At 33.7% G+C, this 125,703-nt stretch overlaps 6 protein-coding genes across 7 annotated transcripts; 4 read left to right on the forward strand and 2 right to left on the reverse strand.

Moving 5' to 3' along the window:
- Window positions 1-6,704: 6,704 nt before the first annotated feature.
- LOC133185392 (phospholipase D1-like) lies at window positions 6,705-28,788 on the forward strand. Its single transcript, XM_061320565.1, has 24 exons — window positions 6,705-6,960; window positions 9,181-9,331; window positions 11,995-12,123; window positions 17,662-17,767; window positions 17,919-17,984; window positions 18,165-18,322; window positions 18,451-18,603; window positions 18,729-18,878; window positions 19,271-19,354; window positions 19,549-19,630; window positions 21,153-21,266; window positions 21,631-21,847; window positions 22,149-23,266; window positions 23,449-23,498; window positions 24,074-24,222; window positions 24,532-24,650; window positions 24,923-25,036; window positions 25,248-25,358; window positions 26,138-26,229; window positions 26,776-26,939; window positions 27,067-27,134; window positions 27,690-27,907; window positions 28,132-28,246; window positions 28,488-28,788. The coding sequence occupies exons 1-24, from the start codon at window positions 6,765-6,767 to the stop codon at window positions 28,710-28,712; spliced, it is 4,149 nt and encodes a 1,382-aa protein (XP_061176549.1). The 5' UTR covers window positions 6,705-6,764; the 3' UTR covers window positions 28,713-28,788.
- Window positions 28,789-34,812: 6,024 nt separating this feature from the next.
- LOC133185393 (uncharacterized) lies at window positions 34,813-49,390 on the reverse strand. 2 transcript variants are annotated; one of them, XM_061320567.1, is made up of 9 exons: window positions 49,255-49,390; window positions 41,576-42,307; window positions 41,222-41,287; window positions 40,828-40,876; window positions 40,072-40,577; window positions 38,752-39,788; window positions 38,275-38,389; window positions 37,873-38,042; window positions 34,813-37,516 (listed from the first exon to the last, which is right to left on the reverse strand). In XM_061320567.1, exons 2-9 carry the CDS (start codon window positions 42,285-42,287, stop codon window positions 35,390-35,392), a joined length of 4,782 nt encoding a protein of 1,593 aa, XP_061176551.1. In that variant the 5' UTR covers window positions 42,288-42,307; window positions 49,255-49,390; the 3' UTR covers window positions 34,813-35,389. The 2 variants fall into 2 exon arrangements, with proteins under 2 accessions (XP_061176551.1, XP_061176550.1); XM_061320566.1 differs by having other exon boundaries at window positions 40,828-40,879.
- Window positions 49,391-51,332: 1,942 nt separating this feature from the next.
- On the forward strand, window positions 51,333-53,688 carry LOC133185394 (transforming growth factor beta activator LRRC33-like). The gene has a single exon (XM_061320568.1). The coding sequence runs from the start codon at window positions 51,695-51,697 to the stop codon at window positions 52,865-52,867; it is 1,173 nt and encodes a 390-aa protein (XP_061176552.1). The 5' UTR covers window positions 51,333-51,694; the 3' UTR covers window positions 52,868-53,688.
- A 6,618-nt stretch (window positions 53,689-60,306) lies between these two features.
- LOC133185395 (E3 UFM1-protein ligase 1-like) lies at window positions 60,307-72,396 on the forward strand. The gene is made up of 17 exons (XM_061320569.1): window positions 60,307-60,430; window positions 61,134-61,279; window positions 61,525-61,651; window positions 62,047-62,161; window positions 62,391-62,521; window positions 64,396-64,454; window positions 64,649-64,792; window positions 64,878-65,053; window positions 66,227-66,397; window positions 66,760-66,883; window positions 68,557-68,800; window positions 69,503-69,669; window positions 69,896-70,026; window positions 70,365-70,445; window positions 70,599-70,690; window positions 71,282-71,493; window positions 72,042-72,396. The coding sequence occupies exons 1-17, from the start codon at window positions 60,357-60,359 to the stop codon at window positions 72,185-72,187; spliced, it is 2,340 nt and encodes a 779-aa protein (XP_061176553.1). The 5' UTR covers window positions 60,307-60,356; the 3' UTR covers window positions 72,188-72,396.
- A 6,297-nt stretch (window positions 72,397-78,693) lies between these two features.
- LOC133185971 (major facilitator superfamily domain-containing protein 8-like) lies at window positions 78,694-80,368 on the reverse strand. The gene has a single exon (XM_061321256.1). It carries the CDS (start codon window positions 80,349-80,351, stop codon window positions 78,948-78,950), a length of 1,404 nt encoding a protein of 467 aa, XP_061177240.1. The 5' UTR covers window positions 80,352-80,368; the 3' UTR covers window positions 78,694-78,947.
- Window positions 80,369-83,100: 2,732 nt separating this feature from the next.
- Window positions 83,101-116,932, forward strand: LOC133185398 (ribosomal protein S6 kinase 2 alpha-like). Its single transcript, XM_061320575.1, has 21 exons — window positions 83,101-83,266; window positions 85,608-85,643; window positions 86,054-86,170; window positions 102,864-102,945; window positions 103,282-103,362; window positions 104,092-104,171; window positions 105,388-105,494; window positions 105,948-106,128; window positions 106,421-106,491; window positions 106,792-106,880; window positions 107,121-107,288; window positions 108,692-108,825; window positions 109,017-109,067; window positions 109,620-109,694; window positions 110,346-110,435; window positions 110,690-110,848; window positions 111,158-111,319; window positions 113,351-113,427; window positions 113,535-113,652; window positions 114,167-114,304; window positions 114,905-116,932. The coding sequence occupies exons 1-21, from the start codon at window positions 83,207-83,209 to the stop codon at window positions 115,028-115,030; spliced, it is 2,202 nt and encodes a 733-aa protein (XP_061176559.1). The 5' UTR covers window positions 83,101-83,206; the 3' UTR covers window positions 115,031-116,932.
- Window positions 116,933-125,703: the final 8,771 nt, after the last annotated feature.

Consider the following 125,703-nt stretch of genomic DNA (forward strand, 5'->3'; position numbering starts at 1 on the left):
GGGCACTCTAATAAAAATTAAAGATTTCAGAGGGCTCTATCAAACGTGCAGAATCTCTATGTGCTATTAAAGTCTTATTAAGTGAGAAACAAATATTAAAAAGAGAGGATCTTAAATATAACATTAATATGTTGTTTGGAATACAAGGAAGAAAGCACAATTTGATAGTAGAGAATAAACAGAAAATAGGGAAGCTATTGAAAGTTCCGTATAATATTGAAGTGTCATTTTTGTCTTCAATTTTTGTTATAATTTTTAAAATGTCTTGATCTTTCCTTCCTTGTTTATAATTCATACGGAACATGTTATCAAAGGTATGCATATTCTCTTATATATATATATATATATATATGTATATATTGGTCCATTTTTGAACTTGATTAATCAGAAACTTCTAAGGCAGGAGTATTTGTAATTTAACTAATTTTGCAAGAAAGTGTTACGCTAGATTTGGTATAGTGGACCAGTGTCAGCAGTATTCCTTTTCTTATGATATTCCATTCAGAGGCACCTTTATGACGAGAAAATTTTGTGTGCTGATGTTCTGCCAAGAAAAAAAGACTTTCGTGATTTTTAGCTCTACTGGTCAGACACCAGACGAGGTTGTGCGACAGTAAGGTGTCCCTTTTCTGTCCATCTGTTTGACTTTTTGTCAGTTAACATTTTTTCAAAATGCTAATCCTCCTACAGTTTTAGTCCTATTTCAATATAACTTGGTATACAAGAAGACTACACCAAGATACATAATCGTGTGAACAGGGCATACACTTGCCATAAAAGAGACTAAACCAAGGACCATTATTCTATTTGTTAATTGCTGTTGCTATAGTTTCAAGCCCAAATGCTACTGTTTCTATTTTGGACTCGAACCCCGGATTTCCAACCCAACGGGACAGATTCAACTATACCCATACAGACCTACAAAATTTAGCTGACATTGAGCGTGTGGAAGTTTGTCGTCTTTGTCAAACCTGCAGCTATAACTTTACTCATTCAACTGCCACTTATATTGCATATGCTAAGAAAAATATACATACATGTACATCTACATGTGTGTATCCTAGTGTACACTGTTTTAAGAACGGATGTGTAAAATTGAGTGTCGCTATATACTGGAATTTCCTGAGCAGCAAGTGATTACTTTATATAAACTTCCTGATGCAGTGAAACTGAAAAAAAATAACATGAGTTTAAGAGTTACTTCAAGTATATATCGGTATCTAACGGGGTGAGTAGACAACTTTGATTTACTGTTTTTAATTATATAAAATTTGTGGTGCTATCTGATCACAGATTTGCATTATTTAAAGATTAATCAGTATGTAGTTTAAACAAAAAAAAGTTCATTGAAAATGGGAAGCATAATTAACATATGCTAGGCCAACGTAGGAAAAAATTAACAGCTAAGTAGCTCATCCAGTTGGAGGGGGTCGGGACCGCCTCCCCCTGGGATCTTCCGAGTTATTAAATTTTATATATTAAAGTAAGCAAAGAATCACCTCGGAAACACGGATAACTATCAAGAACCTAGTGTCATGTACATGAAGGAAAGCGACTTGTCCATGAGAAGTGTCAATAACAAACCCTACTCCCGCACCACCATCCCTCTCCACCCCACTCTCCCACCCCCACCCCCGTCCCTCTCCACCCCACTCCCCCACCATCCCTCGCCATCCCACTCCCGTACCACCATCCCTCACCACCCCACTTTCCCCACGAAATATGTACCGAGTATTATTAGAAGGCACTCTGTTTGCATGATTATTAATGAGCTTTTTTTGAAACTGGGAAGTTCATGTCCCCAGTTTCCAGGGTTTGGACCCCGGGAAAGCCAATTTTAGTCACAATGAAAATTCGTTGTATCTTATTATTAATGTACTTACATATAGTTAGGCAGAATGTTTTCTTGGTTATTTAGTAAATGATATGCATGTCTTGTGGGCCCAGGGCAGTCTCGTAAGAAGCAATTTCAATTTGGTGGATGCAACCTTACAGAAATACCCGACAAGAAAAAAATAAATAAATAATTAATAAATACTGTTAGATAAAAACAATAAAATACAAGTCTTCAGGCGTATTTGAGGGGGCCACAAACTGTAAACCATCTTTGTTATACTAGTATACTGGCAAAAATTAAGGGGGATAAACTGAAAAATAGCTTTGTGTTCAATAACGAAGTATATACTGGCAAATTGGGAGGGGGGGGGGGACATCGGTTCCTACAGGCCTGCGGGGTTTAAAGTCCTGGTTGGGGCTACATGTAAGTGAAATCATGTTTGCAAAGTTCCATATACATTATTAACGCATGAAAAGTTTATAAATATTCTCTTCTTGGTATGTAGCAAATAAACTTCATGGATAATGAAATGTCAAATGAATTCTGTACAAAAATTGGTGTAATTATTCTTGCGCTTGTGTGTAGAAGTCTATAGTCCCGATGTAGAGTCATGATTCTCAGGTGACCATCGAGGTCATGGGCCTCTTGTATATTACTGCAGCAAGCTACACTTGTACAAGAGTCATATACAGTGCGTACACCGTTTTTGTTGCTTGCTAAAATATTTTGACCCCCCCGGGCCCCCAACACACACACACACACAACTAATGCATTGAATCTCTAAATATAGAAAGACCAAATGTTAATGCATTACGGTTACCGAAAAATGAGGCTCGTTCTCGCCTAGTTCGCAAACTTAAGATAAAACTGTGTTTTTCCTTTTTGTTTTTGTTTTTTGTTGTTGTTTTTTTTTTACATATATATTTTTATGTATTACATTAGGATGCAAAATTTGATATAAGCTATTTAAAAAGTTATGTTACAAAGATTTGTAAAACAATTTGCCCAGGCTTTATTTTTGCTGAATCAAATGTATTTATCAAGAAATTTTGCCATCAATCCATCCTTCTTTTTGCATTCTATCCAAATCTTTACTTTTATACCTACTAGTATATTGAAAATCAGTGCAGAAAGATGAAAAAAAATTGAAATCCTCCAAAAAGATAAATATAAATTTTCTTCAATTTTATCTGTAACAAATGATCTTGCTTAAAAAATCAATGAAATATTAAAAAAAAACTATGATTTAAAAAAAAACACTTTCTCTGGATTTTGGTTATCCTATGACCTTAAATTGTACTGTATTCTACGGACCAAAAATTCCAAAATTTTACTTATATACTATAGTACATGTGTGTTGGGTGAAAATAGGGGTATTCATGAAATTAAGACATTATAGTTAATGCTACATTTTGACGAATTTGCATGCGTGTGTACAAGTAAGTTTATTTATATTTTAAAAAATGAATAGAAACTCTCTCTCTCTCTCTCTCTCTCTCTCTCTCTCTCTCTCTCTCTCTGAAACAAAACTTATTGAATGAATGAAATAGATTAACGTTCAAGGTTCACAGAACACTGTACAAATTAATGGATTGGCATTTAAACTCTAGAGTGTGTGTGTATGTTTATCCCCGATGCACAACGTTGTCTTGGGTTAAAATCTTATTCTTTGAGCCCTATCACCACTGAATCCCTACCCCCGGGAACCTGACCACTATAATTACCGGAATAGTTTCTGGCATGGCATGGCTTACAGAAGACTACTTGAAAGTTTAACAAGGTATATACCAATGTATTGTTATATAAAAAATATGGCTTAATACCGTGTAATATCGTACAAATTTCAAAAAAGGATTTGTTTATGAAGCGTAGGAGTAGCTAGCTCGATTCGAAATCGTCATGTCTGTTAATGCTGGTACGCTCACACAGTAGTAGTTTTCAGATTCTTCAATCACGTTTTCACATTTTTTTTTTGTCATTAGATGTGAAAGAGTTCGATCTATTCGGTTGATTGGTCGGACAGAATAACGTGTTTGTACTTATTTGCATGTCTATTTTAAGCGTCGGGTTATAGGACCAAATGTATATTTAAACATACAGGCATTTAAAGATACCTTTTCAACTTTGCATGGCAATGGTATGGAGGTTTTTTTTTTCTTTTTTGACTATCACCAAGGGAAATCTACACAGCTAATCGATAAGGTAGAAAAGATAGGTGCATATACATGTACTTTAGAAAAAGGCATTGACAATTTTACCAGATACAAATAAAATCAAAATTATGAGAGAAAGAAACTAGGGTACCGAATTGGTGTTAGATTATGTAGAGAAGGGGACTACATGTTTATGGTACCCTTCCCCCTTTTGCAGCTTGAAAATCCAAAATTTCCTTTGTTATTGATTCAGAAGCATGAGTGGGGTGTAAGAGAATTTTCAGAGTTCAGTTAAAGGTTTATTCACTTTTTCCTTAGAATATATTATGGTATTGCACAAAATTTAATCCAAAATATAATTTGCGTTGTTTTGGAGATCAGTTAATCCATGATTTACTCAGTTTAAAATCTGTTAAGGTTCTGCCAAAAAAAATTATTCCACGACTTTATCTATAGTGAGTAAATTTAATATACATGCATTTCCCGTTTGTAGGCGTTGAATAACGGGGGCTAATCATCGCCCGCATAAGCGTCACGGAATTATAAACTGACGTATACGTTAATGTCGGTATATATATGTACATATATATTGTTTCAATAAGCATGCTGGTATGAGACTAAATTTTAAATAGAACCAATCAAAACACAGACTCTTAATTGATATGAGAAAGAGAGAAGGAGAGAGAGAGAGAGATTTAAATCCTGATCTGTGAACCCTTTTTTACGTGTGCTTGATCGATTCTGAATCACCTTTGCTAAAACTAACTCTATATACAACGTACAATGCGTCTTCCCGGCAACACAAATCCGTGATAGCTACTAGTAGCTTACGTCGATGAATTTTACATATTCTATGTCATATATATCTATAGATGAGGATTTTATTGTTTTGGAACTTTGAAATGCCTCTGTACCATGGCTTTTCAGTAAGTTTTTCATTTTATATTGACAAACCCTTATATTTAACAGCTGTTTAAAGGGATAATTTGTAACAGGAGAGGTAACCGTATACACATGCGATGCATGAAAGGATTAATTTGCTTATAATTTTTAGTAAATAGATAGTGTTAGGAATTCAAATATTGTAGATCTTGTACAACTAATGCTAGACTTTTTGCTGGACACTTCGAAAATAAAAGACGTATATTTTATTTCAACGACTTGGTCATATTTTACAGGTTATTAACACAACCCAAAAATTCCATTATGATATAACAATGAGAATGTAATAAAAATGTTTCCCTATATCATATTGGTCCATTGTGCTACTTAATTTCATACAGTTCATTACATGATGTTATAGTGCATAGTAATTCATTATTAGATGCTGACAATGTACTTTAATAATTCTTTAAACAGCTGATTTGTTTTATAAAGTTGTTTCATAAAAGTATACATTTTTTTAAATGTTTGTAGCTGTGCAGGAATGAGGTAATTGTACTTTCGGTTGAAAGGGTACTTTCATTTTGTTACACGCGAAAAGAGAGAGAGAGAGAGGGGGGGATGGTCTTTATTTGGAGGTGTTGTGGTGTCGTGGAGAGTGCTACACATATGAAGGTTATTCAAACAGTAATTTTCTCATTTCGTGGGTAAGTTTGTTTGAAGTGTCACACTGATTATCTGACACATTTCCTTTGCGGAAAGACCCCATCATCGATTTTGTTTTCTGTGTGCCTCGCTTCAGACAGATGTTCGTTTTAATATCATATTTTTTTCCCTTTCCCTATAATAAAAAAAATATTTGTATTGATGGTTATCGATGTGTTCTTGCTTTTTAATTATAACAAAAAAGTGATAGGAACTCTCTCTCTCTCTCTCTCTCTCTCTCTCTCTCTCTCTCTGAAAAGGACACTCATGCAGCGCTGTAATAAGAAATATTTGCATGCATACGTTTATTCATAAGTTAATTAAGAAAAATTCAGACTATCGCGTTCCTTACCGTTTTCTGTCATGAAAGAGAAAAAAAATCATCATATTTAATCTAACTTGAAATGAATTACCTCCATGTAGCCTATTCAGAATGCATGAAGGAAGTGGTGAATTTTATTCAGGATGGTGAGTTTTGGGATACAGAGGGGAAAAATGACATTTCTTTTAGTGATAAGATGAATTCAGAAAAAGAAGTGCTTAAAGGTTAAACCTGTCAATACAAAGTCTTTTTTTTTAAAGGACAGATGATACAAACAAAAATATGGATGCCTGGATTGGTATATATTTTTTGACCTGATTTGGTTGTAAATGATGTGACTAATAAATTTCTAAAATACTAAGACATTCTAAACTTTTCATGATCTTTAAAATTTTACCTTTCTGAAACCATCCTTATTAATCTATACAAAATTTTGTCACTTAAAATCCCATTATTGTGAAACTTCGAATAAAAGATAAAATCTGTGCGGTTAAACTTATTCATTTTACTCATATCAATATTTCTTAGGTTGTTATTTTCAGGATTTTTGATAAAAGTTTGTATGTATCATCTGTCCTTAAATAGATTTAACCAAATTTTCAATCTTGTCAAATGTATATAAGCAGGACCCATGAGAACCATGAGAATTAAGACATTGAACAAGCTTTTTTGGAGGGGGGAGATGAGAGGGGAAAAGATGGGAGTATTCTCTATCTATAAATATCGGGTGCGTATTTCCGACTCTCTTTTCAGTCGGGCTCGGTATATCAATATAGGTCAACTTTCATCAAAGTTCAGAGAAAGAAGGTTACCGATGTTTACTGGTAGTTACTATACAGGTGTATGATCCTTCAATGGTCAGATCATGACAGACGCCAATCCTCTACTGGACCCAGAGAAAATATGTCGTTACGACTCCTTTCCAGACTTTTTACGTTCTATTTCTTATTTTAGCGATGATGATGACGATTTTGAGGAACTACCGGACTTTCAATTCACGGAGGATACAAGTGTTGGAGAGGTCGATCTTTTCGATTATCCGGACGAATCGGGTCAGCATTGTAAGTAGAAAAAGCGAAATAAATATATATGCTTTATGCATAAAGGATTTGAGAACACTCATTGCAGTGGTACTATATTATCTTGGCTGCTTTCAAGATTGTAGCCCTAGCATAGCAGCTATAGGCTAGATATCTAAGGTCTTATTGATCACACCGTATGAATTATTGCTATAATTATGGCTAGGCTAGCATATCATTCAAGGTTGAAGTGGCTACGTAGATTTCATAGATCTATGTAGCTGCTATACTCCTATAGGATCTTGAATGCAGCCTTGAAATGGGAGGCAGCCAAACCTGGTTCAATAAGAATTATATTGTGTAACGGAGGAAGTGCTCATTAACAGTTCCTAGCAAATAATTAGAATTTGTTCACCAATTGTGTTGAAGTCAATGGAATTATATAATAAGTAAAGGAACATGACATTTATTTCCAGCTGAAATTTCTTCATTTTTTATTGTCCATGATTTAAATATGTAGATCTGTAAAAATTGAAATTTGGAAGCATGAATTATAGCTGATATGAAACACTATAGCTTGTACACTAACAGGATGTTAGTAATTAAGTTTGAATCTTACAATGATTGTATTGTTAACTTATTATACATGTATGATTGGTTACATGTGCTTATTCAGTATACATGTAATATTAATAATTTTAAGTACACATGTATTGGCTAAGAGTAAGTTTCTGTGTTTGAATTTATACTAAAGTCTAATGCAAAGTACTGATTTATGCCAATTAAGTCCTTTTGTCCCAGAAACAACACACTGAAATTCAGGCATAAATTATTATAGGCATTGGTCATCATGATGGTTAACCGAATTAATATGATCAAAATCAGATCCAAAAATTTGAACTCTTTTTAATGCTTCTAAAATAAGTTCTGTGTGTATCATATCAGTTTGACCATCTGTTCATCTACCCGTGCAGGATCCAATCACCTTAATTAAACTATACATTGATATTACATGTACTGTATATTAATACGAGGGTTGTTCGAAAAGTTCGTGGACGATGTCAATCTTTGTTATACTACTTCCAAGAAATTTAAGATAAGCACAATATCATGTGTAAAAATATTTGTTTTGTTGATCTGTGAAATTTCATTCCATTCGATTTGATAGAAATTAATTTACTTCATTTTAAAATCAACATGTTTTGTAACCACGGCGCACACTTAAAAGCAATGTAACGTCAAAAACATAGCGTCAAGAGTTTCTTAAAAATTCTATCCCTATACATTCACACAGTATAGTCCAATACCCACGTATTAAAAACCTTTTTCAATCACTTGACATTTATTTTTCTAACAATTGTTCTCATTTTATAATTTCCTTTGTTAATGTTTAATTTCTTTTACCGCTTAACTGTGCTTTCACAAGATCAGCAACTCTGAAGCACCTACGTCTTTCCATGACGTCCCAACTTTTAAAAGTTTTCGTTCAGATTTTTACAGTTAAACCGTTTCTTCACAGATTGTCCTCATCCGATACAGAGTCTCTGTCACTCAAATACCGCATGTACCATTTACACACACATGCACTACTCGCTTGTGGCATATTTTCTGATTCCTTCTAATTTTTAGCGTTTATTCAGGATTTTCCCCGAGTATAACACAAAACTGCATCGTTATCCGCTGCTCCGTGACGTTCTATGTTCTCGTTTTTATCGTTTTCAATGAGGACTACCTATCTTCTCAAATTGATTTCTTTTTACCGAAGCAAAATATTAAGCCATAATTTGGAATACGAATCGATGTAACAGTTCTTAATTTAACCGTCTAGGATTTTTTTGTTTTTGCTCCATTTTGCAGAGAAGATGACTACAGACATTATTTAGTGTATTGTTTGTAAATTACTAAAGTTTGACCTGCGCCGCGATTCGATTTTTGCAGTTTTTAATTATGGATAAGTTTTAAATTAATCATGATATTTCTGAAAATTTTAATACAAATCATTTAGATTTATTGTTAAAATATTTCTACCAAATTTGGATAACATATGACGGTAAATAAAAAAGATATGACAGAAGTCCACAAACTTTCCGAACAACCCTCATATATATATAATACATAAAACTTGCTTATACATATGAATCAAGGTTGTAATCTTTAAATGAAGTCATTTGTGTGATGTTACTGTTTTATTTTCAAGCACTCCCTGCATGTAAAGTTTTCTGTGGAATATTTGCACAATGTAAATTCTCTTTCATATTTTAGTACCAAACTATCCATTTTCCACCATTCACAACAAACCGATTCCATTTACAACATTAAGGACAAACTGTTGGATCCCGCGGACCGACGTAGAGGTCAAAGTAATAGAAGCTGAACGAGTGGACGCTCATACCAAACTCTTCAATCCAAACTTGTAAGTTCTCTATCATGTTAGAGGCTGATCTCATTGATAAAGATTACATTTACAGTCAAACCTTGTTATTTTGAACTTGATTGAGCCAAGGAAAACTTTGAGGTATCGGAATATTCAAAAAACTAAAATTAAAATAGATTAAGAAGAAGTAGTTGGGGATTTTAACTTACTTAAATGTATGCCAGATATTCTAAATATCTTTGTCTGAGATACTGAAGTTCAACTGTACATATAATTTTATGTTTTGTGGTCTTCACTAAAAAAAAATATAATGTTGACTATACTATTGCATCACATGTGATACGCTTACATTAGAAAGAAAAGTTTACTTAGTATAAAGTCAATCTGCAGAGTTCAACATTCTGTGATTCATATATTGTGTCAAGATAATATTCAGAAAAAAAGGTGAAAAAGGAAACATCCCTAAGGGTGCTTCGTATTTCAAATATCTCTTGATTTTCAATTAAAAAAATGAGGACTTTTTTTTTAGAGAGTCTTTTATAACTAAAGAATCAAAACAGATGATCAGTTTATAGTGAATAAATTTGTTTGTTTGTTTAACATCCCTTTCAAGAATTTTTCACTCATATTGAGAAGCCACCACTTGCTGGTGGAGGGTTGCAAATTTCAAACCTATACTCGGAACTCAGGGCCATTGAGCGGTGAGGGATCTTTTTCATGCCAGCACCTATTGTGACATGGGACCTCGATTTATATGGTCTTATCCGAAGGATCAGTCTCCATGTCTCGCAGTGGGATTCGAAACCCCGACATAAGGATCAACTTCTTACATTGCGACCAGAACAAATGCTCTTACCACTGCATTATAGTGAATAAAAGTGTTTGATGAATTTTAAATTGTTTAGTTTGTCTCACATTAAAATTTATCTGCTAATGCAGCTATCATCAATATTCCATCTCCTATATCATAACAAAAATATTTTAATGTTCAATCAGAGGACCTATAAGGTATGTGTTTCCAGTGAAAAATCAACAGAATCTATAGAAGTGCACATGAAGTAGAGTATTAGATTCAGTTGTTTGGCTTGAGTAGCCTTGCAAACTATAGAAAAGATAAAATACGTAAAGAACATACACTTTACTCCAAACAATCGACTCGATTAAATGCATTATTTGTATTAGTCAGCAACTATGTATCTTTTGGATTTCAAAATCAAGCAAGTTCATTATGTATTAACTTATTTATGTGCATATTTTACTGTGACTCTGGATGAATTTTTATTTCAAGTTGTTTAAGACTGCAGCTGCTTAACAGGAAGGGAAGGCCTTCAGGGGCCTCTAGAAAATCCTTAATAATACTGTCAATGACAAATACCTTATAAGTCTATATTCCCAGAGAATCAAATTAAATGATGGCGTTTAGCTTTAGTTCCTTTTCTGAGCTGATAGATCTAATAAAGGCATTTTCAGAGCAATTCTGCTGGGATATCATTTATGTATGAAGGAACTCCAATATGGGCATTTCCTTGCAATAATATGATGCTGATTAGGTAATTTCTGAGGAAGAAAGTAATTTGAATGCTTGCCAGGGTGAATTTTTATGTCATAAAACTTAATTGTATACAGCAATGATGTTATAAATATGTGCCTTTAATTTGCTCTTTTCTGAGAATATTATTACATCTTTCAAATGTGGTAATGTGAGCAGATTTAGACTTTCCCCACCTCCTCATTAAAAGTAAAAGTAAAAATCAAAAGTTATATCATATTTTAAAGGCTTTGTGAGCAGACTTTTGAATTTGGTATATCTTAAAGTGAATCTAAGATCCTGAATATAAATAGAGTGACTTCTTGATTTTACATCAATAATTTTGTCAGTTTAACATCTCTAAAGCATATGCTCTGCTATGTTTTGAAAATTTTCCTGCTTTAGGGTATATGTTGTAACAGTTGCAGTATGCTGTTACATTCTTTTATGCCATTTCAAACCAGTTGGAGGGTACACTCCTATACAGGTACAAATGATAGTCTGTACATTTATACCTGCTTTTATAACCCATCTCTCTGTGTTGTTGTTAGAAGATCAATGCTGTAATTTTAGGTTCCATTGATCAAACAGTTATACTGATGATCAAAAGCCTTTTTAAGTGCTTCTGATGCAAAAATATTTTCTTTTTTCTTCAAAATTATTTTGCTGAATCAGATATCAATTATAATTTTTTGTGTGTGTGTGCTAAGAATGATTATGTGTGTTTAGATGAAGAAACAAAAAAGTCGTTATCATTGCACATCATTAAGAATTACATCATATATGAATTCAAGATGAATAATTTTTTTTTTTTTTGGTTTCTTTGAAGATGAAGAATGGTGTAAAACTACTGACTTCCTGCTTGATAGGCTACTGATATTATGGACTCTATTTTCCTCCATAATAGCTAATACAGTAAAACACATTTATATTGAACATGCTTTTTAAGCAAATTCATGATTACAGCAAAGTGATTTTCATTTCCTGAGGTTTTAAAATGAATTTTGAACTTAACAGATAGAATGAATTACATTATTTATATGAAGCAAAACTGTTCGTCCCTGGCACTTTGCTATAAGCATGTTTTACTGTATTTAGTTATTCATCAAGAAACGTGTACTGAATAATGTACATTCTGAATGCAATAATCTAATACCTGGTCATTTTATTGTAGGTATACAATTCAAGTTAAACACGGCACATTCCAATGGACAGTGAAACGTCGGTACAAACACTTTGCCAACTTACATCAGCACTTACGATTGTTCCGGATGAAGCACAAATTCCCTGTCCCAAGCAAGGCGTAAGTTTCAGACCCCATGTTTATGAATGAATCAATGTTATACATATGGGTAAAATATTGTAGGTTTCTGTTTCATATTTCTGAAAACAATGTATCTCAAAAAAAAAAATTGTGCTTTAATATCCTTCAGAAATTTTTATATACACAGCTTTATTGGAAGAAATCTTACAACAACAATACAATTATATTCTTAAAACTGGAAAAAAAAAGAAGAAGAAATCTTCATAATTCATGTTTATACTATTTTAGTGAAATTCTATACAGCTTTAAACATATACATGTATATGTTATTATGTATATGCAGAGGTGATTTACATTCATTGCATAAAATTTCTCTCTGATACCACAAAATATTAAGAATAAGTTACATTTCTCATATATTATTAATTAGATAGGAAGTCCTAGTTTTACAACTCTTTATTTTGGACATAGATATTATAACAGGGTATTTAATTGCATACATGTGTTATGTGATCTAACATTATGCATGTGATGTTGTGTGGTATAAATATGTGTAGATATATATATGAGCTGTATAGATCATTAAGGTTTATTTGTAAATATCTTCTGTTTTCCTAGGTTTCCAAGGTAACTGTTAGGCTAGTGAGTCTTCCCATCTCTGCATGTCACAAAATCCAAACAATTTCTTTGATTTTTTTTTTTTTTTTAAAATGTATTTAAAAACATTTTTGAATTAATTTAAGATCTGTACCATTATTTGCACCAGCCATTCAAAATTCCAAATTATATTTATTTTATTAACAATGTTTTGACTTGGACACAGCATTTGAAAACCTTACAGAGATTTATCTTTGCCAAAACCACCATGGAACACCACAGTTGACATGGAGCACACACAATTATAGTGATCCCAGTGCATGGTGACTAAGATTGATAAATCTGTGTAAACAATTAGTGAAATATTTCACCATGTTTATGTACTTTTATTGTAATTAGCTTATTTCGGCTGCTGTTTTATTTTCCTTCTTTTTTGCTCCATTATATTTGAAAAATGAGTGCTCCCATGCAATTGGAAATGCCTGTGGACACAGATTTAAATTTGATTTGATTTATTCATTGACCTGAAGTGCGTTAATACATTTGATTATTGGAAATTGAAATAGCTTAAGTATTTGTTCAAGTCCTTGGACACTTCTTCTGCAAACAGATATCAATGAGTTTATGACTGTAGTTGATAGCTCTTGTCAGATTTTCTGTTTCTGTCCCATCTTCACAAACACATGCACCACTCCCCCAACAATTAATTTCACTTCCTTGTATAAAGCACATGTTTCAAGTCTTAAAAAAAAATCAATTTTGTTAATGGTTTTAGAAAAAAAAAATAGTGTTAAATTATTGAAGAATTCGGAATTTTGTATAATTGTAAAGTATTGATTATTTCCAACAAAGATTGTTTTCTTTCTCGTTTTGTATCAGTTTTTATTGGACATGCAAATACTGTGTGTATACCTGCATTTAGAAAGAGATAAACTGATGCTATAGATATGACAGTGTCAGTTTTTGTTTTGTCATCATGTAGGTTGCCAAGTGAGAAATTGATATTATTTCTGATGAGTGTAGAATTCATTTCAGAATTAAGTTATAATGATACATGTACATGTTTATGACAATCTTGTGAATTGTTCTTGGGGTAATGAAAGTAGATCTTTTTAAATTTGATCAATCAATAACAGAGATGAAACGATAATGGGCTCCAAAGATTGTAGGGGTACAATAATGCACACAGGAAGCTTATACAAAACAGCTGATGCACTTTGTAAGATGGTATTATTAAGGCCTAACGACAGCTAATACAGCAAAATTTGAATAAATAAATATTTCCAGATGAATTTTGAAGTGTTGTTAGGATTTTTCACCATGGATAATAACAGACTGATAAAAGAGAAATGAAAACATTCTCATATTTGAAAGAAATTAAAGAAAAAAACATTTTTTAAATTTTTTTTCAAATATTACACATATAAATGATAAAATATACATAGTAAATAAATCTTCCATTGCCTTTTCAGGTCTCCCGAACTGAAGGCTCAAGTGAGCTTTTCTGATCACATTTTGTCCAACGTCTGCCTGTCTGTCTGCTTGTAAACTTTTGTAAATGTTTGTAAACATTTTTTACTTCTTTTCAAGAACCACTGGGCCAATTTCAACTAAACTTGCCACAAAGTATCCTTTGGTGAAGGGGATTCAAGTTTGTTCAACTGAAGGGCCACGTTCTCTTTCAAAGGGAGATGATTAGGAATTAATGAAAAATTAATAGCATCTTTTAAAAATCTTCTCAAGAACCGCTGGGCCAGGAAAGATGAAACTTATGTGGAAACATCCTCAGGTAGTTTAGATTCAAGTTTGTTCAAATCATGCATCCTGGTGGGACCACAATGGGCGATTAAAGTTTTACATAGGAATGCATGGGAAAATTTTAAAAAAAATCTTCTTTTCAAGAACAGCAAAGCCATGATTGGTCATTTTTATATGGAGGCATCCTCAGGTAGTGTAGATTCAAGTTTGTTCAAATCATGACCGGGGGGTAAGGAAGAGCCACTGACAATGAGTTTCAAAGTTTTACAAAGGAATATATAGGAAAAATCTTTAAAAATCTTCTTTTAAGAACAATAAAGCCATTGGTCATATTAATATGGAAGTATCCTCAGGTAGTGAAGATTCAAATTTGTTCAAATTATGGCTTCTGGGGTAAGTGGGACCGCAATGGGCAATCAAAGTTTTACATAGTTATGCATAGGAAAAATCTTTAAAAATCTTTTTCTCATGAACAACAAAGCCATGGTTGGTTACATTTATATGGAACCATCCTCAGGTAATGTAGATTCATTATGACAAGTATGTTTAAAATATGACCCAAGGGGGTAGGATGGAGCCACAATGGATGATCACAGTTTTAAATAGAATTATAATGGAAAAATCATTAAAATTCTTCTTTTTAAGAACAGCAATGCCATGAGAAGTCATATTAATACAGAAGCATTCTAAGGTAATGTAGATATAGTTTTTCAAAATCGTGATCCCAGGGGTAAGAGTGGGGCCCACAATAGAAAATCAATTTCATATAGTAAAAAAATCTTTAAAAATCTTCGAAAACCATGATTAATCAAAGAAATATGGCAGCATCCTCAGTTAGTGAAGATTCATCTTTGTTCAAATTATGCCCCTCCCTCCCCTCCCCCGGGGAGTAGGTTTGGACCACTTATACATGTATATTTAAACTTTTCAATACTGAATCAGTGCTGCACTGATTTCTGCTCTACCAAGCCAAAGTGCTCAGGTGAATGATGCGGCCCATGGGCCTCTTGTTCTGACACTGTGTTCATTAAAATTGATTTTTGAATTTAAAATATACAAAATTGTTTATAGTTATCCATGCATGGACAATTTTGTGTTAAATAATAGTGTACTTAATACAAATGAATGTGCTTGTTACATTTGATTTATTGAGAAATCGATGATGGAGAGATATAAATCTTTCCATTTTAAAATTATAATAGTACATTAAACTGCTGTATAGAGGAAATGATAATAGATGTAATGATTTTGTACAAAGTTCAGGAAAGGATAAGAATTGTTATGATAGACTGAAAACTGGAGTCACAATCTGTCCCAGTCCTAGGAGTTGAAACCAATTGTGAGAATTGATTATCTTTCAGAAATGTTTTATTATCAGGATCATATTGACTGCAGACTGCATGAACAGTTTTATGGTGATCTATGCAAATATTATTACAAAGAACATATTTTATACATGATTATGGATGCTGACAAATAAAGATGATCCTTACAGAGTCTCAATATAACAACGAACATTTTAATGAATAGCGTATGTTGTTATACCTCGATGAACTTTTTCTTTATAAAATACTGTATGTGTACTTAAAAAAGCGAGCTTAATATTTTAGCAGGTTTGGCGTGGTCAACAATTCACTAATTCATGAATACCGTTCAATAATTCATATATAAATACATAGCGTGGATGTGTTTAACGCTAATTCATGATTACGCTAACCACTCAATACCCAGTGACTGCGCTAAATTTTGAATACGTCAATTTATGTACATGTCCAATATGACGAGTAAACCTGCTATTTTTTCTAAACAGTCCCTACCCTGGAATAGTTTTTGTGCTATTTGCCCATGGAATAGTCATTGAACTAATCACCGGCAGCATTCGATTTCCCTTGCGTTTCATCTCAGAACTCTTATGGTTTTATCTAGATTGTGACGTGACACAAGTAAAGTGTGCTTTAGTATAATAAAAGGTCTATTTACTAACTAATACATTTTCAGACGTTAATAGGGAGTTAATTTTCCCCCCAAGACAGCAACTATTTCCCCCCAGCTGCACCTCGGGAAATAGCCAGTGAATAGTTGTATTATATTTTTTATTTCATTACCTGTAAGAAAATAAGAAAGCATGGATTGCAAGCTAAATTGAAACTGTTTAATTTCTAATATGCAAGAACTACATGTACAAGAAAATGTCAGCAATAGAAACAAATGAGTTTGTTACTCGACACAGACTCATTAAAAATTTGATTTCATGTAAAAATAATATATGATATGTAAAAGATATCTTTCAGTAGATTCCAAAATTGATTATCAGAAGAACAATGGTTACCATGGTGACAGTGATGAGACTGAGGCATTTTTGTGTATGCCACTTCCCACAGTATATATAGATAGATAGGACAGTACAAGCCTTGTTTATAGCCCTCTGTTGTTTATAGATTTTCTGTCACTTTTATTCCCCATTCATAACTTTTATTTATTTTCTTTCTTGCTTTAGATCATTAAACGTGAATTATTTTTTGTTCTAATCCATATCATTTGGAAGTTTGAGTTATCATGTGGTATCCTTGGTAACAATTATTAATAAAGTATTTTATGGATTTTTAGGTTTTTATGATGAGATTTATTACATGGTAAAATTGTGATTTTTGAAATTAAGATTGAAGATTTATTTTGGATCCATGATCAGATGAAAATTAAGCAAAATAGAAAAGAAAAGAACAGTTTGTATGCACACCTTAAGGACCATAAGTAAAATGAATGGTTATTGCATTACCTAGCTGAATTACCAAAACATATGCATTCACTCAAATTTGGTTTGTCCTTTATTGGAATAATAAATAGATGCATATTCATATTTGAGGACATATTTTTGAATAATTACATGTATAATATATATAAATCTAAAAATACCAGTACTTTAAAGTTCATTTTAATAGTTACAATTTTTTACTGTGTATATGGCTTCTAAAAGCCATGCTTGAAAATTTTTTTAACCAGCAAAAAAAGAAGAGAATTCATGCAATGTATGCTCTTGAAAAGAAATTTAAATTGATATTATTGTCAAAATGCAAGACTTTATTATTTATTACCTGAATGATTTATAGATTGTACCAAATAACTGTAGTATTTGAGTATCATTGTTCCTAATTCTCCTGCCCCATTGTTGTTGTTTTTAAATAAATTTAATTTAAATTTAAATATGTGATCTTTTTATAACAGTCACAAAGAAAGAAGACAGTCTCTCCATGGAACAAGAAAAGTTCCACGATTTCCCAAAAAACCAGACATCATGGTCCGTACAGAGAAAGACTACGAAAAACGAAAGGTACAAATTTAGTTTTGCAAAACTTTTCGGTTCAGAGATTAGAAAATCATTAAAAAGATAAGGAAATTATTAATCAATGATTCATATACTTTTTCATTCGATTGAATTTATCCAATATGCTTTAGCTTGTATGTATACTGAATCTTTGTAGCGCCACCTAGAGGACTACCTGCAGGCCCTTGTCAGCATCAGTGTATACAGAAATCATATAGAAACGGTAAGTCATATTACTGTAAAAGCTGTATGCGATACATGCACATTTTTGGCCCCCATAAAAGTCATGTTTAAGATAGATATATCTTGCTCTTGCAGTTGTGTGTGTTGTTTAAGTTAAATTTTTTTGCTCTTGCAGTAGTGTGTGTGTAATGTTTAAGAATGTTGTTTCTTGCTTTTGCAGTTGAAGTTTTTTGAAGTGAGCCACTTGTCTTTTGTTGAAAAACTTGGCCAGAAGAGAAAAGAGGGGATGGTGATGAAATGTTCAGGGGGTCGTCACATCAGTATAGGCTGCTGTGGGTGTCTGAGGAGGTTCCATCTGGCCGGGAGGTGGAAAAAAAGGTCTGTGTACAATAAAAGACGCTTATAACAAACTGCCAGGGATGGACTATTTTGCATCATTTTAAACATAATTCATTATATCCATTAATTAATTTTAAAATATAATGACTTAATGGCTCTGCTTATAGATGGCTATTTCTAAAGGACTCCTATCTGGCTTATGTTCGTCCCAAGGATGGAGTTATCTGTGATGTCATGCTGTTGGATGCTGATTTCTGTGTGGAGAATGGATTTGGATTAACTGGGGCCAAACATGGTCTACAAATTGTAAACCTAAACAGGTACTCTCCCCTAGTATGTGAAAATCTAAATCAGGGCTTATCCACAATTGATTAAGTTAATCCAGATTAACTTAATCCGGAAAACGTACTACTTACATATAAGTGAAGCTTTAGTTTATTTGCAGATGTCTGTTAGCTAAGTGTTGGACAGGACGGAAGGCTGACGAGTGGCAGGCAGCCATTGAGGAAGTTGCTAAGACCACTGGGAAGGATTACACGACCATGTCCAGGTTCCAGGCTTTTGCTCCTGTACGGGAAAAGAGTTATGCGCATTGGTAAGATTTTCATTTTCATGATATTGGAGGCAAACTTGTATGTTTAGGAAGTGGAAAAAGAGTTCTAAGCAAGAATATTGGATCAAAGATTATAACTCGAATAATCCAACACATACATGTATATCTATCCATAATGTAAATAAGGTAAATTTATTCAAATTATTACAGCTGTCAAGCCATTGTGCATACATGTAGAAGATTTAAACTTCATACTTGCATTTTTGTGAACTTAAGTCAATTTGTTAAATTTTCTCCGAAGTAGACATTCTAAAACACATTCATCTTTTGTTTTAAGAGACCAGTAATCGAATTTTTTTTCTTTTTGAAATTTTACCACAGTCTCTCTGTGTATTTTATTGGCTAGTTACTGACAATATTGATCTTAATCGTAGGTTTATAGATGGTGATGCCTATTTCTCAGCAGTTGCAGATGCACTAGAGGATGCTAAAGAGGAAATTTTCATTTCAGATTGGTGGTATGTGTAAACATTATTGCAAGGGAAAAATAAATTTGTAATAATCACAATTTAAATCTCAAAATTTAAGAGATTTTTTACTGTGCTGTTTTGTATTTGTGTATGCATTACATACACTGTACATCAAAAGTACATTTGTACACTATTGTACAAAGAAAATGTAAGAAATGATTTTTGTAAACAATTTCTTTTAGGCTCAGTCCTGAGATATACATGAAAAGACCCATCACAGAGGGCAACAAATGGCGTCTTGACAGCATATTACGAAGGAAAGCGGTGAGGGCTATTATCTTAATGATAACTTAACGTACCGTAAAGTCGCTTGTATTAGCCACACTTTTTTTCTTCAGAAAATTGTTTAAAATTAGGGATGCGCTTAATACATCGGAACAAAATACAACCCCCTTTTTTCCAGGTCACGAGGACCACTTTCCCGATCCGTTTGAATTGATTAGGCCTACTCTTTGTAACCAATTACGTCAAAGTTTATTACTATTACTCTAATTTTAGAGTCATATACGTCAGCCCTACCTGTTGTAGTCATATATATCTACCCTACCTGTTGAAAAAAATAGATAATCGTTTCATAAATAAAATATTAATGAAAAACGATCTTTGCTTGTTTTTTTTTTTTCCATTGCATATATTCCGCCATTTTGAACTACCGTCACTTACATCGTATACAAGAACTGCATGTCGCTTAAGACATAGATATATTAATACTTAAAAATGAGTCAACCACTATAATCTTTGTGATATATTCTGAATTATCCATAATTCAATATATTATTTTTATTTTTTTTAAAATTTCAGATATGCAATTAGAAGTGCAAATCGTTAGGGATTCTGTTGTCGCGTCATTGCTATATATAACTTCAGTCTGTCACGTAAGACATGACCATTGTTTATTTAACAATTATCACCTCAACACCTGCAATGAAAGCGACGCGTTTTTTAAAAGAACTTTATTAAAACATATTTCAGTCAGAAGCACATATAAAAACGTATTTTGTAACATTCAAGAAAATATTCATAAGACATAAATATTAAAATGTTCAATTAGCACGTCATCATGGTCACAGCACTGATTGTTCATTGCACTAGCTAACTAAAATAGTTATCAATGGATACCAAGAACTGTTTAATTACGCAAAGCCAAACCTTTGACACTAATATCGCTTGGGTATGATTTTTGTTTACGTAAATACGGACACGCGCTTTTTATGCTTTATACCGGTAAGCATAACTTCATAACATGCTTGGAATTACTTTGAAAAGAAAATAATCAGGTATTTCTTTTATCATCTCTGGTTAGATAATTATTTAAAAGATTAAATTTAAATGTTCACACATGCACACTTATAATACGTAGTGTAAAAAAGCTGACTCGCTACTTTCGTTTGAGATTCATAAATTTTCCTACTTTCATCTTAAGTTACTGTACCAGAAAAATTAAAGTCACATTCAATTTATGCGTTTTTTGGATGCGCATTTTACATAGGACCTGCGGTTTTTTCAGGATTTTCACCCCAACTTTGGGGGTGCGTCTTTTACACCATTGCGGCCAATACTCGCGACTTTACGGTAGGCTAAAAATCTAACATTTAATTATAAAACGTTTTTTTAGAGTGATGGAGGATACATTGTTTATGCTGAATGTGTTTTTGACTTGTGGTGTATTATGATGCAATCATTTATCAAGATATGAAAACTTCAGCCATTTCTCCATATGAAGAAGGTCAGGGAAAATTAAGAACAGCTTATTTTTTTTATTTCAAATAACTATTTTTTTATCTAGATAAGCGGAGTAAAGATCTTTGTGTTATTGTACAAGGAGATGACTATCGCTGTTAACTTGTCTAGTTCATACAGTAAACACACATTGGTCAACCTCTGTCCAGAGAACATCAAGGTAAACAGTGGATGTTTGGTACAGTTTGTAACAATGTCAGTTGTCTTTGTCATTCTGTATTATTAAAATCATATACTCTGAAAACTTTTGCCAAATGATTGATCATAATCATATTTAGCATAATTTTCTCATGTTATGAATTTGCATGAACAAACTAACAACACTTATTCCAAGTATCATGTGTAAAATATAGATTTCTGATGGTAGTTTCATGTCAATCAGTTAACATACTGATAATAATTTGTAATTTCCCCCCCTCAGTATATATAGTGTGTGTATTTGTGTACTGTTGGAATATTTTTATATTTGTGCATGTACAAGTTAGATTAAGAAAAGGTGAACAGTAATGAAAATACATTTTCAGGTACTACGTCACCCAGACCACGGTGCAGGGGGCGTCCTTCTATGGGCCCACCATGAAAAAATAGTGGCCATTGACCAGAAGGTGGCATTCCTGGGGGGACTGGACCTGTGTTACGGGCGCTGGGACAACCACACTCACCCCCTCACAGATTTAGGGAGTATAACGTATGATAATACCAACCAGAATGTTATAGAGAAACAGGACAGCTTACCGGTGAGTCATTTTAAGTTTCTAAGCTTAAGTCATTTTATCATGCATTTAAAATTTTTGTTTGAATATCATAAGAGACCAGTGCATTAAGTAGTGTGGTATTTATTACCAGGTTTGCTATCAGATATCTGTGCTGTTGGATTTGACTTTTAAAAATGTTAAACCTAAGGATTGATATAATATGAAATAATATTTGAAAATTCATTAAATGTGACTTGAATATCTGAAATTCATATTTGTAGCTAATTTGAAGACGACTAATTGAACTGATTAAGCATTAAGGTTTAAAAATTTTCAGGTATCAGAAGCAGATGACCATGCTTTTGCCCAGAAAAGCAAGGAAAATGTTAAGTCAGAGGACATTATAGAGGATCTCAATGGCATTACTCTAAATATTACTCCACCAAGTCCAAAACTGGGAAAATCTGACAGTGACCCTGAATGTGTGTGTGGTCGAGAGAGGACAGGCACTAACCATAGTGACAAAAGTTATGACAATCAGTCACTGGAGGCAGAAGACATGCAGAATCTGATTGGTTCAGGACCTCAGAATCAAACTGTTGTCATGGCAACTGTGCACTCTGACCCTGCAGCAAGTGAAACAAACCCCAATCAGAAAAGCTATGCAGAGAGGAATAGTTCCTCAGTGGAGGCATCATCAAAAAGAGAAAGTGGTGAAGAAGAAAAAGAAGAATCAGATACGGAGTCAGTCAAAGATCTGAAGAAAAATTCCAAACCCAGACTGGAAAGGATGGAATCCACGACGGAGCATGCAGAGAAGTATATGGAGAGAGAGTCGGATGAAGACATACCCGTGATCAGTGAAAATACAGCTGATGTGTACTCTATGAGTGCGAAAGACGTCCAAGAGGCATTACATCGAAAAAGTGGGAAAAGTTTTAAGGCGAAAGATGAGAAAGCACGGGTGCATTTCTCTGGTGATGGTGTTGAAAGGGATTCTGAGGCTATATTTGATTCTGATGAAAAAGATGATCATAATGTAGGTGTAGAGATTAAAGGATATCATAAACTTAACAGTGAAAATCAGAGTAGCTTTAGGGAAAATAATAGGGCAGCTAGTGATTCTCAACTAATTGATCAAATTGTGCGTAGTCCAAGTGTCAAAGAAGGTAAATCAGAATCTACACAAGAGACAGCTGACCAGGACAAGGGAACCAAGAGGGAGAGCTGGGCCATGAGAAAGTTACGCCGGACTCTTAGTCACGGACACGAGCGAAACAACAACATAAATATCAACACCGGGGAACAAACTGAGGATAGTGGACCTCAATCACCAACTGCATTAAATCGGTGGAAACTAGTTCTGAATGTTCAAAAGTTCCAGTCAGCCGTCAAACAACAACAGCAGGAACCAGTTCCTTTTCCCAAAGAAAAGAAACCCCTGACACCAAAGATTAGTAAGCTGGTAGGTATTAATGGACAAGTTTTAACCTTACATTTTTTAGTATAAACAATAAATGTGAAATTGTAGTGACTGGTAATACCGGTAAATAGAATAAATACTTGTCTGTATTCCTTACTTGTGTATATCAGCTACAGGTATATGTATACTGGTTCATGTATATCTAACATCTCTTTATATTTCAGTTTCACTTGGATAGATCCAATAGAGACAGTTCACTTGATCTAAAGGACAGGTCAGTTAAATATACAGGCAATTAAAGTTTTGCATTTGATGTACTGTGTTTACGGAGTAAACTTTTAGAGATATTTATTGACCAATAAATTAATGATATATGATTTGTAGACATAAGGCCAACGTTAAAGTCAGTAACAGGTACTGACAATCTTAAGGAAAGAATTTAAAAGGTGCCAAGTGAACTTTCAATTCCATACTTACAACAAAATTACTAAAAAGTCAGGGAAAATATTCCATTCATTTGATTTGTGGAAAAGTACTTTGACTTTTTTAGTGTCATGCATGTACTTGCTAAAAAGATACAGAAGAAAGTTATTCATACATTAATGTATTAGGACCTTAGGTCAATAATTAAGGTCAAATCAGTAAAAGATTTTTAAATGTTGTGAGTAAAGTACATCTGTAAACTATTGCTAGTTGCAGTGAAATACTCTGCAATGCACAAGTTATTTTTGAAAAAATATAAATTCCATACATGTTAACTCAGCTTTCTGTCATATTCATGCTTGATTATATATTTTTTACTTTCTTTTAGAAAGGCAGTATTATATAAATCACCGTTTTGTTTTTCAGCCTTGAGAAGCCAGCATTGATACAGAGAACCAAGAGTGAGATAGCTATAGATGAATTAGGACTGAAAGGATCCTCGAAACTCTGGATAGGCAAGGATTACTGTAACAACATACACAAGGACTTCGTGGATCTTAATGCTCCATTTGAAGGTCTGTTTGCCCTGTATTCTCTGTAGTTACAAGTACATTGTAACAAATTAAATTTAGTGTAGTTGTAAAAGCTCTAGAGTTGCTTCCCCTTCCAAAAACCTGTGATGAGCATTTCGTAAGAAAGAATTTTTAGTATATGTTAAAAAGAAAAAAAAGAAAAAGAAAACTGAAATTGTTCGTATTAAAAATGATGTATCTGTATGTGAAAAAAGTTATACAAGTAAATTTACAGTCACAATATTTGAAAATTGGATTTGAACTTTGTCACAATCTTTTTGTTATTCATTGCATATTCACATTGTATTTCAGATTTTATTGATCGATATAAAACTCCACGAATGCCATGGCATGACATTGGAGCAGTGGTTTATGGGAAGGCAGCTAGAGATGTTTCCAGGCATTTCATTGGTCGATGGAATATAACAAAGGTAAAAATTACTGGAATTAATATTTAACAGTTTTTCAAAATCTTTAATTTTAGACATGAGTAGTGAAGTACAAACATGTATATATTTATTAAATCGTGTATCAACATGACAACTGGAAATTCTCTTTGTAAGGAGAGCTAGTACTTTCATTGGCTTACAATTAGCTGCTGAAGCCTATATTCTTATTCAATAAATTAAAAATCAATTATTTTGACTTGAGAGAAGTAAATTTTGTAGAACTAATCAATAACATTTTCACATTATTATTTCAGCAAGAGAAATGTAAGAACAACAAGGAATTTCCTCTGTTGTTACCCAAAGCTTATGCTCAAGATAATACTCTACCTCCATCTATAACGGGGTCATGTCACGAGGTCAAAACACAGGTCAGTAGGTCAGGCAGGAGTTCACTGCATGTGTACTTACATCCAGCCAATGAATTGTAGAATACAAATAAGAAATATTGGTACAGTGTCAACTAATTTGTAGATATTTGCTTACTGAATGAGGGTGAAATAAAAAAAATAATAATCTTGTTAATGTGAACATCTCACTGTTCTTATTTCAAGTAAACCATTTTATTTGTATTTTTGTTAGATTCTGAGGAGTTTGAGTGGTTGGTCTGGTGGTATTAAAACTACAGAGTGTTCTATACAGACTGCTTATCTACATTGTATTGAAAGTGCCAAACATTACATTTACATCGAGGTATGTTATGTCTACATTGTATTGAAAGTGCCAAACATTACATTTACATCGAGGTATGTTATGTCTACATTGTATTGAAAATGCCAAACATTACATTTACATCGAGGTATGTGTATGCAGCCTTATTTGTCAAACTGGGTTTATATTGACGTGCTTGTAATATGTTTTACTATATATACACATTAGGGGCCCAGCATTTGTCTTATTTTCAGGTACCAGTTGAAAATTTCAATGGATAAGTAAATAATGCCAGGCACTTGTCTGATCTGTGAAGAAAACTTTCAAAAGTAGAAATTAAATTAAAAGAAATAAAAGTTGCTGTTAGCTTTTCATCGGAAGTTTAAAAATTGACAGCAGTGCATTAATAATTTGATCCTGATTGTCTTGATGAATTTCAATCCTTGTTGTCAAACTTGTTCTGGATTGAAGTTTGTGATTTGCTCATTTCTTTTGATATTGAATAGATACCGATAGTTGCCTAGAACTGATGAAGTTATGGGTTTCAGTGTCAGGTTAAAAACCTGAATCAGGGAATTAATATTTAACACTTTATCAAAATAATTACAAAACAGACTTAATGAGTAGATCACATTATTTCAGATGAAACAAAATTTAAATTGTCAATAAGTCATCTAGCGAAAAACTCTTTGGCAAGTAAAAAGTAAATTCCATTGACATTCGTTCAAATGGACAAGCACAAAAAAGTAAATGTTGAGCCCTGCACCTGTACATTTAAATGTATATATATGTATGTTTCATTTAAACCATTTGTGTTGCAGAATCAATTCTTCATAACTCGAGTTGGAGATAAATCTGTGATTAAAAACAAAATTGGGGATGCCTTGTTCAACAGGATCATCAGAGCTCACAGGTATGCATAAATCAGGCCATTAAGGTACATCAACCCTCTGCTCACTCATATAAAATGTTGCTTTAATTTTTATGATTTTTTGTCAGAAATGTATTTTTAAGTAAAATACTATTATATCATAGCTAGCGGGGCATATTACAAAAAAAGACATTTCACTTGACAAATCTATAAAGGATTAATACATATTTATGTCATTAAGAGTTATCTATCTTATCATAGTCTCAATAAACCTTAAATCAGAGTCAAACAGAAAAAGTATTGAGAAAAAATATTGTGTACAGTGGAGCCTCATTAATCCGGATTCCAATAATCCAGACACCTTCCGGATGAAATTTGTTTGGAACAAAATGATCAGTTATATCTATCAATTATAAAAGATCAGTTTCAGGAATCTGGAGGCTTCATTAATCTGGACGATTTGCTTGGGGAACACAAGCGTACATATGAACAAGACTGTACTGTATCTTTAAATAAATCTGTACAAGTAAGATGTAATACAAGTTTATTTGAAATTTAATGTTTATATGCTGTGTTTTAATTTTCAAGGAATGGAGAAAATTTCCGGGTGTATGTGGTCATGCCATTACTTCCAGCCTTTGAAGGGGACATAGGGGGAAATGGGGGATATACCATTAGAACAGTCACGCATTACACCTACACATCTATCTCTAAAGGACCCTGTTCCCTCTGGGAGAGGCTGTCAAAGGAGGGTGAGACAGGATTGAATTTTAAATCTTTATCAGTTTAAATTTACCACCTTATTCCACAATTATTGAAAAAAATCTTATACATAAATATGGTTTGTGATGGTGTTTAAATTCACTCCATTTATTTCAGTTCTTGATCCTCTGAAGTACATTGTATTTTGTGGATTACGAAATTATGATGAACTGTCCTCTAAACTGGTATGTAAACAGACTATATCGAAGTCACCAAGTTATGATGTCAGTTCATAGAATGATGGACAATGTAATAAGTGGTAGTGCTAAAGTCTTAGCATTTCTTCATAGAGATTCTGTGACAGACTTTTCAATCCAGATAACTTTTTGGTTGTTGAGAGGCATTGTCTAGATAGTCTACATATGCACTGTACAATGTTGCTTGTATACAGAAAGCTTTTCATTTATTCTGAAAGCTTATATGTACATGTATTTACTGTATATTTGAAATTCAATTCATCCAAAAAATGTAGCACTCCAAGGTGTGTTTTGTATATAATACTTTCCAAGATATGTTTTGTATATATTACTTCCCAAAATACATGTTTATTTGGTAGTCCTACGGTACTTAAGAAAAACATCTGTATCATGTAGATATGACAAATTACAGAATGATATAGTGAAGTAAATTAGAAGGTTCTTGGAACTTCACTATAACCATGTTTTACTGTAGTCAATATTTAAATTAGCATTGCCATACTGTGTAAAAGATATGTTTTCTAACATTGAACCTCTTTGTAGGTATCAGAGTTGGTATATGTCCACAGTAAGCTTTTGATCGCTGACGATGATACCGTCATCATTGGTTCTGCTAACATCAATGATCGCAGTCTCCTTGGTGACAGAGACAGTGAGATTGCCGTCATGGTCCAGGATATCCACAAAAAGGAAACAAAGTTCGCAGGCGTTCCTCACCTTGTCGGGAGGTTTGCTACCTCACTCCGGAAATCTCTCTTCAGGTGGATTTGATTTCTGTGAAAATCTTTATAAAAAGATGTCTCCATTCTCATTTACATTCTTTGCTATTGGAAAAGCTTTAAATTATGTTCCTAATTATGCTTGATCTCAGATTGGATTATTTGAATTGTACTATCAATGAATTTGTGTGTGAAGTTAACATTGCTCAGTCTGATTTCTTTGGTCTGACTTGCATTTCTAGTCTCTTTTTTTTTAATTTTCATAGTGAACATATGGGTATCCCTGTAGGGGACCCCGTCCTAGATGATCCGGTCTGTGATTCTTTCTATAAATCCGTGTTCCTCAGACGGGCCACTGTCAATACCAGTGTCTTCCAAAAGGTTTAAATTCATTCAGCTTCTATTTTTAAATTTGGTATTTTTTTTTATCCTGACCAATGTAAAATGTAAAAAATCAAATTATTTCATATGAAACTTTATATCTGAAATCCAAATATGAAGCATCATGTCATGATTTGAAGGTCAGCTAGCTTTTTCAAATTTTTCATTGTTAAAAATAATTGAAAAACCTGTCATAAAGAAAAGAAATTTATGAATAATTATAAAAGTTTTCTGTTTACAGGTGTTCAATTGTATCCCGTCTGATTTGGTTTTGAGCTTTGCTGAGCTGAATCAACTCAGCTCGGAGAAAACTCTAGCTGAGACTGATCCAGAACAGGCCCGTAACGAACTAAAGAAAATCCAAGGTCACATTGTGCTCTTGCCATTACACTTTATGGAACATGAAAGTAGTCTTATACCCTCAGTAGGAAAGGAAATGTTTCTTCCTGTGGATGTTTGGATTTAAAGGCAATTTTTTTTCTCTGCCTTGTTTGTGTGTGAAAATGCTATGGAGTGTACAGCTGAAGTAATATGCAGTGCATATAATGCATCATGCCTTACTACTGCAAATCAAATGTTAGCATGGCAACTAAATACCTGTATTTAGAATTTCTAGTCAAATTTTTATTAATGACCCAGGTGAAGATACAGGTAAACTTAAGTAATCACAATGTCTATATGTCTGTCTGTTTTTCCTCTTATCATTCTGATTTGATCTGATAACTCGGGTACATGTATCTTTCAATTTTTTATCTACTACATGTACATACGTGGAGGATGGTAGAAAAAAAAATCTTCAGTTTTTTAGTTCACTTGGTCAAAGGTCAAATTCAAAAGGTGTATATGGTTGATATGACTTTTACACAATTGTTATTAACTCTAATTTATTTTAGCATATAGACTTTACACAGTCAAACCTCATTATCTTGAATTTGAACTTGATGGGACCAAGAAAAAACTTGGAGATATCCTAGGGTTTGAGACCTTGAGGTTGAAACACAAAGAAAAGGTGGTTGGGACTTCCAACACTTGGACATATCCATGATATTTGAGATATTGATGTTCAAGATGCTGAAATTTGACTGTATTTACTAGCTAAACAAAGGAAAATGCAGTCACTTGTTTAAAAGTCAAGACTAGGATTATTGATATGACCATTGTGTTGCATTAACATAGATATTTTGTAACCTACATATTATTAGTTATTACATAGATTGGATGAATATTTTGGGAAAGACTCATATAGATTTTTGGTGTCTCTTAGTCATAGGTCAAAGTCAGAGGCCAAGATTATTCATAATATGACTTTGTCAGGTTTAACTTTTTTTTTCTAGAAATATGAATTATTTGATATAAGAGAAAAAAATTATTTATCTACATTTTAGAATTTTTGTCATGATGTAGTTCATGTTTGGTTCTTAGTTGTCCTATATTTAGACATATGATTCGGTGACCCCCTGAATCATGTTCTATCTTATCCTGAGTCTTATACAGAGAAATGATATTTTTTAAATACTGTAAATATATGTATTTTTGCAAATTGACTATGCATTATTTATTGTTATGGTTAGATTTCTCAGGTGGTTTGAAAGTTGCATGTATCAAAATATAGATACTACATCTGATGTATACATTTAAATATATTTTGTAATTTTATTATTAAGTAACATGTATTTTAAAGTTTTATGACACACATTAAAATCTTACTGTTATCACTTTAAGCCCAAAAGTTGACCAATGGCTAATGGTTAAAAGTTGTAAAAAAAAAATAATATATCGAAGTCCACATTTCATCCCCAAAACAAATTTAAGATGTGCACTGGCCAAAATCCACAAAATCATTAAAAAAAAATAACTTCAACCTTCAAGAAATCATCAGTTTTGAATTTTCATCATGTTCATTGCATTCAAGTTAAATACAGACCCCCCCCCCCCCCCAACAAACACAAAAGAGCTATACATGTAGTATGTACAGGATGTAAGGACTCGAGGCAACATTCCATTACCATAGATGCTTTTTTATTACATCCTATAATTGTGTTCTTTCAATGTGATATTGCTTTAGACAAAAATATGTATGCATAGAAAGACTTTAACAATAATTTATTCTCTAAACTCCACTATTAAAACTTTTTTTTATCTGAAAAACTATGAATGTTTATAAAAGACCTAATTATTCAGCCTTTGAGTCATTTTGCTTTGAAGCTGTGTTTTTGTCCACTATACACAAGCTACACATGATGTTAAATCCCGGACCTTTTTGATTTTTCAAGGCCACATCAGCAGGGCGGTGTTTTACATTCCTAAAGTACATGTAGCATCTCATATTTCTATATATCACTTATTAGACATAATGTACATATATAACTACGGCTTAGGAGTATTTTCTTACTCTTTTTAAAGAGTCAATGCTAGGGCAATATGGGACCTTTGGGAGTTAATGATAGCCATTAGCTATTGTCGCATTAGTTGTTGGATTTTTTTTTTATCAGAACCACTTAAACTTGCCTAAATTCCAGCCAGTTTGAAGGACAATGTATGAGAAAGGCTAAATTTGGTCCAGCTCACTTTGTTCACATAAAAATCAAAATGCAGAACTGAGGTAGATTTTAGAAACAGTATTTGGTTTTAATTAACAGTGTACACAGAGGGAACAAGAGAATAATAGAACAATTTTGCAAACCTCAATGAATTTAATACAAAATTCATTGCCCTTTCACTGTCCCATTTTAATATAAAGTAATTTTTAGAAATAGACTTGCAAAGTTTCTGATGAAAATAGTCTATGACCACAAATGCATTGATTTGTTTCAGTGCCTGTTATATTTAAGATTGAATAAAATCAGGGTAAGCATGTATATTTGTATGTATATATGTGTAGATAATAAGTCATGTAATTAAGTCATGGTGCAATTTTAAACAGACTATTTATTTTTATACACATGCAGACATATATGGACATTTTCATACCAAGGTATTTTACATGATGTATACATTTTTACTAAAGAACTTCAACTATGTAAATATGATTGTACAGTGAAACTTGTCTAATCTCTAATCCGAACACCAAATTGGCGGGATTAGGCATTATTCCGGATTAGACAACATTTTAAACAATGGAATCTCTTAAAAGGGACTTCAGTTTTTCATTTTATTAAGCAAGATTTCGGAATGCACAATCTAGATTAGACATCCTGTGTCACTGTATAACTCTTAGGGTATTTCTGATGCTAAGCCTTTTCAAAAAACAATCTTGACCTTAAAATTAGGGGCCATTTCATTGTAAGCAGAATGCTTAAAATATGTTTGTTTGCATCTTATTTTTTGCAGATTTTTTAAGCTCTTTACACATTGGTGTAGCAAATTTTGAATGCCAAAGAATTCAATATTGAAATTTTGCACTTATTAAATGATAGTGTACATGTATTTCTTTTATAAATCACCATTATCGAATGACCTGAAAATGAGTTGGATTGCAAGGTTTGATTCTGTTTTTGAATGGTAGTACCATGTACAATGTATCTTTAAGGTATACATGTAGTTCACAAAGTGAATGAATTGATTGACAAGTATAATACATTTTATCATGTTGTACTACACATGCTTTCCCAGTATTTTGTTAAGGATTATGACAACTGTTTAAGGGTGTTCAATCTGGAAATATCTTTTTTCAATACAGAAATAACAAGTGATAGGCGTTCATCATGATATGATGTAAATATCAAGTTTGCTCAACTTTTTCACGTGCCATTCTACAAAGTGACCAAGGAATAAATTCAGGTTCATTCAACATGTATTTAACTTCTGGAAAATAAGACTTAGTAAGACTTGTACATCACTTCATTAAAAACACCAGTTTCTGTATTCTTTGTCTCCGCCAATACCGTATGTAGGAGTATTTATTTAATTTTACTGGAAATTATGTACTTTTCTTTTTAATTGTCTCGTGAAAATGATTTTTGTGTGATTTTTCATCCTTTGTTTTTCCTTGAAATGCTCACATAAAATTAAGAGATAATATATTATACGTGACTGTAAGTGAATTATCAAACATTATCTAAAAGATAATTGAATTATTCCTTACTGTACCATTAGATTACAAAACTATTATGGTATACAATTATCAATGGGGCATTTAGCACCAACAAAAGCCAATCAAATACAGTTAAATTATTTTGACTCGGTAGTTTCATTCATTACAACATATACGTGTATATTGTTTTCTCCTTTAAAATGAAATAGAATGCCACATGAGTTCCCACAACACAGGAAAAGAAATCATGCAAGTTTTGGGGGATTTCTTCGACTTTATGCACGTAAATTATGTAATGGGGAAATATCTTTGGATTTTTTTTTTAACTTTATCTTTTAATTTATTATTAAATTAAATTTTTTCACTTTTCCTACTTTGAGGTTTTTGACTCAATCCAAAACTTTTTGATGTACATGTAAGACAAGAATAGAAATTACCAGACACTGAAATACAATGCCAGACTTTCTTTAAATGTGTCCTCCTGTTGATCTCGTTTTCATATGTTGACAGTACTTTTTATATGAACATATCATTGTTCGTTTATTCAATGCTTGTTATTTTTCTCCTTTAATTCCAGCCGTTTATTGTAGCATGTACATTTTCACTTTTCATTCTTTGGAATTAAGTCAATTAACACACTAACATGTACAGTTTGTGTCTGTGTGAGGTAAATGCAATTATTTCAAATTTCATCACAAAATACTATGTTCCAAGAATATTGGTGATTGCTATATAGTTTTCTCATGATTATGATAAATGGCTTGTATTCATTTGTATTCCATCAGGGCATAAATTTATTGAAAATTTCCATTGATAAATAAATTTACTTATTAAATTTCATCTTTTTTTTCTCTTAGAATTACCAGAGGAGTAATACATTTTGTATCCAGTGGAATTTTTTTTTTCTAAAAGTCATGTCCAGGAAAAATCATCTCTAACTGGAAGAGTTTGAAACTTGTGTATATAAGGTCAACATTTGTTATAAAGAAAGAAATTGAGATTAAACTTGCTAAAAAGTTGCTTCAATTTGATCCGAGTTGTGACCTTGACCAAATGTAATTGGACAAGGTCATTACCACAAAGTATAAAATTTACTTTTTGGCCTTACACAAAATTTGCTCATTGTCTTATGGATTTTGTTGGTACGTGGGAAGAGCAGAATAACTTTCGTTGGGATTTTCACCTACCAAAAGTACCAGCCAACACACAAGTCACAAGCAATGTACGTTTAAGTGATGAACCATTTTGTGGCCTAATCCATGTTTGTATGTTCACACAGCCCAGTGGTAACCAATCTAATTAAAATTAGATGTTCCGAATCCGCTACCACTTCACATTTGAGAAGCGGTAGCGGATTCGGAACATCTAATTTTAATTAGATTGAGTGGTAACGCACTTAATTGCTTCTCATATGCCAATTTTATCCCCAGAAAACACATATAAGAGTTAGGTATGGTAGTGAACAGCTTGGATTTGCTAGATTCTTTCAAATAATTCTCACAAATGACCCCATTTTGCTTGCATCTGTGTTATAAGAGTAACATGGGACCCCACTGCATGACTTACTGTAGCAGGTTTATTTATTCTGGGCTCTGAGAAGTGTCACTGTCCTTAAGCTCAAATTCAGGACATTTTAAGCTCGCTCGACGAAGTCGAGATGAGTTTATGCTATACCTCCAGCTCAGGCATTGGCATCAAAGTCCCGTTTTAAGTTTTAGGAGTGAGTCCATTCCCAAGTAACTATAAGCCCTACCTGGACCAAAAGTTTTGTCCAAGTAGGGCTTATTGTTACTTGGGAATGTTTTTGACAGCAGGTCCATTCCCATGCAACAGTAAGCCCTACCTGAACCAAACTTGCATGGATGATGCATCTAGGGACAAACACTACCCAACCTGCTTAGGATGCTGGATTTGACCTAAATTTTCCAGATGAGTGAATTTTAGCCATTCTTGAACTGAACTAGCATGGATGATGTGTCTACGGAATCTGACCTACATTTTCCAGATGAGTTACTAGGGAAACGTTTTTGGAGTAGCTCTATAATTATACAACTTATGATTAAACTTGCATGGAAGATGCATCTAAGGATGGAACCTTCAAGACTTGCTCTGGATGTTGGAACTGACTATCATTTTCTTGACTAGTGAACAGGTCAAAGTTTTTTAAGCAGGTCCATTTCAAAGTAGGTATAAGTTCTACTAAATGATACTTGCATGGATATTGATCTTAGGATGCACACCAACTAGGAAAAAAGTGAGATTTGCCTTACTTATAGATAACATTCATCTAGGTGAGCTTTGCAAACTTTGATTACCTATATTTTTAGTTTACTTTGAAGCTACTCTCAGAGGATAGCCTTTAAGACTAACAGGATGGCCAACAAGATTTCTACTTTTCTTTGTTAAACTATGACACCTGTTTCAACTGAAAAAAGGGGTTTTTTAAGCTGAAATTCATAAAGCAAAATTTACTCCCATGGATTATAAATTTTATTTCAGTAACAAACAAAACTTTGAAACTTCAGTAATGCCCAATAAATATAATTAAAAATAACTGCATAGTAATTACAAATTGTATTTACACAATGAAAATTTTTAACAATACATGTAATTTGAAAGTTCTGTGGAGAAAATTAAAGCTACAGTTTGGTCACTATTACCACAGATAGAATTTCCAATTATATAAAATATGATTTGGATAGATTACTACATCTTTAAATTACTATTAATGTGAAAAAATACATTTTTTCTTTTACATTTTCAACTCACAATTTCCGTATTAAAAATGTATCACATTTCAACTTCAGCATTCACCAGGATGACTTTTTTTCTTTTTATAGCTACATGTACGTAAACTGAGGTAAATAGTTGCAAGTTAAAATTAAATACGTCATAAATATATAAAATTCTCTATATTCAAAACCCTGTCTGAAATGTCAAGATATAGCAAGGGTGGTTGTGCAAGCTTATTCACTTAAAACCCGTGAGAGGATCCATAGGGAGGGAAAAAAATCACCATTTACCCAGAATGTCCTTCCAGAAATGGACAAGAAATACCTATAAGCATATAATCATTAATTCAGCCAGCTCAATCAGAAACAGTTTGTCTATCAACTTGATGATTCCAAAGCTTCAGGGTCCCCAATCTCCATGGACATCTCTTGTGAGTTTTCTGAGTGTGTGTTTTCAGCAAAGACTGATTCTGTAATTTGATTACTAGTGTTTTCATCAGAACCTGCAGAAAGAGTGCTTGAGAACTCGGCTATGACAGAGGTCTCCATGATCTGGTGTGCTGCGGCATCATCTACTTTATCACCTTCTGCTTTGTTGACCACCTCTTGATCAATGGAGGTGAAGGTTCCTTGGTGTGCAACAATGGGATCACTTTGTTGAATCCCCAGAATCTCGGAGGTTATGATTCCCTCTGATGTCATAGACTGACTCGATGGAGTGTGTCCTGAGCCTATTATATTACTTGACTCTACATGCATGAATGCCTCCTCAATTGTTGTCATGCCTTGGTCCCTGTCTGTCAAGTCTCCAGCATTGGTTTCTGGTTCCGTGCAAGTCTCTGTGATTTGCACAGGGATTTCTGTTGCATTTTCCATAGATTCAGCTTTAGTTTCTGGAAACTCTACCTGGTTCGGAACCTTAAGTTCATCCACTGATTTATGTAATTGGGAAACGTCCATTTGGATATCACTTGACTGAGTAATTACTACAGGTACTTTTGAAGAATCGCTTTGGGGATTGAGTATTTGGTTCTCTGTTGGACTTTCTTTTACAAGGGAAACTTCTAAATGGCCATTTCCGATATCAGACATTGTAACATGACTTGCACCATTAGTCACCTCAGATAAGCCCATACCTCCCTGTGTAATATCTGTCTGTACAATATCCACTTGACTAGAGCCTGGGTTTTCTTCTGAGCTTATCTCCACTTTATACATTTCTCCATTAATTTCTACAAAGTCTCCAGTGGACAGATTCATCAACTGGTCATGGGTCAGGTGATACCCTGATTCTTTATCGACATCCTTTTCTTCCACAAATTCCCCTGGGTTTTCCATTGTGATAACCTCTGTTTCCATATTGTCTGGCTTCTGTGGGTCCAAATTAAAGTGAGCTATTCCTGGCTGGCCCGCTAGAGCCTGTAGTCCCTCAATGGCCTCTGCTGCCTCATGCTCTTTCACCACTGTAGCGATTCTTGGTTTCATTGTACTTTCTTTGAGTAATCGAGTGTTTGGTTTAGGATGGGACACAGCATACGCCAGATCCTCTATGCTGATTACACTCTGTGTTGTACTAGAGTTGTCGGTTACTATTTGTAATTCTGACGATTCTTCTGTTTCTGTGGTGACGATGTCTCCGACTGTTAACATATTATTTACAGTATCCTCACTTGCTGGAAGGCTTTCTGTCACAAAACAACTTGTTGACCCATCATCACGGATGACAATTTCAATATTGTGTTTCTTTTTCATGTGTTGAAAGAGATTGCGTCTTCTTGGGTTCATGTATCGACAGAGAACACAGGAATACACATGGGAAGGAGGGACTTGGTCTATGAGGTTGTGTTTACGCATATGGACCAGAAGATTTTTCTTGCTGGAGGTTCTGAAGTCACATACAACACACAGAAACTCTTCAGAATCCTGAGGTAGGACCTCCTTATGCTGCCCATGCAAATGTTTGTAAAGATTAATTAATTTGGAAAACTTCATGGAGCAATGATTGCAGGCAAAGATCTTCTCTTGACTGCTGTAATCAGATTTTTCTTGCTGTTTATCAACAGAGGAACTGTCTTTGGAATCAGAATCCTCCACATCAAGACCTTTCTTTGATGATCTCCTCTCAACTGATATTTGGTGCTGGGTCTTCATATGACGTAACACGTGCTCCTTCTGTGAACCGCGATAATCACAAAGTCCACACTGATAAGGACGTTCATGAGAGTGAATCAGAACGTGTCTCCTCAGTCGACTCTCGCAGTCCGTCACAAAGCTACACTGCTCACAGAACAGCTTCAGCTCCGGTCCTGACTTATGGAACTTCATGTGCTGCCGCATATCTCTCTTGCTGTAGGTCATTAATCCACACTCGGCACATGTGTAGCTCTTTGCTTCCTTAGCTTCATCGTCTTCTACGGGAATGTGACGTCTCTTGATGTGGACTTTCAGGTCGGGATTCTCGTTGGCACATACATAGTCACACAGGGGACATTTTACTGCCTTTTCCTATTTAAAAGATAATTATGGAACTTTTTAAAAACAAAATTAAAATTCGAAATTATGTTATTTTTACAAAACTCTGAGTATTCCTGAAACAATCTTAAATTAGCAAAGTTTTTAAATATTTTTGAGAGTATTCAAACTTTCCTGAAAGTTTGAATATTTTCATTATGTCAAGTTTTGACTTGAAAATTTAAAGTCTTTTCAAAGACTTTCAAAAACAAGTAAACCAAATGCAATCAACAGTTTAGTTTTTTTTTTAATTTGCTATTCTTTCAGTTTCACAGTTGTATGATCCTGTCATATATACAGTCTGTAAAACTGCATGAACCATAATGAGGAATATAAGCCATCACTTTTACCTCGTGTTTGTATTTAATGTGCCGCTCCAGATGGATTTTCTGTCGGAATGTCTGACCGCACTGGTTACACTGGTGTTCTCGGACGTCCAGATGAATGTTCTGGTGGCGCTTTAGGTTACTACTCGTGGCTGCCACATAGTTACATAACTCACACTTGTGGGTCTTACGACCTAAAACAATATGAACAAACAAATCAGAAAATCATATCCCATAATGAACTTCAGAGAATTTTTTTTCTTCTAAAAAGTGTGCCCAGAAACATTGCTACTTACATGTCTGTACTCATTGCTTCTTGGAGAATTAAGCATTGTTTAAATTATGAATGCTGTTCATTTGCTTATGTTTGCCCTTTTTCTACATGCAGTCTAATATTTCTAGCTACCAACATGATTAAATACTTACCTATGTGTTTTTTGCGGTGTTTGTACCAGTTACTTTTTCGGCTGGTTTTGTAGTTACATACTCCACATACAAATTCCCCCTCCTCATTCATCTCATACGCAACATCATCTTGTTTCTGGTAAATAAAATTAAGAACAATCACCATCATAAATATAAACTTATTTTTGAAGATTCAAAGAAATTTTTTCCTGAATTTTTTTTAATTTCCCAATTACATAGAAGATGTATAAGAAGACACTGGAATGTTTGCCTTTCCAAAAAGTGTTAATGAATCTCCCTTATTCAAAGCTTATGACAGTATTACAGTTTGAACTTTCTGATAAGAAAGCAACTTCTACACTTGCTTAGCTAGTACAATGTCCAAGGACCTTACAAATAGGGAAAAATTTCAGAGAAATGCTTACACAAAAGGTTTTGCAACAATGAAATGAAATATCTGTTGCAATACTGTATAAACATGATAAAAGTGACTATTACCTTTCTTTTAAAGGGAAGTTTCTCCTTTAATTCCTGCCCCTCTGGGAGAGAAACAAGAATAATCTCTTGGTTATCCACCTGGCCAGACTTGTATACAGCATTCCATGCCTCCTGAGTTTTCTGGACGGCTTCAAAAGACACGTCCTCTGTAATCATCTCCCCATCAAGGGAGATAACTGCTGGTTTAAACTTATCCAGTGCTCCTGTAGGCACTCCTTTCAGAATTTTTAGACCAGTGGCCCCAGAAGGCAGAGTGATCCTCTTGACATTTGAAGAACTAGTGGAAGAAGCCTGTTTGGATATGGATGTTTTGGGAATGGTTCGGAAGGTGAATGATGCTTTGTCAGCTGACGTGACACTGACTGACCTCCCATCTGGCATAGAGATGACAGTAGAACTCTTTTGTATCTCTGTAGATGATTCACCTGAATGCAGACTAGATTCTGATTGGTCTTCATTCTCGCTGAGGTCATCTGCTTGAACTGACATATCAAACATCTGCACTTTCTTTGCTTTCGAGTTTAAAACCTGTACAGTCACTGTTCCTTGGGACTTTTTTGTGCCTTCTTCTGAATTCTGGAGAATATTTGGGTTACCTGCATTCTTTTCTTTCGGGGTTTCAATCCCAGTCATTTGGTTTTCAGCATCTTCCATCTCCTCTGTATCCTGCCTACAAATCCTCCCTGGCCTTTCTCTGGAGATTGCACCCCTCCCAATTTTATAATCATCCACAGATGTTTGTTCCTCCCCTGATATTCCAGCAATATTTACTTCTTCAGTCACTCCCTGTATTTCTATACACATGTCTGAGGAACCCTCAATGATAGCTTCAGTTGAAATTTCACTATTTTCAGCCTCCTGTTGATTGTGTTTGAGACTACCGAGTTGTGAGCTGACATTTGTCACTGTGTTTGCTGTTCTGTCAATGTACACAACAGACATTTCTGTAACTTCTAAATCTGGGGGACTCTCATTTTTGCTTGTTCCTTTACTCAGATTTTGTTGTATTTGTTTCTCTGTTGATTTTTCTGTAATACCTATATTTCCAACCAAAAAAAAGTCAGCATTACAATAATCTTTATTTTATTGTTGTTTTTTTACAACATTTAAAAAATTATGTTCATGATCCATTACAATCAAATATTATCTAAACAAACTTTTGTAAATGTATTACGTTTTACAAAAATATTAAGAGCTACCTGAAAACAATACACAACAAAATATTGACCTCCACAGTCATTAAAGTAATGAGAAAAGTCAATACAAATGATGTATATCAATTTACATTTTTTTTTTTAGTTTTCTATGATTAGTTCTTACTTTCTGCACAGTTTTCCTGTGGAGTCAAGTCAGCTGTTTGGGACAATGTTTGTGATGTAACAACAGAGTCTTTGCAGTGCTCTGTATTTTTTCTCTCTTCCAAGAAATAGCTGGTATCTCTTTCAGTTGACACCATTCCATTTACATCAGTCACACTATTATCCTGGTTATCAGATACTGTCTGTTCTGTTGTGGCCAGCTCCACTGTTTCACGACCCCAATTCTTTGTGCCACAATCATCTGTTCCAGGTGAAGGGTTAGAATATGTGGTTTGCTCTGTTTGATCAGTTGTGCTACTGGACTCCTCCTCCCCCTCTCTTTCATCAGCTGAGTTTTCTGTGTGCTCTGTTGTATCTAACGCATCACCACACTGATCCTCCCCCTCCTTTTCTTTTTCATCAGCTGAGTTTTCTGTCTGCTCTGTTGTATCTAACACTACACCAGACTCATCCATCTCCCACTTTATCACCTCCATCTTGTCTTGGTGAAGAGTGGGCTTTGCTTCGCTAAAATTGAAACAAGTGTTATACATGTACTATGCACTGAAAATACAAATAGGCATTGCTGGTTTATGAAAACACTTTAAATCTATTTGCAAGATGTACATTAGTTGAAGATTCTAATTCTTACAAGTCTGTGTATGTCCAATGTTGAACAAATGTCAAATAACTCATGATGAACAAATGATTTTCAAATTAAGAAGAAATTAACATTCTAATAAATTTTATTGGTAAATACATGGTTGCAACTACTCACAACTTTTGCATCTTCTGAGGCCTAGCAGAGGATTTCTTTGTTCTTGTTTCTGCTTGTGAAAAAAAAATTCAAATTATTTTCTAATTGTGTATGGAGTAAAATTATCTAGCATGATTGCATCAAATGGACATAGGCTCTATTGTTTATATAAAACTGTGGTTTATGACCTTGAATGGACTTTTAAAGTCATCATCAAAACGAGATGAGAATTTCTGATATAGATTGTAAGAAGTTCTGAACATTTGTGTGAAAGCACATGTATATAACTCCAGCCACATCTCACACCAAATCTTCTCATAGTGTGATCTGTTGTTAACCTTTTGTGCCCTAACTCATGCAGGCATCTCTTTTTTAGACATAGTGACATACCTTATTTTTTTATGTAGGACCTTACCTTGTTCCTTTTCCTTGCTGCCAGATTTGTCCCTGGAACCTATGATGCTCTTCTCCAAATTAGACACTGTGTATAAAAGTCAATATACATGTATATATACATATATGTACAATGTAAAACTATATACATATACATGTTTGTACAATGTAAAAACTACTTGTAATTACCAGTAAAACATTTTCTAGTTGTACCAAATAATTTAACTCTTGAAAAACATCATTCCATCAATATGTTTATAAGATACAATTAAAAATCTGCACTTCTGAAAGGTCTATATAACTAAAGTGTAATAATTGGGACTGAAAAAAATGTGTTAAGAAAAAAATATCTAACTCCAAATATTTGGTTACTTACATTTCGGAATCTTTTCGGATGGATCGATGAAGTTTTTATAGTAGATTGTGTTAGGTATGGATGCCCTTTTACTTCTTCTTCTTCCTCCCATGTCCTCATCAGCTCCTTCACCTTCATCTTGGTTTGGTGTCTTTGAAGGCACTTCCTCTACAACATACTCAAAGAACTTAAGCTTCTTTCTCTTCGCAGGCGGATTCTTTGTCTCTGTTTTTACTTCTAGACTCTGCTTTCTTTTCCTGTGACCTTCACCTTTATCTTCACTTCGATCCTCATCTGACATACCAATGCCGCATTCTTGTGAGAGTTTCTGCTTTTTCTTCTCACAATTTTTATAATCCTCTTTTAAAGGAGAGCTCTTCTCATATGATTCATCTAAGGTGTCACTTGATTTTGTGGAACTACTACCCTTCCTGTGGGACAATGAGGTTTTAATTTTCCTGTCTTTCTCTAGTCCCTGCTCTACTTCTGAGGTTTTCCCTTCTTTTTCTGCCTTTTTCTGATTTCTCTGGGACAATCTAGCTGCAGCTGATGATCTTATTTCAGCTCTGCTTAGCTTGGTGGAAGTTTTGAAATCCTTCAACCTGGAAGATGCACAAACTACAGAAGATTTAGAAGACCTAGTTTCTCTTTTACTTTCTGGGGATTTAGGCTGTTCAGAATCTTTCTCTTTCACTGCTGATGCAGTTCTTGGTGACCCCCTCAGTATTGGCATATTGGAAAAGCAAGCACAAACTGAAAATAGTAAAACACAACTTACTGACAGGTAACCATGGTAACTGAAAAGAAAAAATTATATAATATGAAAAGAATAATCTGTATTATAAATCAGTATATGAGGTCATCTTAGTGTATACTAGTATATGAAGTTATAATAATGTGTCAAGAGTTTTAAGAACTTTACAATACTAGTAGACTTTCCACTTTCTTTAAATTTCATTTATTTTTCATATTTAACTCTCTAGAGCTAAATTTCGTAAAAAAGAAACCAGAAAAGACTTAAAGAGTTTGCAAAAATGATTTACCAAAAAAAAAAAAATAATTAAGTTACCTTTACCTTTGACAAAATATACAAGGTCAAAGGTCAAGGATCACATTGCAGATGGTCCCATCTTTACATGACTATTCGTTAAGCGTTTGCAAAAATGATTTACCCCCCAAAAAATAATAAAGTGACCTTTACCTTTGACAAAATATACAAGATCAAAGGTCAAGGATCACATTGCAGATGGCCCTGTTTTTACATGACAATACGTTTAAAAGTTATAGGGTTTAACAATAAGCACAAAGACATAAAAGGGCAATAACTCACATAAGTTGTCATGAGATCATTTCGCAGAGAATAGATTGAAGTTTTGTCTTGAAAAACTAAAGACATTAGTGAAGATCTGTGTCTCTACGGTTTACGGTTTCAGAGGAGTATAACAAGATTTATAGTGAAAGGGGCAATAACTTTTAAATGGGTTATTCTTAGGGGACATGAAGGAAATCTTTAAATTACTTTCAAAAGGACTTACTAAAGATGCAAAGATATGTTATCTATATTAAAAGACAAAATTAAGAGATATAAAAAGAGATTAATTTCTCATATCTTGAACAACCTTGACCTTTGACCTTGATATAGATTTCATGGTCAAAGGCTGAAGACTCCAATGCAGTTGGTCCCATTTATCTATAATAAATGGGTTTTTTTTTTTAAATTATTAATTATTAACATGATTAAAAACTTTCAAGGGCAATAACTCATAAAAGGGGTCAATGAATCCTTTCACAATGAATAGATTGAATGGTCTCCTCAGTTAGTGGAAGACATTGGTGAAGGTTTCGTATCTCTACAGTTTATGGTTTCAAAAGAGTAGCAATAACAAGGTTTCTTGTACAAAGGGCAAGAACTCTGAAAGGGGTCATAGTTCAGAGTCATTGTGTCAAATCTTTTAATTTCTAGAAACCTTTTCGATGAACAAAAAATCTTTTCGATATACCTCAAAACAAAAAAATCTGTGGAAGAAAAATAATAATAAACTGAACAATCTCTTTAGGTCTTTCCACAGAAAGGTGGAAAGACCTACCGGGTAATTAAGCTTTGATTGGTTACTGAAGCATGCAGAAAATCAGGGGTTGATAATGATAGTGAAAGATTACTGTACAGCAGGAAATTAACTTGCGGAGTTAATATTCGCTATATTCGCGGAAATAAAAATTCCACAAATTTCACATACAGTGAATAATTCTTCAAAAATTTATAAGGATAAATTGAAATTTTACCGATAACTGTGATAAGATTTGTTAACTCTGTGTTGCCTTGCAAACATAAAAGCAGTAATAAATATAGCGGAGATGTAGACTGTCTTCCTAATTATGCGGGTTTACGCATCAATCACTAACACATAGTTGTTGGTGTTTTCAAAGCTTAATTGATAAATAAACATCTATAACTAACATTTAATTCTGCCACCGAGTAGAGGTGCGATGCAATTACATGTACCTATAAAACATGTATTGTTAGATTTCACCTGTGCCTATCACTAAGTCTTATTATCTTTAATCAAGCACTTATGTAGTAAAGAAAACACTGTTACACATTAATTCAATTCTATTAACAGTTCAACATTTTGACTATCAATACGGACAACTGATTTAGATTCAGGGGGATTAAATATACTGCAGTAAATACTACTCTGTATTCTACTCAATACTAACTTGCAGTGCTGAAAAAAGTTTTTTGTATCATTTTTCCTTTCCGCGAATTCAAACGACCGTGATTTGCTGCAAACTTAACAAATCGCAATCTTTTCAAACTGCGATTTTAACCTGCTGTACAGTATATCTTTCATTCTGTTCCACAAAATTTATCTGTTTAATGACAATACAGCTGTAACACATTTCTAGTATGTGAATGCCACGAAAAAAATAATAAGGACTGTATTATTATGTATATCTCATATGATATTGCTAAAGATTACTCATTGTCAAGTAATTAAAGAAAAAAGCCTATACCCCTCTTAAATGAATGAAAGGATTTTTTAAATTTGTCTAAAAGTTTCCCTGTGTGTACCGAAAATGTTCTATATTGATAAAAAAATGAACATCTCCCAATTTTAATGCCAACCCATATGGCATGTGACAATGGTAACAGATTGGGATTTTAACCATGTGAGGTCCATGGAACAGTCCTAAATGCTGACTACAATGGTACATGCAGATCTCTTGCTGCAGTTAGGAAGGACTCAGTATTAATGTTGAAAGTCAATTTGTTATGCCACAGTAATTGAAGATTCCGGGGCATATAGCTTTTGCTCTGTCCATCTGTTTGTCTGTCTGTTTGTCCATTTGTCTGCAACAATAACTTTAAACTTAGCTATAATTAACTTTTGATTGGATGGAGCTAGGGCTTTCATATTTCACATGTGCTTTCCTTGTGGCCATACCCTCCCTTGCATACCAACATTTTTTACCTTGACCTTGGAGTTTGACTTACTTTAAAAAAAATTGACCTTTGCCATAAACTTTTGAATAGTTGGTACAAGAGTTATCATATTTCACATGTGTATTCCTATGAAAAACACATTCCCTTGGATATTAACTTTTGTTACCTTGACTTTGGAGTCTCCTACTTCTGAAAAACTTTGACCTTGGAAATAACTTTTGAACAGTTGGTGACAGGCTCAATTTCACATGCATGTATTCCTTTTGAGAAGACCTTTCCTTGGGTACCAACAATTTTGACCTTGAAGTTTGACTACTTCTGTAAAGCTTTAACCTGGCCAAAATTTTTGAATGGATGATGATAGGGCTTTCATATTTCTATGACAAGAATTTTCCTTAAGTACCAATATTTTTGACCACATGACCTTGACTTTGACTTGCATAATTTGAGAAACTTAAACCCTTGCCCATGACATGCATGAGCCTTATATATTTGGGCATCAGTGTTGCAAAAACACATCTTATTTAATATGGTGTCCATCTAAGAGTCTGACTTTAAAACCTGCTCTGATCATGCTGAAAAATCAAATTTCCTGCTTAGCCTAATAATTTGAAGGCCATGCTGACATTTGGAATGCTCTGAATTTTTGGTAGTATAAGCATAGGTTAGAATTATCTACCCTTGTTTTTGCTACTTTGCCAAAACAGAACAAATTCTTTTAAACACAGTAGGACAAAATCATTTTAATGATGGAATGTTCCATCTCCTAACACAGTAACACTAGACAATATTTTTTTTCTACAGGGTTATGTTTATGTTCAGGCATTTTTGTTCAATGACTGTCATATAGCTCAGACTGCTCAGTACTTGTAGCAACCTAACAAAGTTTAAATGGCTCACTCTAGATTGGTACCAGTGGCATTGCCAATCCATGGTACTAGTATTCGATATCTTACTCCCTAACCATGCTAACTGGAAGATGCTATATGAAGTGGTCACCCATCCAAGGGCTATACAGGTTCATTGTTGCTTAACTTGCTTGAAATCGAGGGAGACTCTACCGCATCACCAGAAAAGCTAACTCACTAGCGAGGCAGTATAAGTTTCCTATATTTTGTCTGCTACACTACATGATGTAACATGAACCGGTCACCCATCCAAGGGCTGTAGAGGCTCATCCTTGCTTAACTTGCTTGAAAGCTAGGGAGACTCTACCGTATCACCAGAAAAGCTAGCTCACTAGCAATGCAGTACAAGTTCCTTATATATTGTCCGCTACACACACCCCCCACCCACACCCCCGCTCAGGGAAACTACAACCTGAAGCTTAAATTAGCATGGGTTTTCTCCAAGTGTCTGAGGCCTCTTCAGTAAAGGTAACAAATGCCATCTAGAGACACTAAATTTGTACATGGACACAAAGTCTTACCCCCAGAGCTTCCTGAAATCATACCTGTCAACATGGCCAAAACTTTTTGGGGGAGAAAACGCGTGACGACCTTATGCAAATACAAAAAGTCACACATTTCACTGTATTATAAAACAAAAATAAACAACTTACAAGATAAAACTTTTTTATTAATATTATTATTATAATTTATTCATAAAATTTACTTTCATTCATACATTGTTTAGAAACTTGTACAATGTGATTTTTGAAATTATAAAAATACATTTTCTTCAATGTATATTCTGCCTGTCCATAAGAGTGTCTTTTGAATAATATTCATGGCAAATGTCAAAGTTTAACTTAGCAATTAGAAAAATTAATAAGGTTCTGCAGACAGTCTGAGCTTCCAGCTTTTAATAGATGGATGAATGGATTTTTCTCACTAAGTCTATTTAGGAGCAAGAGTTGTGTCCTGGATTTAAAGATCTGAAATTGAAATCATTGTCAAAACTTAATTCTTATATTCTTTAAAATAATGTGTAATCTAGTATGAATGAAATACATGGATTCTCAGACCCTGTGTTTTTTCTTTTAATCTCATAACATATATCAGAATTTTTAAATCTAATGCTTTATTGTAGTAATGTTCTAATATGCTAATTCTATATTTTAATTTAGAAATTTATTACCTTGTTTAGCAATGTAAATTCAAAGAAGTCTTCTAAAGGCACTGTCATGCTGCTCTGTAGTTTCAGGAGCTTTTATATGCTGATGTTGATGCAGGATTTACTAAGACATTGAATCTCAAAATCTGTGGGGAACTCTTCAGACTCTTCATTATTAGCTTCCATGAAATTGTTCCCCTCTCGTCGTTAAATTAATAATAGAGTACTGTAGTTATATCTTTCCTGATCACTGTATTGTTTATGGAGGAATTGTTTTGTCTTGGGTACTTGTAAACTTATTTGCAGCAAAGTATCAAGTACATCCATATCGTTATTTACCGTCATTTTTTGCAAAATTTTTACATCTGGCGTATCTGTCTTTGATATTATACACTTTTAATGAGAATAAGGAGCAATTACAACTGCAATTACATCTGGTAGCACAGTTGACACCTTGTTGATTACCTGTTATCAGTGGCAATAAACAGATTAGCTACCGATAAACACTGCATGACCTCCATTTTTGTGTTGACATGTCAGTATTTTACGAACCCAAGTAGGTAAAAAATCCGGATTTCTTCAAAATCGGTAGAAACGTCAGTTTAAAAAAAATTCGGTAGACAATCGGTAGTGATGGTTAAAAATCGGTAGACTCCCGAAAAATTCGGGAGAGTTGACAGGTATGTGAAATAGGTCTGGGACCTCTTCAGTTACGGCAACCTCTGCCGTCCACAGACACCAACTATGTAAATAGACACCAAGTCCTAACTCCAAGACTTCCTAAAGCTGATCACCAAACACCAGAGTTACTACACTGCCACCAATTTTGTAATCTGAGGCGATCACCCATCCAAGGGCTATACAGACTCGCTGTTGCTTAACAGGTCCAGTCCAAAGACTATTTCTACCTAGCTATTAATAGCTACGTAGGTATTTAAACCTACCCAAAGTAGCTATTTTTACCTACGTTTTGCCAATCTCCTATGCAGAGTTGTCGTTCGTTCCTCTCTCAGACACCTCTGCAATGGGCTCGTGTCAAGATTTTTGACATAACGTTAAAAACATTACATTTCAAGGATTATTTCAAATTAAACTAATAGATTTAGATCTAATTAGTAAATATCTATCCTTAAGGACCATCATTAGCTCAGACATTAATTATAATGAATTAAAACAAACGCACTATTTCTCGTGCTTATCACTGTGATATACACGAGCCAACGACAGAGGTGAATGTATGAGCCGATGGTAGAGAGTGATGTTTTGCATAACTTGCATTTTGTGGCCAAGCGGCCAAATGGCGCAACATGGTGAGTACCAAATTTCTAGCTACAGTCACACTGATGATGAATAAAACAAAATTTTGACCAAAAAATGATTATTTCATAAATCAACAATTTTGCATATAGTAATTAATGCAAAATTGTTAATTTACGATGTAATCATTTTTGGCCAAAATTGTTGTACTCATCATCAGTGTGACTGTAGCTAGATATTCGGTACTCACAATGTTGCGCCGTTCAGCCGTTTGGCCACAAAATGCAAATTATGCAAAACGTAGGTAAAAATAGCTACTTTGGGTAGGTTTAAATACCTACGTAGCTATTAATAGCTACATAGGTAGAAATAGTCTTTGTACTGGACCTGCTTAACTTGCTTGAAATCGAGGGAGACTCTACATTACCAGAAAAGCTAACTCACTAGCAACAAGTTTCCTATAAACTGTCTGCAATACTGAACTATGCTTTAGACTATATGAATTTATGTGGGTCACTTTAGTCATTGTACTTTCCTATGAAATTAAAATATGATGTGGACTGTTAAACTGATAAACTTGCATGGTCGTAACTAGTCATCATATTTTATTTTTATTATATATGATTAAGACATCCAGTGTCATTGATGGATTCCTCCGGGTTATGGAGTCGATTATTAACCAAGAAAATTACTTAAAGCAGAACTATGAGTATAATTACTCAAACGAAATTCTCAAGAAACTTGCAACTTGCATTTGCAAACTTTACAATCCCGAAGAAATCTTTTGTGCGAGAAGGAAGAAATTACCAAAATGGCCACCGATTGCACCTCCTTGTCAGAAGATTCCATGCAGACGCTTTTAGCAAGCTGTGTGGTTCATTTGTACTTTTACCATGATTATAAAGAAAATGAAGGGAACCAAACCAAGGGAAAATATTCCTACCTTTTCAAAAGGTTTAGACAAATCGTAAAATTGCTTTACTTCATCCGGGGCGTCATAACCCAAACGCAACCAGAATTTTTACGGGCTTCGAAGATGGTGCCCTCTTATTGGATAAAATTTATTTTCCAGCATTTATGGAAAGTATATGATACAAAGATCTATTTATTTTTAGTATGTTAAAAGATTTGAGAATAATTTTAAAAAGCAATATTGTGCAGATATTAACTTTTGATTTTTTTCTACATAAATAGAAGACCCGTACAGGTACCGTGGCTATTTGTCGCCCAGATAAATTTAAAGCGGCATGTTTTGGGGCGGTTTTGTTGTAAACGAGGATCTATATGCCTATAATATATTTAATAAAATATTAGGTGGCGCCGTTTTGAAATAATCTTAATATAAAAAATTAAAATAAGAAAATATCAATTAATGAATTAAATAATTAATAAAATACAATAAAATAAATAGCTAGATTAAGGTAGTGTACAAAAGACTCGTGAAATCTATTTTAACTCATTTCTTACAAAGTACTTGAGACAAAAGAATAATATCACTATATTGTCAATAATCAATGACCTTTGTAAGAAAATAATAAGCTGTGACATGCTTTCGCCGTATTTTGTTAAAAATTAGAGACATCCTTTATATTGCATGGTCACTTGGGAGCCTACACTTTACTTTGAATACCGATCAAAGCTTTTGAAAACACTGGTTTTAATCAAATGCAAGCAAAAATGAATGTGAGGAAAATTTTGGCCTATCTATTGTGTACTACCTTAAATATATCTATTGATGTAAAGAATTTGAATTGTTGATATCAGAAAATATTTTCTAAAGTCAAAGAACATTTCCTAATACCAGAAATTGATTTTTGATATCAACAAATCAAATTCTTAATTGGATAATATTAGGAATTAGCACAGATTTTGTAATATCAAGTATTTTGAATTCTTGATGTAAAATCTTATTATTTGACGTTAGAAATATACATGTATATTTATATATAATTAGGGATGTCAACGAGTACCCGGTTAACCGGATACTCGATCGAACATTCGAGTATCGAATGCTAAAATCGGTACTCGGTTATTCGGATGCATTTTTTTTTTTTCATATTTCAAAGTGTCTATCATATCTAACATATCTATTAGAATATAGGTCGCTGCTTTTGATTATAGTGCTTCTTTCGATGTTTCTCCAATGCATCTCTCAGACTTGTTTATTCAAACTTAATCCCAGTTAATGACAGAATAATAGAGTAAAACCATTTTGCGTTGTATAAACTATATAATGCAAAGAATTAAGGAAATGAAATACTGATGCATATTTTTCACTAATGCATTAACCATTCTAATTAACTAGTCGTTTAAAATCTTCAATTTTCAAATAAGTCTTCTGTAAAAAAACAAAAAACAAACAAACAAACAAACAAAACAAAAAACAAAAAAAAATTACAAGCCCTCTTAAACTATATTAAAAAAACATACAAAAAAAAAAAACAAACAAACAAACAAACAAAGAAAAAAAACCCGAGAGATTCGGAACATCTAAAGATTTATAATTGTACCCGTGCATACTTTTTTTCCTTCTTTTTGTCCCTTTCCTGTTCTTGAACTGCACGATGAAAAGATGCAACCGTCGTGCGTCCTACTTGACTGTGCATTTTTACTTGAAGCAAATTGTTTGTAAGATATAAATTATAATACTACTGGCCTCTTTCTTTCTCTCAGTATGTGTGCAGTCAGTGCATGGTCTCTCTCTCTCTCTAAATGTTCCCGCTCTTGAACTCTACTATAAACTGATCAGCTGCTGATAAAAAGATGCAGTCGTAGACTTGCAGTATTTGACACTGTTTACTAGAAGCAAATGTAATTGTTTGTGAGTATAATATTAAATGCTACGAGATGGGAAATGATATAATATAAAGACCTAACTGTATATCTATCTATCTATCTATCTATCTATCACTGTATATACATGTGTGTACTCTCTCTCTCTCAACATTGCACAATGTGTGTGTGATTTCGTTCAGCTACACAACATGCAACTATATATGCTCGTCGCAATTATGTAAATGAACGACTGTAATTTAAGTAATTGCACCAATCTATTGATGGATTTTTTCAGCTAGGCAGCTACAATTTCCACATTCAGTGTACACGAGAAAAATTCATTTTGCGACCTCTTGCGGCGATATCGAATCCACTGTACACCGTAATGAAAAGGTAAACATACACACGCACCTGAGTCAATGACTGAGTGTTTGTACCTGCTAGACACGATTGCTTTGTTGTCTGTCGGTTTGTCACACAGGTTTACGAATCCCTCAATGTAACACGAATTAAAGAGCGTTTTAGCTAGACTTGTTCTTTTCGTCACTCGGGCGTGTGTATTGGAGTTTATATCAGTTTTGGACGTGTACAGGCTTATAATTGACAGTATGGATAACCACACCTGGGGAAAGGTATGCATTCTGGTATTTGTGATTATGGTCTCTTTCTTAACAAAGGGTATACTTAGCGATCCATGTCGACCAGTTACTAATCATATATTGTGGTGTAATGGGAGTGGAAATTCGGAAATTAACCAAACATTTATTACCGAAGTTTTGAAAACTAAACTTAAATCAGATTTACAAGAAATCCATATCTTCAACGGCAATTTCAGTGAGTTACCTGCCAATGCTTTCGGTAACTGTGCCTTAGGAGGTGTCAAATTAAATAACTTAGCGGAACTTGTGTTGTCCAATAATGAAATCAGTTTAATTCATGGTAAAACCTTCCATTGCATGCCGAATTTAAAGAAACTTTTTCTGGACAATAACAGATGGCAAATTCACATGGACAACAAAAACCATACGGGGTATTTTAACAATCTACCAAATCTCGTGGAACTGGACTTGACGTCTGCTTTCTATGTGGCAGAAAACCTCCATATCATTCGATTCCGACAAGTGCTTGAAAACAGCAATTTTAGAAAGCTCGAAACATTGCGACTTGGTGCGAATGACATGCAGTTTGTAGATGACGCATTTGGAAAAGCGCTCTGTACTATGGATAGCTTGAAGCATGTGAACCTACAATTGAACAGTCTGTATAAGTTGGAGTTTACACATTGTTTCCAAAAGGCTAAAAATCTGGAAAAGATAGACCTATCAAACAACGCCCTTTCAACCCTGGACAAGAGAAGCATGGATGTGTTTGACTTTATAAGGCAGTCTAACAAAAACTTCACGGTAAATCTTCTGGGCCAACAGTGGTCATGTGACTGCCACATAAAAGAGTTCAACAATTGGATACATAATACAAAAGTCCACCTTACTGGAAAGGACAAATTCATATGTCACGATGGGGCTAATTTCCATAAAAAAATCATCCATCTGACGGAGGCAGAAATGGTTTGCAATGACCCAGGTATTGACAGCTCTGTCCAAGCTGGAGTAGTGGTCATGATTGTCTTACTCGTTATAATTGCTGTGGCGGTGGTAGTAGTTGTTGTACTTTACAGAAGCCGTTTGACGTCATTTGCACGTGGCGTCAGGAAGTCGCTAGCGCGGGAAAGTCACGTGCAGTACTCCTCGGTAGACAACGCCCCTCTTACGGCTGAAGCTTGAGCAAAATCTCATTAATTTAGCTTAATGCTTTGTGTTAAACTCTGACACGCATATTCCTTCAATTTGCTCTTTGAAACCATGTCTGTGACGATGTGTTCTGCCAAGTTAAGTACACGTAGTATAGAATATAAGTATATATAGCTGTGGCCAAGGAAGGATCTAAACCAAAAAGAAAAATAGTGTGCGAGGGTGTCAGTGCATGAACCAAAAACAAGCGCGGACAAAAACACGTGTGAAAGGTGCTGAAGCAATATGAAAAGAACTGACTTACTAATATATACTGCGTTTGTATTATTGATACGTTTAATATGCACAGGGATCATTTTCTGTTTCATTTTATTAGTAAGCATCTAGAAATTAAGCCAGCATTAAGATTTAGAGTCAACCGAATACATGAACTAGCAAGCATTTCAACTAAACAAGCAAGCATTACATGTGCCAGGCATTGAAGCATTAATCGTACCCGAATGTCGGTCAGTTCTTTTAATACGTCATATAATTTAGCACAAATAGGGGTAATTAATCAGTATTGAGCAACAAACTCTCTTCTTAATGCATAACACAGAGGAGAACGAAGCTAGTTGTGAATGTGAAGAACGAAGCTAGTTTTGTTGAAATTCAATAAATCTATTTCCTGCATTTGTATGGAATTACTACCACCAATCCGCCATATACGTCCAGTAGCCTACGGCAGAAGCTAAAGCTTTAAGAAAATGAACTTCAATGCTTAGCAGAAAATGGTAAGAGAAGAACAAAGCCAGTTGCAAATGCGAAGAATTCAAATGTAGTATCGAAATTCAATAAATCTATTAGTTTTGAAATGCAATTAAATCGATTTCCTGCAAGTGTATATATAGAATTGCCATCAGAAATGTCATGCGTCCAGTAGCCTATGGCAGGAAGCTAAAGCTTTCAGAAAACGAACTTCAATGCATGCTTAGCAGAAAACGGTACATGTGCTATTAATATCACAGTTAAAAAACGTTCAATTATGTTAAAAGTCATTTCGCCATTCCCATGTACAATGCACAAACTTCTTTGTCGATATAAGCCAAAGATTTCGTCTAGTGATAACCTTGTATCTTATTTTGAAATCTAATTGACTGACTTTCAAACCATTCACGTATTTCATATAACAGCTTGTGATGTTACAATTTCATTCATTTTGTGAAATGACCAACTTAAATTTATTTTGATATACCATTAGCAAGTCTTCAACCATGTATGTTTAATGACTTTTCCTTTAAGAGCCTTGGACAACTACCTGGTACAAAGAAGAAAAAAAAGAAAGAAAGGTCGTAGATTAATTTTTGAATTCGGGTTAATGTTCTTGTAATACAGTTTTGTTTTCGAAACATTATGAAAGGGGACTTGGATTAACTTTTCAAGCCGAGGGGTTAGGGGTTAGTTCCGCTCCACGCAAACTCTTCTATGGATTGTAGGGAGCGTATAGCGGACTGAAAACCCTTAGGGTGCGAATATATATGGACTTGGATATAAATGATGTTTGATACGAATGTTATTCAGGCTCGCAGGAAGCAATTTCAGTTTTTTTTTTTCGGGGAGGGGGGGGTGCACAACCAATCATTTTTAGTTGGGGGGGGGGGGGGGGCACGACAAAAAAATTCGAAATTTCCTTGACAAGCAAAAAAGGGGGTCATCAGATGTTATTTTTGGGGGGACAAAGGATATGGTAGCTATGTTTTTTTATTGTTTTCTATAATATTCTATATATCGGCAAAATTATTGCCCCCCCCCCTCCGGTTCCTACGGCCCTGTATTATAATTAATAGTTGGTATAACATCTCTCACCATTAGCATTAGAATATAAAAGTGTTGCTATCGCTTAGAAAAACTGCATGAAATTTGTCATGGTGCCTTGCTTATATTAATGCTCCTTTACCCCATCCTGCTTCCAGCATTGCTATAATTGTATAAAACAATGTCTTCAGTAAATTTTGTATAACGTGTACATGCTTCATTGTTTCATTATATTTTGTATATGCATTTTTATGAATGATCCTCATATCAAATGTTTATATATTTTTCCATTCCATTTTTTCCGCATAATTTGTATTTTTATATTAAAAATATCTTTTATTAAATTTGATTCTTTTCCATCAAATGATTTTTTTGTTTTGTTTTATGAACGGTTCCAACAATAACTATATAGACATGTACGGGCCTCAAAAGAGTCCAGACACTGAGTTTATCCCCCCCCCCCCTTGCCCTTGTTACAGGGAAGAGAGAGAGAGAATGTTCTCACTGTGTGATTCAACAAATCTATCACTTGCAAAGTTATATTTTACGATATTAACTTGAGGAACTAAAATTAACTTAGGGAAAATTCAAAGATGTGTTATTAATGGTGAAAAGTCTTTAAAACTTACAAATTCTTTGATTCGGTCAATCCATAGCACTTCGTGCTCGGTCGATTTGCTTTTCTATGAAGTCGATATATCTATGGATTGACCGAATGAAAGGGCTACATTTGTTATATTATTTTTTACAGAGATCGACAAAGCAAAATTTGAAAAAAAATAGGAACAAGCCACAAGTTTTCTCTCTTGTGTTTTTTATAAACACATAATGACTAGAGATAAAAAAATAAATTAAACTGTTTAGTGTGAGTTTCCTTAATACTGATAGTTATTTAGGGAATGTACTAATTTACAAGGATACATTTGTTGAATTATATTATATCAATTTATGAAAAAACATATCTATTTAATATCTTTTTGATATAAAGTATATCCTTATTCAAGTCATTTTTAAATTTCTTAAATTTTTATTGTTTATTGAAAAGAAACGGGGGGGGGGGGGGTAGCCGAGTACAACGATATACATGTATACGCAAATTCTAGTACTCTGAAGTTGATATTAAAAAGATGTTTGAGTTTCTGATTGACAATATTTATGTAGTTTTTGGAGATCAGGTCTTCCAACAATCTGTCAGAATTTCCATTGGTACCAATTTGCAACCCTTTAGGTTTCAGGCCTTCAAATCGGCAGAAGATTGAAGGGCTTTATTCAATCATTATTTGAAGCTAGATCTCACCCGACACGGGTAGGAAAAGTGTAGATATAGATTAAATCAAGCGTGAACCGAGGCGCCCCCTGAAATCCAAGATGCAACTGTGATTCCTTCACTCTTTTTTATATTTTTTTAAAACGTGCTAATTTCAGCGATTTTTTAATTTTTATTTGTATGAGTGTATTAAGACACACTTAGAAAAACAAATACACAAAATACACCCTCCAGAAACCAAGCGCCTATGAGTAAAACATGAAAACTATATCTTAAGGACAGACGATACGTTCCTCAATAATATATAATTTTTTCTAAGATTTTGTCATTGAAGTATTGCTACTTTAACATGTTAACTCGCAAAAAATTGAGGTACCTTACCAGGCATTTGTGCAAGATACCAGAGCATGGTTTTCCTATAAAATCCTTTTGGAAGAAACTTAATTAGCCAATAACACATTTTTTGGTGTTTCATTTTTTTAAAAAGACAATTAGAAATCAGTTTAGAAATCAGAAAGTAATTAATTTTTTTTAATATTTTCCACATAATTCGAAGTTATACAAAACAGATATTCGAGGAACGTATCATCTGACCTTAATATATAGAGTATTCAGCCCACACATATCTGTTGTGCTCTCAATTTTATTGAATCTGAGGCTATTATGGGTCGGATACCTTAAACAACATCGTTTGTTTGTTTGTATGTTGTTTAACGTCCCTCTCGAGAATTTTTCACTCATATAGAGAACGCCACCACTTGCCGGTGGAGAGCTGCAAATTTTGTCTTATATTCGGCACTTACGGCCATTGAGCAGTGAGGGATCTTTTTCGTACCAGCACCTACTGCGACACGGGACCTCGGTTTATACGGTCTCATCCGAAGGACCGGTCTCCACGTCCCACAGTGGGATTCGAACCCGCGACGTAAGGATCAACTCCTTACTTCGCGACTCTAGAGCAGACGCTCTAACCACTGCGCCACGCGGGCGACTAAACAACATCGTAAAATAAGTGTTAGTTCAGACTCATGCAGTTTCTTTTTGTGGTGACAATACAGAAGGACCTCGTGTAACGTCTGATTTTTAAGTTTTTAGAACTTGTGACCATTCAAGCATAAACAAAATATTACTAAATTTTATAAATGTATTTTTATTTTTCCTGTGTATATGAATAGAGTTTACTTTTTTAAAAAAGTTTTCGATCCGATGAACCGGTTAATCAGTCAGAACGTCTTGCGGTTAACCGATTAGAAATTCTGTATTCGATTGCCTTCCCTATTATTTTTACTAAAAGCGCTTCAAACCAAAAGATCACCTCCATCATTTTAATATCTACACAATATGTGTTCACATTCGATACGTATACATGTTTCAAAGTTTTACATATTACAGAATAGATATTACTACCCGTGTTAGACTTTCTTTGGCACAGAAAAGGCAAGATCAAGTGCTTATTCAAAATCTAAATATCATCATTTTGACAAGTGCTGTACACATTTAAATGCCTGAGTAAATGCGTACAACTGAGATATTTCCGATATACATACTAACACAGTCGCAAAACAGGCTTGGGGATTTGGCTCGTCTAATCCCCCCCCCCCACCCATACTTCATTAATGAATATTGTAATACAATGTATTTAAGGAATAACCGTCTAGTTTTTTGGTTTTATTTGATCAAACAATTTGCTCGCGTGATAATTTGCATAAATTCTGAAGGCGTTTATGCGTAAAATTTTCACGCGAGCAAATTGATTGATCATCATAAAACCAAAAAAACCAGACAGTTATTGCTTATATTTACATTTTTACCTGATCCTTAATTCAATTAAAAAAATCCAGTAAGACATCTCAACATCCCCACTAAGTGTATTACTTAAGCAACACGCAGCGAAAAAGCATGCAGTTCTGTCACGTGCTGAGCAAATCGATTTATGGGGTTATAAAACCATTAGCTCATTTGTGGTTTTATCTCAGAGAAAGACACTGGTAAATGTAAATATATTGACTTCATTACAAGTTGTGATATGTATAAGAAGAGTTTCCTGTCCCAGGGATTATAAATTTGCAAAAGTGTCCTTTATATTAATTGAGGGGTTTGAAATTCAAATAATTTATATTTTTCCCTCTTGCCAATGTACAACTAAAGACTTGAGGTTGAGTATATTTAGTGGCGGAAGAATGACGGCTTTTGGTGATGGACCCAGAATAATCTAAGGATCTATACACTCCACACTGAAGAATTTCAATTTCCTCATATTTTATGAATGATCTACCCTTTGAATTTTAACAATTAATAGAAATGTATTGCATAATACATAGTTTTCAATTCAAATATTTTTAACATTATATTAATCTAAGGTAAGTGACTGAATACTTTAAAATTTGGATGATATTTCCCTATTAAGTAAGCAACAGTCATTTCTGTTCATCGAAACTTTGTTGTCATTGAATCCTTTTCTTTGAGGAGAATGACAGGTACATGTACTCTATGTTGAAAATGAAACAAATCATCTCGATATGTTCACCTTTATACGATATAATCTTATCAAATTCAAAAAGGGGTCCCGGTGGGACTCTCCTGAGTGTCCTTAGAGAGAGTCCATAAATAAATATGATTTTCCAAACAAATTTCAGTCTTGTTAAGCTTTTGCAAACTTTCAATCTAAAAAACCGATTGGAATGAAAAAGCAGATTTAAAAAGTCTCTTCTCTCTTATTTCATGGTCAGTATTTTTTTTTTTTTTTTTTTTTTTTTTTTTTTTTTTTTTTTTTTGCCATTCAGGAAGTGTAAGGGATCACGGGGCAAGACTACTGATTTGGCGATAGTACTTTTGTTATCCTTAAAATTAAGATAATGACCTGGCCTGACCTTGCCACTAAAAGAAAATGGTCCAAATTAATTCATTTTTTAAAATCAATATTTTATTACATATATAGTCAATTACATAACTGGATTGGACATCAGACGTTGCTTATATAAGTCCTCTCCAGGAAGGTCAAGGTTACTTCGATTGGTCATATTTATATGAGTTGTTCCATAACTGGATAGTAGAAGGCAAAATGAAACTTTTCATTGTAAATTAATCTATATAAATTCAAGAAAACTTTTGATTTCTCCTCCCCCCCCCCATTGACTTTGCCTGCCAAGTTTAATAAAATACACAGTGCACGCATATCTATTAGTATATATAATTTTCTGAAAAGAAAAGCATAATTACCCAGTGACTTATATACTATATACGTCCCTGATATACCCTAGAGATAAATATTACTGAACACTCATACTGTATCTATTCTATGGATTTTTCTCTCATGTCTGGTGTCGATATTGAATCAATTATTTCACATTTCAACATTTTTCTGTATATATGTAGGTCCCTAGGTAATCGCTTTTCAGAAAGTTATATACAATAATAGATATATGCGTGTATTTTATTAACAGACTTGGCAGGCGTAGTGCGATCGAGGGGGAGGGGGGAAGCTTTTCCCGAGAAATCAAGTTTTTTTTCTTTTGCATTAATTTAGATTAACTATGAAAAGTTTCATTTTAATACCCCCCCTCCCACACACACACACACACACACACACACACACAACACACACACACACACCTTTCATAGCACAGGCACTTGTTTTTGTAATAAATTTTTGACCCATAGTACACAGGCACTTGTTTTTGTAATAATTTTTTGACACATAGTATATTATACTATGGGTCAAAAATTTATTACAGAAACAAGTGCCTGTGTTTTGAACATAGCCTGCACCATGAAATACTTGTTTTGTTTTGTTTTTTTTTTCTCAAGTATTTTTTAAAAACATTTTGGACTCAAGTTTTTTATTGCCCCCCCCCCCCCCCCAAAAAAAAACTTCCGCCAGAGTTCGTTTTTATGTGCGGAGACGAGGAGAACTAAGGGTAGTATTTCCTCCCTATGCCTCCTCCCCCATTGTGTACACACAGATTAGAAACTTGAAACTTGAAACTTTTATTTTCACTAAAGCCCCCACTTGGGGTATGTTAGTACAATAAGAGTTTAACAATTGAACAAATCAACATGTGAACAGTTAACATAATGAACCACAAAAAGAACTTTGATATGGACAGTACTGACGGTTGTATAAAAAAAAAATCGTTTAATGTTTACATTGCAGGAAGTTCAGGCATGAAATAATTTAAGAACAGTTTTACAAAACTTAGCTAAACCTATTAGTTCATATATATCAGAAGTATTCATCAAATTATAAAAAGATATTGTGTTTGGATTTGTGTAAATATTGCTAGGTATAAATTTCTGTCTTTCATTCTTAAAAAAGGACACTTAAATAAATAATGAAACTCATCCCCAAGTTCATTGTTATTGCAGATTAATTACGTGCTACCCACATGGTCGAAAGAAGTTATGCCCCTTGCTTAGAACTCTTCAGTAATAAAAACAACATTGCCACGAAATATTGACAATATGGCTGACTGGGAAGAAGTGAAACGTCTGGCAGCTGATTTTCAGCGAGCTCAACTGAGCAGCACGAGGCAAAAGTAAGAATTTATTAAGATTTTTTAAGTCTCCTTCGATTTATCGCGAAAAAAGGTTCGTAGTTTGTAGGATATGCTTAAAAAAATTAAGATTAGGGTTCATATGTTCATCATCCTCGCTGTAGCCTCGGACACTGTAAATTAATGTGAATATAGAGTATGTGCATGTATGGAAAAGTCCTTTTTTAAACATGCATATATTCTATACTTAGGTTAACTTCCAATGTCCGTGTCTTTAGCCAGCTTGTTTAGTACAGTATCATTTTAATGATAGAACATTCTAATGCATGGTATGGTAACCCTTTCTTGAGATAGTACGGAGTTCCTGTTTATAGATTACCTCAAATTTAAACATTTAACATCACCTTTTCAGTTTACATTTCATTTTATGTTACATGGACTTTTTCGGGATTGCCTTTGTTTGTCTTAAATGCATTAAAGTTTGCTGTGACAAATTATTTCCCATATATATAGTAGGGCCGGTGATGTTGTGTGGTTTCAAACAGGTGCAAATCTCTGTAATTTAATGTCTTTCATATACTACTAATTATGAACTCTCTTTCATCATGCTGCAGTTATTTTGTATCATTTCTTAATTACACATGAAATTGAAAGTACATTTTGTATACAGAGTTTTTAGCTTTATCATAGATTTGAATATACATTTAGATTGTTTTAATATCTTTTTCCTTTTTTTATATAAAAGGTTATCAGAGAGAAATGTGATTGAAATTGTTGCCAAGCTGGTGGAACAGAAATTGATAGATGTAATTCATACATTGGATGGCAAGGAGTACCTGACACACCAGGAACTGGCTAAGGAAATTCAGGATGAGCTAGTTGTTCATGGAGGTATTAGTTTAAATTAATAAATAATTAGATCAATTTTACATTGTTGTATAATCTTTAAATCATCTTATCATTTAAACTTTTTGCATTCCCTTATTTTACTAGGTAATAATGCATGCTTTAAGACCTGAATGTGTGATTTATGCTATTTTGTCATACATCGTCTATTGGCTGTCTGTGATCTGCTTTAGTATGTTATTTACAATTAAGTTTGATAAACTTTCAAGCTGAATATGATTATTTTGCAGGGAGAATCAACTTAGTTGACCTGCAGCAGATTCTGAATGTTGATTTTCGACATATTGAGGATAAAGTTACAGAGATGGTGAAACAGGACCGAAGCCTCACGCTTGTCTTAGGACAGCTTGTTGACAAGTATGTTTGATGTCTAAAATTTTCTTTAGTTGAGGTCCAAGGATATCTCATTCAAACAATATATTGGATAGTTAGAGCCTGTAGATTTTCATAGTAAGTTGGCCCTGTGACATTTCATATATGTATGTTGAATAATTAGACCATGTAGACATGTGCAAGGACAGCTTTTAGACAGATACGTAAAACATCTCAGACCATTTCAATATTTCATATGTTTTAGTCCTAAAAAAGCTTAAAGATTTTTTTTTTGATGGTCAAGCAACTGGCAAATTATGAAAGATGAAGATGAGTTTGATGTATAAAATTCATTGTATATGTGCATTGTACTCTACAAGTATGACATTGTTTGCCATAGTAGCAGTCAGAGTCAATCGTTTTTTCCGTATCTTTTGCAGGAACTACTTAGACAGTATGGCAGAGGAGGTGAATGATAAGCTACAAGATAAGGGTTACCTAACTATGGTGGACATCACCAAACAGTATGACTTGCCGTCCGATTTTGTCTCATCAGTAAGTACAAATACCTGGTATTTAAATGGCCATCAATGAACTTCATTCTGTTCACTGGACATAAGATATAGATCTGTTAGTTCCAGGATCAAGTACAGTTTTATATATGTGTTCCAGAGTGAATTATCATACAGAGTATCAGGTATTCTTTTCATAGTTTGAGTTTTATGAAAATGGTAACAGACTTAAAGCAGGAATTCATTCTTTGTCCGACATATGCACTTTTCAGCACATCAGAGACAGAGTAGGAAAAATTATCAAGGGAAAGCTAGACTCCCAGGACAGGGATGTGATATATACTGGAGCATTTATCACCAGAATGAAGGCACAGATACGAGGGGCTCTTAGTGCCGTTACAAGGTAAGGTCTGAGGAATTCTTAGTGCTGTTACAAGGTAAGGTATGAGGGGCTCTTAGTGCTGTTACAAGGTAAGGTCTGAGGGGCTCTTAGTGCTGTTACAAGGTAAGGTATGAGGGGCTCTTTGTGCTGTTACAAGGTAAGGTCTGAAGGGCTCTTAGTGCTGTTACAAGGTAAGGTATGAGGCTCTTAGTGCTGTTACAAGGTAAGGTATGAGGGGCTCTTAGTGCCATTACAAGGTAAGGTCTGAGGAATTTGTAGTGCTGTTACAGGGTAAGGTCTGAGGGGCTCTTTGTGCTGTTACAAGGTAAGGTATGAGGGACTCTTAGTGCTGTTACAAGGTAAGGTCTGAGGGGCTCTTAGTGCTGTTACAAGGTAAGGTCTGAAGAGCTCTTAGTACTGTTACAAGGTAAGGTCTGAGGGGCTCTTAGTACTGTTACAAGGTAAGGTCTGAGGGGCTCTTAGTACTGTTACATGGTAAGGTCAGAGGGGCTCTGAGGTACAAGGTAAGGTATGAGGGACTCTTAGTGCTGTTACAAGGTAAGGTATGAAGGGCTCTTAGTACTGTTACAAGGTAAGATCCGAAGGACTCTTAGTGTTGATACAAGGTAAGGTCCAAGGGGCTCTTAGTGCTGTTACAAGGAAAGGTATGAGGGACTCTTAGTGCTGTCACAAGGAAAGGTATGAGGGACTCTTAGTGCTGTAACAAGGTAAGGTATGAGGGGCTCTTTGTGCTGTTACAAGGTAAGGTCTAAGGGGCTCTTAGTGCTATTACAAGGTAAGGTATGAGGGACTCTTAGTGCTATTACAAGGTAAGGTATGAGGGACTCTTAGTGCTGTTACAAGGTAAGGTATGAGGGGCTCTTAGTACTGTTACAAGGTAAGATCCGAGGGGCTCTTAGTGTTGATACAAGGTAAGGTCCAAGGGGCTCTTAGTGCTGTTACAAGGAAAGGTATGAGGGACTCTTAGTGCTGTCACAAGGAAAGGTATGAGGGACTCTTAGTGCTGTAACAAGGTAAGGTATGAGGGGCTCTTTGTGCTGTTACAAGGTAAGGTCTAAGGGGATCTTAGTGCTATTACAAGGTAAGGTATGAGGGACTCTTAGTGCTGTTACAAGGTAAGGTATGAGGGACTCTTAGTGCTGTTACAAGGTAAGGTATGAGGGGCTCTTAGTGCTGTTACAAGGTAAGGTATGAGGGACTCTTAGTGCTGTTACAAGGTAAGGTATGAGGGGCTCTTTGTGCTGTCACAAGGTAAGGTATGAGGGGCTCTTTGTGCTGTCACAAGGTAAGGTCAGAAGAGCTCTCAGTGCTGTTACAAGGTAAGGTACAATTGGCTTATAGTGCTGTTACAAGGTAAGGTCCAAGGGGCTCTTAGTGCTATTACAAGGTAAGGTATGAGGGGCTCTTTGTGCTGTTACAAGGTAAGGTCTGAAGGGCTCTTAGTGCTGTTACAAGGTAAGGTCTTATGTCCAAAAGATCAGTGATCAGAAGATTTTTTTCTTGCTGTCTTTCTTCTGTCTCACTGCTAGATCGTTTCTCTTTCTTACCACAACTTTAACATTGGCAATGACCTCTGAAGTGTTTGAGATATATTCATATTATTTTTTTTTTTGAAACATGAAGGTAAAGGTTTCATGTCATTATATTTAATATTGAAAGCAATAGTGTACTATCCATAATTTTGTTTTGAAAGTAAATTGAGGACATATTCATGTGATATTCACCTAATTGAAAAAAAGTATAGGTACAACTGATGTAAATATCTGCTTTATGTATGCTAGGTACATGTGTTTTCTGTGTGTAAATTCTATTTATAGCATTTTTAGCTTGTTGGCTATCGTACATAACTTTAATACCTGTGGCTTCTTTTACAGGCCAACTACTGTTGCCATGGTTATGCAGCGATATGGATTCCAAGAAAGACTCTTCTTTAGTAAGGACATCTGAATTATGAGCATCAGTTTTGAAGGTCTATTGTTAATTTAGGGATATGCATAATTGTTATAATGCATCTATATTATTTCTTGATTATACGTAGTACAGTTATATATCCTTTTGTTTATATGTAATTTTTCAGTGGTAAAAAATTATTAAACCAATTTATCATAATTTTTAAAAACGTTTCAGATATTTTGGAGGAGCTGGTTCATACTGGTCGATTAAAAGGAAGTCTGATTGGAAGGCAGGAAAAGATGATGTATATACCAGAAATCTACACCAAGGCACAGAACGATTGGGTGGACAACTTCTACAAACAAAATGGATATCTGGGTCGGCTACATTAAATTCCTAAAGACTATCAGTGTTCTAAAAAGTGAAAGTTGAATGCCCTCTCATTGTTTTTTAATTCTTTTAGAATATGACACCTTAGTACGACTGGGAATTTCTGATCCCAAGACTTTCATTAAGAAGCGCTTTAAGTCTGAGCCCATTATTTACCTGAAGCGTGTCTGTGTGGGCAGTGGGCTGATGGACCAGATCGAGTCATCCATGGAAGAGGCGGTCACTACTGACGGATACTCAGATGTCATGGTATGACCCTATTGTGAACACGACAAAAAATGTCAAGATATTTATTATATGAATGATAGACTGATGAATGATGAATGTTACACTTGAGAAATTATGTCTATAACAAAGTCTCATCTGAATGATATAGTTATAATAAGTAAATTATTTACACATGTTACCATTATTTAAAGTTAGATTTGATCTAGAGTTTCACAGATACTATCGATTTGATTTGATTACACTTAGTTTTCACAGTTCAGCTAATTAAAGACTTTGATTGCCTAAGGGTATACAAATTTTGAAGACCTGAGTTAATTACAACTATACTTTATTAATTGATGCTAGACCGCAGTGCTGGATTAAACAAGATGCCACCAAACCCATCAAAAGCATTTTTTCCAAAAATTTTTTTTTTTAAATTTTAATCCGTAAATTGTAAAATTAATAATACATGTATGTGAAGTGGAATTGACATACACATTCTGAAACCAGTGATATACATGTATAAAGGGCACCCTGCAAAAACAACTGATATAATGGAAAAAACATATTCGAAAATGAATTTATTTAGAAGCTTTTATAATTACATGTGTAAGTACTGATATATAGATTAAGTGCAAATAAAGCGCATTTGTGTTTTATGAATGATAAATATGGAAACTGTTACGATGATACATATATTATAGTTACTATTGAATATATATACCACAAGAAAGAGTGTTTAGAGGCTCAAAGAAAACCATCCGAGTAACTGGGTACTCGATCGAACAAGTAAGCGAGTAACCGGTTACTAAAAATCGTTCGATTTGACAACACTAATAATAACCCCAAAGTTATATCACAGTGATTACAATACTCTGTGTCATACTGAATAATTGGTCATTTCTGCGTTATGAAATTTTTGCAAATTGATTTTCAAAAAATAACATTTAAATATCAGCATTTTGATTTTTCAATCTCAAAAGTAAAAAAATATAGAATAGAAGAAAATTCAGTTAATTTTTTATGATTTTGATGGAATTGCCAATTTCTTTCAAACAGTGGATGACCTAAGAAATTTACCAACTTATGGTTATCTACCTGTCTCCATGCATAGATTAATTGAATGCATGCTTTTGATGTTTCTTTGTTTATAGACTCCCCTGTTACTGAACTCTCCTTGATGTTAAACTCTATCAAATCTTAATTTTTTAGCCTCTGCTGCCGTCAGTTTTCACTGAGGAGGATTGTCATCTCCTGCTACAGGAGTGCGTCAAGAAGCAGACGGATGCCATCATATGCTGTGATACCATAGTAACCAGTCAGAAATACATCTCAAAGTGGAAGGAACCGTTTGTTTCACTCGTCGAGGAAAAGGCTGAGAAGGTAAAACAATGCAGATGAATAGGTCTGGAATATATTGCTATCAATGTATTGTAAACTTAAGCTGTAAAAATTTGTCTGAATCTAGAGGAGGAAGGAAGAGGTCATTTACATCCATATGTTCGTAAAGTACATACTTTTCATTTATGATTTCAAAAACTCATTTATTGAAAAAAAATGATATAACAAACCTAGGAGTGGCCAGTCATTTTAGTTTGGTATAATTAACACCATCAGAAAAGTGAGTAAACATATACATATATTTATGTAAGAACCTTGTAGATGTTTCAGGGTCAGAAGAAAATGTTCATGTGAAAAGATTTATCAAAGACGTAAATCATATGGTGTCTGATATCTTTTTTCAGGATGCAAGAAGTAACCCCCATTTATTTCTGACCACAGACAAAAAAGGGGCAACATCCAAGTCTGTGATTTCAGAGGAAGGCTCTAAAGAGGACAGAAAAGATCAAAGGAAGAAAAAACAAGCCAGTAAGTGGTCAGATCACACGGAACAATTTGAAATAGATCTTACTGTAAGGATTTGGGAGAAAAATAAGATAGCCCAAAGTGCCAAATCGAAACACAAATCACTCAATCCTTTAATATTTCAGCCCTCAAATCTGTATCAGATTAAAAAAAAAACATTGATAAATTTAGTTCTCCACATTTAAAAGTTTTGTATATTGGTAAAGTTATAGTTTTATAATCATATACATGTATGATTTAAAGTTTAATAGCTCACACGATGAAGAGAATTATCAAATTCAGAAATACATAACTTAGGTTCTTTACAATTTTAAAATGATACTGTTTGATGACAGAGTTATCTCCCCCTTTGCTGATTGAAGTGGCACCAGGTTGTTACCAAATGGTGGTAAAAGGTACTCCCCACTCATTCTGTTAATCCATGTTAATTCTTGTTAATCTTTTTTTTTTTTTTTTGGCTTTGTATTGTTTGATGTAGAAACTGATCAATTTCAGTTTAAATGAGACCTGTTAATTAATTTTGCCTGCTTTCTATGAAAAGATGACAATGTATTACTAATGTTACCTGTACTTATTCTGGGTACACTCTATACAATTTTCTAATTTTTTCATGTTTTATTAATTGTCTGTTATAGGCCAGATTACAAAGCAAAGTATGGTTAATAGACTATATCTTTTAAAGGTTTTTTAGCGTTTGCAATCAAATTTTACATCATAACTCCCCATGACTTGAAGAAAACCTCTATTGATTAAGAGGTCATATGTCAAGTACACAAAATCGTTGATAATACTCAAATACTTTGAGAGAAAACATTTCTCTTTTTCAAGGAAATTACAGTACATAATAGCATTATTTTACTGAAATTTGTTACATGAAGCCCAGATGTGTCATTACTCATATCCAAATGTAAAAATTTGAAAAATGTAACGTGTCTTATCATTAAAAAAGTCTATATGCCTTGTGTTTTGGAGGCCAAATTCAGTCTCTTTTGTGCATTGACTGCCTTTGCATTCTGTCCACTTTCATGTTTAAAAAAAAAATCCCTCAAATTTACAAGAGATTTGATCAGTTTGCTACTTTCCATTACTTTCTAAGGTGTTTCTCATATGAATTATATGTACTATTCATACTCACACATACGTATGTTTAGATTCTGTATCATTTAGGTACATGTACTTTTTTTCAGCAACCTTTGTCTTCCATGAAGACTGCCTACCAATAATATTCATGAATCAGATAAAAATCGCATAATATTTTTGTATTTACATCTAACAACAAATATTATATGATAACAACATAGATTTTACAAGACATCAAATATATATATTAACTTCTCATAATATATATGAAACACAGTAATATTTAAAAACACAAAGTAAGATGGTATGGTAAATTAAGGTAAAAGGTATCTGCACAGTGTATGTTATGTATAGTTTAGAAGAATATACAGCTTATGTATACCAGATGCTATACATGTATTAATTGACATCTTTACAGATGAAATAAAGATGTGCTTTTAGCAATCACTCAGTAAAAAGGCATGTAATCTTAAAAAACTAAATCTGGTAAACTGAGTGAGGGAAGAAGTTTTTATTCATTTTCCAGTGTTGAATACAGAGAGTTATTTATAATATGTTTGTCTGGTTGTTTGTAAATAAATTGTTCGCATTTTTAGGTTCCACAAAAAGTGGTGGTGGAACCCAAGGTCGTGAGGTCAAGATGAAGGCCACCAAGAAGAAGTATCACAAAGGTCGTGGGGACCAGGGAGGGGATTCCGATGAGGAGGAAGTATCACGTCCCCGTCAAACAGAGGTACAGTTCATGTCTGTGGAGGAGATCACAGAGGAATTAAGGAAACAACCAGAGCTCAGAGATTGTCCCGAAGACTTCATCACTGAGATTGCTACTCAAATACACAGGTGAGAGTGATTCTGATGGTCATGGAGACTGAGCATAGGTTTAGATTAAATTATGAAATTTGACTTTCTGAAGTAAAAGAGGACTTCTTGAACATGTTTATGTCACCTTAACCATACTCAATGTATTCTATGTAGGAATGCATAATAAGGAGTGTAGATCTTTAAAACTCTTCTTATAATCTTGTAACATGATTCTAATTTGGACAAATTCAAGGTCATTATAGAAGGTCAAGTCCAGTTTAAAACTTTGTAACCAATGTGTCATGACTTAAGTCCAAGATTCCAAGGTCATTTGAACAAGTTCAAGGTCACTTGCTGAAGATGTTTGTAATAAATAGAGATATGAAGCTCTTCCTTGAATTAAAGATTATTCAGATCGTAGGGTAATCTCTTGTTCCAGTTAATGGTAATTTTGCCAGATTCAAGGTTACTTGCAGAGAGAAAATTTATTTCTGGACACTGTAATATATTTTTTTTGTAACTGAGAAACAAGGTCCACTCATTGCTTATGACTGACCCCAGGTTAATTACACAAATAAAGGTCACAGGGAAGGAGGAATCATTTTGTAGAATTTTTAAATCAAAGTTAAACTTAACAATAGTTTGCAAATTATTTTTAGAATGAAGGAAAGTCTCTTAGTTCAGCTGAATTAAAATTTCTGTGATGTTGGTCCTCCTTTGAAATGTTGATTTTGTTTACAGACCCCTAAACAGAGAATATCATCAAAAGGCAGTGAATGTTCTACATTCCACAGCAATCCAGAGTTCTGGGTCAGGGAAGAAAAAGACACACAGTGACCTACAGGAGAAAATCACGGGACTCTGGACCAATGTCTTGCTGTTTGAAAAAGGGGCAAAGTGCTTTCAGGGTATGAAAAATATGAAGATGACATTTTTTGAATTGACATATTTCCCCCAAAATGTAGCATTCTTCCACTTCTAAAAAGAAATTTAGAAATGAGATAAAATAATGAATGAAATAATTATAGATTAGATATTTGCATTTGTATTTTCCTTTGACTTGCTTAACATACAGAATTGGATGTTAGTTAATGTGAATACATGTATTATCATTTATATTTTTTTTTTCCTCAGAGGAGACTGAAGTTCTTATTAAACATTTACTGAAGACTGTGTGTACTGACATCACAAACGTGGTGGTAAATGTCCTCATGCATGACCACATGTTGTCCAAATCGGAAGAAGAGGAGACTCTAACCCCAGAGGTGAGTGTTTGGTGAAAAAAAGCTAGGATCTGGTTTTAGTATTGTATATGCACAGACTCAGAGTTGACTGATGTTAAAATTAAATATCACAAGTTGTTGAATACTCTTAAGTGAAAATATAGTCTGGTTTTTGTTTCACTTTGAAAGTGACACTTTGTCATATTTATTTTTTATTTGCTGATGATAACATGTGATGGATAAAAATCATGCCAACTATAATAAATCTCCTATTTAATTAAGAAAAAACTTTTCAGGCTGCTAATGAAGCATTTTCTTCAAACTTATTTTATGCACATGGAATTTGAATATTTATTTAGAACTTCAGATTTTGATTTCAGTCTCGAGCAAAATATATCAGCAAACTTCCTGAAAGTGTTCAGCAGTGTGCTACCAAACTTAACAGCTCATTGAATGGAAAAGTCAGTATAAAAATGACTGAAAACAAGAGTTATGATAGCTCAATTTAAAAGAATTGAAGAAGACTTTAATCTGTAAAAATTTCAAGCACTTTGGTTTAGTATAAATGAAATATCAGTAAATAATTCTTGCAATACCACTACTCCATTTTATAGTCTTTGGATGAGTTTTACAAGCAGCTGGAGGTTCTTTGTGGTCCTGAACACCTTGGAATTTTACTGAGAAAACCTGATAAAAGGAAGGAAAGGTAAATGTCAGGAAATGTTCTTTGTACATTTTAAGATACATGTAATAGATTTTCTGCAACAAAAGAAAAAAAAAAGTGAATTCCAAGTCTTTTACTTGTCTTCCTATTACATACAAATGAATGTCCACATCATACTCAGGCAAATGTGGCTTACATAAATTTTATATGGAATTCACATGAATTTCATGTGAATTCTTTGCATGAGAAAGAAACAAAAAACAAGACATATGAAGTTTATGTGAAAACTTCAAGCCAATTTGACATAACTTTAATATGAATTTTCCATGAAGAGCATATCGCATAAATATTGTGCAAAGAAAACTTCACATGAATTCACAAATTACGTGAATATCATACAAACTTATTCACCTGATATTCGCATGAAAAAATATTTACATAATTTTTACATGATTTTCACATAATTTTCAAATAAAAAGATAATCACCTGAATATCATTTAAGTCACTTTTCCCTGTGAAGCAAACATTTTCTTGTGTGCATAAAATTTTAGCAATACAATTTGTTGCATTTTATAACATTAGAACATCTAGTGTAAATGATTCATTCTTTATTTGTCTTTTATTCTGTACAGACAGCTGATCTTCAATCACCGCCAGGCCCTCGTGGAACAGTTGTCAACAGAGACAGATCCGGCCATGCTCTTACACCTGTCTGTGGTCATTTTATTCCAGACTTTTACCTCCAATATTGTTCATGCCCCTGGAAAATGTGTCCCCCAAATTATCACCTTTCTAAAACAACACCTCGCACCTGAGTCTCATGAGCTACTTGTACAGATGCAAGGTAATTTGGGACATTATTTGAATATGAAAAGGTTCATATAGGCAGAATGAAGGAGAATCAAGAAATTTTTAATCTCCTTGACATATATGCAGAATAGCATATTCATCCTATATCTGTCTTTGTATATGAGTATACATGTAATTCTTTGTATGTAAAACAGGTAAAGTTTCAACTTATGTGAGCATATAAAGTGAGCAATATATGAATTACGTATGTTCAATATACATGATATATGATATCTCTGATATTTTCATAGTATGACAAACAGGTGTTTTAAGCATATTTATTTTCAGCTTATGTACTTTTCATACATATGTTAAACATAATATTAAATTTAATTGTTGCTAATACATGTATTTACAATATGTAAAAACACACACACACACATATACATGTATACCCTAGGAACATGCACGTACAATATGTATTTCTCTCTCTCTTTTTTTTTTTTTTTGAACGTGTACAATTTGACTTGTGTGATAACTATTTTGCATAATTATCATCAAACTACATATATACCGTACATGATATTGTTTTATATTTGTCAGACCTAGTCATTCAGCAGATGAAGCTACAGAGTGAAGACAAAGACATGTCCGAGGTTATGGAGGAACTAAAGAAACTGAAACCACAGGTGGTAGATATTGCCACCAAAACAAAGAAGTCAACACAGAAACAGGAAGAGGAAAAGTGAAAGTAGAATGGGAGGAAAGGGACTGAAAAAACGATCCAAAGGAAAAAAATCATAAAGATATTCTAAATAGCATTAATCAGCCATCTTAAGCTAAAGAATTTTTTTTTATAAATATACTTGTGTTTTCTTGCTAGCATATGTTGATAAATTATCAGGCAGTTTGACATGTTTTAGTCACTTTAAAAATAATACTACCACCAATAAAATTTATTGAAGTTTATAACTCTTTTTTTTTTTTGACCTGCAGATGGTGTTCTATTTTCATGTAATAGGTGCTAAATGTTCAGAGAGTCCATCTTGATACTGATAAGGTTTAGAATGTGTGTAGTATGAAATGAAAAGGGGAAGGCAGGTATTGATACAGATCATATATCTTCTGTACAGAAAAATCTGAGAACAACACATCTGTGAAATATCTTAAGTTTAGAGGCAAAATTTGTCAAATAAAAAATTAAGAATTCTGTAGGTAAACCTATTTTTTTTTTTGAAAACTGTGCTTTATTTTCATAAAACTGTCTTTCATTAGCTGTAAAGTATTCTATATCTTCACCAAGATGTCTACCAAATCTCTCATTGTGTAGAAGATTTACATATTTTAACAAGTTGAAATACAAAATCATGTGTATATAATTTTCTGCTAAAATTAATTGTCATAAATTGAAACCACATTCTAGTGATTTTGTCAGACTGGAAAATTAATCTCTTCAGTCAAACACTACTTTGAAATTTTTCAGAAATATTTCATTGTGGAATGAACTTTCTTAACACCCTTTAGAAGACCCTTTGGCAAAGTAGAGTGTTCAACTACATGTATGTTTATTATGAAAAAGACATTTTTGGACCATTTTAAAATAAGAAGTAATTGTATTCAATGAAAATACTAAATAATAGGTATTTCTATGGTTATGGAAATTTTTGCAATTTGACCACTGAAACAGCAATTTCATTTGGCTTTGAGCATTACAGCGAAATGCGCACAGCTAGGCTGGTTCCTACACCTCTACAGATGAAAAGCATGATGACGTGCCATAAACACAGTCGCAACTGGGACACCTTCGACAGACAAGATGTTTTAACCTGTATTTTGGGTGTTGGCAACCCAGGCACGGTCGCTGTTGGTCCTTGCATGGGTTCTGGGGGGCAGATTTCTTGCTGCAGGGCTTTGTGGGGGCGTACTTTTTACGGATATTTGGCTCAAATCTGTACTTAGATCGGAAGCTTTTTACAGCTATGTTAATAATATAAACATTTCGCTGAAGAACTAATATGAAAGATGTGGTATTGATAACGCATTCTGAGAGTATTGCACTAGCAATACTAGTCCCCTACCGGCAAGTGTAATCTGGTTCCTGTTAAAAATTGAAAATGCCATAATTCCTTCAAAAATCAATGAAGCAGAATGAAATTCAAACTTGATCTGTAACTCAGTAATATACACTTACATACCAAAAATCAGCTCAATATCTGTAAGCGTTTAGGAAAAAAGTGCGGAAAACCAAGTGGGACAGACTGACAGACAGACAGACGCACGGACAGACAGACAGACAGACGGACGGACAGACTCAGAGGAAACCTATAGTCCCCTCCGGTTTCACCGGTAGGGGACTAATAAAAATGATATGTAAATTTTTTGTATAGCAAACATATATATCTATACAGATTATTGTACATGTATATACATGTGAACTGCGCGTAGAAATGTGGATCTACATCGTGGGAAATATCATGCAATGGGATTCACTTATCTACATCCTCATTTGTCAGGAAGAGAAATGTGACACAGGTGAACCTTTATTCCAAAAGCCATGCAGAAGATAGAATTTGGAATATTTTGCGATTCAAATCGATCGAACTCAAAGCACAGAAAATCTAGGGAAATCGATTTTATCCTTACATATTTGTAAGCGATCTGTTACAGTTTTTTTTCATTGTCCCTTGCTTTCACTGAAAGTGGTGGAATATCAATTTGAGTCCGTCCGTCCGGCTGTCTGTCTGTACGTCCGTCTGTTACGCTTTGGGGAACCCGTCTCTTATCCGCAACTCCTCTTATACCACTGAATGAATTTTAATGAAACTTTCACAGAATCTTTGTTACATAGTGCCATTGTGCACCTCCTATTTTACTTTTTGATCGGACACATATTTCGGGTTCCCTATAGCAAAACATGGACACTGCCATTCTTTCTATAATATTGAAGGGTACCCATCTCTTATCCGCAACTCCTCCTATACCACTGCATAAAATTTAATGATACTTTTACAGATTCTTTATTACATAATGCCATTGTGCACCTCCTATTTTACTTTTTGATCTGACACTTATTTCGGGTTTCTCAGAGCAAAACATGGACTTTGCCATTATAATCATATGGGAGGGGGGGGGGGGTATCATTTAGTGAGCTCAGTGCTCACAGTACCTCTAGTTTTCTTTGCAGTTAGTTGAATACGTCTTTGAAACAGAGCCAGTGTTAAACATATTTAATCAAGCCACAAAATTCCTGTAAATGTGTATTCTGTCATGTACAACGTAATATAGTTTAACTGTTTTTGTTCAGAGGTATTTTTATTCACCACAGTAGAAAACTCGATTGAGCTTTAACTGATCATATTAAAGTTTGTCTGTTGATTGTTAATAACTTTTCACATCTACAACTTTTCAGGAAATGGCCAATATCAACCAAACTCGCCGCAGTGGAAATTTAGTTCGGTAACAAAAATTCAAAGTAAGGTTTATGTACAAAATGTTGGAACAGTCTTATGTGAGACTTAAACATTATACACAATGTTGTGTTATTTTATTTAATAATTATATGAAGTCTCTTAAATTATATCGTGTATAACTTCCATTATACAAGTATGACTGTCGTTGAAAGCGCATCAACAGAGCAATTCATTTTTCCTCCGTATGTTGTAGTACCCTCATTAGGAATTTTCTGATGAGGGCTTATTTGTGAATCTTGAACTCAAAATAAGCAAGGCAAGAGTTACCATCCAAAAATCCATTGGGATGTCTATCTGCCCATCAGAGGTAAAACATCATACCTAGCAATTTTCTGAATGTATATAAAAATAAGAAGATCTAAACAATTGAGTCATTTATTATATAAATATTCCATAAATCCTTCTTCTTCAAAAATTATGCAATAATATTTGTATGAAAGTAGCAATGGAAAATGTTATATATTTATAAATAAATCATTTATGATGTGGTCTTCTTTTTATTAAATTATGAAAGGAATATAATCATGGCAATCTCTTAATCATATGCAAAACAACAACAACAACAACAAAAATCAAAATTTTGTACCTGGTTAGGGTGAAACATTAGACTCAGGTTATTAAAATGAACAAAAACCCCTATGTAATCATAATTTATATAAAACAAATCTTGTGATTTAGTGAAGTCTGTAACTTTGTTTTAATTTTGATATCAAATAAAAGAAACAATCTATAATTTCATGTATACTTTCTTTCTTAGCCGAAGACATGAGAACTCTGAACACTGCAAATTAAAAAAACTTGATTGTATGACAAAGAAGGGAAACGTAATTACTTAAAATGCTGTTTGGGGACCAGGGTATCAGATTCTCTATAACATTGAAAAAAATTATTATGTCAGCATGACTAAGCAGACATAAGTACATTAAAATACTAGTATGCTACACTCAACAGAAGAGTGTGGTTATCTACCAAGTTATATCCAATGGTTAGAAAGAGGTCATGTGATCATTCACAGTCCTTAGATAACACATTGATGTGTGTGTGTTGAAATAAAATGATAATTTTCTTAATGTAGTAATTTGTTGTTGATATCAACAGTAATTTTAGCTTATTTCACATCATCAAAAATATGAAAAATATCTTAAACAGGCAAAACAACTAAAGAAAACAAATGACATATAAAAAGACTGGCGTTATAAAATCACAGAATTCCATAATGTAATCATAATTTTATTCAATACAAATCATGTTATTCTCTACCAGGAATGCCTACATCCATTTGTCTAGTATGTGGGAGAGGTGGAAAGGGGGGATGAGGGAGGGGGTTAAGGGCTTTGAAACTTTCAATACCATCCTAGTAAACTGATGTTGAAGTCCAATATCCTGGCTTGTCCTACACTTTGAGCAATTCTTCTTTAACTTTTTGCCTTTCTCCTGCTGTTCTTACGACTGTTCATATATTACTATATAGTATTGATAATGTGTATATTTGTCCAGTTCAAGAGCTGAACTTGGAGTGTTCAAAGAATATGGAACTTTGCGGTAGTGAAGGTGAACAGAATTCATCACAGGATTTGGACGTCAATCAGAGAGTTCATCTAGTAAAATACATACACCTAATGTTAAATTGCTCTGGTAACAATGTTTCACTTATTATAGACTAAAACTCTATAAAAAAAAAATTAAAATTAATGAGGCATGTTAACATATTCAGTAAAATCAATCAAGTGTCTGAAATCTAGAAAGCTGACCAGTCAGCTAGTGCTCTTCTGGGGGATAAGGATGGGTTGAGAAAAAAAAATTGAAGCAAAGAATAAAAACAAAAGTATACATTAAAGGGAGAGCATTTAAGTGAATCTAGAAATCAGGCACAGGGCTAACAGCGAATTACAAAATACCAGTAAAGTTTTCAATAGCTTGCAGAATAGCTCAGTAGGGTATACAATTTAGTCTTACTAGTAAAATCTTACCCATTACAAGGAAAACGTAGTTTAAATTTTTTTTCTAATCTGCAAGTTGTCTTATTTGGCAAATTTTTATGGAACTGAAAGGTGTTTGGATTAAATCAATTTTACTTAGAAACAAGAGGCCCATGGGCCACATCGCTCATCTGAGCATATTAGCTATGAAAAAAGCAAAAATCAGTTCAGTATTGAAAAGTTTACATGGGGAGGGGGCTTAAATTTTAATCTACCTGACAGTGCTTCCTTATCAATATAACAAACGACTTTGCTGTTCTTGAGCTGAAGATTTTTTCCTTTATATTCGTTTGTAAAAATTTGATCCCCCATTGTGGCCCCACCCTACCCCCAGGGGCCCTCCTTTGAACAAATTTGAATCTACACTACCTGAGGATACCTCCTTTTCAATATGACTAATCATGGCTTTTCTGTTCTTGAGAAGATTTTTTCCTATATATTCATAAGTACAACTTTGATCCCCCATTGTGGCCCACCCTATCCCCTGAGGTCATGATTTGAACAAACTTGAATCTACACTACCTGAGGATGCTTCCATATCAAAATGACTAATCATGGCTTTTCTGTTCTTGAGAAGAGGAGTTTTAAAGAATTTTCCTATGTATTCCTATGATAAACTTTGATCATCCATTGTGGCCCCACCCTACCCCCGGGGTCATTATTTGAACAAATTTGAATCTACACTACCTGAGGATGCCTCCATATAAATATGACCAATCATGGCTTTGCTGTTCTTGAGAAGAAGGTTTTTAGAGATATTTTCCTATATATTTCTATGTAAAACTTTGATTACCCATTATGGCCCCACCCCAGCCCCGGGGGTCATGATTTGAAGAAATCTGAATTAACACTACCTGAGGATGTTTCCACATAAGTCTCATCCTTACTGGCCCAGTGGTTCTTGAGAAGAAAATTTTTAAGAGATGCCATTAATTTTTCACTAATTCCTAATTATCTCTCCTTGAAAGAGGGTGTGGCCCTTTATTTGAAGAAATTTAAATCCCCTTGACCCAAGGATACTTTGTTGCAAGTTTGGTTGAAATTGTCTCATGGGTTCTTGAGAAGAAGTCAAAAATGTGAAAAGTTTACAGACAGATGGACAGACAGACGGACGCCAGACAAAATGTGATCAGAAAAGCTCACTTGAGCCTTCGGCTTAGGTGAGCTAAAAATTATGAATTTTTTTTGGACAGATGGACATGAGAAAAGGACAACATAGACAAAGTGATTACTGTAGAGCATGTGCAAACACAAACATTTGTGAGGCCTTAAATATACCCTGATATATAATACATATATTAACAATAATTCAATAAATATTTTTCAGTATATATCACAATATATTTGAACAAAAATCATAATAGCAAAAATAATTAAAATCATTTCAGAAAAAAAAACCCTGAATGCACAATTGTTCACAAATGGTATACCTGTACTGGAATGGACAATATGGTTAGCAGGAAATATACATACTGGTAACCATCTTAAAAATATGAAGTATCCCATTGTACATTATCTTAAGAGAAATTACAGTCAAACCTCATTATCTCGAACTTGATGGAACTGAGAAAAAACTTCAAGATATCAGGGGTAAAATACTTAAAGAATAAATGGTTGGGATTTTCAAATCGCTCTGACATATCAATGGGATTCGAGATATCTGTGTTCGAGATACCAAAATTCAACTGTAGTGTATATCACAATAAAACAAAACACACACACAAAAAAACAATTAATTAAAATATAAATAGACATATCTATGTAGTATAACAAAAACATATATATGGAAGAAAAGACAAGGGGAAATTAAGCTTAAATTGTGTTTCAACACATGTTAACGTTATACAGTACAAATTTAACAAATGAATTTTTTTGCTCTCATATGAGATGAAAGTGTTTAATGATGAAATGTATTTACTATAAATGAGTTTTTTCTATTGCAGAAACTATGTGTTTATGAATTACAATTTTGAGCTTTATCTTATATGGAACATAATATATAGTATACTGTAAATAAGATTCAAGTATATATCTTATTACTATAAATACATGTATCTATCTTAGGACAGTAGAGGTTGTCTCTCTTCATCCTTTTCAGCCTGAATGGTGCAACTCTGTTCCTGATTTTCACAATTATTTGGTTTTCCATCTGTTTTTGTTTTCAGTTTCCTGAAAGACATTGATAGCATCAGCAGAGCCATTGCCAGGAGTCCTATCATCACACCAAACATAAGATAAGGTTTATCGATTGTTGAACCAGCCCACAAAGGCGCAATGATACAGCTTATTCCCACCACACTTCTTCTTATACCCTGGCTTAAACCCTGAGTCTCTTTCCTGGTCAGTTTTGAATATAATGATATAGTGCACACAACTAAAAATGGAAGAGCTAACATATCCAGAATAATGCCTATGGCAAAAAAAGCAATATTTTTCTGTGGAGTTTCTGGTGTGGAATGAGGGACAACATAAATTAGCCAACAGTTTGCTAAAGTAAGTATCGCACAACCAAACAATAACATCACACGATCTTGTAATCTTTTGCTGAGAAATCTTACTAGCATGAAAACAATGACTACTTCAACCCCAGCTAAGCAATACATAATACTGTTCTCAATTTCCCCCCAGTTGAGTAGTTTCTGTGACAATGGAGTTGCCATTGTTTCAAGGGCAACTTGGTTGAAAAAGCTGTTGAACTGCAAGGCAATCAGCACAATGATCTCCTCTCTTATATAATCATTATACAAAAGTTTCAGTGTCAGCTTTGGGCTTTTCTTGTTACTATCTGTAATTTCGTAATGTACATTTTCCTGTTGTCCAATCTTTTCTGCAGTAGTTTGAATTTTCTTTTCAATACTTCCATACAAAATATGAAGATCTGTAAAAAAGAAAATAAGAAAAATGCACTGTAATGTCCACATACATGCCATAAACGCACCTGGGGCAGTAAATTTATCGACAATGAATGGTCCAATATAGAAATTAGAAAGGCGGAGGAAGAAATTAAGTCCTGGTCCAAAAACAAGCCCTAACTGTCTCATTGATACAAGGGAAGAAATGATTCCTGTCCTGTCCTCTTCTGATGTGACTCGGCCTATTTCAGCTAAGATTAAAGCTTCCCCGCCGGCGCCTAAACCACTTACAAGTCTACTTCCCAAGAGAAACCATTTGGATATCCCCATGAAATACATTGTATTACCAGCCACCTCCCAAAATGTGCAAAGAATTAAAAGCAATTTTGGCCTCCTGAATACGTCTGAACATCTACCGATCACAGGTGAAAACAGAAGTGCTGAGAAACTGTAGGCTGACAACACAAGTCCGAGGAAATACGGGTGAACGTGAAATTTGTTCTTCATGTACAACCACAGCGTGGGGAGAATAACTGCGTACTCGATTCCTCCCATCAGGAAAAACAGCCCACAAATAACATAAGTGACGCGTTTTCTGCATTTCAGGGACATTTCAGTTCAAAACTTTCGCTGTTCTGTTGGAACGTTGAATGGTGTCCACCCGGTTTCACTGCACTTTCAGCAGAATGACACTTTACTTCCGGTTTGTAGCTACATGTTATTTCAATCAGCATTGTTTCGATTTTTCGCAAGGCCAAGGGTGTTATTGGTACTGATTAGTGATTACCCGTTTGAATATCGTAGTTAAATAGAAAAGGACATATTTATTATTTTTTTCATCAGAGTTCAAAACAGAGAAATATGAAATCATTACAATAGTCAGAAAAATGCAAAACATTGCTCATGTTCATGTACAACAATGGTACTAATCTATGACAATATTATTTCAGGTAAATATTATTAACAGTGTAAAATAAATATATATACGTAGTCAAGGGACAGGGAGGGTTTGTGTCTCCTTTAATTAAATAAGAGGTCCATGGACCACGGTACCACAACACTCACATGAGTAACTATGGCTCTGCAGCCCCCCCCCCCCCCCCGATATTCCTATGTAAAATTCTTATCACATATTGTGGCCCTACCCTACCCTTGAAGTCATGATTTGAATAAACAGGTAACACACTACCTTACGATGTTTTTAAATCAATATGACTAACCATGCCTTTGCTGTTCTTAGGGATTTTTTTTTATATATGCCTATGTTAAACTTTGTTTACCCATTGTCATTTGTGGCACCATCCTACCCCCGGGGGTCATGATTTGAGCAAATTTGAAACTACACTATGTGATGATGTTTTCACACAAGTTTCTTCTTTTCTGGCCCAGTGGTTCTTGAGAAAAAGATTTTTGAAAGATGTCAGATTCTTAATGATTTCCCCTTGAAGGAAGGTGTAGCCCTTCATTTGAACAACTTGAATCTCCTTTACCCAAGGATACTTTATGGCAAGATTAGTTGAAATGGGCGCAGTGGTTCTGGAGAAGATGCACAAAATTGTGAAAAGTTTTCGATAACGACAGACAACGGACAAATTTTGATCAAAAATATCACTTGAGCCTTCGGCTTAGGTGAGCTACAAAGGGAAGTCTTTTTCTCCATTATTATAATTATGTCTTCTTCTTCGATTATGAAGTTGAACTCATATATGAGTGTAAATCCCCCCCTTTTCAGGTAAAAAAAAAAAGTTCGCTATCCCTTAAAAATGAAAAAAAAAATATTTACAATCTTTATATTTCCATCCCATTTTCAAGCCTCTGATCTAGTTTTACTAAGAAATACTCCAAAGATTCGGCAGTGGTGATGTACTTTGGTATAAAGTGAGAAAGTACGTGATGGTAAACCTTCCAATCGTTGTTATTCCTCTTTTGTCAGATCTGGTGTCGCTGGCGCGTCCTGGTTCCTAATTTTTGTAGCACATTTGAAACCAGCATGTGCTTTACTAGTACGGACTGTTTGCCATTTAAGCCTGTCCAGCATCGCTGTTACATCCTGGAGTCATGTAATCGTTGAACACGAATCTAGCAGCTCTATTTTGCATTGCTTTAATGTCCTAATTGATAGCCTGATAAGGTTCCCACACTGCCAATGCATATACCAGTGTTGTTCGAATAAGCATGCACTAAGCCTTGGCCTTGACCTCTGGTCTGCATCTGTTGAGGTTAATTAAATTACGACTCAGGAAGCCAATTTAAGGGTTCTGGTTGTCTTGCCTATGTTACTATTTTGATATGCGTCGTCCAGTATCGGTCCTCATTGATTGTGACTCCCAGATACTTTCTGCAGGATACTACCTCTAAATTGTGTCCATGAAGCTTGTATGTATTTTGCAGGGGATTACGTACTTTAACGTTTGCCAGTGCACTTCTCTGGATGGAAACTCATCTTCCAAATACCTTCAAAGGCGTCGGGAGCAAATTAAAAGTGGGGGCTGATTGAAGAGAAAAAAAAATCAAACCTGAAAAAAAAATTGACAAGCAAAAAAAAAAGTTTAGGAACTACACCCCAATGTTCAATAACTATATTATATATATCTTTGCAAAAAAGTGGAGGGCTAAACCCCCCTACCCCCCCCCCCCCCGCCTATGACCTTCCCAACTCTCCTGAGAAGTGGGGTATAATCTTAAAGTGCTGCTGCATCTCTCTGGTTCCGTATCGTACGGTACACCTAAGAGCATTGCGTCTGCGTGATTTGGTGGACTGAGGGAAGTCATTATGCCAGAAGAAGTAGAGGACCGAGAACTGTCCCCGTGGCACTCCAGACAAGACTTATAATGTAAATAGACTCCTAGCTGTCTTCAGTAAGACAGATTGTGTTTTATTACTGAGAAAATAAGGTTTGAAAAAGGAAACAGTGAGTTCAAGTTCAAGCGCAATTTATTAAAACCAAAATACTGGCATAAGTTGAAGAGGTACAATAACTGATTACTATATACATGATATGATCATAGGCGCTCCCCGTGTAAGTTTGTAGATGACGAAATGATAGTCTACATAGGTCTACCCCTCTATACTATAAAATCAACTATAAAAATATAGAGGGGTAGACCTGTGCAGATTATCATTTCATCTACAAACTTACATGGGGAGCGCTAATATATTTTTTGTTTGTTAAAGTGATGATGCTATTTCATGATATTGTTAAACCTCACAATGCTGTGAATTTATTATAGATTGTTCTTGATGTACTGAAAATGTAAATAAAATTCCATTTAAAATTTATTCTTCGAGATTGCATGATTCCCGCCAAAATGTCAAGGGTGATTGCGTCACAGGAAGTATGATTTTTACAGTGACCTCGTTTTCAAGACGGGAAGCCGCCATCTTAAAGTGGAAGAGTTGAAAAGTTTGAAGTAGAGGAAGGTGGAAGCCGCTTAAACTTTCCAAAATTCCTCTTTATAGTCCAAAAATGCCGTTGGCGCACTTAGCAGATCCTTGGAAAAGGATGGAGGTGGCCCAGGATACTGAGGTTAACATTTGTTACATTTGGCGGTGAAACAATTTCGGAATTCTCGTGTCAGTCAAGTGTTTATTTAGCAACACTTGTATGTCGAAGACTGCTACCCGATTTTCATGGTCTATTGGCTTGTGACACAATTTTTGGAGTGTTTAGTTCAGTTCGTAGGCCTACTAATAATGTGTTCTTATTTATCTTTTGAATAAAGTTGTCATGATGTTTCATAAAAATTGGGAAAATCAGGAAAATTGTCACATGTGCAGGAAGACTTTTCGTGATGAATACAGAAATTTAAAAATAAAGTTCGTGTTATTGATGGAATTTTGGAAATAGTTGTTTGATGATAGGTCTGGAAATTTTAATTCTTCTTTGCTCCATGTATTTTTGATGTGAATTTTTAGTCAGGTGTGATATAAATTATATCTAGGACATTTAATTCAAAGTGTAAGTTATTGTCAAGTTATGCCTCAATTTTACCACAGGTTTCAATTGATAAAGGAAATAAATTGATTTTGGGGAATTTGATACTGAAATAAATCTTTGTAACCTTAACGATTAAAAAAAATCCTGTGTAATATTAAATTTTCAGTTGTTGCTCTTTGGTGAAATAGGTGAAAATATCCATAGCTTGGAGACATTAACACATGATATAATTTTTAATATTTTCTTTACAAATTTGAAATGTAACCAAAAAAAAAAAAATTAAATATTTCATAAATGATATGATAAAATATTTATTTTTTTATGTGACTTGAATCAGACCTTATGATGGGTGAACAAGGAATGTTGTTATTCTTGGCAGGGTGTTATAAAAGACAGGAGTTTGGTGAAAAAAAGCATCATTCTCCAGGCTTAAAGCGACAGTACGGCTGCAAAATATGTGCTTTTTCATCCAAATTTACCCAATATGTCATTAAGAAATAAGGTATAAAGTTGATGTAAGCAGTTTGAGAAACAGAAATATTCTCTACTCAAACAGAATTAACGTAATTAGAATCTGCCGGAAAATCAAGGGTCGTACGAACTGGAGCAATCTTAGATCTGTTTATTTGTACCACGTGAATTCTGAAACGGCACGTGCCTACACTGTAGCGTTTACATTTATAATGAATATTAGGTGAAAGCAATTTTCAAAAACACAAATTATCATAACTATCTGATAAAATAATCTAAAATAATAAACGAAAAGATTTTAGTCTGCATTCAGGCGAATTTAACAGAAATTAAAAGTACAAATGTTTACGTTTTGTGTATTGGGGTCCGAGAAAGGAAAAACCAACTAATCATACGTTATCGCGGCAAATGTCAAACAAAATGTTTCTGCACAGTTAAAAAAAATTAGCATTTCAAATGGCAACAATGTTTATAAGTCAAAGATGTATTTTTTATGTTGAGATTACACTATTTTTTTTCTTTGAAAGCGACGGAAAAATGAGGAAATGATAACAAGTATCAACAAACCTGTCGAATAGAACCTTCGAGAGCCCTGCGTGAGTGTCGCCGAGTTCCCGTTTCTTCCTTATCCAGCGATTATATTAATCCCCAAACTAAATTTTAGTCAGGAAAGTTGCTTTTACAAGTTCTGTTTTCAGTTTCTTTTTCTTTTTGGTCGACTTTGTCAATGTAGCAGGCCTACCGGGATTCCCTCTCTAACCATGCTGTTTTGTTTATGAAAACTACGCATGCGTGCATAGCATGGAATGTGGAACCCCGAACACGTTGCGATGTATATATTTACGTCCCATGAATAACTATTAATTTTAATGAAATAATCCAAATTATTTAATTGTAAAAGTTGTAATTTTCTGAAAGTTTATACATTTATGAGTAGTAAAAAAAATTCCAAATCTTGTCGGAAAATTTTATCTAGTCAGTTTTTTGATGAGACGCGCCGTACTGTCACTTTAATTAGATCTTTATACTTGCAGCTGGTCTTAGCAAAGATGAATGGAGAATTATTAAGAAATAGCTAAGAAATGACACACACTTTTGAATTTAAATATATTTTATCTGACAAGCATTTTCATTGAGTACACATTTTCTTGTCAAGAAATGATGGTTATGAATTCCCAGTAGGGCTCTGTCAAGTAAGTGTCAGACTTGGCAGATTTTGACAGGACCAAGTCCAATCAAACGTACATTTCAAAGACCCAGATTTTCTTGCTTCCTATGGAAAACCCCCTTAGACAGTAGACACTCCATAAAGAAAAGATGTTTCAGTCTATTCTCCCAATTCAGGACCAAGAATCTTGTCATAGGACAATCTATGATAGTTACTTCAAGTCATTATCCATTAGAACAACATCATGAAATATTGTGTGCACATTTTATTTTGAACATTTTCACATTGTAGGCCCCCTCCACTGAAGACATGCTGGTAGATGAACAGGTAAGATTTAAAATTTTGGAAAAATTTTAGATAAATTTGTTTTTTTTAATTAGACCTCAATTTAGCTGTTTCCTTAGTTGAGTGCACAGACTCAGACTGTAAGTTACCTAGTTATTATGACTGAAATGTTACTGGATTTAAGGTTGATGATATCAGATTGACATGCACTCTAAGTCATTTGGTTTGTTAACATTATAAGTTTGCACTTAACAGTTTTACCACTACAGCATATTAAAAAAGTCCAAAAAATGTCAAAATCAAAAAAAAAAAATTATAAGAGTAGGTATAAAACATATATATATCAATGAAAAATATTCTTATAATTCCATCTGTGTTGATGGGAAGGGAGGAATTTTAAGAAGTGAAGCAATTTATGTTCTGTGTTGAATTTTCTCTTTCTGTTTTATTAGAATGATAACGACACTGACAGGGTGATAAATGTTGCAAATCTCATGAAAGATGGAGAAAAGGTTGAACCAAAAGATTTTGAGCTACTGAAAGTGTTGGGACAGGGCTCATTTGGAAAGGTAAGTTGTTCATAATTTACATGTTAAGACAGTGTAGTTAGTGAGGATATGAATATTTTATAAATTCTCCAAGACTTATTTGCTGGGATCAGCAATGTGTAAGATCAAACTAGCAAACACATCAATTTGTGAATTTTGGTGTGATTTATGACATAATACAGCTTTTTTTTCCTTTTATAACTGGTACCGATAAACTGTACCATTCCCAATTCCAAAAAACGTTAATCTTTCCCAATTTTGAGACTAAAAATTCCCAATTCATCTGCCAAGCAACAGACTACAATGACCTCATATTTCTTTTTATATGAAACATACAAGTTGACTAATTGTTTCACTACCGCTTTAAATCGAAAATAGAGATTAGTCGTAATATGGCGGGACCTGTGATGTAGACAGCATAGCGTCATACATTTTGACAAATTGAAAGCATGAAAATATGAAAACAAGGCACATTGATATGAAAAACAATAAATATTGTTTATTCTTGAAAACACGGAATAGTAGGTAATGAGGTTGGAATAAACGCAAAAATACGTGTCATTTGTTTAAATGACAGAAAATTCTCCTTTGTTCTACTTTGATACTATTTTTCCCAATTGAACCAGTACCGGACCCTTTCCCAATGGGTAGGGGTGAAACGATACACCTCCTTCACGGTTCGATACGTATTGTATAATTTTGTCTTGGTTCGGTTATTTTCGATACGATACATTTTGATAGAAGGAAACAAATTCTACGTTGTTTTATGCTTTCTTTTTCTAAATCTAGTCGCATATTTTACGAATTTTATTTGCAAATTGACTAGAAGAAATTGATTAAAATTATTTGACTGTCAAAAATTATTTTACAAGCTATCAGTCATCAAAAATTTACGTTTTCTATACTTATTTATTCTGGGTAACGTGTTATATCTTATGCCAAACCCGACTGAATAACGATCTCGACCGAAAAATGAACCAAACCGAAAATTAGAGATTTTGCACCGTGTATCAAACCGAGAAAAAATACCGCGGTGCATGGATACCGCGGTGAACCGTTTCACTCCTACCAATGGGTAGAAAAAAATCGCTCTAATACAGAAATAATCAATTAATAAACATGTACAGTATGATACTGAGGCATCCTGTTGTACAAAGGAAACTTATTCAGAAAATGCCAAAAAGTTAGCAATGGTAATTCATTATTGATCACCCCTGAACTATTCAGTGTGAAACTGGCCACTTCCATAAAGTCTGTTAATAAAATTTTCTAGTAATTAATGCTTCAGAAGGTTCTGAGCTTAAATCGTTTTTCACTGCAATAAAAATCTTCAGCATTGTCCATTTTATGATGAGATAGGAACTAAAAAAGATTGTAATATGAAGAATTTTCCCATTCTGTATAAAGCTGTAAATCCCTAGGGTGAATGAGCTGTTAGACTGAGATAATCCCTCTAGTAAGAAGTTTAAATGAAAATCATTGTTGACCACATTCACTAGAAGGATAAATTGGATATACATCATGAGGATATGCAGGCAATACTGATAATGCATTGGTTGAATAGAGTCATTGACTAAGAACAGTACCTCGATAAAGTGTATAAAACCATATTCAGTCAAGGTGTATTCATGCATCAATTGATTTAATGAGAGAGATTTCATTGTCTTTCATCATGATTCCCTGGCATTTCTGGAGTATTACCATTGATAAACCAGGTTTTGCATCTATAGAGTTTCAGTGTTTCTTCACTAAACCAAAGGTCTTGGGGGTATTTTGCAGTTTAGTCCCTGGAGTTGTTAATATGTGAACAGTCTTTCAGGCAATAATTGAAAATGGTAAAATTCACTTCTTCTGTCACTGACAAAGTCACAGAGATTATATTTTAAGATTGACAGCATGTGCTGAATTGCAAGCCTCTCTTCATTAACAGGTGTGATTAACTCTATAGAGACCTTTTTTCTTTCCTTGGGTGATGTACGGCATAGGGAGAGATATAAAACCAGTCTTCACCCTCTTTGGGGAAATGTTGAAAAATGAGGAGACTGTTCAAGCAACAATCAATAAGTCATATTAGCAGGCAGTGGTGAATTGTGGAGAGAATTTTGTTTATTGGACAGTGAACATTCCCTCTTCATTTGACAATTTATCTGTTTGAGTGGCTCTGGGTCTCAATTAGCTAAATTAAAAATACAGAATTTCACACTGAAGTTAGATGGCAGCTTTCTCTCGTTTAATGTTTAGATAATTTTTTTTTGTTTATAGCCAGCCTAAGGCTCTAATGATTTTTTTTTTCTTCAGAAATTTGGGCTTCAGATGCCATACCACTATATATCATATTGTCATTGGATAAAATATCAGAATCCTATGGATATAAATATCAGTCTAGGTGCTACTAGATGCAGTTCACAATTTTCTGAGTTGAACATGTTGTTACATGTAAAGGCATAAAGGTCACAAGAAACACAGTATTTGCATATATATTTAAACTTTAGGCTGTCCAAAGTTAATTCTACGTTTAATGTCTCCTACAAAATTCAAAACCTACCAGGAAACCCCTGGAGGGAAAAAACAAACAAATAAAAATTTTAAAAAATGTGTATATATTCAAATTAATCTATTCAGTACATAAAAAGGACACTGTTGAGTAATAAGAGTATAAGTTTGATGTCTAAGGCTAAATCAGTTTTGCATTTCACAGGTAAAAAGATTTTCCGAAGTACACATATTGGCTTGCATCCTTTTTTTGAGCACACAAAGTAGACTGGATGTGCAGAAGATTGACTTGCAACTAGGTCTAGTAGTATATCCATTGAATTTATATCACCACATACATGATACACTGTAGAAAAATGCCTCTTCTTGTGGAAATAGTTTACCAATGTCTACAATTAAAACTAGATGCTGTCATGAGACAGTAATACCCGCACTAAGGTGTTTGCCTCTAAATGCACACTCCTTCATATTTGGCTTACCAAGGAAAAAGTCCAAATAATTCTATATTTACACAGTACATGTATTCGTCAAATCGAGCATAAAATGCTCAGGTGACCATGTGACCCATGAACCTCTTATACACATTTCATATACTTAATTCATTACCAGTCTGAAATAACAGAATTTAATTAATGATGTAAATTAGGTTTTGATAAAAAGGGGGGGGTATAAATTTTTGGCCCATAGTGGAACTTTTTAAATTTATTTTCTCAACAACAAATAATATTATTTTAGTACAAAGCGTTTTTGATGAATTTATCAAAATGTGCAAACTTTTTTTAGTATTTGATTAGGCAAAAACCTCCTTGAAAAGCCATACCCAATCAATTTTGTCACCCCCCCCCCCCCCCCCAACACACACACACAATTTGCCTGTTTTTGGAAATAGGCCTAGATGGCAAAGTTATGTTAAAACATCGTTTGTTATGATAATTTAGAATTTGTTCCTGTACTGTACCTGTATGTGAACACCTTTTTGAAAATTTCTACATCACATTGGGCTTGCGTCACCCTACCAGTACTAGTACTAGTTTTACCATTATCATCTTTAGATTGCACATGGTGCAGTGTTACATGTATATCAGTGGAAATTAATTCATTTTGTGTTTTAATTGGATTATATTTCATGAAGTTGACAGGACCTATGACAGTCGGTAAGTACAAGTTTAAGTATAGATTGGGGTAAAATAAATCGAAATGCAAATGGTTAGGTTAAAGTATAAAAAGGATCAAAGATCATCGGCAATCTCCTATGCAGAGTTGTCGTTCGTTTCTCTCTTAGACACTGAATGTATGAGCCGATGGTAGAGAGTGGATCATAGACGAATTTCACATTCTGAAGAGTTATCTCCCGTTGTCGACATTACATTCAGTTACAGGCACAGATCCAGGAATTTTTTTCCGGGGGGAAGGGGGGGGGGGCACACCTCGGTAAAAAAAATTCCAGCCCAGAATTTCCTGAGGAGCAAAAAAAAAACAAAAAACAAACAAACAAACAAAATAAAAACAATGATGGTGGGGTCCATGTTTTTAAAGGGGGAGGGCATCTGTCATTTTTTATTTGCTTCTGTAGATCAGTATATAGTCCTATTTAAATAACTCTGCAAATTCCAGGGGGGGGGGTGTTCCAATCTCCCTAGCCACTCCCTGTCCCTGAAATGACAAATGATCATGTGACTCCTAAATAGTAGAAAACTTTTCCATTTGACTATACATAATTTTGTTTCTTGTGTTATTATATTATGTACATTTAATGGTTTAAGGTTATGAACCCCTGGACGTCATCCCCACTCTCTTAATAAACTGGAAATGTTCATAATTTGGCTACATCAAATTAAATCAAAGTGCATCAATGATAAGATTACTTGACATTTCATTCATGAATTTGGGTCAGTTCCCATGTACCCTCCTAGAATTAGGAATGAAAATCATTCAAAGAGATGAACCATTAAACTATTTGTATATATTCACATTTTTTTTTATGTCAAACCAAAGTATTAGACTAGTTTGCATACATGAACAAGCAGGGGTCTGGGAAGGGGAAGGGGCAAGGGGAAGGAGTTATCTCTTTACGTCTTAATTGTTGAAAACTCCTAAAATGAATGTTAACCTCAAATCCGACTTGTACGTCTTCATTATTTTTAAATGGTGTTGTCTCCGTATGAGTGAAAAATTCCCAAGAGGGACATTTAACAACAAACAAACATTAATGACTTAAAAAACACAATATACATGTACATGTTTATTAGTCAACAGATATACTTCTGGTCAAATCTCTAGTTCTCCCTTGAATCAGAAATGAATGATATAAATATTTTAAGAATGATTAAGAGTTGAAAATTAAGGTTGTGCATTTTAAAATTCACTAAGCTCTGTGGTTGAATTAGCTATACCAGCTTAGCTTATTTTGCTACTCAAAGCACCTTGATTAACTATTTTTAATCATACTGTTTTCTGAAATGTGAAGTTTTTTCAACATGGATACAAGTCATACCTTTTCAGCTTCTGAAAACAATGCATGAAAAAAACTGCTTTTCAAATACTGTAACTCTTTCCAAGTACTTGTGATCATCAGTTTTTAGCTCACTTGAGTTTTTCTGGTTTTCTGATCACATTTTGTTTGTCATCCATCTCTCCGCCTGTAAACTTTTCACATTTTTGTCTTCTTCACTAGAACCGCTGGGCCAATTTCAACCAACCCTGCCACAAAGCATCTTCGGGTAAAGGGGATTCAAGTTTGTTCAAGTGAAGGGTCACACCCTCTTTCAAGGGGGGATAATCAAGAATTAGTGAAAATTTGGTGGTATCATTTTAAAAAAGTCTTATCAAGAACCACTGACTGGGCCCAAAAAGTTGAAACTTTCTTTACATAGACGTAGTGTAGCTTCAAATTTGTTAAAATTATGACCCACTGGGGTAGGATGGGGCCACATATGGGGATCCAATGATTTACGTAGAAAAATGCAGGGGATTTTTTCCATCATAAATCTTCTTCTCCTGAACAGCAAGAGCATTATTGTCATCCGTTTTCTCAAAAGGGACCTAGGGGACATTAAATCTCATTTGTCTGTCAGTCTGTCCGTTTGTCAGTCTGTCCGTCTGTCACAATAAATTTAACCTTGGTCATAACTTCTGAATAATAAGAGATAGGGCTTTCATATTTCACATGTACATTACCTACAAGAACTTTCTAAACATACCATGATTTTTGAACCCATGACCTTGACCTTGAAGTTTGACCTACTTTTCAAAATATTTAACATTATTTTAAATTGATCATTTTGAAAGAGAAAAGATAGGGCATTGAATTCATATTATACATGTATATTACCTGTGACAAGACCTTTCTAAATGTATCATGACTTTTGACTCTGTGACTTTGAATTTGAAGTTTAACCTACAGGGATTTATCAGCCTATTTTGGGAAATGCCATTTTAGGGGAATTGGGAAAAAATTATCAGCTTTTTGATGAAATTGGGAAAAATTAAAAATGTTGCTTAAATCATGTATTCAGGTGTAATTCATTTAATATTTCAGCATGAACTCTAATTTGGGCAACCAAACAGACAATTACATATGATCCAACTTCATACAAATTAATTACGAATAATAGATTAATAAAAGTAAAATTGACTTCAATGAGTATAAAGTGTTTATACAACTTGGGTAGTACATGTGTGTTTGAGATTCCAATTTAGGTCATTACAGAATCTGTTTCTGGAAAATATAAACCTCCTGCAAGTACACATTTTCTCAAAGTCAAACTCTTTTAATATGAATTAATGCATTGAAAATATATTTTTCTATTTGAAATAATGCCTACATGCAGTCCTTACATTCACTCGTAGATCAATTAAGTATGTAGAAATAACTTAATAAATCTATATAATTACACAATATCAACATTTTCAGAAAAATGGAGGAAATTCGGATTAAAAGTTGGCGATGTTTTTACAGTGCTTTTAAACATGTGTTATGACTGTAGCTTTGCTAAATGACTTAAATAGATGAAAATTACAGACAATCTGACAATTTTCCTTGTGTTTTTCCAAGATAATTTAATATAAAAGCATTGTTCAACAATTGGGAAAGAATACTGCCAAATTGGGAAAAACTGAACTCATTTTCAATTGGGAATGGGGCCGAAATATCGGCCCCTGAGAAGGTACTGATAAATCCCTGACCTACTTTTCAAAAATGTTATATTTTCTAATAACTTTTGATTGAGAAGAGATAGTACATTTATATTTGACATGTACATTACCTGTAACAAGATGTTTCCAAGCATGCTATGATTTTTTTACCCCTTGACCATGATGTTTTACCTAATTTTTAAAAATTTTAACTTTGGTGATTACTTTTGAATGACATATGATAGGGCCTGCATATTTGAAACAATATGTCATAAATAATGGCATCCCATCCACTAGGACACGGAAAGCAGGGGACCACAATTCTCTGAATTTGCTTGTTAGTCATTTTGATATGGAAACATCCTCATACAGTGTAGATTCAAGTTTTTTATGCCCTGCCATGAATATGGCCGAGGCATATAGTGTTTGTCATGTCCGACTTCAATAAAACATCATATGCTGATACATACTGATGTAAGCTTTTCAACTGCATCAACTTTTTTGACCTTGACTTTTCCTTTGACCTTGACCTTACTTTTCTTAAATTAGTGTCTAGATCAGTTTTGAATAAACAATTCAAGATATATTTATCAAACTTCATATGCTGATATATACTGCTGAGAGCTATCAATTGCATCAACTTTTTTGACCTTGACTTTTCCTTTGACCTTGACCTCACTTTTTTAAATTAGTGTTTATCTACATTTTAAATAAACCATTTATGATATTTTTATCAAACTTCATATGCTAAAAGTAAATACATACTGATATAAGCCTTCCAACTGCATCAGCATGTTGACCTCAACCTTTCCTTTGACCTTGACCTCTCTTTTCTCAAATAAGTGTTAAGCTCAGTTTTAAATAAATCATTCAAGATATTTTTATCAAACCTAATATGCTGATATGTATTAGTGAGAGCTATTCAACTGCATCAAAAACTTTTCACCTTGCACTTTCCTGTGACCTTGACCTCCCTTCTCTTTAATTTGTTTTTTGCTTAGTTTTAAAGAAACAATCTAAGATATTTTTATGTAAGCATGCACTTATACATAATTTTGTGAGAATTTATCATCTATATCCATTTTTTTTAGATTTTAGTTTCAAATTTAAAGAAACTGTTCAAGATATTCTCATCAAACTTCATACACTCATACAAATTTTCATGTTGCGTTAATAATATACATTCGGTGAGGCATTTATGTCCTATGGACATATTTCTAGTTTTCAAATCATGACCTCCGAGTATAGGGTCAGGCCACAAAAAGGGATCAAAGTTTTATAGAGGAATAAAAGGAAAAAAAATCTTCAAAATTCTTCTTTTTAAGAACAACAAAAGCATGATTAATATGGAAACATTCCCAAGAAGTGTAGATTCAAGTTTGTACAAATCATGACCCCATGGGTTAGGGAGGGGCCATTTTTTTTCCTGCCCCTATTTGCTATCCACATGGAAATGTAAATTTTAAAACCATTTTACACATCCACAGGACAAAATAAATCATCTTCCAAATGATCATGATTTAAGGCTAGTGCATAAAATATAAGGGAAGTTCTGGGAACCAGGATGTTTAAACATGTTAAATATTTTTTTTTTTAAAATTTGACCCCTATTTGACCCCCAGGGGGAAAATAAGAATTCCGAAACCTTACTGCACATCTACATGACACCACAGACCATCTCCCAAAAGATGATTAGGCTACTGTGTAAAATGTAAGAGGAGTTGAGGGAACCAGGGGCTTTTTGCATAAAAAACGTCATGTTTCGACCCCCATTTGACCCCCAGGGTGAAAATGAAAATTCCAAAACCTTACTGCACATCTGCAGGACACCACTAACCATCCCCCAAAAGATGATTAGGCTACTGTGTAAAATGTAAGAGGAGTTCTGGGAACCAGGATCTTTTTGCATAAAAAACGTCATTTTTCGACCCACATTTGACCCCCAGGGTGAAAATGAAAATTCCGAAACCTTACTGCACATCTACATGACACCACCAACCATCTCCCAAAAGATGATTAGGCTACTGTGTAAAATGTAAGAGGAGTTGAGGGAACCAGGGGTTTTTTGCATAAAAAACGTCATTTTTCGACCCCCATTTGACCCCCAGGGTGAAAACGAAAATTCTGAAACTTTACTGCACATCTTCATGGCACCACCAAACATCTCCCAAAAGATGATTAGGCTACTGTGTAAAATGTAAGAGGAGTTCTGGGAACCAGGATCTTTTTGCATAAAAAACGTCATTTTTCAACCCCCATTTGACCCCCAGGGTGAAAATGAAAATTCCGAAACCTTACTGCACATCTACATGACACCACCAACCATCTCCCAAAAGATGATTAGGCTACTGTGTAAAATGTAAGAGGAGTTGAGGGAACCAGGGGTTTTTTGCATAAAAAACGTCATTTTTCGACCCCCATTTGACCCCCAGGGTGAAAATGAAAATTCTGAAACTTTACTGCACATCTTCATGGCACCACCAAACATCTCCCAAAAGATGATTAGGCTACTGTGTAAAATGTAAGAGGAGTTTGTGAAAGAAGAGTGTGACAGACGGACGGACGGACGGACAGACATGAGTAACAACAATATACCCGAACTTTCTTTAGAAAGTGCGGGTATAATCATGATGGCAATATTTATAACATTCTTCTATTGAAATATTCTTAAAATTGAACATGTGCTATGTTTCTCTGTTATTTCCATTGTACTAGTCTAGCATTTGGTTTTGAAAGGGAAAGTACAATATTTGGTGTACCAAATTTGTCAGATTAGTTAACCTGACTTCCACACACACAAGACAGGGTCGTTGGTACACCTTCCTCACTCTCATTCCTCATCTTCTGTAAGCTTCTTCCTGCTAAAATGTTAATGTCTAATATTTTCATTCTGTACATGAATACTACGTGTATTAGATCACATCAACTTACTTCTCCTTTTAATTTTTATAGCAATATTTTAAGATGAAACTATTCAATATAATTAAAGTGATATATCTCACTATACGAGGGTTGTTCAGAAAAGTTCGCTTCTGTCAAAAGTTCAAAACCTTTTTACTTAACATCATATTATATCCAAATTTAGTAGAAATATTTTAACAATTAATTCTAATGATTTGTATTAAAAATTTTATAAATATTTTAATTTATTTCAGACTTACTCAGAATTATAAGTGTGAAAATTGGATCATGGAGCAAGTCAAAATTAAGAAATTTTCAACATGTTCAAACAATACACTGAATATATTATATAGGCATATCCTCTGTAAAATGACTTAAAAAACAAAAAAAATTCTGGATATTCAAATTACAAATTCTTACATAAATTTATATTCAAAATTATGACTAAATATTTTGCTTTGTTGAAAAGAAATCAATTTTAGAAGAAAAACAGTTCTCGTTGGAAAAGGCAAAATAGATGACGTCGTAGAACGTCACTGAGCAGCAGTTAATGGCATAATTTTGTGTTGTACTCTGGAAAACTCCAGAAAAAAATATGAAAATGCTGGAGGAAACAGGGAATATGTCAAAGACGAGTCGTGCATGTGTGTGCAAATGGCACAGGTGGTATTTGAATGATAGAAACTCTGTATCAGAGGAAGGATGATCTGTGAGAAAATGGATTGTCTGTAAAAAAAAAAACTGATCAAAAACTTTAAAAAATTAGTAAGTCAAGGAAAAGAGATAGGCGCTTCACAAATTCCCGATCTTGTGAAAGCACAGTTACGCCCAAAAAATTTAACATTGGCAAACAAAATTATGCAAACAATTGTTTGCAAAATGAATTTCACGTAATAGAGAAACATTTTTAATAAGTAGGTATTGGGTCATACTGTGTGAAATGTATAGGGGGAATATTTGTGAGAACCTCATGATGCTATGTCTTTGATGTTACAATGTTTTGAGGTTGTTCCGTGGTTACAAAACATGCTGATTTTAAAGTTAAGTAACATGATTTCTTTTAAATCAGATGGAATGAAATTTCACACATAAACAAAATAAATATTTTTACATATATTAATGTGTTCATTTTAAATTTCTTGAAAAAAGTACAACGAAGATTGACATGGTCTGCAAACTTTCCGAACAACCCTTGTATATTGTAAAATCTGTTTACAGCACTCTACTTCGAAGAAAAATCTCTGCAATTCTATCCAACAGGGCTCTGTATTAACATTTTTTATCCCCCTTCCCCAAACAAAGTTTGGAGGGATATATTGGAATCACCTTGCCAGTTTGTCCGTCTGTCTGTCCGTCTGTCTGTCCAGCTGTGCAAACGTATCCGGTCCATATCTTTCTTACGGAGGAATATTAGAATCTACTACTTCATAGAAAGATTGTTCATGACCTGAGGGTGTGTTATGACCCAAGGTCATTTGGGCAAGTTCAAGGTCACTGAAAGAAAAAGTTCCTAATTCGTATCCGGTCCATATCTTTCTTGTGGATAAACTTGGCGAGTTCTCATTTACAGAAAGTTTGCTTATGACCAGAGGGTGTGTCATGACTTTGATGCGAGGTCATTTGGGCAAGTTCAAGGTCACTGAAAGAAAAAGTTCATAATATGTTCCTGGTCCATATCTTTCTTATAGAGAATAATGTTGGGATGTTGGGAGTTTCCACTTCACACAAAGATTGCTTATGAACTGAGGGTGTTTCATGATCTTGACCTATAGTCATTGTAGAAAAAATGGATAATTAATACATGGATAAATAATGGGAGTATATTCAGGGATTTATCAGCCTATTTTGGGAAACGCCATTTTTAGGGAATTGGGAAAATATTATCGGTTATTTGCTGAAATTGGGAAAAATTTAAAAAGTCTTGCTAACGTCATGTGTATTCAGGTGTAATTCATTTAACATTTCAGCATGAACACTAATTTTTGGCAACCAATCAATTAAATAAATTGATCCAACTTCATCATTTACAAGATCAATTATCAATAATAGACTAATAAAACTAAATTTGACTTCAATGAGTACAAAGTATTTATGCAACTTAGGGTAGTACATGTGTGTATGAGATTCCAATTTAGGTGATTAAAATCTATTTCTGGAGATTATACACTTCCTGCAAATAATTATACTAAGTACACATTTTCTCAGTCCCCTTTTAATATGTAAAAATGCATTGAAAATATGTATTTTATCTGAAATATATGCCTACAGTTCTTACCATTCACTTATAGATCAATTGAATAGATGGAAATAACTTAATAAATCTATATTATTACACAATATCACCATTTTCAGAAAAACGGAGGAAATTCGGATTAAAAGTGGGCGATGTTTACCAACAGTGTTTTAAAATGTGTTATGACTGTAGCTTTACTAAGTGAGATAAATATATGAAAAATACAGACAATCTCACAATTTTACTGAGTTTTTTTCCAAGATAATTAAATATAAAAGCATTGTTCACCAATTAGGAAAAAATACTACCAAATTGGGAAAAATTGAACTCATTTTCAATTGGGAATGGGGCCGAATTTCGGCCCCTGAGAAGGTACTGATAAATCCCTGATATTAGTACTGGCAAGTACAAGCAAGTAAATAGATGTAATTTGATTTGCTACTGAGTACTAGACTATTAAATTATGCCTGATCATCCTATTTCTCTTGAGTTTGGGAAACATATCTTCATTTCTCAGTTTATTTTGTTTTATTTTTGTATTATCTTTGGATACTTTACAGTGCTATACAGACTTGTTGAAAACTGTCGGTCCTGTCGGCAAGGCCTGTAAAATTTGTCCGGATGACAATTTTCATGAAAATGTCGGTCTAAATGACTGTTTGAAAAAATCGAGCATGACTCAAATTTTAAAAAGATTGGGATAAGGATGCACAGGTGAAGGTCACAAAAACAGAAAAGATGGCCATGTGGTGACAATGGTCAATTAAATTTGTTACAGTATAGACATACAACATGTCATTTATGTCTCTGATTAAAGATTCTCTATCCTAAGAAAAGAAATTTGTGAGATTGAAGGCTGTTGAAAATTATAAAGGGCATTTTGGTGGAGTTATTTATTTTCCTTTCTCAGCATTGAAATAGGGTACATGTATCTGGTCTGACAAAACTTTGTCGGGTTTGACAGAGCATTTGACTTTAACAGACCAAACGTCTGATGGTGATTTCAAAATTTTGACAAGTCTGGTTATATTATACTGACAAAGCCCTTGGTTCTCTTTTTATTCTTTTTCTCTCTCATTCCCAAGTAAACACATAATTGATGCACTGATACATGTAGTCAAACAAGGAAATTTATATTTCTGTGTAGTTCTAACATTCAAAATATCCATAGAATTTCAAAAATATATGTTACTATATAATTGTCAAAGGATTGCTCTTCAGGAAGTGTTTTTTTTTTTAAGATTTATGCAAGTCTAGCCTTAAGTGGAGGTTAGAGGAAATAATTTCAAAGTTAACCCATCTGACATGATTTCACATCAATTAGAATATCTACTTAACCAAAGGGTAAAATCACATGAAAATTCCAATAAATTCAAGCTTTGGTAGAACAGGTTTGAAGTATTGTACTCTTAAAAAAGATTTTTGCATATTACTGGAATATACAGACTTTTCATATCGTCAAATGTTGAAACCACAGCATATTCTCGTGAGACTCTCCTTCTTTGTCATGTTTGTGTACAATGTTTTTCACACTATAAAAGGTTCAGCATAACACAGGATCCCCCACACCCCCTGTGTAAATTTCAGGCAATTTTCATGAAGTCAGTTTTGTTCCCATTGTTTTATAATTCACGTTTATTATTTTTCCCCATTGAAAAGCAAATAGGAAGCATTTACATTTGTTCGAAAAATAACTATTGTATTGTTTTTTTACCATATTCTAGTGTTTCATTCTAAATATTGAATTCCATACTATTTGATAAAGCAATCTGTTGAAGATTTCTGCAATAGTCAAAGGACGTCTTAATCTGATCAAACTGAAAAGTAATTTACTGCAAGGAATGGCTTGCATTATTCTGTGGGATTATGTGGTTGATATTGCGGTTTCATTGATCAGCTTAATGATTTGTTGATATCAAGTGGGATGTAAAAGGCTATTTAATAGTCGGTGCTCACCATTAAGCTTGCTGAACGAGATAGCAAAAAAAGAAAAAAAAAAAAAAAGAAAAAGACAAAAAAGACAGTGCTGGAAGACTAGCCTTGTTGAAGGAATTTTACAGTGTAAAAAAAATGCTGTGGATCTGTTTTCCCTCAGTTCTATTGAGAATATGAATAAACAGTGTATCTGGCATACCAGAGGTTCTGAGTTCAATCCCAAGTAGATTCACAAACCTGTTCCAATGATATATAGAATTACTGTTCATAAGTGTTCATTGCAAAAGCATAAAAATAACTTGTAATCCAAAGGGAAGTCCAGCCAAGCATATTAACAGTTCTTTCAAAGATGTTCATCTTCCCATTGCGTTGAAAGTTTTTGATTCAAAACAATTTCAGTCACTTTAGTATTGTTAGAACTTTGGGTAACAATGATCTCATTTTGAAATCATGTTTATACACGTTACATGTGCTGTAATTTAATATTTTATTCAATACGTATATATAAAACATTGGGTGGGATTGTGCAACAGGCTAAACAAATTTTAATCCTCTATCAAATTCAAACATGTATGATATTTTCCTGAAATTCAAATAACAAGAAATAAGTAGATTAATGCTGCAAGAATATTTCATAAATGCAGAGTTAGCATCTTAAATTGCACACCAAGAGTCCTAATCTTATCAGACCATGTTTGGAATGTGCTAACTTTTTATGCCCCCGGATTGAAAGATCCAGGGGATATATTGTTTTTGTCCTGTCTGTTTGTTTGTCTGTCTGTTTGTTGTCAACTTTAACCTTGCCCATAACTTTTGATTGGTTGGAGCTATGACTTTCATATTTCACATGTGTATTCCTTGTGACAAGACCTTTCTTTGGGTACCATCATATTTGACCTCTGTTTGTCTGTTTATCTGTTTGTCTGTCTGTCTGTTGTCAACTTTAACCTTGCCCATAACTTTTGATTGGTTGGAGCTATGACTTTCATATTTCACATGTGTATTCCTTGTGACAAGACCTTTCTTTGGATACCATCATATTTGACCTTTTGACCTTGACCTTGGAGTTTGACCCACTTTTGCAAAATTTTATGAGACTTTAACCTAGGCCATGACTTCTGAACAGTTGGTGCTTGGGGTTTCAAACTTCACATGTGTATTCTTTGTGACAAGGCCTTCCTTTGGATATCAACAACTTTGACCTTGACCTTGAAAAACTTTATCCTTGGCCATAACTTTTGAACAGTGGGTGCTCGGGGTTTCAAACGTCACATGTGTTTTCTTTGTGACAAGATCTTCCTCTGGATATCAACCTCTTTGACCTTTTGACCTTGACCTACTTTTGAAAAACTTTAACCTTGGCCATAACTTTTGAACGGTTAGAGCTAGGGCTTTCATACTTCACATATGTAATCCTTGTGACATCACCTTCCTTTGGATACCAACCACTTTGACCTTTTGACCTTGACCTAGGAGTTTGACCTACTTTTGAAAAACTTTAAACTTGGCCATAACTTTTGAATGGTTGGTGCTAGGGCTTTCATTCTTTACATATGATGTTTTACTTACTTTTAAAAAAACTTTAACCTTTGCCATAACTTTTGAACAGTTGTAGCTAGGGCTTTCAAATTTAACATTTTTTATCTTTTGGCCTGGATTTTGACTTGTATTTGAGAAACTTTAACCTTCACCATATGCTGCCATACGGGGGCATCAGTGTTTCACAAACACATCTTGTTTTTTTGTATATTTATTATTAGGGATGGGTACCGCCAAAAATTTCGTATCGTGATATATCACGATTTTTTCTTAAAAATATCACGATAATATCGTGATATTTTTACACGGAATTTTTACTACATATTCTAATGAATTTCTGTAATTTTCTTACAAATACGCTGAAAAAAAATAACTTCACTTTTTTCATTTTTATTTATATAATATAAAGCATGTTTAAATGCCATAGTTTAACTTTTTTCAACATTTTTTAGACTTACTGTAATTTTTATTTAATAGTTCGAAGAAATAAATGAATAATTTCTGGAATTTTTAATTATGTACCAAATACCGGTATTTAAGTCTCCGTATCACGATATGTATCATGCAATAAAAAAAATCACAATATACTGGTATACCGATAAAATAGCGCATCCCTATTTATTATAAATCGATTTGTAGTGGCATAGCAAGGCAGAAATAGCTATGTGGATGCTTTTCTGACTGTATGGGGATCTGGACTGCATTGAACCCCTCCCTACCCAGAAGGTCCAGGGGGAGACTCCTGATGCTTCACAGAAATTGACAATATTAATTTAGGATTGTTAGATTGAGACTCAAAAATGTGCAGTGTGTAGATACTGTAAACCAACTATTATTTGCGATATCTTTTATTTGTGATACTTCAGTTTGGAATCCATCTGCGACTACTAATGTTTGTGACAGAAGCCAAAATTCTACATAAATACATAGATGAATAATTGGTTCACAACGAGAAATATTCTCGAATGAAAGAAGGTCGCGAAACTTGTGGATAAAAGTTGGTTTGCAGTAACACAAACCAAATTGTCTTTGATTATGAAAGAAATTTATTGAAAAACATTCTTTCGTTAAATTTTTTTTTATTTTTGGAAAAAAATAATGTGGATGGTTTTGGCATACAAGCATACCTACATGCTAGCAACATCACTGATTTATGATTTTACATAAAACTTGCAACAGTTATGTAAGAAAATACCTACATGCTAGCAACATCACTGATTTATGATTTTACATAAAACTTGCAACAGTTATGTAAGAAAAGAATGTCATATTTTTTAGCATCTTCTTTTTCATATCAATAATAGAATTTTTTCAATAAATCATTAATATAATTAAGATCTATTCTATTGTATCAACTTATCAACCATTACAGTTTAAAGGTAAGGGCAATCTTGGTAAGAAAAGAGCTGAAAAAAAAACACGAAGACCAGATTTTTTTTTTTTGGTAGAACATTGAGGTTACCCTTTTAAATTTTGTAGGTATTCCTGGTCAGAAAGATCACTGGAAAGGATGCAGGGACACTGTATGCAATGAAAGTTTTAAAGAAAGCCACACTCAAAGGTAGCAGATTGTCTAATTTACAAAGCTAGTATAAATCGTCATAGCTGGAGGTTGTGCAATGCTGAACTTTTAGTAATCCATACATTTGGATACCATTAAAAATATGTTCAAGGTTTTCCAGATGTTTAAAATTTCTGGCACTAATTATGAACATGTTCAGTTTAGGCAAGTCTTGGTGTAATATTTCATCAGAAAATTGGTTTCAAAGAGTGATTTTCAGAATTACTTGAAATATGTGGGGAAAGTGAAGCAGAAATTAATTTTGAGCTAATTAATGACCTGTTAGGGAGAAAATACACTGTTCTTGTAGTCCTTTTTTTTTTTTGTTCTCAACAGTAAGAGATAGGGAACGCACCAAAATGGAGAGAGATATTCTAGCAGATGTCAACCATCCGTTTATAGTCAAACTTCATTATGGCAAGTATTCTGTTCCAAGTACTATAAATATTTAATAACAACCAATGGATTCCATTGTTTTGTTAACTGTGTATTGTAGGTCACAGTAATAGTATTAATATTTGTATTGGAAATCTTATAAATGTTCATAGTAATTCTATAATTTGTGTCAGAAATACAGATTTCATAATTGTTCTAGTTTTGTCATGACCTACATGTAAATGAGTGTCATCCATAATGATTTCTCTTGAAAAATTTAAGAAAAATTGATGCTAGGGTCTGCATAGTAGGTTCTACATTGTATTTTATTTGCCTGTGTAATTCATATGTAATCAGGGACCAACCTAGACCCCAAATTTAGGAAGACATCACTTCTACCTCAGAGAAGTTTAGAAGTTTCAAATTCTAGGGAGACATAATCATGATAATTGCAGTGGTCAGTTAGCAGCAGATCAAGTGTCCTGCTTTTATTCACCTCATTTCAGAAGTGATAACATCAAAGATATATAAAATTGATAAATTTCTTATGATTTAAACAGGGGGTGGGGATTTTAATGCTATATGAACTTCCATTTACGGTGAATTTCGAGCTCAAAAGTGACTAATTTGCCTCAGTTGCCCCCTAGGTTGGTCCTTGTGTAATATGCCTGTAATTGCACTTACTGTGATGCACTTTCTCTACAGTAAAGAGAAAGAACTTTATAATGTCAAATTAATTACTAGAATGATAACTTGTCTCTGTTTTATTAGCATTTCAGACAGAAGGGAAGTTATACCTGATCTTAGGGTTCCTCCGAGGGGGGGATTTATTTACCAGATTATCAAAAGAGGTATGTACATGTCTATAAATATACCTTCTTTAATGTATTTGTGATAAAAAAAAAAACCCATTTCAACACAAGTGAGGTAAAAAAAAAAAAAAAAACCCAGTCCTGCTAGTCATAGACCTGACAAGCTTACATGATGACAAAGTGTCCATTGCCTGTCTACCTGTCTATACAATTTCCCAGACTACTACTTATGGTTAGGTCCAATTTCAGTTAGACATTTAAAAACAAAATGCCTTCTCCTTTTTTTATCAAATTTACATGTAAGATCTGAAAGATTATATAGAATAGTTGTTTGTGTTTGAGGGTGTTTGTGTTTGTGTGATATAATTTCTCAAAGTTAATATTGAACATAGCTGTTCACAGGATACTGTGGCTGTTTGAATTGGATGATATTACTAAGCTATTATATATTTATATAGCTTGTGTAAGCTGATTTCCTGGTTTCCTGTAGAATACATATAATATCCCCACACCTCAGTCGTGTCCTATTGTTGTTAGCATCATGGTTTCCTACCCAAAATCAATATACTGCCAACCCCCACAGTTTAGTGCACTGCAGCAATGACAGTTTAATTAACAAGAAGGACAAACATCGTACTTATCATTAAAGTAATTATCATTCCCTTAATACAAACACTAATTATCTCACGAGATGAAAAAAAAGACCATCAAGAAAAAGTCTGACATGATAAAAAAGCATAAAGTCAACAGGAAGATAGTTATGTAACCAGTAGAAAGGCTTGTATAATGACTGCTGCATTTCCCTCAGAAACAAATGAGGGGAATTTAATAATTTTGGGGTAAATATTTTTTCAAAGCCATGTTTTTCTTTGTAAAGAATTGTCATAGGAAAAAAAAAACACCCCACACGTATGGTTTTATTGATCAGATGTGCTCAGTTCCTTCCTTGTAAAAGATCATTTTGTATTTGATGGTCTATTTCAAACGATTTTTAAATAAATGGACAGTGTAGGTGCTTTTAACTAAATAAAACGTGTACATTAATAACTTGTATGTAATGTAATGTTAATAACTGTAATGTATACAGTTAATAACTGAAGGGTAATATTTATTCATTTGATCACTGACATGCAAAGTTTATACCATCAATCAGTTACATGTAATATTGTCAAGTAATGTTTAGTTCATGTTATATTGACATGTAATGTTTTACTTTATATGTATTAAGTTAATGAATGGCGTGTAATATTGACAGGTAATGTTTACAGAAGAAGATGTCAAATTTTACCTGGCTGAGCTGGCTCTCGCATTAGATCATCTTCATTCCCTTGGTATTGTTTATCGAGACCTCAAACCTGAGAAGTAAGTCTCGTGTTATCCATTGCCTTTCTTTCTCTGATATGATTGAAGAATCTTGATTACAGTGAGATTGTGTCTTTCCAATCTAATCCATACATCAGAGCAGCTGTGAGATCTCTACATGTAAATGCATTCTGTGACTGATATGGCAAATTTTTGCAATATCATTTTTATAGTGCATATTTTTGAAGTTATGTTGCAGTTCACGTAAATAGAATAATCGTTGTTGTTCATTCTCTTATTCTTCATTAATTATTACATATAAATAAGAATGTAGAGAATTTCAGAAGCAAATCCTTGTAGACAATTTACATGTACATTATCAATGGCTATAGTAATGATATGTATTTCTTCACACTATGAAAAAGTATTTTTTCTTGTCATTTTCAAGTATGAGTCAATTGTTATGGTAACAAATTTTTACAATTTAACCTCTATGCTTTGATTTTGATGTAGTATTCTGCTGGATCATGAAGGTCACATCAAACTGACCGATTTCGGTCTGAGCAAAGAATCAATATTTGAGGAGAAAAAGACTTACTCTTTCTGTGGAACTGTAGAATACATGGCCCCGGAGGTGGTCAACAGGAAGGGTCACAGTACGGCCGCTGACTGGTGGTCATTCGGTGTCCTCATGGTTGGTAGTCCGTTGTCTGCACACTTTTGATAATATTTACCTGATATTTTACAGCATGAACTTCACAGCTATTTCAGTTATCAAACTTGAATGGATTTTATGTTTGTTTTAAATGTTGGATTTTAATTTTAATTTTTTTGTAATTATGCATGTATTATTATTTTTAATATTGATTTGGAGCTACATGTATATACATTGAACAATGGGGTAAACTTGAGACCCAGGCCAGGATCTGGTTTGGTTTACTGTTATTGTAAGAGTATGTTAATACATTATCACTTTTCTATTTTAGTTTGAGATGTTAACTGGTGCTCTCCCCTTTCAAGGATCAAATAGAAAAGATACCATGACTCAAATCTTAAAGTGAGCAATATATTCCTTCTTTAAAAAAATTCCATGTCCCAAGATTAGAAATTTAGAGGAAAGAATTAGAGGAAAGTTAGTTTTTTTCTGTCTTTTACTAAATTTTACCCACCAGTTGTAAGAAAGACTATTTTGTCAAGATGAGAGTTGACGATATTACTTCTTGTAAAAGTCCTGTTCAGAAGTTACAGTGGAATAAATCTCTGCCTTATTTCACAGATATCCTGATAAATTAAAGACTATGCTTGGTGTTTTACACTGTTCTAAGAAAAGACTAAAGATGTAATTCTTATTTTTCAGAGCCAAATTAGGAATGCCACAGTTTTTGTCCTCAGACGCTCAACAGTTGTTACGTGCTTTGTTTAAAAGAAATCCATTGAATAGGTTAGGTATGTAACAGAAATATGTACAGGATGTTCAGGTGATCATTCGTTTTCTGACTATTCAGAGCAAATTTGCTCCTTTTGAAAGAAGTTATTTGTATAACATATATTTGATGGGTTAATAAAAATTGTGAATATTTCATTAAAGGTATACAACATTTTTGTCAAAAATAGAGGTTTAGAAAAATTGATCAGTTATTTCTTCTGTTAGAAAAGTCATTATTCTTTATGACATACTTATTGCAGGCTCAGGACCAAATGGCATAGAAGATATTAAGAAACAACCCTTTTTCAGCAATATAGACTTTGATAAACTTTATAAACGTGCTTTAAATCCTCCGTTTAAACCAGCTGTGGTACAGACTGATGATGCATTTTATTTTGACCCAGAATTCACTACACGCACACCCAAAGGTAATTGAGTAGTTAACGACACTATGTATATGTATGCATTGGAATTTTAGATAACAGGTTTTTCTCCCTAATTCAATGATAATTGAGGATTTGAAATGAGTGTGTCTGGTGGATAATATAGACCTGATATGTACATGTATATGTATGTGATTCAAAGATGGAATTTACATGTACACTAGACAAAATTGCTAACACATCATCATAGAAAATTCATATATACTTTCCCAAACTTGTTTATGCTGTATTTAATGCTATTTAATGTATAAATTTGTTACATTAGTTATAAATAAGACATTTAAGTGCCAAAACTGGTAAGAATACTACCAATTTTTAGGTCACCTGAGCGACTCAGGTGATCTATGGCTATCTTTTTTGTCAAGCGTCATCTGTTAACTTTTGAGCAGTTTCATCTTCTTCTGGAACCTCTGAACCAATTTCAACCCATTTTGGCATGTAGCATTTATAGGTGAAGGTAATACCAGGTAATATTTAATATCGGTCGATAAAAGGTGCACAGTTAGCTTCAAGAAATTGGTTTACAGATAGGAGGGTTCTTAATTTGACACCAATTTGGCTGTATAAGGCAAACTTGCATATTGAATTCAATTGTGCTGATTAAATAAATGTAATATATAAATGAGAATATTAAATGGTGTGTTGGCAATTTTGTCTAGTGTACAGGGTGTCCCAAAATATATGATACCATTTGAAATACCTGCCACAAACACATCCCTAGGCCAATTTCTTTGATATATGTCTCAAAAAATATTTGAATAAGTACATTTTTTTAAGACAAATTATTTAAAAAAAAATTCTCACACTTTTGAAATTGCAACGTATCAAATTTACATCAAACTTTTGCAAAAAACTGCAATTTCGATCAAAATGGATTATCAAAAGAGCTAGCTACCCTCATTTTGAAACTGTAATTATCATCCTAGTCTTAGGTTACTGCTGCTAAACCCAAACCAGAATCCTTAACATATATAAAAGGTTTACCTCTGATGAAAATGCAGAAGTTACTACCGAGACAGGCACTGTTGTCTCAAGTTAAGGAACTTTGTGCAATGTCTAGACATCATCATTTACACAAATAGAACGTCATTCAGAGGGCATCATTTAAAAACCATAACATTTTTAAAAGTGAACTCACTTTGTTGTTTTCTTTTTAATGACTGTCAAATTATGTGAATAAAATTGGACAGTATATGCAATGTTTATAATGCATTTATTGTAATTCAATATTCACTACATTAGGTTTTACAGAATCTTGAAATGGTATCGTATATTCTGGGACACCCTGTATATATGTTTATGTGTATACAGTTATTGAGTTAAAACTAATTGATTTTTGTAAAAATTGATGTAAAATATTATTTGAAATTCTTTGACTTTGTTTAAAGATTCCCCAGGAATTCCCCCTAGTGCTACAGCCCATGAGTTATTCCGAGGATTCAGTTTTGTGGCACCAGCTTTACTAGGAGAAGAAAACCATGTTTCCAACTCTATATTAGATAATCAAATTGCCTTAAAATCAGTAAGCTCTACATTAGATAATCAAATTGCCTTAAAATCAGCAAGTTTATATGATTGTGAGATCAAAAAAATTCTTTCCATGCAAACAAATCCTTCAGAACAATGTTTTTGTAATGTTTAAACAGTTCTTTTTTTCCCTCTTAATATAACTATGAAAAATAACTATATATAAATCCTGTCTTGCTATTGTAGCTACCCGGTGTAAAGTGTACAGCTTTCTCAGATGAATATGAAACAAAAGAGGTAATTTGTATTACTTGCTTTTTTAAAATACATGTATGTTTTATTGATAACCAACATGGCATGTAAGGGGAAGAAAGAAAAAATGGAAGTATAATGGAGAAAAATTTTCTCTGTAAAACTAACTTCATTTATTCATTCTTTAAGGTCAGAAGACACAATCATCAATAATATATATTTTTTCTAGAGAATATGTCAGTGAAGTATTGCTACTTTAACAAGAGTCCTCACAAAAAAACTGAAGTACTTTAATACCAGGCTATTGTGCAAGAGGATGGTGTTTCCTATGTAATCCTATTGGAAATCACTTTGTTGTCAATATCACAATTTTTGATGTATTTATGTTTATTAAAAAAAAAATTTGAAAACAGTTTAGGAGCCACAAGATAATGATAACTATGAATAATTTTTTTATATGTATATTCTGAAGAGATACAAAACAGATATTAAAGAAACATGCGGTCAGACCCTAAAGTTCATGTATAGATATTAATTATTTTGTGCTCATCTTTTGATCATTAGTAGTGCTTAGTAATGGATTTGTATTCATTTCAGGATATTGGAATAGGATCGTATTCTGTGTGTAAGCGTTGTATACACAAAGGCTCAGGACAGCAATTTGCTGTCAAGGTAAGATTTACAACTTCGGATTAGTAATTCAAAACTGCCTGTCTTTTTAGCTCACCTAAGCAAAATTCTTCTGAGCTCTTCTGATTGAAATTTTCCCTTGCTTACAGTCATTGTTATTGTTGTAAACTTTTCACAATTTAATCTTCTTTTCTAGAACCACTGGGTCAATTTTAAACAAACATGCCACAAAGCATCTTTAGATGAAGTGGATTCAATTTTGTCAAATGAAGGGCCATGCCCTCTTTCAAGGGGGAGATAGTTAAGAATTAGTGAAAATTTAATGGCATCTTTCTAAAATCTTTGGCTAAAGAATCACTGAGCCAGAAAAGTTGAAACTCATGTGAAAGCTTCATTACATAGTGCAGATTTGCATTTTTTAAAATGTCCTTCTCCCTTCTCAAGAACAGCAAATCCATTATTAGTTAATATTTAATTCAAACCGTGACCCCTGAGGGTAAGGTGAGGCCACAAGTTTGTATAGGAATATGTAGGAAAAAATCTTTTAAAAATCTTCTCGAGAACAATAAATACCGGTAATACCTGTTACAAGAAAACTTGCTCTATGAAATAATGTCAGTGCCTGTATAAAAGAACATGTACATGTATGAATTTTGTTTTCCTTTATTATGTCTTGGTACATTGTAACTGTAGATAATGGACAAAGAGAAGAGGGACCCATCAGAGGAAGTAGAAATCTTGTTGAGGTTTGGTCACCATCCAAACATCATCTCCCTTAGAGATGTAAGTAGATCAGTCTCGAGATATATGGAGTAAAAGAAGAATTCAATTTAATTTGTTTTTCTTTTTGGAATACCAATATATGATGCAGGAAGGAGTTAGGTTCATGTGTTAAAGCTGGATTTTTTTTTAGAAGGAGACAATACACCAAATGCTATATGCAAGTACATATACATTTAACAGTAGTCCTCAGTGAATATTTCCAATACACATACATGTACCAATGAAAGTTTGATGTTATCCCTCTGTCCTTTCAGGTGTTTGATAATGGCAATAAAGTATATATGGTGACAGAGTTAATGCAAGGTGGAGAATTATTGGACAAAATCTTAAGGCAGCGATTCTTCTCAGAAAGGGAAGCCAGTGCAGTTCTACAAATAGTAGCTAAGACTGTAGAATATCTGCATGCAAATGGAGTAAGTGTCTGGTCTGTAAATAAATGTATCTCTGTCATTTTAGTTTGAAATTAAACTACCTAAGGAAGCCATATTAAGAAAGGGGGGGGGGGGAGGGGGAAGTTTCAGGTCTGACTTAAGACTGCAAAGTGTAAAGCAAATACTGATACTCATTTACACTGAGTATTTTTAAAAAGATAGGCATATTCTTGTTTAAAACTTCCATGAAAAGTGAAATGATTTCAGATGAATATACATGTATGAAAAGAACTGGATGAGGGTTGGGATAACAGAAACATTGTTTTTTTTTTTTTTTTTGTTCACTGTCAGGTTGTACATAGAGATCTGAAGCCATCCAACATTCTGTACGCTGATAATTCAGGCTCACCAGACAGCCTGCGTATTTGCGACTTTGGATTCGCAAAGCAGCTGAGAGCAGACAACGGCCTTCTTATGACCCCATGCTACACAGCAAACTTTGTGGCACCTGAGGTGAGTTGTTTTAGCAAGGTGGTGGAAAACATTGTGTTAGGTTGCTTGCTGTGAAATTTGTCCAATGGAGTTTTCCTTGAAAGCAGGCTTACATTTAAAAATATAAGAATTGTAGTTTTGTTCAGTTATAAAATTGGACACTATAAGATAGATTTAGGGACCGAGTTGAAGTTTTCAAATTCTGAGATGGATGGGGTCAGGTTAAAATTCATTTCGGGCAGCTTATAACTGATTAATTACTGACTCTGTACTTCAACAAAAAGATAATATTATTTTAGAGCACTCCAAATTCTGTTGCCAATTTATCCTTTAAGGTAAGAGGTTTGGGTGGCAGGATAGAGTGTTCTTTTACTTCTTTCAGTAAATTAGAGAGAAAAAAAGATGTCTTAGATATATATTTATTTCTTGTGTAAACATTGAAAAGTATTCCATGAAAATGTTTGATTGATAGGCATGAAGGCAGTACTTCTGTTTGCTTTTGCTAGACTTTTTTTATTGATTGTGATTTGTCTGTCATAAATCCATAATAAGCCAAAATAGTTAAAAAATATTAATTTTTATAATTAATGTGTGAGATCGAACAGTGTTCCAGCTAAGCCATATTTAAATAGCCAAGCACCTGCTCTTTGTCTTGTGGCACACTTTGCCCTTCTTCAACTTGTAATGATTGCTTGCATTATTATACAACAATTTGATTGTTTACACAAACCTTATCAATCTCCTGAATTCATCCTTATACAAGCACATTGAATACACAGTAAAGGACATAAAACAGCATTATGTAATTTCACATCGCATTCAAGAATGCAGAGAAATAGCTGTTCTCTTATGAGGTAGATGAAAATGTTAATATATTTTCTTTATTTTTAAAAAGCTTCTTTTTTTTTACCCTGGACTATTTTGCTTAGTATACCAAGGGAAAAACTGATTAATTTTCAGATTAAGAAAACTGCTCACCTCAATTGTGAGCATGCCAACTGATTAAATTTAAAACAATTTGGAGAGCACTAGAATTCCTAAGATCGTATGATCAATCTGCAGATAGATAGAATCCACTGTAAATACATTTCTCAGGCAAAGTTAAAATTTTTCCCTCACATGTATCTTCTACCCTAATTTTACTTGATCAATGAGACACCCTTCAAATAAAACCCTGCCAGTTTTCTCTGACTGCTTAAAATCTGAAGGTGGCATATCGGATTCCTTTTCTGGCAAAATACACATTCATGAAAACATTTTAAAATGAGATTAAATTGGGTAGCTTCCCATTTTCAGGATATGCATACATCACATAGTTCATCTTTTTCCCCTTTCAAAGCATCTTTAGCTCAAATGACCAGGTTAGTTTATATATATTGCTTGAAAGTTCCAGGAACCATTTCTTTTTAGTGGGCTGCTTCCTTTTCGTGACCATTCTGAAAAAGTAAAAAAAAGTTAAGGACAGACAAATAGGGTCTGAATAAGTATGCCTCAAATGCAAGTGCTCCTCTCAAAAAATCCATTTTTATCCTTAAATGGACTTTATGCCTTTGGTACAATTGCCCTGCCCATTGCAAATCTTAGCTGGAACACTGCCTGATTTGAATGGTTTTGCCAACCAGGTGAGGAAAGATGTTTACTAACACATTGGTCATCCACATGTCTGTTTAACAACTTGGGAGGGTTCCTTTATTTCCTTGCAGTGTGATTGTAGAACCTGAGTTGGGATGAACTATCCAATGTATTCTTGAGTGCATGCTGTATTTTACAATGACTATCCTGTAGTTTAGGAAAAGAATACGCATTTAATGTTTAACTTGAACTGGTACATGTATAAACATTTACATGTACTTTGGTAATAGGGAGCAAGTATGAGAGCATTTTGAACTGGTCATATTTTATATAAATGTACCTGTATGAATCACAACTAGCTTTCATATATAACATTTCTGGATATTGTTAACCTTAAAGGAAAGTTGACTCAATACATTCAAGTGATGCATTTCTTACATTTTAAGATTCCAACTCACCTTGGTGTTTGTTTGGTTTCAGGTCCTGAAAAGACAAGGCTATGATGCAGCCTGTGATATCTGGAGTCTGGGTGTCCTCCTCTACACAATGCTAGCAGGGTAGGAATTCAAAAAATCAAAAAATCAGTTTACCACCACAATAGGCTGTGAAAGAATTGTGTGTTTGTCAGTAGTTGTATGACATACATTTAATTGTATAATTGTAGGCACACACCATTTGCCAATGGACCAAATGATACCCCCAATGATATCCTATCTCGTATTGGAGAGGGCAAATTTACCTTGGCAGGGGGGAACTGGGACTCTGTCTCAGCAGCTGCAAAGGTCAGTTGTGATCATTATTGATATTTCCCTATTACATATTGAGAAGTTCTGATTGTTAATTTGCACTCTAACCATGTTTTCAGTTAAGTATAAACACAATGTCATCAAGTTTCAGATATGTCACAAGTACAAAAAAATTCTTGATGTTAATAAGTTCACTTAAGTCACTCAGGTGACCTATTTCTATCTGTTTTCATCTATTGGTATTAATACCAGACTACATGTTTGAGGCTTCTGCTATCAGAAGATTATGAAGGTGACCTATTTCTATCTGTTTTCATCCGTTGGTATTAATACCAGACTACACGTTTGAGGCCTCTGCTATCAGAAAATTATGAAGCAGACAGTTATTATCCATCCATTACAACAAGTGTGAAATACATCCTCAGTATATTGTACTGAAAGAAATTTCCAGCAGAATTATCACATCTTACTTTATACAAACTTGAATATGTATTAATGGTGTCTTCTGATTCAGTAGCATTGTCTAATCATATCTTCCGTTTTTGACCAGGATCTTGTACAAAAAATGTTACATGTTGACCCTGGGAGCCGATTGTCAGCTACACAGGTCCTAAATCATCCTTGGGTAGCTCAAAGAGAGGCTCTTCCACAGTTCAGGCTTACTCTCCAAGATGCGCAGCTTGTAAAGGTAACTTGTAGCCTTGGAATAAACAAAATTATTTAAATGTTTCTAAAATAATGGGATTGTACATTATGGAAACGCATTGATTTTGGTAGTATGTCTGCTATTTAAATATTTGTGGTAGCAATCAGCCCTCCTCTCCAGACCCACTGTATAAAGGATTATTTTCACCCTGTGTTGTGTATAACCTTTCACATTTTCAAACTATTTTGCCCCAATTTAAATTTGCCCAGGTACAGTTTTGTTAAAGAGAGAACTCTGTCTTCTTTGAATTCACCCCATTTTAAATTTTCCCACTTGCAAGGAGGGTGAAAGGGGCAAAAATAAAATGGCAGTGAAGAATTCTTTGTATACAGTACAATGGACAATGAAAGAAATATTTCTTAAACTACTATTAGTTAGTTAATCTACAGTAGGTAAATTTTAAAAGTAGAATCTGGAGATTTTTTTCTGTAAAGCTTGTTTTAGAAGTTTTCAGTTTAAGTGTTGTTTTTCTATACAGCTTGTCTCTTGTTTTACAAGTTAACAGTTTTAAATGTTGTTTTTCTATACAGCTTGTCTCTTGTTTTACAAGTTAACAGTTTAAGTGTTGTTTTTCTCTAACAGGGAGCAATGACTGCCACATTTAAGGCACTGAACAATACTCCCAAACCAACCCTGGAACCTGTTGGAGCCTCTGTTCTGGCTCAACGTAGGGGGAAAAACAGACCAAAGAGTTCTACAGCAGTTTGATCCTAGTATTATACATCTTCATGTATCAATCATGTGTGACAGCGTCGATCATGTGTGACATATCAGAGGGAGCTATTTGTTATGGATCAGTGAATGAGAGAAGGTTGTAGTTCTCTATCATGCTAGAGAGCCAATTCCAAGAAAAGAAAACTATACCTTTTTATCTAAAGATTTTTTCTATGTTTTTTTTGTCATATTTTTGACAAGTTCTTGTTGTATTTAATCATTTGATATCTAACGTGTGATTGCTATCACTAACAAAGTACTACAAATTGTTAATATTTATTTTCTAAATTTTGGGGGAAATCAGAGGATCTAAAAAAAGAGACAATGCAGAATGTAATCCTGTAAATATATTTACAGCAATTGTACATACAGAGTAAAACTCTTGGGTTTATATCAAGGAGAATCACAGATACAAGTTTAATTATAAATTTTATATTCAGCATTCAACAAAAGTTTTTTTTTTTAAAAAGTTGAAAGATATGTTGAATTATCTTTACAAAGAAAATTGATCTACCTCCAGTATAAGGTGTTTTTGTGGAATTCCAATTGCAATATTATAGGGCGTGTGATATTCTGTAAAGTTTGTGGAAAGGATGAAATAATGTACTGGTATTTTGTAAAACTCTGCTGCAGTAGATAAGTAAATTATTTACATCATTGAATAGCTCGAGGGTTATAACAGTGAGATTTGCAGCAAGTTCTCTTGGGCTCAGTTGATACTTTATAGCCTGCCCTACATCTGAAGCTCTTTTCAGTGAGTGGTAGAAGCTCCTTTTCCCAATTTTAAATTTTCACTGGGAAAAAAAAAAAATCTGAACAGAACCTTTTTTTTTGTATTATCTCTATAGTGTTCAATTTTTTTTCTAATAAAACTATTAAGAGTATATGTATTAGAACTATTTTGACCTAACACTAAAATATAACTTTGATTAACAGTATTTGGTATTGCTTGGGGTAATTTTTATATGTGTGAACATCTGGATTACTTTGTTTTACTAACATTTGAAATAGCATACTTAAGTGGTCTATAGCGCACATGCTTATGTTTATCATCAGTGAATGAAAAATTTACAAGTGCTAATCTCATTCCTTTGTTTTATATTTTATTTCTTATGTGCTTTCAACTATATATATATATTTTTGCTTGTTACATGTATTTGTAGTTGATGAATTATTTTGAGAGAGATGTTACTTTTTGAAACACATTCACATAACCATACTGCTTTATGAATGAATTCATTCTGCAGAATATTGTCATATTTCATTTAGAGTTATTTCCCTTGGACAGAATTTTCATTTCTTAACCATGTGTAAAACTTGCTGATATTCTTTGAATTTTTCAATGTAGGGCATTACCAAAATAGATTTAAATACATGTAATAGTAAAAAAAAATATTAATACCTGTATTGTTCTGCAATACCTTCTGAACACTTAGAGCAACAAAAACCTCAAATGATGTGATTTATATTGCGGATTCCTCTGAAGGAATTCTAAGGTTATACATTCACATGATCTTCAACTTACAATGTGTAATACTAAAGACACTAAGCTAAAATGGGGACACAAACCCCTAATTTGTCAATTACTGCATGTTTGAAGGAAATAAATGAGTAATTAAAATGTAAATGTAAGCCCCCCCCCCCCCCCCCCCCAAAAAATCTTTACCTTCTGAGGCCCAAAATTCACTTCGACAGGCAGGTCTGTTTTTCTTTTTGAAGCAGGCATCTCTTGCAGTCAATAAAATGATTTCAACTAATTCTTTTCTTTGTGTACTCTTATGTTAATTATAATATGTACTCTACTTAAGATAATGTTACTCCAAACATTTTTTTTAGAAAAGTTCATTAACTATCATTTTAAAACATCTTTCTTTATGCAAAGGGGCATAACTCATTTTTTTTTTCACCTTGAAACCCCCCCCCCCCCCCCCCCCCCCCGAAAATTGAGATTTCCTTCTTTCAGTATGTCAGTAAGTATGTCCAATATGGCAGTGTGTGACCTGATTCAGCAGTGCCTGAGAAACTATAGATATTTTTTGGGGCCTAAGATGTACATGTATCTGGATTTTTTAAGTTCATGAGGTTTACCTATGCTTTATCATTATGTCTGGGTGGAAAGCAATAGGTCATACCTTCATTTGCTTTCAAAATTGAAATAATTTCTTGAATAAATCAGTGAGTAAACAAAGGAATGAATATATAAACTTCAAGTTCCTATATATAAGTAACTGTCTAGTTTGGTTATAACAAATATGGTGATTTATTTAAATTGTATTGATTTTTCAATCTGCTTTTCTTTGACCTTTTTACTGCAGTATTTACCATAATATTTCCTGTGAACTCTGTAACAGATGTGGTACCAATTTTCCTGTACAATTTTTGGGGATCAAAATTTGAAATCAGGGATAATCATCTAGCATTTAATTGTGTACTAAGAATTGATTATTAAAAGGTGCTCTTTTTAAGACAATGAGGGATTTATTGAAAATAAGAAAATGAATGCTTAGACTTAAAATGTTTATTAAGGGTCATATTTTAGTTTGTTATTGGGGAACCATACCCAGAAATATATATAACAAAGTATGGAAAGAAGTGCTATAATAACTATATGTATGCTTGTGAACACGCGGATTATCATTATTCTGTAGTGCTTTAAATAATGCATCTCTAAACTAGAAAAAAAGCTGAGAGGTGATATTTTATGTTGAAGTGAACAATTACTTGTATTTTTGTTTTGTTGATAATGTGTCAGTTTCATAATTGTGGTTATTTGGTGCACCAAATTCCATTTGTGACAATATTTTTGTTTACAATGCAGTAATGTTGTTTTTATCTCCCTTGTTAAATTTAACTGATAGGATATCAATGTACAATGACTTTACTACTCGGTACATATATCTTCTCTATTTTGCATTTTGATAATAAATGTCTTAGATATTACAAGCTTAATAGCATAATCATCAAAATATTTAATATAGAAAGTGTAAATATTTCACTTGTATGTAGATGGTGAAAAAAAGTTACTTCAATAATTGTGACATTTTCATGAAAGTTTTCCAAAGATATTTCCATATTATTTTTATCATTTTGAATGTATCTGTGTTTTTGTACTGAATATGTATGTGCAGATAACAAAATAGGTTAGATTTTCCACAAAACCAATTTGTATAGAATTAACAAATACAAGTACTCCTAAACAATTATTGCCAAATAATTTGTTTCACAATTTTGTAACAATTTGGATGATAGAATCTGATTGTTGTGACAACATAGCATAAAATCACCTTTCAAATATCTGGCTGTCCGTACCAGTCTCCCGACTCCTTGTGTATTTTTATTAACAGAATGACGGGAGCAATCCAAGCTTAAATATTTTTGACCTCATTCCTCCTGTATATAGCTTCATATGTTTGAACCCCCACCCCCTTCTAATATGATAGATGTACATTATATATGTAAAGTGATCTGCCAGTAGCACTGTTTGATGTCTAAGTCACATTGCTCAATATATTCAGAAGCATTATCACTCTATTGAATGCTGTACTATATTGCCATTTGTTCTCTTTTTACAAACTTGTTGTCAGAATATCTTCAAATACTACCATTATTTTCAGTAAAACTGTGTTTGGTTTTATTCCTTAAAAACATTTCATTGAAAAATTGGACTTGTCATCAAATGCTTTATTCTGTTCTGTTCATTTGATGATTATAATGCATAGATTTGCTGCAGTTCTTGTTTATTTACATTAAAGAACACTTGCTACAAACAACAAATTGGATGCAGTGATTATATTTTTTTTATTAATTTGGTTGTAAATGATGCAAATATCAAATTTCTAAAATATTAAGAAATTATTATTCATGTTCATATGTAATATGCATATTGTAATTCATATATGCCATTTCCCTGATAAATAGATGCAATTTTTTTTTATCAGTTTAGAGGACAGCTATTGAGAAATCTTGATTTAAAATTAATTTTGCAGTGTTAAAGTTGATCTTTTTACTTATATAAACATAAATCTAGTGTCTATTTTCAGAATTTTTGAAAAAAATTTGTAGCAAGTGACCTTATTGAGGATGACAAGTTTAAAGAACAAGATGTGTTTGTGAAACACTGATGCCCCCGTTTGGCAACTTATAGCAAAGGTTAATCTTTCTCAAATGCAAATCAAATATGTTGGTACCCAAAATAAGGTCTTGTCTCGAGAAATATACCTGTGAAATGTTAAAGTCCTATCAGCAACCATTGAAAAGATATGGAAAAGATTAAAAGTTTTTCAAAAGTAAGTGAAACGTCAAATGAGCAAATGGTCAAAAATAATGGTGCCCAAGGGAAGGCCTTCTCACAAGAAATGCACATGTGAAGTATGAAAGCCCTAGCATCAACTGCTCAAAGTAATGGCCAAGGTTTAAGTTTTCTAAAAGTAGGTCAAACTCCAAGGTCAAGGTCAATGGGCTATAATTGTTGGTATCTAAAGGAAGGTCTTGTCAAGATGCAATTTAAGCTTCATGGTGGGTTAAAAAGTTGGTCACAATGACTTTTTTTTGAATTTTACGGCTATTCATTTTCAAAACTTTAAGGTAAGCATCTTGGATAACAAAATGCTTAGACTGACCCAAGAATAGGTCACAATGATCTATTTTCTATGCTTAAAGTCGTATATGGCGTATTTTTGATAAGTTCAGATAACCAAAATTTAACTTTTATTTATTACTTTATATAAAGATAGGACTTTTCTGCAAATTACACAATTTAAATCAACCGCGTTTCAAAGATATCAAAAAATTAAAACAATAACCGATTTATTTACGGACTCCAGATTTAAATAAAAGACACATTTAAAGTCAATTTAATTATAGAAACGTGAGTTTATTCGAGTTCAAAATCGGTGAAAATTTTAATTTGAAAATAAATATTTTATAATGTATATAGACTCAATCTCGTATTATCACTTTTTAGCTCAGATACGCCATATATAGCTTAAGCAATTTGAAATCTGTGAATATTTTTAAACTACGACTTTCAGAGTCATTACACTGGCGGATTCAAGGGGGGGGGGGCGTGGGGGGCGCACGCCCCCCCCCCCCCCTAAAATTTTTAAAGTATGATATGACTAATATTAATAATGCCATACTTTGGTATATAACTAACCAATACCATTATTTTTGTGCCTGGTTTTACTCTTAAAATACACGAAAACCCAGGAGCTTCCGGGGGCTTCGCCTCCTGGGCCCCATCTATTCAAAGTATGATATGACTAGTATTAATAATGCCAAACTTTGGTACATATAAACTAACCAATACCACTATTATTGTGCCTGGTTTTACTCTTAAAATACACGAAAACCCAGGAGCTTCCGGGGGCTTCGCCCCTTGAGCCCCCACCAGGGCTTCACCCCCTGCCTAAACTAAATTATCCACGCCCCCCCCCCCCCCCCAATCACAAATCCTGTATCCGCCCATGCATTAAATCTAGAAAGTTGATGCATCTTGGGACACAGGGATGGGTGAAACCTAAAGGTAGGTCACAGTAACCTGTATTTCTAATTTTAGCATCTTTCATTGTCAAATCCTTTCAGCTTGGATACTAAAAGGATATCAACCTTGTAAATGTATATGCGTTGGACCTCGGTATATGTTGACCCAAATGTAGATCACACTGACATAGTAGTGCAATTTGTCCAAAAAACGAGTCTAGGTCCCTGAGCCTCTTTTTGATTTCAAAGAACAGAAGTTCTGTCGGATTTCAGAAGCAAACAAACAAAACAACAACAAACTTGGAGATGATGACCATATTTGAAAAAGCTACTTCATTTTTGTATCAAGGAAATCGGTTACAATTTTAGACCATAACCTATGTAAAATTCTGTTTATCAATTATTAATTGTAGTGAATGGTGCAAGCGGCGCTTTAAGAGCTGCCAATTTATTTATTTTTTGGCTGATGGTGGTTGGTTGGTTTCATTATACGGGGTTTCTTTTTATGTAATTTTGATTTGGAAAAATGTTAATGGTTATTTTTTTTTTAGCTCACCTTGATGGAGTTTACTCTATGTCACAGGCCCTTAGATCACTTTAAAAAAAAATACACCCCAATTTTTTAAAGTCGGATTTAAGCGATCCAAAGGCCTGTGCTCTATGTGTATGCAACTGTGAATACGAAAAGACTGGGCTCGGTGTTTAAATATTTAACAATTTTGATGGGAAATTAAATCAATACTAGTTATAAGATGAAAACTAGTATGTCAAAATATTGATGAAGCTTCAGGAACTTGAATCGAATATTCGCCTTTAATTATCTCCACCGTAGAATGACAGTATTATACATTATCGTAAATCCAGGATCGCGTGCAGGATCTATTGCCTTTAGTCTACAGAGAATAGACACTTTTGAGATGACTAAATGACAAAGCATACCTTTTTTCAGGTCAAATTTATATGAGTTGACACAGTTTTATGACAAAGACAAAGGTTAGGGACTGAAGATACAGGAAGTATATTATCATCAATATAACTGTGTCGAGAGGTTAATTATCTAGGCTCTTAATCTTTGCAAACCTTTTTAAAATAAGTCTTTAATGTCTCACTTCTATGATACGCAGCAGTTTTTTCAAATCTTGCATCATTTTCAGTTTGTATATGTTTACCACTATTGAAAATAATTTGATTTATATTTCTATACTATTCTGTGTTACAAACATCTGAAATCCTTCTGAGGACCTGGAACCAATTTTATGCCCCGCCACAAATAGGACCGGGGCATATAATGTATGTCCTTCCGTCACACTTTGCATTCAGCTCAGTTTCAAAGAAACTATTCCAGATACTTTTATCAAACTTCATCTGCTAATATATATTGATGAGCGCTTTTCAATGCATCAACATTTTCTGACCTTGACCTTCCATTGACCATGACCTTTACTTTTCTTAAATCTGTGTTCAGCTCAATTTCAAAGAAACTGTTTAAGATATTTTTATCAAACCTTATATCCCAATACATACTGATAATTATTATTTATTTATTGCTTAAGACATACATCTTATCGCATTTCAACATATTATACAAAATATTACAAAATGGCATTGTATAGCGGTCCTTATTGATTACAAAAATATAATACAATATAACAATCATGATTTCATGGAGAATTACCATATGAGAGAATGCTTTCTCTCAATTTAAAAGCAAAATGAATAAATTTCCCTAAATTACAAAGATCATGGACATTGCGTGTACCTAATAATTGTACAAATTTAAAAACAGATGGTTTTTGCCAGTAATACAATTTGATATATTTTTTACGGAGCTTTTCAAAATGTGGACAAATTAAAACAAAATGGTATTCATGCTTTATTTCACTTTTACACATTCTGCACATTCTACTCTCCCTAGGTATTTTATTATGTCGTCCTGACTCAATAAGAACTATTCAACTTCATCACTATTTTTTTTTTTACCTTGACCTTTCCTTTGACTCTGACTTCACTTTTCTTAAATTTGTGTTAAGCTAAGTTTCAAAGAAACTATTCAAGATATTTTAATCAAACCTAATACGCTTTGACATATTGAAGAGAGCTATTCAACTATATCAACATCTTTTACCTTGACCATTCCTTTGACCTAGACTTCAAATTTGTGTTTAGCTTAATTTCAAAGAAACTATTCAAGATGTTTTTAACAAACCTTACATGCTGAAACATACTGGTTGGAACTATTCAACTTCATCAACATTTTTTACCTTGACCTTTCCTTTGACTTCATGTTTCTTAAATTTGCGCTTAGCTACGTTTTAAAGAAACTATTCAATATATTTTTATCAAACTTGATATGCTGATACATATTGATGAGAGCTATTCAACTGTATTAACATTTTGTTGACCTTGCCCCTTCCTTTGACCTTGATTTTGTTTTAATTAAATTACTGATTATTTCAATTTCAAAACACTAATCAAGGCACATGTATTTTTATGTAAGCTTATGCACTGATAATTATTTGGTGGGAATTCATCAGTTGTGTCCAATTTCTTTTTTAACCTTGACCTTCCCAAAGACCTCTGACTTTACTATTTATTGTGTATAAAACTTTATGGCATCTTGGAATCCCTGGGCTGACCGGGTATCACCGTCTGTTGTGGCGTGCTTCACCTTGAACCCGTCAACTGCCAGACAAGCTTTTTTCATCAAATTTCATACACTAATACATTTTTTCATGTTGCATTACTAATGAACCTTGGGCGGGGCATTCATGTCCTATGGACAGATCTCTAGTTTTCTCTGTATTGCAACATATAATTACATATTATTTGATGCAGTAGTAATACATAATTCTGTGTGCATTCTAAAAAACATCTATAAATGTAAACAAACGCTTACATTTATTGTAATAGAGTGAACGTTTTGAATATTCCTTTGCTCATCTTAAGCTCTACTGGGCGAAGAACAGAAGAGCTTATGCGATGATAGGTGTTGGTCATCCGGCGGTCTGTTTGTAAATATATGTATTCAAGATGCTTCTCTTTCTACAGATTGCGTTCGAATTCAATAAAGTTTGGCGCACAAGTAGACTACATTGAGGTACACAATATTTTTTATCGGCTTTTGATTTTGAAGAACGGTACTGTCAAGAAAAGAAATTCAGAACTCTGCTCTTCCAACAGTTTTGGTCTATAATATAGCCTAATACACAAATAGATTACACGTAGACACACAATTCTCTGGAAAGGATGTTGCCATCGTTACTAACAGTAGAAATTTCTTTACAATTCTTTCAAACGCATCTTCTACAATTTGGGTCTGACATCAATAAATCTTGATAAATAATTAAAATCACAAAGAGGCCACTCAAAGATACAAAGTGTGCATCGGTTTTGATTTTAACGAAGGCGTTGCCATGGGTCCTAAAAATAAAAAAGTTATGTGTAATTCTTTCTAATCGCTACTCCTCCTATAATTTTAGTCCCATTTCAGTAAAATTTCGTAACCAACAGAACTACACTTAGATACACAATTTTCTATATCGGCTTTTGATTTTGACGAAGGGTATTGCCATGATTATTAATAATAAAAATTCATGTGATATTCTTTAAAAAAAAGGCTACTCCTCCTACAATTTTAATCCGATTTCAGTAAAACTTGCCAAAGAGAGGAAGCAAAGGATCATAATTCTATTTACTGGTGTCGCCATAGTGTCAAGTACAAGTGCTACTTTTCTCTTCTTTTTTTTTAAGGTAGTATGGGATACCTCCACGTTATGACGTATTTCCGTTTGAAGTATTGTTTTGATTTGCATGAGTGCTTATTATCGGGTCAAAATTTGTAGATACACCGTTGAAAAGAACACTCTGAAGCCTATTTCAATGCAAGTTCTCACAAGTCGGCATTTTAAGTAAAAACAGACAAAAAAATCGCAAGTATATAAATTTACTTATAATTGTACAACGGACATTTAAAAAAGCAAACCCCTGTAAAAGGTAGTTGCTGCTTTTGAACACTTTTAAACAAAAGCTGTATTTCAATTGTTTGAGTAACTGTACAGCACCTTGTGTGCGGTGAGGCATGGATAAGTGCGATTACTTCACATTGTGCTGAATTATCACCAATCAATTATCACGTTAACCAGAGCTGGACTTTTTTGTTATTTAATTCAAGAAGTAACTGTTTGGTCACAAATCAGCTAGCTGTTGTATATAGTCCCAAAATGTTCAGATGAATGCAATTGCTCTGAACAAGACACGTCCTGGAAAGCGATTGTCCATGCATTGTTTTCAAAACCGCTCAAAGTTGAAAACTACAAAGTGCGATTCTTTTATGGTTGGGAAAAAATGCTCATCATTTCTAAAATAGCACCCAGGTTTTTTCAACCCTTGGAAAATAAAGAAGGATAACTCTTCCGCTCGGATCTTTTAATTCAAAAAAATTTTAAATGCATTTTATATTTTCCATTTATATATATATTTTCAATTTGTTTATTTCACTTTGCTAACATATTAAGATACATTCTTATTGTAGACTTTCATGAAATGTTATCCGTCTGTTTTCAAGAAATAAAGTTTTCCCAGTTTTTTACGCTTATTTTTTGTTGAAAATTAAAAAAATACTAAGACATATTTCTTGTCATTTTTGTTTTTATAAACACTTTATATTAGCAAACGCCTGCCTATAATATTAAGCTTATGAAAAAAGAATTATGCAAGAAAAAAAATCGTTTTTGTATTTCTCACTAAAATAATAAAAAAATTATTAAAATTACACTTTAATATACTGAAAGGTGGGGGTATTTCAAATCCTTCTAATTTGGGTACATAAATATGTAGGAGAAGTTTCGTTTGGTATCCCATACCACCTTAAAAAGTACAAACCAGTAGAGCTACAGTCTCGTCAAAGACTTTTGGTTAAAAGATATCTAATGAAATTTAACTATTCTCTTTCTCTCCAATTCTCCATTGGTTTATTTATGGTTTATGTCTCACCAATGTCTCATGTTTGCATCTTCACGAGTCCAAGATATAATTTTGTATAGTTTGTGGTACTTTGAAATTTTGATTTCCTCAGGCAGGTCAAATTCTACAAATCGGTATTACAGCTCAGCTGTGTTAGACTGATTAGAAGCAAGAGTATCTACACAAAACAGATAATTATTGATGGAAAATGGAACCAACATGTC

Source organism: Saccostrea echinata, unplaced genomic scaffold, assembly GCF_033153115.1.
Source record: "Saccostrea echinata isolate AGI-Se365-2 ecotype Australia unplaced genomic scaffold, CSIRO_AGI_Sech_v1 ptg000012l, whole genome shotgun sequence".
Classification (NCBI taxonomy): Eukaryota; Metazoa; Mollusca; class Bivalvia; order Ostreida; family Ostreidae; genus Saccostrea; species Saccostrea echinata.

Excerpts from the sequence above, each read along its gene's own strand:
- LOC133185971 (XM_061321256.1), bottom strand. The coding sequence starts at position 80,351 with ATGTCCCTGAAATGCAGAAAACGCGTCACTTATGTTATTTGTGGGCTG.
- LOC133185395 (XM_061320569.1), top strand. The coding sequence starts at position 60,357 with ATGGCTGACTGGGAAGAAGTGAAACGTCTGGCAGCTGATTTTCAGCGA. Across the intron at positions 62,162-62,390 it reads CGTCCGATTTTGTCTCATCA|CACATCAGAGACAGAGTAGG; the intron begins GTAAGTACAAAT and ends TGCACTTTTCAG. Across the intron at positions 66,398-66,759 it reads TCGAGGAAAAGGCTGAGAAG|GATGCAAGAAGTAACCCCCA; the intron begins GTAAAACAATGC and ends ATCTTTTTTCAG.
- LOC133185398 (XM_061320575.1), top strand. The coding sequence starts at position 83,207 with ATGCCGTTGGCGCACTTAGCAGATCCTTGGAAAAGGATGGAGGTGGCC. Across the intron at positions 86,171-102,863 it reads GACAGGGCTCATTTGGAAAG|GTATTCCTGGTCAGAAAGAT; the intron begins GTAAGTTGTTCA and ends TAAATTTTGTAG. Across the intron at positions 105,495-105,947 it reads CGAGACCTCAAACCTGAGAA|TATTCTGCTGGATCATGAAG; the intron begins GTAAGTCTCGTG and ends ATTTTGATGTAG.
- LOC133185392 (XM_061320565.1), top strand. The coding sequence starts at position 6,765 with ATGACAGACGCCAATCCTCTACTGGACCCAGAGAAAATATGTCGTTAC. Across the intron at positions 23,499-24,073 it reads TCACTTGATCTAAAGGACAG|CCTTGAGAAGCCAGCATTGA; the intron begins GTCAGTTAAATA and ends TTTGTTTTTCAG. Across the intron at positions 24,223-24,531 it reads TCTTAATGCTCCATTTGAAG|ATTTTATTGATCGATATAAA; the intron begins GTCTGTTTGCCC and ends ATTGTATTTCAG.
- LOC133185394 (XM_061320568.1), top strand. The coding sequence starts at position 51,695 with ATGGATAACCACACCTGGGGAAAGGTATGCATTCTGGTATTTGTGATT.
- LOC133185393 (XM_061320566.1), bottom strand. The coding sequence starts at position 42,287 with ATGCCAATACTGAGGGGGTCACCAAGAACTGCATCAGCAGTGAAAGAG. Across the intron at positions 40,880-41,221 it reads CAGCAAGGAAAAGGAACAAG|CAGAAACAAGAACAAAGAAA; the intron begins GTAAGGTCCTAC and ends TTTTTTCACAAG. Across the intron at positions 37,517-37,872 it reads ACATTAAATACAAACACGAG|GAAAAGGCAGTAAAATGTCC; the intron begins GTAAAAGTGATG and ends TCTTTTAAATAG.